Raw genomic sequence first — 144,179 nt, 5'->3', positions numbered from 1 at the left:
AGGATTTGACACCTGCTTAGTCTGGCAAAGTTGCCCAGGCTCTTCCCATCATGGGGACTAGGTTCCCACGGGGCCAGGAACCTGGGCCAACAGCGGATTGCAGCCCAGGAGCATGGATTAGCATTAACGCTGTGTCTTGGACGCCAGGAAAGAGCCCTCCATTCAAAACACGCTTCTCCAATGCTCACTGTCCCTGGCAAGTAGCTCTGTAGAAAGATTTCCACTTAGAATGATTTGTACTAAGTGTTGAATAAGGCTTAGCCTCCCAAACAAGTGATGGAATTTAAAGAGTCACTTGTTAACCTAAATGAGTCCATGGTTGCTAGCAAGTATAGGAGGAATTCATGAGGGTGTGTAGGGGTAGGGTGTTGAGGGGCTTTCCTTTCACATAAGACCTTTGCAATGGAAAGGAACACTAGAACATCTGGTCTCATTTTTCCTTGCTCCAAGATGAATTTCCATAAAACAAATTATGAGCATGTTTTAATATACATCTCCACATGTCTGTTTACAATTTTTTTTCATCATTTACCTTGTTCTAAACAGGAATTGAAGATGAGATTACTTTGAGAATTCAGGTCTATATATTTACTTGTCGTATGCTGAGTGACTATTTACCAGATTCTGTGTTCAAACTTGAACTGTATAAATCAGAATAAAATTCTTGGCTCCAAGAAAATTCAGTCTCCTGTGGATATCTAATTGTCCAGGGTGCTAAAGTAGCTCAGAGGAGGAAGTAATAAAATATCTGGAAGGAAAGCAGGTATAAGAGTTTACTAGGCTGAGGAGCAGGGACAAGAACCTTCAAGGTGGAGGGCTGGGGGAGGGCACTTGAAAGCCCACAGCAAGTGGCTTTCTTTGGAGCTAAGAGTGGCATAAAGAAGGTGAAAGAAGCAGGCAGGGTCAGGGCGAACCCACCAGAGAGGTTTTAGGGGGAAATGAAAGTGTGATCATAGAGAGGGATTCACAGAGGGGAGCAGCCTGTGGAACCCAGAAGCTGTTAGACAGGCAGGGCCTAGGGCATGGGGCAGTTGCTGGGCCTAGGGAAGGGCAGCTGCAGAGAGGCAGTGTGTTAGCCAGGTTTGCATTGCTGTGACCAAAATACCTGACAAGCATGACTCAGAGGTGGAAAAGTTTACTTTGGCTCACGGTTTTCCAGATTTAGACCTTGGAAGGATGACTCCATTGCTCTGGGCCCAAGGTGAGCAGCACATCATGGCAGAAGGGTGTGGTGGAGGACCATGCTGTGTTCATGGCTGACCAGGAGCAGAGAGTGGGGAGAGGGGCCGGAGGTGCAGGAAAGACCTCCAGGACACACCCCCAGTGACCCACCTCCTCCAGCCACACCCCACCTGCCTGCAGTTACCACCCAGTTAGTCCATTCGATTTAGGAGGGTTAGGACCATTAGTTTAAAGCTCTTGTAATCTAATCATGTCACTCTAAATATTTCTGAATTAACACAGCAGCTTTGGTGGGGGGTCACCTCATATCTCAACCATAACAGGCAGGAAGACAGGAGCCCCTGGGATCTGCTCTCAGGTATCACAATGCCCTTTGGGGATCACCTTCAGGCTGAGGTCTCAGATTCAATAGCCATGCCAGAGAGGTATCAAAGGGATATGTAAACAAACAGCTGCCAGAATCTGGATCTGATGAATACTAGTGCCTTAACTACACGCAGACTTGTTGCAGTGTATTTATTTATTTGTTTGCTGCAAGACTAGGGAAGGAATCCAGCGCCTCGGACATGCCAGACAAGCACTTTACCACTGAGATACACCCAGCCCTACTGTTTATTTTATTTTATTATTTTTTAAAATATCAATGCATCTGAAATGAAGTTGGAATTGAAGTGTTGGGGTTTTTTTAAATTTTAAATTTTTTGTTTTTTCCCTACTCCCTAGATAACTCCACCGGCCGTTTCTGTCAGCGCTGATAATGACACAGGGTCGAGAGCAGTTGCTTGGTGCCCCGCCTTTGCTGAGTGCTGTGCTCACCCGTTTGGGGCATTAGCTCTCTGCACTGCCCTGCTTAGCTTCCTTTCAGCTCTGCCAAGGACGCTGTCTCAGCAACCAGTGCTGGACGGAGTTTCTGGGCTTCCTGGCAGTCTCCATAGGACCTCCAGGTCAGGGTGGCCTGATTCCTGTTTGTCCAAACACAAGACAGCATGGTGGGGTTTTCTTTCTTTCTTTTTTAAACTGTTTTTATCTTTTGATGTGTAAAGAGTAGGAATCTCCTCCTACCCTACCCCCTCCAACACACACCTCAATACACAGACACATTAAGCAACACCTGGGAACAATTCACTGGTTGTTTGACCATAGAAGGTGACTTACCTTACACAAAAGGGCCTTCCTTCCATATAAAAACCTAACGTCAGCTGGAAGACACCTTAGACTCAACTTTGTGATGCAAGAAACTGAGGCCCAGACGGGCTAAGTAATTTAGACCTGGTCATACAGCTAGTTGGTGGCAAAACTGAAACCATAAATCAGCTCTAACTGGAAGCCAGTGCTTTCCCATTATGCCTCCTCTTAACTTTCCATCAAACCATTTGCAAGAAAAGTATATGGAGGGGCACAGAGAGGGAAGTCAAGCTGGTCATTCGGCCATCAATCATGCTGGTCCCTCGATGGATGGGTGATATCAGGAAAATTCCTCTGAAACTTCTCTTGGGAGAAGTGTCTATTGGACCACATTTGTTTGATCAGATATTTGATTTTTGTAGCCATTCCTAAGAAATGGCCAGAGGAAAGCAAAATTTCTGTCCAGAAAGAGAAATGGTAGGCAGAAAATCTTGCCAATCTGAGCAGTTAAGCCTCCAAAAACTGTGTCAGAAAATAAATGTTAAGAGCATTTACAGTCCGGGAGTCTAGGAATCTGCATATACTTTATAAATATTAACATAATCTTTCCAGAAAACTGGAACCAGATTATGAGGAGTACAGTTCTGTATAATGTGTACCTGCTGCATCTCCCTTTCCTCTCACTGACTTTAACCTAAAAGCCACGTAGGAAGCCCTTCTTTATTAAGACTGCTTTGCCCTGACTCTAAACCAACTGAAACAAAAGAGTATGAAGACTTAGATGGGAAAAAACAAACAAAAAACCCACCATATTTTCCTGTAAAGAGAGGACCCAAAACCTGGACATGCATGTTACTAGTCAGGATCTTTGCATTTTGTGCTGTATCTTGCCACTTTCTAAAAAAGAAATTACTGGAAGACATGTTCCATGATTAGAGAAAATTTCTTGCCTTTTGAAAATTATGTTAATATGGCTTTCTATATGCCAACTTTCTAGCAACTCCAGAATTAATAGTAGTTTCTTAATTCATCTGAATTGTGGTATACCATAATTAAGTAGATTCTTTTGTTGTTATTGGTTTCTTTGTACTAAGAAAATGTACATCATTTAAAGAAGAATGTCTCAACTACTATTGGGACTCATTTATTCTACTAGGAATCCATCCTAAGGAAATATTTCAAAAGGGGAAAAAATGCTAAAATGCAGAGATGTTTGTAAACAACTTTATTTATGATAGCAAAAAAGCAAGAATGAGTAACTATTAGACAATGATTAAATAAAATATGCTAGCAATTCAGTTAAAATAATATGCAAACATTAAAAATGATGTAGGAAATCACATAAAAAGCAATCACATTATGCCTCATAATTATAGACTTTAGAGTTTCTAAATCATTTTTATATTATCACACTTGTTTTCACAGCAGCCCTGTGAAATAAAAGCAATTATCTCTATTTGGTTTTGTCTGGGGTCACTCGTGAAATAATGAACACATTAACCACGATGATTTAAAATATGGGCAAATAGATCAAGATGCTGTAACAAGCTGCAAATCATTGCACCATTAAAACAAAGTGTTTATCTCTGTGCCCATATTTTTCATAAGACTGCTTTTAACTGATTATTTCTGAGACTATTTATCCTAATCACTGATGCTGTGTCCTTCAGCTTTCTTAGTAAATATCTTAAAAATCCTTGAGATCACCTATCATGTAGTTCACTTTACTTTCTGCAGATAACACACGAATCCTGCTTAGGACCTGCATTCCCATAAAGAAAGGGAGATTCTGGCTTTTCCAAAAAAGTGGCTTTTACATCTGGCCAGGCTAGCAAGCTCCCACTTTCAACACTGCCATGGTCACTACAGAGCCCATCCACACTGTCTTGCTGGACACCTCGTGGACCCACTAAAGAGATTCGTCTCTGAAAATCAAAGCCATAAATCCATGGTTGAAAGTTTCCAGAGATAATTTCAAGACAATGCCCTCATCTGTTAGGCAAACGAGATAAAGCTTTTACTTTAGGCTCTTGTTTTAATACCAAGAATCTATTACCTCTAATATTTTTCTCTATTTCTCTTTGTTCCCTTTGAACCTTGATGTCTTTCTCAAGGATGAATGAGAATGTGGTAATGAAGCTTTGGGAATGTGGTCATCAAGCTCCCCAGTGCTTTAGGGTCTAGAGCCTGTGGCCAGGTTGCATTTCTCCTCGTCAACCCTGATGTTCTCGCTCATGGCTACCATTCCTTCTCTGATGCAACAGGAACAGTTTCTGTCTAAAAGTGATCTTTCAAGGATTACTGCCTGGCTGCAAGAACTGACATCTGAAAACAGTATTTAGTTATAAGTGGGTATCCAGGGGATATAGTGTGTGTGTGTGTGTGTGTGTGTGTGTGCGCGCCGCGCCTTTTAAAATTCTCAGGTCTTATATGATTAAGATGAGAATACTTTCAAGGATCCCAGTTTGAAAAACATTGCTCTAAACCTACAGCCTTTTGGTTACAGCCTTCTTTGTCTCCTCCCTTTCAGAATCAAGTTTTTCAAAGACTCAACTGCATACATCATTCCACTTTCTTTTTCTTTTTCTTTCTTTTTTTTTTTTTGGTACTGAGAATTGAATCCAGGGGTGCTTAACGACTGAGCCAGATCCCCAGCCTGTTTTTATGTTTTATTTATTTTATTTAGAGACAAGATCTTGCTAAGTGTCCCGCTAAGTTGTTGAGGCTGGCTTTGAACTCACCATCCTCCTGCTTCAGCCTCTGGAGCCATTGGGATTACAGGCATGTGCCACCACGCCCATCTCATCTCCACTTCATTCTCTGAAGCACTCAGGTTTCCCCTGTGCTGAACAGTCGATGCCACTCCACAGAACCTGGCTTTGCAGCAACTCTGGGGAGAACGCCATCCATGGGTGCTCTCAGTACTTTTAGCTTCCTTGTGTGGTTATCCCTGTCCTTCTCTTGTTCTCCTGACCCAGTCTGTAGCTACTCATTCCTTACATTTTTCACATACACTACTCTGGGTTTTCTGTCAAGTTCTCAGTCAAGGACAGATGGAAAATGGTGCTAAATCCCTCAATGCCTCCACCTTGGAGTGGAGTGGACTGCATCACAGGTGCCTATGACTGCCATTCCCAAAATTCCCAAAGAGATTCCATGTAGATATGACACCCTTTGGTTTCTTGCTATCTCTCTTTCACTTCCTCATTTCCCCATCACTATTTCTTGGGATCACCTCCCAAATAAATTACTTGCATTCTAGTTGTTGCTTCAAGGTGTGCTCTTGGGGGCGGGGAGCCCCTAAGGAATTACTAAATTCCTTTGGGAAGTAGATAGTCTTTCAGGATGCTGGTGATGTAGGGCTGGTCCTTCCATGGGTTATGTCCAATCAGAAGGCAGGAAACCTAGTGTTCTCTATACAGGAATCAGTCTCAAAGAGGATGGAGCACCACTGAAAAGGTGTGTGGGGGGGGTCAGGAACTAGAGGAAGTGGGTGCATCAAGTAGACGTGATCGGCATGACACCGTTAGAGCCAGGCGTGCTACCCTACTGTGCTTCTCAGGTAGTAATTCTGCATGGCCTTTGCACTGGTGTGCTCCTAGGATTTATTAGGTCTCCAAGCAGTTTCTGATTTTCTGTAATAGATACTTAGCTTTTGCAATGAGAAGAACATTAAAGAAAATTTACATAAAAATATTAAAATCATATTTTAAATGAATTGAAACTTTTATAAAAATTGCATATTATAAGTTTGTGACTCAGAATAGCCTAAAGGTCTAATTTCATCTTTATTTGGAGTCAATAATTATTAACCCATGGCACCATAATAAAAATAGCAGTGTCTCTATATAATGGCTTACCACACATGGAAAAAAGCAAACAAATTTAGTATTGTAATCACTCTGCTGAACAGGGTCGATTATAAAAGCCATATTATGGCTTATGAAAGTTCTGTTTAGGGGAAGCAATAATAAAATATAATTTCAAGTCTAGCTCAGTATTAAATATATTTTGTTTAATTCATAAGCAAACTTATGAAATGTCTGGGCATAGAAAGAAAAAGACTGAAATAAACCATGTAATAGAAATTTCTTAGAATACATATTGACAGCCCCTTGCCACTCAAAAGAGTCATTGCTTTATTTTTTTTAAAAATGTGGCTTTCCAGGCATAGTGGCTCAGGCCTGTAATCCCAGAAGCTCAGGAGACTGAGGTAGGAGGATCTCAAGTTCAAAGTTAGTCTCAGCAACTTAGCAAGGTCTTGAGCAATTTGCAGAGTCCCTGTCTCAAAATAAAACATAAAAAGGGCTGGGGATGTGGCTTAATAATTAAGTGCCCCTGAGTTCAATCCCCCACCCCACTCCCCATATCTAAATAAATAAATAAATAGATAGATAGATATTTAGATAAATAATAAATAAAAATGTGGCTTAACTAATATCAGAATTCCCAGTGAGAATTCTCTAGATACTGGCTCATTCTCCTGTTCGCATGGGGATATACTGTTCAATATACACGCTGTTTCTTCTCTCCTGTTGTGTAATGATCTCTTCCTAGGTATGTGACAGGACATGGTAGACAAGAAAGAAGCAGAGCATTGTCAACATTTGGTATGGATCAAATAACTACATTTGATTTCTTTTACTGTGATAAAATATACGACATAAGATTGACTAAGACTGACCAATTGAATTATTTTTAGGTGCACGGTTGATTATCATCATGTGCATTCACTTGTTATGCAACCATCACCACCTAGTATCTCCAGAACCTCTCCTCTTCCCAAACTGAAACTCTATATTGTTAAACAATAACTCCCCATCACCCCCTCTCTCCAGCCCCTGGCAACCACCCACTCGACATTCTGTCTCTATGAACTTGATTATTCTTAGTATCTCTCATAAATGGAACTATACAGTTTGTCCTTTTATGTCTGGCCTATTTCTCCTAGCACAATGTCTTCAAGATCCATCCATGTTGTAGCAGGTGTCAAAATTCCATTCCTTTTCAGGGTTGAATAGTATTCCATAGTGCCCACAGGCATGCATGCACACCTATCCACTATCTTTTTTTTTTTTTTTTTTTTTTTTTTTTTTTTTAACCCAGTCATCTAACCACTAACTCTCAGGGGGTTTTCACTTTAGGATATTGTGCATGATTCTGCTATGAACCTTGGTGTCCAAAGTATCAGAGTCCCTTAGACTTGAATTCTAGTAGAAATCTCATTTATGACACATTTAGCATTACCATGTGCTTTTAAGCCTGATTGGGAAGCTTTCCCTTTGAGATATTAGAGCTGAAAAACCTTTAAAAAGGGAAACTGCTACAAATGAACTATATGGTTTTTGAAGTACAGGTAGAAAGTAGGTGTAAACAGGAGAGAGATTTAAGAGGAAGGCAATAAAGGGGCAGCAGAATGACTGGATATAAATATCAAGTGCCACAACCACTGTCACACATCCTACATTCCTCCTTTTATAGGTATTTGCCTTAGTTTCCTGGAACTGAATATAAAGAGATGTAAACTTAGGAGGCTGGGTTAGTTAGAGTGCTCTTAGAACAATATTTAACTTTAGTGAAATTTATTTTATGTAACACTGACTTCAAACTCTTTCAACTTCTTCTGTGGGTTTAAATAAACTGTTACTTTTCTTACTTAAAAGTGGACTTTGTTTCTTTTTGGTTTAAATCTATTTATGAGTTACATAGTTACCATTATCTGGCATCTTGGAACTTTGAAAAATGTTTTATTTTAGTTCCATATACTGTCAGATTTTTTTCCCCCTACAACCTGAGTGGTTTTCTGTAAACACAGCAAGCCCGTTGGCTTTGTCAGAGGGTGAGATAAGACAAATAAAACAGATGGTCGGTGGAGTGTCAGACAAAAGTGCAGTGTGCCCCAAAGGCAGTTCTTATTTGAAAACCATATAGAACCATGCTCAGTAGCGCAAGTATGTGGCTCAGGCACACCTCTGAATTGTAGCTGGGGTCTGGAACTGTTGCTAGGTAACAGTTTCACAATGGACACCTAGCAACTATTAACTGCCATCTTCCTTATCTACTTGTTCTACAGACAGTAATCTTGATTCCTAAATCCAGTGTAAAGACCAACATTTGGGGAAGAAGAGAGATTAGTAACTGTTCGTAGAAATAAAGTGAAAACAACATAACACTAATGAATGACTATTTTCTTAATGTTTTCATTATTATAGACTCAAAATTTATGGCCCCCAAATCAAAGCTACTTGCTTATTTATTTATTTATTTGGTACTGGGGATTGAACTCAGGGGCACTCAACCACTGAGCCTCATCCCCAGCCCTATTTTGCATTTTCTTTAGAGACAGGGTCTCACTGAGTTGCTTAGCACCTTGCTGTTGTGAGGCTTGGAACTGGGGATCCTCCTGCCTCAGGCTCCGGAGAGCCACTGGGATTACAGGCATGCACCCCTGCACTGATGCTTTTTAGTTTTTTATGTGGTGCCTGGGATGGAACCCAGTGCCTCGTGCATGATAGGCAAGTGCTCTACCACTGAGCCACAACCCCAGCCCCCAAAGCAACTTGTGTTGCTTTACATTTGTTCAGGTTCTTCTTTCCATTTCTCCCCAAGTCAACAAGTGTGTGATTTTGATATAAATAACAGTATAAATAAATTTATACTGTTATTTGGCTCATTTAAAACTCTCTTATAAAGATGATGAGTTAATACTGAAAACTTATGGAAAATAATATTCCTACAAAACAGCCCCCCACCCCCAAGAAAAGTGGAGAGAGGTGCAGCTACGGAGAAGGGGGGGGGGGGAACTAGCTAAGCATCAATCAACCTCCTGATTAATCCTTTCTCAAGAACAATGGACCCTAAAGGGAGGTGGATAGGAATGCTGGGCTCAAGGACTTTGACCTTCCCCCATTGCAAATTGGTCCTTAGTGGAGACACTGTAAATATAGAAACTCTGGAGATTTAAGTCCTAGAGAAAAAAAAAGAAACAACAATGGGCAAAATTAAGTACTCATCTCTCAAAATCTGGGCTCCCATCTCTCCAAGTAACAATGAGTTTTAACCTTTTACAGCTGCCTTCCTGAGCTAAGGTTTTAACCTACACAACTAGCCCCTAACTATCCGAACCGCACGTCACAAGTTCCAATGATTAAACTATCCTAACTGTACCCTATAAAACTAAAATCCCCTCTGTAACTGATGGCCCTTTTTGCATCCAGAAAATGAGTCTCTACAGTGCCTGAGTCCACGAATGAATAAACGGCTCCCCTGAACCTGTTGGGGTCCACATCCATCATTTTGTGTTTACAACTACACATTTTGCTACTTACTATTAAGCTACTATTCCATACAAGGGCACAATCTTTTTGTGAATGTTCACTGTGTGTTCCCCCTTTTACGGGCTGGAATTAGATGCTTCAGCATACTCACAATATCTCACAGGGAGATTGACATCATGAAAAGTTATGTGACCTAGTTTTCGTGAGGGATGCAGGAGTTAGAGGAGGGATAAATGACAGGAAGAAAGGGATATAAGTAAAGTCTGTATTAACGCAGATTAAATTCATCTGTGAGTGACAGAAAATCAAAAATAAGAGTGAGTCAAACAAGGCAGAAGCTTGTGTTCATTTCATATACAGGTAGCTGTATGGTAACTCCTGGTTGGGAGAGGAAGACACATTCTTCTGTCTTCTTGTTTTATCCTCCTCAGTCCTTGTCTTCTACCCTCTGGGGTCCAAGATGGCTGTGCCTCCCTGGGTATTCTGTCCTCATTCTATGAAATAGAAAAGAAGGGAAGAGCTGAGGAGGGTACTTCCTCGTTTAAAAGACAACTCTGGGAGCTGGGGTTGTGGCTTAGTGGTAGAGCGCATGCCTAGCAGATGCAAGGCCCTCAGCACCACATAAAAATGAATAAAATAAAGGTATTGTGTCCAACTACAAATATATATATATATATATATATATATATATATATATATATAGAGAGAGAGAGAGAGAGAGAGAGAGAGAGAGAGAGAGAGAGACTTCTGGAAGTTTCACATTCCAGTGCCAACTAGGGTACAGTGCTTATGAACAACTCTTTGGCCTCTAGTCTAACAGACTCCTCCGACTTCCAGTTACAAAGTGGACATCTCTCCTTCCTCTCTTTCACGAGGTTGTCCCTTATAAGACATATCCAGCATTGCATCCCAGGATCCCTCCACCTCCTACATGATATACGAATTTGCCTACATGAAAGCTCTTACTTCTTGTGCTATAAAATTCTATGGGTTTTATCATGTCTTGTTTCTAATATTGAGAAAATTATATCGTGTAACAATTTTAATGAGTCATATTTAGTAACTTAATATCAATTTTATATAGGAGCAGCAAAAAATTTGCCCAGCGTTGTATAGCTCTTTACTGGCCCAGCTGGATTTCAAACCCAGGGGACTGAGTCTCTGAAACTTCCTTTCCTTCCTCTGTTCCCTCTCCCTGCCCCCAAGAATCTTACTCTCAATCTTTTAATATGTTGGGAGGATTCTTGTGTTTCCCTGTGTGAGGTTACTTGTTCTTTTCTTAAATCTTGGCATAATGCTTTCCTAGGTCAGACCAGGAAAATGGCCATCAGTTTGTTTTTAGAATTGCCAACTGTCAGGGGTGAAAAGAGCACATTGACAATTGATTTCATAAAAGACCAATTAAGGGGAACACACAGTGGGAGGTGCAACGGGGCCTCAGGAAGGGCCAGCTGTAAAAGCCCATCATGTCTCCCATGATTCTTTCTTTTTTGTGGCAAAAATATCTTAGACCAGTCAGCACCCTCTGCTGATCTTGCCAGTTAGCATCTCCACTAAATATTCCCGCTGTGTCCTCCCAACTCATGATTTCTGGTGAGCTCACCAAGATTTCTCCACCTACTTCTGGTAATGATGTCTGAGAGGTGCAGTAGGAAGGGAGGGAGACAAGTGTTGGGTCCAAAGCTTATAGTTTAAGGGAGGAAAAAACTGACCTTTTCATAGAAATTGAGCTAAAATTCAAAATAGAACCATTACACTTTTCCCTTCCCTGATCTGCCACATCCTGTGTGGAGACCAGTATCATTTCTTATCTCTCCTTCCTCCTGGGTATCAGATTTGCAGAATGATACCATGCTCATGGTCATCCAGAACAATGCCCTTCAACACTGGAATAGGAGTCCAGCAGATAAAGTTGCCTCCTATGGGTTAAGGACAATTCTGATATTGCTAATGAGTTTACTGGAATTGAACAATTAAATAAACAGATGGTGGAATGGTGGACGATGGGAGTCACATTTCTTACTGTTGGAGCAAGGGGGGAGAGGCTAGAATGTTCCATGTGGTAATGGATAGAGTTGGAGGCATCTTGTGAATTCATGTTTAGCTTAATACAGATGCTAATGACTATGATAGAAATATTTATGGATATGTGTAAATACATGGGTTAGCACACGCACAGATATTTCCTTTCTCCTTCAGCTGAGAGGTGAACACAACCCAGCAAGAACAACCATCCCTGGCACTTGGATCTTGATTTGTAATACCATCATCCAATGACCAGCACTTGGGCTCCTTGGAGAAATGGCTGATTCTGGAAGTGGAGCAGGAAATACACCAGAAGAAGCTGGAGCATGTTGTAAGCCAGAAATTAAGGGAGTACACCCTCCTACTACCACCAAAATGAGGGAGCATGTCCAAAGGACAAGAGCCAACTGAACGAGCTCCCAGTGGCCAAAGTTGGGAAAGTTTGAGCAAGAAAATAAATAATGAATTGTTGGACTGTCTCCCAAAGTATTAAATTTTTTTTTTTGCGTTTATACTGATATAAATATGACTAAAGAAATTCAAATAATTTATGCAAATATCCTGTTTCAAGGAGGTATATTATAATCAGTGTGGGCTGTGTAGTGACTTCCTTCCCAAAATGCAGAATGGAAGGGGGCGGGGGGTGGTATCAGTGATTTTTATAGTAGAGAAACCTGCCTTGCATTTCCTCAGCCTGGTGATCAAAGGTAACTGCCACAGGATAAGTCATGTTGGTGTGATGTGATGTCCATGACATTCTACGACTGTGGTCTTTCTCCTAGACAAATAACACTAGACAAATCTCACTGAGGGATATCCTACACAATGCCTGACTAGTATTTCTCAAAACTGTCAAATGTATCAAAAAGAAAAAGAAAAAAAAAAACAGGGCTGGGGGCCCTGTGTTCAATCCTCAGCACCACATAAAAATAAATAAATAAAATAAAGGTATTGTGTCCATCTACAACTAAAAAATAAATTTTAAAACAAACAAACAACCTGAGAATCTGTCACAACCGGGAGGAGCCTAAGGAAGCATGATTACTAAATGTAATATCATATCTTGAACAGAAAAAACATGATAGGCAAAAATCAGGGCAACAAGTACAGGAAATATTAAAGTTAATCACAATGTGTCCATAGTAGTATATTATTATTATGGCATTATGTTAATTGCAACAAGGTATCATGATGCTGTAACATCTTAATATTAGGGAAACTGGATGTAGGATACATGGGAACTCTGTACTGTCATTGTAATTTTTTTTTTGTTATAAGTTTTATTTTTTCATGTTTATTTTTTATTTGATTTGAGTGGTGGTTTTATTATCTTCTTTTAGCTTTTTTCTTCCTTTTTAAAAAATTTTTATATGATAACAGAATGCATTACAACTCTTATTCATAAGTTTTATTTTTAATAGGATGATAAATGCAAAGCACCTGGCACATTGTAAATAGTCAACACCTGCAAGATGACCTGAAGTGATTGTCTGATTGGTACCAGTCCCCCACGGCACACAACAAATGACTTTCTTGCCCTGGGAGTTCTGCATAGTGAGTCAGCGTTATCGAAAATTTCCAGATTTCTGTGGAGTTAGTTCCACTCTTGAGAGAGAATATAGCCTGTGTTTGTAGAGAAAAAAAAAAAAAAAAAGCTTTTTAAAAAAAGTCTAGAGTCAGGAACAAATATGGACTTGAACATCAGAGAGACGGGAGTGACACATGAGCAAAGAGCCAAAGCTGAAACTGACTCACTTGGTAGAAGATAACAGAGATGCAGCAAAGTGACCGATTAGTCACACACTCTGCTCTAATGGTGATTACAAAAGCCAAACTGTTTTTATGGGCAACACCCAATGAGCCAGACTAAACAGGAGGAACTAAAGGAGTATTTAAATAGGGGTGTTGAATGGTGACACCAGTCCTGTGGCTTCAGAGACTCAGTTCCAAGCACAAGCCCAACAGCCCCAAGCAAAGCTGGGGGAAATGACTCCATAAAAGGGCTTAAGTAGTCTTGTGACAAGAAACCAGGACCCACGGCTATGCAGAGAAGGAGGTGATCTGGAAGCACCCAACAGAATGCAGGCTGAACCCCTGAGAGAGCAGAGTCTCCAGTCTTAGCTCTCACAGGGCTGAATTCATGGGCTGCTTCTTGTTAATTTTTTAAAATTTATTTTTCAGTAAATTCTCCATTTGTATCTGATTTCCTATGTTACTTTTGTTACCATGCAGAGTTAACAAGTAAGCAAACCAGATACTTACCAGGTGTGAGAATGTAATAGAAAGCAAAACCATATGTGGTATGATTCTTCGTATGCAGAGGTCTGCGCTGTTAACTTAGTAATTAGTGTGTTGCAGAAGGGTTCTGTTTTGCTTTATACTGTAGGCATCAGAAGGGGTAGAACTTCCAGTCATAAAAAAAAAAAAAAATGACATTCATTTTCCAGCAAGTAGGAGAGATGGATGATGAAATCACAACACTTCCAAAATAAAAGCAGACAACTTTTGTGTGTATTTGATTAAGAGTTATTTTTAAGGCAGGCTGTGTCATACAAATGACTACTTTCGTCCTGTATGGCTCATGTATCGTGTCAATGTTATGATTCATAATAATTGAATCTCACATTGTTACAGCTTGTTACAGTTTAAGTATTTCTCACAATTAATCCCAGGTGCTGTCACCTTGACATCCTTTTCAGTTTAGCTCAATTGAACTTCTATCTTAGCCTCTGAAAACTGGATCCTGCTGAGAAATAACCTCAAGGTGAAGAATACTGTAAGATACTACTAATGACAACATTGAAATAGTTTAAACTACCTAGGATTACAGAGGAAGCCAGAAAACATTATATCCATGGTCTTCTGGCTTTACTTCCTGTATGGGACTCCAATCCCAGGTCTCCACTTGGGAGACCCATAAACTGAGCCTCTTCTATGATGACCTCCATCTTGGCTGCACATTAAAAGCTTCCCACATCCCAGATCATATAAATTAGCATTTCTCAGAGTAGAATCCAGGAATTCCTATTTTAAGGTTTCCAAAAAATGAAGCCAAAGTTAAGGACCACTTTCTCTAAGAATAGAATTCCTGATGAAAAATGAGATTGTCTAATCTTTTGGGCATACTGAATTTTGGGTTCATATCATTTCTAGTACTGTCTAAAGAATCAAAAGTAAAATCGGATTTTGAGAAAATCTTTTGCAGGCAGTGCCAAAAAGTTCCTCCCATGTTTGCCTAGATTTGAGATGGCATAATCCATTTTTAAACTAAATGAGGAATGAATTTTAATAAAACTACTAACTGGTAAATTACGTATAGACCATAAATTTCTGCTGCGACAAAAGATCGTTTATGAAGTACATGACACAGACTGAGGAATGCATTCTTTTTTAAAATAATTAATTTTAATATATATATATATATATATATATATATATATATATATATACACACACACACACACACACACACACACAGAGCAGAATGCATTTAGATTCATTGTACACAATTGCAGCACAATTTTTCATTTCTCTGCTTGTACATGGTGTAGTGTCACACTGTATGTGCAGTCATACATGGAGCTCCAGTTATGATGTCCATCTCATTCCAACATCTTTCCTGCCCCCATGCCTCTTCCCCTCCCTTCCCTCCCCTTTGACCAATCAAAGTTCCTCCACTTCCTACCCCCATTGTGGATCAGCATTCACTTATCAGAGAGAACATTAGGCCTTTGGTTTTTTGGGATTGGCTTACTTCGCTTAGCATGACAGAGGAATGCATTCTTGAAAGAGGACTTGCAGTAACTGAGTCACCCACTGTTACAAGGTACCAATTTCTCACGTGAGAGACTTTTTAAAATTGAGGAATAGTAAATGTTTTTAAATAAGTTGTAACCAGCACAAGATATAGCTAAATGACTTGGAGGAGTCATTTGCTTAAAGACTATTCTTATTTTCCCTTTTCACATTCAATCAACTCATGTCAAAAGTGATTTCATTTGTACCTCCCCTGTTACTCCTCACCAGGTTATTCTGAAGCACATCACAGACATTGTTTCATCTATAAATATTTCAGTATGTACTACTAAAAGTCAGAGCCTTTAAACTGCTTCCTTTATATCATTGCATATCTAGCAAGTGTTCAAATTTCCTTCATTTCATCATGATTCTTTCCTTCTTCCTCTTCCTCATCTCCTCCTCCTTCCAACTCAGAGTTGTTTTAAAAATATGTATTTATTGATTATATTTATTATATATATTTATTTACATAAAACATATGGCATGTATATAATACATAAGATTTACCACTTTAACCATTTTTCAAATGTGCAGGTCATGGCATTACGTCTGTTTAAGCACATTCCCACACTGTAACCATCACCAACACTGTTGTGTAACTGTCACCAACATTCATCTCCAGAACTTTTTAATTCTCTCATACTGAAACTCTGGCCCCATGACACATTAACTTCCCACCTGAGCCTGCCTTCCTCAGTAATATGGCAACTGGCATTCGACTTCCTGTCTGACAAGTACTTCCTCTGACAACTCTGGGCACCTCAGGCAAGTGGAATCATTCAGTGACTGGCTTATTTCACTTAGCTGAAGGTGTCCAAGGACCACCCATGCTGTGGCAAGCTTCAAAATTTCCATCCTCTCTGCAGCTGACTAATATTCCATTATATGTGTGTAGCACATTGTGTTTATCCCCATTGTCCCAAATTTACTTAATTGTTTAAAAATTTTGGTCTTTATTTGAAAATCCACTGAATTTTTTAGAGACAAAGCTGCACACTTTTTTTTTTAACTGTACATAAAACATGTGGTAGCGATACTTTCAAAGAGTCAAAGAGATAAGGAATCTCATGATTAGATGACTGAATTTAACCTTTTGCAAGATGTTTATAGGCACTCTAACACTCTAACCACAGTGGCAGGGCCAGGTTATGATTTTGTTTTGTGGGTGTGGTATCTCTGTTGCACATCATTGCAGAGCACCCAGAACCAGTGAGATGGGCTCTTGCTCATCAAGACTGGTCAGGAAAGAGGGATGTGATCTGGCATGTTGACTTAGTGCCCCTGGCAAAGACACTGCCCTAGTGCTAGTTCTCAGACAGAATTTCCCAATACCATTCTACAGTCAGCTTCTAAAGCAACAAGGTGCCATGAACCTGCATTATCACCAGCTCATTCCCAATGTCATCTCTTGAAAGAATAGTCAATGTCAAGGAGATGAATGTGAGCAGATTTTTTTGCATTATTGATGTCAAACAGGTAGCAAGGATCTGAAGATTCTGAATGAATTATAGCTACATTGCTACATATTGATGGGTTTGGGACTCTTGGAATTAGAGTTTTATGACTTTGCCCCACTTCTTCTTTACAATCTACTTCTTCGACTATCTTACTGAAATCGGCCTCAGAATCATATAATGATAACACTGTATATAATTGTCCTTATCATATATTCACTTAAAAATATTTTAATGAGGTCTGTGAAACCATTAAATTATGTCTAGTTTCACATAATTGCAAAATTTTTTTAATGACGTGAACCATTAAACTATTTTAAAAATGTTGTGTATTATGTAGCTTTGTGTATGCAAAGATACATGTATAATGTACATATCTAAACATACATTTAAGGATATATATGTATATCAATATACGTACCTTTTTTTGCAAAACCTCTTCGTTATTATAGTACCAGGGATTGAACCCAGGGATGCTTAAGCACTGAGCCACATCCCCAGTTCTTTTTATGTTTTATTTTGCGACAGGGTCTTTCTAAGTCCTTTAGGGCTTGTTAAGTTGCTGAGGCTGGCTTTGAATTTGTGTTCTTCCTGCTTCAGTCTCTGGAGCTTCCAGGATTAGAGGCATGTGCTACTGCGCCTGGCACAAAAACTCTTATAATTGAAAGATGAACTATAATTTTCACTTCACACTGGATCCTGGCCTTACCACCTTGAAGTCTGAGTAAAGCTAAACATAGTATAAAATAAAGTTGTCTAATCAAGTGAAAGTGTATCCAAAATATGCATAAATTGAGAAACATGGAATGTTAATGCTAAATGGAATTAAAAAGTTCTGTAATTCAGTGGGCCACCATCTCTATTGGGATCATAAATAGAGAACCTGATGAAAACCATGAATTTCTTCTTTGAAAAATTCATATCATTCTACTTATAATTTTATCTGTTCATGAACCTTCTGATGCACATTGTCAGACTCCAAATTAAGAATCTGATGTGAGGCCAGGTGCAGTGGTGCACACCTGTAATCCCAGCGGCTCGGGAGGCTGAGGCAGGAGAATTGAGAGTTCCAAGCCAGCCTCAGCAAAAAGTAAGGTGCTGAACAACTCAGTGAGACCCCGTCTCTAAATGAAATCCAAAAAAATACGACTGGGGATGTGGCTCAGAGGTCGAGTGGCCCTGAGTTCAATCCCTGGTCCCCGCCCCCCAAAAAAAAGAAAAGAAAAGAAATCAACAGATACATATTTACAATTAGAGGAATCAATCCAAGAACTCTATTGTGCATCATGGTAACTGTAATTAATGAGGATATACAGCATTCTTGAAAAATGCTAAGAAAGTGAATGTTAAGTGTTCTCAAAAGTGACCATAAAAAATATCTTAAAAATATCACAAAATTATGGGCTGGGGCTGGGGCTCAGCCCTAGTACACTTTCCTGGCACTTGTGAGGCACTGGGTTCGATTCTCAGAACCGCATATAAATAATTAAATAAAAATAATAAAGGTCTATCAACAACTAAAAAAATATTTCAAAAAAATCACAAAATTATAACTATGAGAGGTAATGAATTCACTAATCAGTTAGATATAGGCATTCCACAGTGTTTATACACTTCAAAACACCATGTTGTGCAGGATACATTCATACAATTTTAGAAACTGATTTTTAAAATTAATTGATTTAAAAGAAGAAGCCGATGCAATTCAACTCCTTCCTTTTATGGCTGATAGAACCAAGAAACATGGTGGCTATGTCACTTGCCCATGGTCACAGAGTGAGGCAGGGTTGAGAGTTCACTCTGGTTGTGAAATGATTTTTTACTATTACTTGGTGATGTGACTTCTAAATAGAGTTCACTTAATTTAGGTGGATTGATGTGAGGGGTTCCATAGGCTTCAATGTTAAATTCTCCTTTGAGGCTTTTCTTCCTACCTGCTGTTAACCTTGACCCCATACTCCTGCATTTACCCACTCCTCCATGCAGAACAAGGAGGCAGCAGCAGAGAAACACATTACCTAAAAAGTGGGGGTGGGGTGGAAGAGTCTCCTTGGCTGAACTAAAGCTAAGCAAAAGCATGTTTCCAGGACTTCATCTGCTTTAAATTTTTTTTTTTTCTTTTTTCTGGTAGTTGGAAGCTAGCATTCTGGAAATGTTTTGTATTGTAATACTAAGCAACCAGATTCCTGACATTGTTGAAATGTATTTAAAAATCCCCAATTTTATGAGTCGCATGCAATTAATTTGGAGAAACTGCACATGTTGGATAAGGGTTGTGTTAAGGCTAAGGAGGAAGTTTAGATGGATATTCCAGGAAGACGGGGGATTTCCTTGTGAACATGTTTACTCTCAAACAATCACGAATTGAAAGACAGAACTATAGCATTAAATGTACCAAGTGACTGCTTAAACAAAAATGCATGCATATTTTTGTATTCATTTCTTTTTGAGATATAATATATTTTGGTGATAAAGATAATACCCTCTATAGAAAATTTGGAAAATACAAAAGAAAGAAAGTAAAATTGCTGCAATTCCAACAAGCAGAAATAATAGTTACCAACAATTCGATGCACATATTTCAGACTTTTTTCTATGAATGTACACATTCAAGCATATACACACACATAGATGTATATAATGTGTAAACCTATTTTATAAAAGTGGGGTTATGCTTCATATGAATTATATTTTGATACTTCAACAGATATTACAATACATATATTTTTAAGTTATTAAATTTTTTTGGAAGACTTTTTTTTTTTTTTTTTGGTACAAGGGATTGAACCCAGGGGCATTTAAGCACTGAGCCACATCCCCAGCCCTTTTTATTTTTTGAGATGGGTTCTCACTACATTGCTGAGGGCCTTGCTAAGTTTCTGAGGCTGACTTTGGACTGGTGATCTTCCTGCCTCAGCCTCCCAAGTTGCTGGAATCCCAATGACTTGTCACCATACCTGGTTGGAAGACTTTTTTTTTTTTTTTTTTTCAATGTGGTGCTTAGAGATTGAACCCAGGGCCTTCTACATGCTATATACTGGTCTGCTATACCCTCTGCTCCTGAAAAACAATTTTTAATGTGTATACAGATTCTATCATAATCCACTACAACATTTATTTTACTGCTGGAAATCCAGAGTGTTTTTAATTTTCTCTGGATCTTTGGGTGGGTGCACCTCTGTTTCTTTAGAATAATTTCCTGGAATAGAAGATTTTTAAAGGTTTCTGTTATAGATTATTAAATACTTTACATAAGCATTTACTGTATTAGTTTACACTTGTACCTATTGTACCTGAAAGTGTCCCTTTTCCCTAATGTCCTATTAATGCTGGATGTTTAAAATTGATTCCAATTTGATAGACTCTATATGGTATCTGCTGTGGTTTGGATATGGCTGAATGCATGCCCCCATGGGTTCATGTGTTGGGAGATGGTCCTTATTGTGGTGATGTTCAGAGGTGGTGGGACCTTTATGAGGCTGGGTCTAGTGGGAAGTGGTTAGGTCTTCCTGAGGGCACTGCCCTTGGAAGAGGTTAAGGTAGTTCTTGTGGGACTCTGGATTAGCTGTCTTCACTGGTTATTACAAAGCAACAAGTCTGGTCACATCCTGAACTCTTGTCTTCTTGTTTCCCTTTGTGATCTTTCCATCCCAAATGCTTCCATCATTGTGATGCCATCTACCATGAGGTCCTTTTCACCCAAATAGAGCTGAAGTGAGTACCATGAGCTTAAACCCCCAGAACTGTGAAAAAATAAAGATAAACCTCATTTCTTTATAAAGTATCCAGTCTCAGGTATTTCATTATAGTGATAGAAAATGGACTAATACAGGATCCTGTTTTAATTTGCATTGCTTTGATCAATCCCAAGGTCAAATTCTTTTTATGTTTATTAGCATCTTCATTTCTTTCAATGTAAATTCTTTGTCTATTTTTCTATAATACTGTTCATCTTTGCAAGTTGATTTGTAGGAAGTCCTTATACATTGAATATAAACTGTCATATGTGTTCAGATATTTTCTCTATCATTTTCTTTAACTTAGAATGGTACTTTTTCCTTCTTCTGTATCATGAAAAGCCACCTAAATTGATCTGAGCTGAATTGCTATACAAGTCTCAATCATGTTTGTGGGATGAGTCAACTGGAACAGAGAGGGCAAATGTGGAGGATTTGGGAGTTAAAATTGAAGTTTTGGAGTTGAAGTCCTCAATTTCTCTGAAATATTTCCCTTTTAATTTCTAATATTACATATTTTCTCAAATATTTTAGTTTCAAAATGGTACAATACAGAATCTGTTGCTACTATGAGACATGTCTTGTGTCCTTGTAGATTGTTTTTCAACTGATTTTGATCTTAGATAGCTTACTGTAATCAGAAAGGCTTCTTTCTCATAATTCTAATTCTTACTCTATTTTCCTCTATTTACTTTTGGTGACACAACCTTGGACTGGAGTCTTTTCCTTCATCCTCTTTCTGCACTTTTTTGAAATTCGGCAAGAACTGAGCACCCTGTAGCACACTGTTCCTTGGTTGAAGGACTAGCTACTTCTCACCCCATCAGCGGTAAATTTGTTTTCTCCCTGATGGACTGTAACTTGCTAACTCACTTCCAGATAAAATTTTCTATTAAGATCTTTTAGCTTCAAAGGAGAGAAACCAATTCAAGAGCAATCTAGCAAAGGAGATTCAGGGCGGGGAATAGATCTAGGGCCAGGCAAAAAACCCAAATGTTGTTGGAAATCCCCCAAAATAGGCTCTCTCACCTGTCAGCATTTCACATCTGATTTTTTTCTTTCTTGGTGAATAGTTTTATGATTTTCTTTTTTGATGGATTGGCTTTCCTCTGCTCCTAAATTTCTTTATAATAGTATAGAGGTGACTGCCCATGTCTCCACCATTACCATCTAGACACACAGAAATCGTGACTTTCCTTCTCTCCGTCCTAAATTCACAGGTCCAGGTGGCGGACTCTCGCCCAGGTTCCATTAAGTGCCCACCTGAGATCTGATTAAGTGAAGGCAGGGGCATGGGGCCACCTGGACAAATGGTTGCTGGGCAAACAGGGATAGTTAAAAGAACTACTGAACTAGCCAGAGGCCAAAAAGTCGTGCATCACACCGACTGTGTTTCTAAAAGCATGTCCTATAATTTCAGATTTAATTTCAAAAATGAACTAAAACTATCCATTTTAAAGTTTCTCATCTGCACAAAAGTGAACACTGATATTTGAGAGACAACCTGAGTGTTTGGTTGTAGTCAAATGCAGTTGTTTTGTAGAGACATAGACTCTAACACAACAATGAAAGCATGGGGGTATGTGGTTATGTCAAAGGCAATATACACCCTAAACTGCTAGGGTAAGCCATATATATATATATATTATTTTATTTTTTATTTTATTTTTTATTTTTTGGTACCAAGGATTGAACTAAGGGGCACTCAAACACTGAGCCACATCCCCAGTCTATTTTGTATTTTGTTTTTAGTGACAGGGCCTCACTGAGTTGCTTAGCCCCTCGCTTTTACTGAGGCTGGCTTTGAACTTGCCATCCTCCTGCCTCAGCCTCCCAAACCATTGGGATTACAGGTTTGGGCCACCAGGCCCAGCAAGCCTCCTATATTTTTTCCAGTTAAACTTGGAGCACATTTTCATTTAATTTGTACAATTAGGTTAAGCTTGCTAAAAGAAAATTTATTAAATTAAGCCAAACTAAGGAAAAAAAATATATGTAATATTTCATATTAGAACAAAACCCAAATCCTTAATACATAAACTTAATATTCCAAATGTGATTTTGCAAATATAAATTAAATGTTAATATGACTGTATTTAAGACCATGGAACAATATTCCCCTAGAGGAAGGGAAGGGCTTCCTCAAATTGTTCTTTAATACCTGAACAACCAACTAGTTAGGGAACAAAGGAATCAAACTGAGGTGCCTGCTGGCTGCCTTATCTAGACCTCCATCAAATCTGCTTTGAGAATTTCTAAATAGTTTTTTTTTAAACTGACCAACAGACCACAGCTTTTGAAAACTATCTTAATCAATAGCAGATAAATAAGTCAGTGAAGAGAACAATGAAGTCTTGTATTCAGACATTGTAAACAGGGTCTGACAAAAATATCTGTTGGATTAATAATAAAGCTATGACCAACCATGATATGACATTGTGACAACCCATTGCTGTGAGCCATCAGCCAAGTAGGTATGACAAATTCCTTGCCAGCTTACTCCCATGCTGTCTAGTGGAAGGACTTCTGAAAGGTGACCTTGCTCAAGGACCAGGGCAGGATCCGTGTTTAGGGTGTTCCCCCTTTAGAATAGGGCAGTTTAGCATAATAGGAGAGTAGGGTGTTTCCCCTTTAGAATAGGGCGGTTTAGTAATAGGAGATTAGGGTGTTCCTCTTTTGGAATAGGGCGTATCCTGCTGCTGAGTTCCTCTTGAGTGCTTAGGGTCAGACAGTATATTTTGGGAGACAGAAGCCCATGCGGAGGGGATTTAGGCAGGAGTGGATTTGGGCGGATTGGATTTGGGCAGAGAACCTGGATTCCCCCAGAACGTGTTTGTAGACGGCCGGTGTGAGTTCGGGAATAAAGAATTGCTGTTTGAATCTACAAGCTGTGTGGAGACTCGTGATTTGTGCCCAGCCAGAGACTGCGGCAACCCATGATCCCTCATAGCATTATTTTAAGGAACCTCACCAATTCATAGGATGGAGCTGAGAGTAGATAGGGAAATAGGGTATTTGGTTCTGTTTTACAGAAGAATATAAAGAAAGCTTTTTTTTGCTACAAGAGTAGTATTAGGAAGACCATTAATGGTAAACTTGGCTTCATATTCTTGAACAAATACATGGCTTTTGCTATAGTCTAGATGTGGGATTCCCACCATAGGCCTCTGTGTTAAAAGCGTAGTCATTAGCTTGGTGCTATTGGGAGGTGGTGGAACTTTTAAGAGGTAGAGCCTAGTGAGAGGTTTAGTCATCAGAACATGCCCTTGAAGGGTATATTGGGATTCCAGCTCCTTCCTCTTTTTCTCTTTCATTTCCTGGGTAAGAGGTAAACTGATTGCTCTGCTGTGTGCTCCTACTATGATGGGTTGCCACAGGCCCCAAACAACAGGGCCCATTGTCATGGACTAAAACTTCAAAGATTGAGCCAAAATAAACCTTTTCTTTTTATAAGTTGATTATCTCAGGTATTTGTTACAGTAACAGAAAGCTGACTGACACAGTTTCAGGATAACAATAATAATAATCAGTTCTTTGGGAAGACTTTACATTTTTGGTGCTATGCTTTTTGATATATGTTATATTCTGCCATTATAGACTTTAAAATTGTGGGGGAATGACAGTGTTCAAAAAGGAGAGGCCAGTATCCCTGTGTCATTTATTTAAAAGCTAAGAGTCAAGTAAATCTCCTTTTACAAATGAGAAATATTTTTAAAAAACTGTGCCGAAAAAATGTAAAGTCTTCAACTATTTGTCTCACTGACATCGAATTTCAGATTAGTCACTAAAACTCCACTACGAGGTCGACAGAGCTCATGCACATACACACAACCCTTGGAGAGAATGGGTGCAAATGGAAACCACCTGAGCTTCTTTCGCTGCATGCCCTTGCACATGGCCGTATCTGTGGAAAGTGCTGCCTTTAGTGGCTTTGTACATGTTTTAGTCAGCTTTTTCACTGCTGTGACGAAAAGACCTGACAAGAACAATTTTAGAGGAGGAAAAGTTTATTTGGGGGTTCACAGTTTCAGAGGTCTCAGTCCATGGCCAGCCTGTTCCATTCACTGGGGCTCCAGTGAAACAGAACATCATGGCAGATGAGAGTGGCAGAGGGGAGCAGCTCACATGATGATCAGAGAGCAGAGACTCCATTGCCAGATACAAAATATATACCATAGAGCCACACCCCCAGGGACTCACTTCCTCTAGCCACACCCTACCCACCTTCAGGCACCACCCAGTTAATCCCATCAAAAAATCAGTTCGCTGATTGAGTTAAGCTTCTCATAACCCAATCATCTCTTCTCTAAACCTTCTTGCATCATCTCACACATGAGCTCTCGGGGAACACCTTACATCCAAACCACAATAGCACCATACACCATAGAGGTACCTTTCAAACAGCCTGACCTTGGTGGGGGGAGGTCTGTCTCTGGCTTATCATCATCACTGGGCACAAAGTGGAGGGCACTCCCTCTGCCACACATTCGCTCTATTCCCTCTTCTGGATGTGCTTCATTGCAAAGTGCCAAGTATGTGATAGTTAGTTCCATTTGTCTTAACTATTTCACAGATGTTTTCCATTTATCTTTCACTGGATTGGTTTTCTTTCTTTCTTTTTTTTTCCTCAGAAAGAGAATATTTGCTAAAGGATTTGGACTGAGAATGGTGTGCAGAAGAATGGTGGGGTGGGAGCATATTTACATAGCCTTAGAGAAAGTTCTGGAATTGTAGGTGACATTGTGGCAAATCCTTTGGCCTTCAGTGAAATAAACTGGCTCCTGCAGAATATCTTCAGCTGAAAGTACTTTCAACGGATGCTAAAAATACATTGCAGTTTATTTTCCTCAGTAGGGAGCCTATGTGTTCCCACTTGACCTGGAAACACATAGAGATTCGAAGTTAAATTTAATGCTACCCATTCCAAGATAAATTTGTTTTCAGTAGAACAAGGGAAAGAAAAAACAACAACGGACATATTGGTACAATTTTGCTTTTGCTGTCTGGAGGAGTCTTGAACACATTTTTTTTTAACACTGTATTTAGGTGACTACTCTCAGGCTCTTAACCATTGCTGCTAGGAACTGGCTTGTATTCGAATCAAATCAGATGATGCTTCAAAGGCAGATTTACTTAATTTTGGGAAGAAGGTGGGGCATGCTTAAACAACCTTTAAAAATCAAAACAAAAGATGTCAGATTCTTTGTCCTTAATTTCAGCTTGATAAAGTAGTCTTTTTTTAAATGCCCTTATCAAAATAGTGTGAAATGCCTTCTAACTGAAGTATGGATTTTGTAGACACTGGTATTATACCCATTTGCCTAAAACAGATCAAACAATAACTGGCATAGAAATTCTGTTGGCTCCCTGCAGTAACATTTAATAATAGATGTTAAATTCTGATCTTGTACTTCGGGAATACTGTATGTTTAGAGCTTTTGATTGCTCAATATGACATTCTTTGATTTTGAGCAAAATTTAATTTCTCCTGAAGACTGGGTGTCAGTCCTGCTTTCCATCTGGTACCAGTGCTCTAGGCTTAAAATACTCAGTCTGCTTCCAATGAGCTTAGAACATGTCCCCTCCACATTTCTAACCCCTCATCAAATAGCATGGGGACCAAATGCATGAATTTTGCACTCTGCTTGTTTTGAGTTTTGGATTCTGCTATTCACTAGCTCACCTTCATTTTTTTTTTCTATTTCCAAATTGAGGATAATAATGGAATCCACTGTTCAGGGAGATTGTAGAGATTAAATGAAATACTACATGGACAGCACCCAGCACAGTGTATGGGTACACAGAACACCATTTAATACATCTCAGTTATTGAGACTGGTGAATTGCTCTCAGAGCCCAATAGCAGGAGTTCAGATGACACAACTCATAAGACCCTCTTTGGCTAAATTGTTCAATGTTGATTTTTAAAATGTTAGTATTTTTGATTGCCATGTATTAATTGTACCTATTAATGGAGTTCAGTGTGATAGTTTAACACATGCATACAGTATGCACTGATCAGGTCCAGCCTCCCTTTATCCACTCTCTTCCCCCCATTTCTTCCTTCCCAATTTCTAGTAATCACTCTTCTACATCAACCTTTTTTTTTTTTTTAAATTTTTATTCTGCATATGAGGGATAACATGCAGTATTTGTTTTTCTGTGTCTGGCGTATTTCATTAACACAGTGTCTTCTGGTTTGACTCATTTTTACTATAAATGATAAGATTTCATTCATTATGTCTGAATGATCTTCCATTATTCATATATTCCACATTTTATTTATCCATTCCCTTGTTAATGGGCACCTAAGTTGATCTCACATCTTAAGTATGGCAAATAGTGCCACAGTATTCATGGGCATATTTGATGTCAATTTTTTGTTTGTTCATTTGTTTTTGTTTTTGCACTGGGGATCAAATGTAGGGATTCATACCTGCTAGGTAAGTGAATGAATCTAGGGAAGTGCTCTATCACCGTGCTACAACTCCAACCCCTTTTTCTTTCTTCTGACATACTGTCTCACTAAATTGTCTGGGCTTGAACTAATGATTCACCTGCCTCAGTCTCCCAAGTAACTGGGATTACAGGTATGCACCACCACAGCCAATTTGTTGATGTCAATTTTTAAGGTTTGTTTCTAATCTTCTTCTTTGAAATAAGTCTAAAACATTTTAGAGAGATATCCCTGCTTTTCCTCGTTCTGTTTTCCCCTTGATTTCTTCTATTTTGTAAAGCTGTGCTAAAAAGGGGGAGATTTTCTCTTAGTTACATTTAGTTGGAGAGAAGGGAGCATTGTTGCCATTTATTTAAAGTAAAACATTGGCTGGATCTAAAATTACAAGAGAAAACTGTGGAAAGTCCTCCCCTTTGTGATCAAGCAGTATATATACTCAACACTTCCAGACTTCAAGGAGAGTTCAAATTCATTTTCTCATGTGGTATAACCCAGCCCTGAGTCTCTTTGCATTGCAGGGTTAAGGGATTGCCAAATATCTTTTCAAGACTAGACATGTAGTTTCCATACTCCATTGTTAGATAGAACATCCAGCCACATGCCTTTTCTTCTAAATGGAGAGCAGCTAAGTAAATAAAATCGGAACTATATTGAGTCTAAAACTGAACCAAGTAAAATGCTGCGCTTTTGGGAAACTGTGCTTTCTGAACTCCTGAATGATGAAAGAAGAGCAAGATGAAGGGCTCTTTTTAAAGACCAAATAGGTGACCTGACTGTACTAGTTTCCTAGGATTGCCCTGCTTTTAAGCACAGAATGTTTCCCATCCTGGGAAACTCCTCAGTCTTGTGCAAACTGGGACATTGGGTCACCTTACAATAAAGACTTTACTAAGTTGCGAATGACAAAGTTAAATTCAGCGGAAAAGAATACTCACATGTTTTTTAGAATTATGCACTTTAATATAGGTAGAGTAATATAAGTGGAAAAAGCATATAGTGACTAAGTGCTGTCAAAAGAAGCTATTTGTAACTAGGCAAATCCTAGCCAGTTTACCCATGTAGTTAGAGTGGGTCTTTGGTAGCTCTTCATCTAACTGCAAACTTGATTCCTAGAAGGAAATAATTAATTTTTACAGGGCTCTTTTTGAAAACCCCAAACTTATCATAACACCAAATGTCCTACAGGCCAAGAAAAAAGAAACTTTCCTAAGGAAGTTTAACATTTTTGGTGATGGGAAGTCAAGGAAGGAGAAAGTGTGAGCTGACCTTTTACAGATCAAGATTGGTGACCTTGGTGGGGATGGAATCCAGATTTCTGGGCCCAGAGAGGGAACCAGTGGAGAAGAACCAGATCACCTTGGGCAACCCATGTAAGTAGGGTATTCTACAGGGAAAGGCAATAAGGAAATGAGATTGTAACTAGGGTTTAGGAAGGTCAAGAGAGAAATTTGTCAAGATGGAGAAGAGTTGTGTATGTTGAAGATGGACCAAAAGATATGAGGGCTAAAGCTCATGTGGATTTCACTGATAGTCTTATCAAGGAATAAGAGCAAAAGATCCCTGTCTTTCGACCCCCATTCAGGCTAGGATTGACAGATATGTCAATGGAGGATCTTTTTCTAGAATGACCACAAGGCTCCCTTCTCCTTAGCCATATCTCTTAAGGCCTCACTACCTCTTTATACATACTCTTCTTAACCTATAAAGAACTGTGTGACCATAGACGGTCTGGATCCTGGGACAAAGCTGCTATATGAGGATGTTATTGAAATCATGGGGCTCAAATGGCATAAGTATAAGCAAAACAGAATAAATTAAAAGGCTAAATTGGAAAAGTTTTGGAAAGTGTTTAGGTTAGGCAAGAAATTCCAAGGCAAGAAAACTTATTTTTGCTTTTTAGTACTGGGCATTGAACTCGGGGGTACTTAACCACTGAGCCATATTCCCAGCTGTCTCTTTAATTTTTTTTTTTTTTTTTTAATTTTGAGATAGGGTCTCACTAAGTTGTTGAGGCTGGCTTGAAATTTGTGATCCTCCTGAGCCATTGGGATTACAGTCTTTCTTTTGGGGGCAGGGGCAGCATTTAAGACTTATCCTACCATCTGTAGGGCCTGGGGCAAGAGTACCAAGGGAGACCCGTGTACCATGTACCAAAATATGTAAATGTGTTACATCATGCTGACATGTGGTGTGTTCATGCCCCTTCTCATCCTAATGACTCCATTCAGTGGCAAGGAGCCATGTGGGTACATGGCTACAGTCAAGCCTCATGCACAAACCCCAGGCTCCGGGATGAGTAACTCCTTTTGAATGACCATGACCGCCTCATATTCCCTGAGTTTGTTAGCTTTCTGTTACTACAAAATCAAGTTGCCATAAAAAGCTTCCAAAGAGAAAAGGGTTATTTTCGCTCACAGACTGTGGTCCATTGGCTGCATTGCTTTAGGGACTGGTTCAAGGCAGCACATCAAAGGCCACTCATGGTGGAGCAAGCTAGTCACCTCATGGCAGCTGGAAAGTAAAAGAGAAGAAGAGAAAGGGGCAGCATCCTCTGATCCCCCCTCAGGCCTTGTGCATTTGAGGTAAGTACTCTATCAACTGAGCTATATCCCCTTAGCTATATCCCCTAACCAGGCTTGAGGGTGTTTACATCTGGAATTCTAGGTTCTTTATACCTACTGTGTTTTAGAAGGTAGAGAGGGCAAGTCTCCTTGGCCCATCAGAAACTTAACCACCTAGGGTGCAATGAGGCTACAGGAGGGCCAAGTTGGTTGCTCAGGGCAGAAGTCCTTCTTGCCTGGGTATACGAGGTATAATAAAGACAATTTCTTTCCCTGAGGTTTTATTTTGTCATTGAGTTCTCCTGATTTGACTTAGTTTTCTAGAACACTGGCTTTCAAAGAATGTGTGGACAAGGCTTCTTAGCCGGCTTCCTGTAGTACTAACTGCATCAGTACTTGGCAGGCCAAGGGGCTCTGAGACAGTTCCTGTTGACCAAACTCATTCTTATCAGGTGTAGGACCTCCAGTGAAAGGCCCCAGTCCAGGGGTGTTCTCTGGTCCTATCCAGTTTTCTTAACCAGATAAAGCAAATTGATTGATTGATAAAGGTAGAATACAGTTTTCAAAACACATTTAAGATGGAAGCATACTAATTTTCTGATGGTTTCTAAGGGGAACAGTTTGGCATATGTTATTTAGACGAAATCTAAGCCACTTTAGGAGTTAAGTTTAGGTATTCAGAGTGGAGAAGGAAGCAGATTGATGCATTGTCTGGTCTCCTTCCCCAAGGTGACATTCAGATTTGTTTTGGAAGAAGTGGAAGGATGGAGGATTTGGGGCCTAGTTCAAGAACATTATGAGGGTGATGCACTCAGCGGCATGTCCCACCTGGAGATTTAACATATGTGGCTCTACTCTTTACCTTGCTTATGTATTGGGAAGCACCTCAATATGTTTGGACTCCTTTCTACCTCTGTGAAAAAAAGGGTCAGTTTTTCTGCCTTAATTTTTTTTTTTTTTCTTGTAAACTTTGAGCCTCTCTGGGAGGGAACCCTTGAGCAATTCTTAGGAAGTTCTTCAGTGAACACAGAACAGCTCTGGCTGTTCAGTTACTCACATTTCAACTGTGGTATGGGAGACCCAGTGGATGGGGGAGGATTTTGTCTCAGTCAATCTCTTTAAAAGAGAAAAATTATCACTTCTCGGATGATTGCATAGAAAACGGTCCTCAAGTGACATGTGGAGCTGCAAGGTTTTAAGAGATGCATTTAACTATCTAAATTCAGTTCCACCTCCTTGAAAACTATTTGATTCATGATTAACCAGCTTGGAGGCAATGATGGAGGTGATAAGGGAGGGTCTTGGCAGGTTTCAAGGCTTTGGTAAATTCTGAAGAAATCATTTCCTTAGTGTAGATATGATCTCAAAGACACCTTTCCTTACAGTGGGAACATGAACCTGAGTTGAGTACTGTGAACTCTACCTGAAATAGCTGTCATTTCCTTGAACCCATTCAGCAACAGGTATTGTACTGTTTGGAATGTGGTATTTGTTTCACGCGGCTTTGAGAAGATAAACAGGATACCCCAGATAAAACACTTTGCATTGCCCCTACCTCGACCACCCACGTTAGGCCATGAATCCCTCCCCTTTAGTTGGTCTGGCACAATAAGGGTCTCAATATTTGGCAAATGAATGAATGAGTGCCTGCCTTTCCCCTTCTTTTGTTTAACCACTGTCTCCTTCTAAACTCCTGCAATGACACTCAGAACTTCGGATTCTGCCAGTTTCATTAGGGTGAGGATGTAAGTTTCATTAGGGTGAGGAAGCGGGTGAAGAACGAGACGGGAAACCAGCGGATCCCACAGAGGAAAAAAAAAAAGAAAAGAAATCCTTAGAGACGTGGGGCCAACAAAGAGGCAGACGCCAGCGAACCTAATCACTGGAACCCGGAGCTCCAAATCCGCAGCGAGGACGTGTCCCGGTGCGCCTCCCGGCTGTCCACGTCGCTGGCCGCTCCTGACCCGGTGCCCCCAGCCCAGCACCCGGGGCTAGTCCGTGGCTCCCGCCCCCGGGGCGGTGCCGGGAACACGCGGCGCCTCCGCCGGTCACGTGGGGGCCGCTCCGCCGGGCGGCGCTGCCGCTTCCCGATCGCGCCCTCCCAGCGCCGGGGACGCGGCGCTCGCGCTCCCGCCCGAGCCCCAGGGAAGCGGAGACAAGGAGGCGCCGCCGCCCCCTCCTCGCGGCTGCTCCCCGGCCCTGCGCCCGCAGCATGCCCGCCGCGGAGCGGAGCGCCGCCCTCCTCCCGGAGCTCGTGGAGGCGACGACGCTGCCGGCCGCGGGGCCGCGGCTGCAAGGGTAGCGGGGCCGGAGTTGGGCACCCGGGCGCCGCAAGGCGGGCGGAGCGGGAGGAGAAGCAGGCATCCTCCGCGGCGTGGCGGGCGGCGGCCCTGCTGCCCGGCGCGCCCATGGCCCTGGAGGACGGAGAATGCGAGCTGCACTCCGCGCCGGCCTCCGCCTCCCCCCGCGCCGCGTGCTCGGCGCCCCCCAGAGCTGCTCCGGTCGCCGCCGCCCCTCAGCTGCGGGCGCCGAGCCGCTAGCTGCGCTAGGACCCATAGCCGCTGGCCGCCGAGGGGCGGAGGCAAGGGAGGAGTGGGAGCGAGAGGGCCCGGGAGACGGGCGCCGGCCCGGGTGCAGCACGGCATGCAGCTGCGGGCTCCCGCGCCCGCGTGAGGGTGTCGGTCCCGGGCCCCGCCATGGCTGGGAAGGACAGTGGCAACCTGAAGACGGTGAGGTTGTGGCGGGACGCCGCCCTTCGCGCCAGGAAGCTGAGGAGCAACCTGCGACAGCTAACCCTTAGCGCGGCTGGGGGCTGCCCCGGGGCCGAAGCCGGAGCGGATCCGCTCGAGTCCCCCGACGCTCCCCAGCTAGTGCTGCCAGCCAACATCGGGGACATTGAGGTGCTGAACCTGGGGAACAACGGCCTGGAAGAGGTGCCTGAAGGGCTGGGGTCGGCGCTTGGCAGCCTACGCGTCCTGGTCCTGCGCAGGAACCGCTTTGCCCGGCTGCCTCCTGCGGTGGCCGAGCTGGGCCACCATCTCACGGAACTGGACGTGAGCCACAATGGGCTGACAGCCCTGGGCGCGGAGGTGGTGAGTGCCCTAAGGGAGCTGCGCAAGCTAAACCTCAGCCATAACCAGCTGCCTGCTCTGCCCTCCCAGCTGGGCGTCCTTGCCCACCTGGAGGAGCTGGATGTTAGCTTCAACCGACTGGCGCACCTGCCCGACTCACTCTCTTGCCTCTACCGCCTGCGCACCCTCGATGTGGACCACAACCAGCTCACTGCCTTTCCCCGGCAGCTGCTGCAACTGGCGGCCCTGGAGGAACTGGACGTGTCCAGCAACCGGCTGAAAGGCCTACCTGATGATATCAGTGCCCTGCGTGCCCTCAAGATCCTCTGGCTGAGTGGGGCCGAGCTTGGCACTCTGCCCATCGGCTTCTGCGAGCTGACCAGTTTGGAGAGCCTCATGCTAGACAACAACGGGCTGCAGGATCTGCCCACCCAGTTCAGCCAGCTGCAAAGACTCAAAATGCTCAATCTCTCTTCCAACCACTTTGAGGAGTTCCCTGCAGCTCTGCTGCCCCTGGCTGGTCTGGAGGAGCTTTACCTTAGTCGCAATCAGCTCACCTCAGTGCCATCCCTTATCTCGGGGCTGGGAAGGCTTCTCACTCTGTGGCTGGATAATAACCGCATCCGATACCTGCCCGACTCCATTGTGGAACTGACTGGCCTGGAGGAGCTGGTGCTGCAAGGGAACCAGATCGCGGTGCTGCCTGACAACTTTGGCCAGCTCTCCCGTGTGGGATTGTGGAAGATCAAGGACAACCCACTGATACAGCCCCCTTACGAGGTCTGCATGAAGGGGATCCCCTACATCGCGGCCTACCAGAAGGAGCTGGCTCATTCCCAGCCAGCCGTGCAGCCCCGTCTCAAGCTGCTCCTGATGGGGCATAAGGCTGCAGGAAAGACCTTGCTCCGACACTGCCTCACCGAGGAGATAGTGGAGGGAAGCCATGCAGGAGGGGACAAACAGAAGAACTACCCACCTTCCCCTCCTGCCAGTAGCAAGGGTATTGAGGTGACCAGCTGGACAGCTGATGCCTCCAGGGGTCTGAGGTTCATCGTGTATGATTTAGCTGGTGATGAAAGCTATGAGGTGATCCAGCCCTTCTTCCTCTCCCCAGGAGCCCTGTATGTGCTGGTAGTCAACTTGGCCACCTATGAACCACGCCGCTTTCCCAGTACTGTGGGCTCCTTCTTGCATCGGGTGGGGGCCCGGGTACCTCATGCTGTGGTGTGCATTGTGGGCACGCATGCAGACCTATGTGAGGAGCGGGAGCTGGAGGAGAAGTGTCTGGATATTCACCGCCAAATCGCCCTGCAGGAGAAGCACGATGCCGAGGGCCTGAGCCGTCTAGCCCAGGTGGTGGATGAGGCCTTGGCCCGGGACTTCGAGCTGCGCTCTGCCAGCCCCCATGCAGCCTACTATGGTGTTTCTGACAAGAATCTTCGGCGACGCAAGGCCCATTTCCAATACCTGCTCAACCACCGGCTGCAGATCCTCTCTCCGGTATTGCCTGTTAGCTGCAGGGACCCCCGCCAATTGCAGCGCCTTCGGGACAAGCTGCTTTCTGTAGCTGAGCACCGAGAAATCTTCCCCAACTTACATAGAGTCCTGCCTCGATCCTGGCAGGTGCTGGAGGAACTACATTTCCAACCACCACAGGCACAACGACTTTGGCTAAGCTGGTGGGACTCTGCACGCCTGGGCCTGCAGGCAGGGCTGACCGAGGACCGACTGCAGAGTGCTCTTTCCTATTTGCATGAGAGTGGCAAGCTGCTCTACTTTGAGGATAGCCCGGCCCTCAAGGAGCATGTCTTCCACAACCTCACCCGCCTCATTGACATCCTTAATGTCTTTTTCCAGAGGGATGCTTCCTTGCTGCTGCATAAACTGCTACTAGGGACCAGTGGAGAGAGTGAGGGGGAGGGGGAAAGCTCCCCAGTGATGTCGCTGCCCACCCAGAGCCAGGACCTGCTCCGGGCCACCCAGCTCCATCACTATGTGGAGGGCTTTCTGCTGCATGGGCTCCTGCCAGCCCATGTCATTCGGTTGCTGCTTAAGCCTCATATCCAGGCTCAGCAGGACTTGCAACTGCTGCTGGAGCTGCTGGAGAAGATGGGACTCTGTTACTGCCTCAATAAACCCAAGGGCAAGCCTTTGAATGGGTCCACAGCTTGGTACAAGTTCCCATGCTATGTGCAGAACGAGGTGCCCCATGCAGAGGCATGGATTAATGGGACCAACCTAGCGGGGCAGTCTTTTGTGGCTGAGCAGCTGCAGATTGAATATAGTTTTCCCTTTACCTTTCCACCTGGGTTGTTTGCACGCTACAGTGTCCAGATCAACAGCCATGTGGTGCACAGGTCAGATGGTAAATTTCAGATCTTTGCATATAGAGGAAAAGTTCCTGTGGTGGTGAGTTACAGACCTGCCAAGGGGGTCCTGCAGCCAGATACCCTGTCCATTGCCAGCCATGCATCATTACCAAATATATGGACCGCGTGGCAAGCCATCACCCCCTTGGTAGAGGAACTGAATGTCCTACTTCAGGAATGGCCTGGACTGCACTACACCGTGCACATCCTCTGTTCTAAGTGCCTTAAGAGAGGGTCGCCCAATCCACATGCTTTCCCAGGTAAGTGGAGAGAAGGTCACAGTTCTGTGGTGTGTTGCAAGTTGCATTCAGGGGATATTTGTTGCTAATTTGGCAGAATGTTTACTTAACCTCACAGGTTCCTTAGGAAAGCTTTGCAGGGTAAATATTGGGAGTTTTGGGGACAAACAAAGGGCACTGAGTACCTGAGAAACACGAAATACCTTTACAAGTGTCATCTCCTCCTAATGGGAAGACCCAGACTTTTGAAAATCAAAACATTTCCCATCTCCTTTCCCCTCTTCTTAATTTAGCCACATTTTGTGGAAGTAAATTTCAGGTGGTTGAACAGAAGCTGGGACTAGAGTGACATTAGTCACTTGCCAAGCCTTGACTGTCAGGCAAATTAGACAGAGGGAGGAGTCTGGATTGGGTCTACGGTCCTTTTCTTTTGTTTAAATCCAAAGTGCAGTCTTCAAGTCACAGTGATGGCTCACTCTTCTTAAGAAATTTCAAAGAAGAATGTTCTGTAATTGGGGGCGAATGGTAGATGAGTAAAGACAAACATTTCAGACTGCCATGCATGACTAAATCCTGAGATTGCTGTTTCACCCCACACACTCTGGGGCATGAAAAAGATTGCTGAAATCTCTGAGGGGAGTTTCCTTGGGTATTTCCTGGCAATTTTGAGCTTTATAGACATACACTTTGTTTCTTGGTAAATGTTAAGAGATGGAGTGCTCTGGCAGAAATGGAAGGGACAAAAAGCTGACAAGAATCCTCTAGGGAGGCTTTCCAACAGAAAACCTTTTTTTTCTTTTTGAAACCATTATAGTCAAGTGGGAGAATTTCATGACTAGTTGTCTGGGGCTTATTTTCTTTGTCAGATTTTATTTCCTTTTTTTTTTTCAGAGCAATTTTAGATTTATAGTAAAACTGAACAGAAGGAATGGAGATGTTCCATATCGCCCTGCCCCCAGGCATGCACAGCCTCCCACCCCATCATCAGCACCTTGTACCAGGATGGTACATTGGTTCCAATCCATGAACCTGCACTGACACGTCATTATCACCCAAAGTTCCCAGTTGACCTTAGAGTTCACTCTTTGTGTTGTACATTCTGTGGGTTTGGCCAAATGTATAATGACATGTATCTGCCATTGTTTTGTCATAAAGAAGATTTTCACTGTCCTGAAGAGCCTCTCCACTGGTTTATCTACTTCCCTCGCCCTCCCAGTCTTGCCAACCTCTGATCATTTTATTGTCTCCATATTTTGCCTTTTCCTTCTCTGGGATTTTTTTTTTTTTTTTTTTTTTTTTTTTAGCTTTGTTAATTAATCTCAAACAAGTGTTTAGCTGGGAATGTGTCTGTTTCTCATTTTTGGGGGTTCTTAAACTCATTTTGTGGAACAGGCTTGGTGAACAGCATTATGAGAGTCCTAGGCATAAAACATATGGCAATTGTGTCATTGCCAGTGGCTTACCTTGGTCCCCTGTCCCCTGGGCACTTTGAGGGGTGATAAAATGGAAGACTACACCCCACTCTGATCTTTGTCCTGGTCAGAGTGCCAACAAAAATACAGTTCCTAAAAGTATCAGGAAGGAATCGGATACCAATATTTCCGAAGGTAACATCTTTCCGTTGCCCTAGATCTAGGCTGAGTTTAATTCTTCAGTTTGGAAAAAAGCCACCATATTGGGTTACCAGTCAACTGAGCCTTTCATTCAGTACTGGCATCTTGTCACAGTTCATGACTTGGTGGACTCTTCAGTTTGTTTTGTATTTACCATTGTAACTTATTCATGGAAGTAGAACACTTCCTTATGTGTTGCTAACCGGCATAAAATGGTTGAGAGTTACATTGTCACAGAGTAGCTTATTGAAGGCGCTACCTAAAACCAGTTTGTAATCCGGAGATGAAGCATTAATAAAACCAATGTTATTAACAACAAAGGGAAAGACATGGGTTATTGAACAAGTAAGGATCTGTACAGAGGAATTCCAAGGCCTTTGAGAAGTAAACAGTGAGGCTGTTCCCCCCCCCCCCAAACCTTAGCTCTTTATCTTTTAACAATCATAAATTCTACAAACAAGTTGTACTATGATGCAGAACAAGCCCACTCTCTTTATTTTTTTGTCCTGTCTGCCTTTCACCTGAGGTACACCTGGTTGGCAGGCCAGGCTACAAGGAAGTGATTAATTTTTCAACTTGCAAAACAGCAACAAAAATGGTTGAAAAACTGTTAGATCTTATGTATTGATTAGGGCTGAATCATTGGTCATTTTCAGAATTTTTATTTCATATTTATAATCAGAAATGTCATCTTTTTGATTTGTTTAGGATGGTATTTTTCCCCCCGAAGTATCAAAGGGCTCAGAATAGTGGGGCATGTGATTTAAGTACCTTTTTTATTAAATTATGAAGACAAGGAAAACCCACATCTTCCTCTTTTATGTTTTTCTGTGATTGCCATGATTTGTCACTAATTATCACAATTTTGAAAGATTTGGTAGGAGCTAAAATAATAAAAGTTAGAAGGTGATGTGGGAACAATTATAATGTTTGTTCAGTTAGGGTATGCCTTAAAAATGCATTCATTAAACCACTGTGTTAAAACAATTCAAGAGAATCCCTTGAATCTAGTAGTAGCCTTTTTTTTTTTTTTTTTTTTAAAGTCATTTTACTATTTAGGGACATAAAAATTGGTTATTTAGTTTTATATTTAGTTACAAGTATCAAGTCCTGTAAATTATAACAATATTATATACAGTAGTAAAAAAAAAAAAAAAAAACACTGGATTTTTAGTTTGTTTTTTAACTTTGGGACACTGCAGTAAGAATATATGACAAGTTACTGTCTACCTTGATATTATCCAGAAGAAACACAAAGTTGCATTAGTATCTTTTAAAATGTTTTTATGCGAGAAGCCAGTTTGGCCCTGTCCTCTTAAATTTTCTGGCCTGAACTGCATTAATGTAGTTGGCTGAGGTAAGTATAATGCTAGATTTCTCTTTTCTTGTTTTAGTTTTGGAAATGCAAATGTTTTGGAAACTCCTCAATCTGCAACCATGGTTAAAAGCTCTTGTAAAAAAAGATCTAATCAAGCTGTCAAAGAGATTACTTTTTTGTCTTATTTAAGACAGTTGGGCTGAGCCCCAGGAGAATGCTTTCTCAGGTACCCACTACTGTCTGTCTCCCTTAGAAAGAGGCTTCCTTTCCTTGTGCTCTTGGCCTGCTGGTCATTTGGTTCTGTGTTCCGGTCTGAGAGCATGCTTCTCTGTGTGGAATAGTTATATATTTTTCTAGTCTATCAGTATGACATTTAAGCCAGAAAAGTCCAGTACTACTGTCGATGTATTGACTAAGACTTGGTGGCTGGAACATTGGCCTGCAGCAAGATTCAACTGCTTGGATATTCCATTTCAGCAACTGAATGAACGCTGTGTGTTCTTCAATTGGAAGAGTGTGTCTTAGTCCAACTTGGCATTGAATGTGCATTTTCACCCCAAATCCTACCTCCCGAATGGTTAAAGGTCATTTTTAAGAATAATGAGGAAGCAAATCCAAATCAGTAAACCCAATTAGTTGTATGGTGTTCTTTAACTACCTTGTCTTTCATTCATTCAGTAACAGCATGAAGAGCTTTCTATACTCCCGCCAGGTATCGGTTGCCCCCTCTTCAGTCCCTTGCACCTGGTGTGTACCTGTCCGATTATGCTCAGTGTATTTTGCCTTATTCCATTGGCGTAGGAGTATGTCATAACATCTCTTTGATAGGATGGTTCTCTTGCCTCTTCTAAGCAGGGAGGCACACACACAAACACACACACCTGAGGCTTTGTCATCTCTGGGAGAGTCCCTCTGATGTTCCCTGAATCATTGTTTGGTCTTTTGTGAGAAATACCTTTTCTTCTTTGTCATTCTCATACTCTGTCAAATTTCCAGGTAGTAATGTAATGATAATCTGGCCCCTTTGGGCTCCCCCCACCTCCAAATGTTCTTCCAGCCTTCCCTTTGTGTCTGTGTTACTGGTCTTGCCCTTGAATGGGTCCTTCATTTTGACCACTGAAGCAAAGCGAAATTCTTGCCTTATTATATCTAAGTTTTAGAATTACTGGAATTTGAGCATGACCTAGTTGTTTGGATTGAATTAGTCATTGTTTTTAATTTTACAAAGGTTATTCAATATCTTTTTAGTTTTAGCTTTATTAATATTGATGCTCCTTGGCTTTTATTTTATTATTATTTTTTTTGAACAGGCTGCTTTGAACTCCTGGGGACTTTGTTTCGTGTAAAAATAAAAACCTTACTCATGCAGTGGAAGACGAACCGCGTAGAATTAAACGCAAAGACTGGAAAGGTCTCGGGACTGTTCAAATGAGTTTAACTATTAGACGACTTCTTTCAGTTCCAGGGTAGAATTGCAGGTCATCTCTGCACAAGTGGTTTAGAATTTTCCAGAGAAAGTGTTTTTATTTGTTAACAGGCATCTTATGTTAACAGTCTGCTGCCTGTTCCTCCTACTCCCCAGTAGACCTTGCCTATTTTGGTTTTTGCTCATCTATTTCATCAAATACACTTTTACAAGGTGTGCTTCATAGAGCTCTTTGGGGGGTTGGGTAAGGGAATGGTTTAGGAAAACAGTCTTACCCGTGTCCGAGAGAAATGTGGGGCTTCACCCAACACATAGGAAGAGGTAACTGGAGAAAGGATGGATTGGACATGTCTAGTTGTTTTCTCCCATCAACTCCTTAACCGGCTTCTCTCCATTGGAGCCTATTTTGATTAAGGACCATAATCAGATCCATAGGGTGCCTTTTACTTTAGGTTTTGAAAACCAGAGGCAAGAGGTGGCCTCCCTTGTCTCCTGCAGCCTCGGTGCTCTTGTGTCCAGGTAGTGGAGAGCTTCTTCACGTTCCCAGTCTCTGTGGAAAGTACATCAGATGGGGTCTGCTTAGGGCAGGTCCAGCCTAGCCTCAGATCTCCCAGGATCCGCTTATCTGGTTACAAAACCAGGTTCTCTTCTTCAGGGACTGGCAACCTTCACTTCAGTGGGGAGGGGCTAGGGAGCCCCACTTAGCCCACATGATCCCCTGCTGCCCTAGCACTCGGGAAGCTGGGCCTCTCACCGCTCGCCCTCAGAGGGATGGAGGCATCTCAGATGGCCGCAGAATGCATGTGACCACGTGTCATCAAACCACAAAGACCCTCTCGCATGTAAGAGATGCATTATTACCTACAGTGTTCACCCTCCCCAAGTTCTGATGTCTTGGGCCATGGGACAACAGCAGTCTTTGCCTGACACAGGGCTGAGCAGGTGGAAGGGGCTCAAGGTGCCTTGGTTATTTTGAAAGAAATCAAGAAATTCTAGTGACTCTTGATTCCTTGCGAGAGCTTTGTGTGTTTATGATGTTGTTTATCTTAAAGCTTGTAGTTAAGGGAGGTACTTCTGATTTCCCCGCGCGATTGTTCTGGTATGCATATTCCTGCCCTCTGTAGCCATCTCTTAATTCTGACAGAAGTGGGAGGGTGGTGGGCCAGGGGCAGCTTAACAGGGTGCCAGGGTGAGTTGAGTGAGGTCAGAGTTGACCACTGAAAGCCCTTTGCCACCTGACCTCATGTTCATTCTCCTTGAGGCAATGAACACCCCTTCTTCCCAAAGCCTACTGTTCTGTAACTCTCTCTAAGGAAGCTCCAACCCTCCCTAACACTGGCTTCTATAAGAGGAAAAGGATAGATGAAGAGGAGCATGAGGATGTGATGGGTGGAGGTGGAATGGGTCTGGGAAGAAAGATATTTCTGGTGGTTTGTACCAGCAGCTTTGCCTTCTTCCTGGTGATGTTGCTTTCCAGAAACTCTGTCCTGGCTAAGCCCGCTGGTTTTACTTCATGGAAGAATGTGGAAGAGTTGCTGGCTGACATGCAGACACAATTCTGTATATGGTGTATACTATGGAGGCAGCGTGGATAACAATTCCCAGACACTAGTGCCAGCAGGACTGACTTATTTGTGGAAATGGAAAAGGAAAAATTTTGAGTTATTTTTATTTTTGGCACTGAATGCTTGCAAACATTTTCTCATATTTTTCCTTCCTTAACATCATCTCTTAGCTGAAAATAAATGAGGCTTGATTTCTTAAAGAGTGAATTAGTGAAAAGCCATCAGCCACATTTTGCTTTCTTTAGCTGTAAATTTATGGAAGACAAAGAATACAAAGTGTGAAAGCCGCAGAGGCAAGAGGCTGTGGGCAGAGGTGGGACAGAGGCATGGGGTGACTGGCATGGGGTGACTGGCGGTTGATTTGCAGGATCATTGTAAGCCAGGAAGGGACTTCCTGCTCATGGCCTGCAGCCTGGGCAGCCAGGCTGGTCTAGCTATTTTGTTCACTTTTGCAAATCTGTGCACAAGTGTGCTTGGGAGAAGGGCAAGGAGGACAGGAAAACGGGAGTGATGTCAACACTGCTCCTTGGCTGCTCCTGCTGGTGTGTGACCACTCTGCTCTTTGGGTGGGGTGGCTGAATGAGTCAAGCGCCTGCTGCTGCTGCTATTGCTGCCCCCCCCCCCCCCCCCCCCCCGCTTCCTTTTCTCTTCCTCTTTTGAGGCGGAATTGACATAACGTGAAATTAATCATTTAAAAGTGAACAATCTCTGGGCATTTCCCTCCTTCACAGACTTGTGCAACCACCACCTCTAAGTCAAGTGCTTGTCTAGGCAAGGAGCGCTCGGGCTGTGGGTGGCTTTCTTCCTGGGGCGAGCTGGCTGGGAATTCTTTCCCCAGGCTCTTGGTGGGAAGTTTCCTTCTAGGGCATGTCTTAAGCAGAGTAGGGATTGGACTCTTGTGTTGGCCTTGAGATGCTGCATTGATAGAACACCTTTTCCCAGGGTTGTTGTGAGAACCCTCTGTTCAGTGTTGATAAGAGGACCAGACACAGGCCATCCCGGCCCTCTGTTCTGTCCTGTGGGGAATATGATTTAATGGGGAAAAGGTACACACATGGGACACTGGGAAGGACACAGGGAGGAGAAGCACATGTGAGTGCTGGGGAATTGCTGTCTTCTGCACACAACTCTTTTTCTCATCCATCTTGAGCGGATCTGAGGGAAAGGGGGTCAAGTGGCAGTGGCACAGAATTAGGACATTGCCAGATGAAACAGAAAAGTGGACCATATGTTTATTAGCTTGGTTCTGTCATCAGTCACTGTTGATACAGCTACAGGCAGAAGTTTGCACTGAACTGAGAGTTTTAGGAGAATAAAATAAAATCAAATCTGACCTTGGGCCACAGGGAGCTGAGGTGGGGTCTTGGCTAATGTCATTGCCCATTCTACTTTTTTTCTTTTTTGACACCTGGGACTGAATCCGGGGTGCTTCACCACTGGGCCACATTCCTGGTTCTCTTATATTTTATTTAGACACAGGGTCTTGCTGAGTTGCTTAGGGCCTCACTAAGTTGCTGAGGGGCTTTGAACTCATGATCCTTCTACCTCCGCTTCCTCAGCTGTTGTGATTATAGGCATGCCCCACCACATCCGTTGATTCATTGTCAGTTCTTGAATATATGGAATCTGACCACGTATGGAGAAAATCATTTGTGTATTTGAGAAATTACTGGAAAGAGAGAGAGAGAGAGAAAAAAAAAAAAATCCTGGCTTTCGAGTTTTCCGGACAAAAAGAAAAAAAAAAAATGCTTGTGCTGAAAGAAAAACTGGCCACAGCTTTGAAGTTTACTTGACATGGATGAGGACGAGGTGGGAAGCAATGCCCCAGTCATTCTTTCCAATTGCTTTTCAGTCTGGATCATTTGTTTGCAGACCAGGCAGACCTTGAGAGGGTGTATGTGAGGTTTTCCTTAAAAGTTCCAAGACTTATCGTCCTTTTTGAAGGAAAGAAATGGTTCTTCATCAGGAATCTCTACCTTCCTCAGTCATTTATGGATTTGCTCCCATTTTGGAAGGGATTGAAGTCATCAGTCATTTCCAAACACCAAACATTTTGAATGATCACTGACTCAAAAGACAGTGAATTAAAATTGGACGCTGTTGTAATAAAAAGAAATGACTGCTCTTTAGCTGTCTTTGTTGAGGGATGCTTTGTTGTAGTGCTTTCCTATTACTAGGCTATAAATGTTGAGAGAATTAAAGAGTTAATTTTCTTAGATCCTCCCTACCCCTAAGATGAAACGTAGGCTATTAACACTGTGTTAGCACCTGGTTACAGTAGTGGTGAATTCTGGGGTTGTAACATCAGCTTTCATCTCTTCCTCATTCCTTCTCCTTTCTTTCTCCCTCTCTTACCCTTCCTTCCTTTCCTTCCTTCTATCCTTTTCCATTTTTTTGACAAAAGAGGTTTTTTTTTTTTTTTTTTAAAGGTAATAGGAGAAATATAAAATTAGAAAATATTTCTCTTAGGTGCTGTTGTTTATCAACTTTACTGCTGCAGTGAGGTTTTTATTTCTCAGGCCATAAAGTTTATTTGTTGTGTGTACCCTCACCTCTGTCTTTTTGAGAGCATAGGGGTGGAGAAGATGATGAGACTGGGTGACAATGTTGGGACTGTACCATGTTCCAGAGACAGCATGAAGTGCCACGTATGGGCCATCTCCTGCAGTCCTGCAGGAACCCTGTGAAGTAGGTATCATTACCACCTTCATTTTCAGATGGAGAAACTGAGGTTTAGAAATTAGGTGAACTCCCCAGAGTGAGAGGGCTCTGGGGTTTTAGCCCAGCCTTCTGTTCCTACCTGCTGCCTGTCCTGCCTCTCAGTTGACTTAGGCACACTTCCCAGCATGCACAAACTCACCTGCCTTCCCTCCTCTTTCTGTGTTACTATGAGGTGGACCTACAGAGACCTGCCACAAGAGGCCTGCAGGGGTCCTAATCAGGTGGGGTAAGAGGTAGAGAGAGCTCTGCTGGGGGTCTCAGAGAGGAATCCATGATGATTTCCAGGTAGTCACATAAAGAATTAGAGAACAGGGGCATTTCCAATTAGAATGGCATTTAAACAGGCAAGAAGGGCTCAGGCTGGGTGTGTTTGTGTGGATAAGTATATATACAGAAGCATTTAGCAATGGTAATAAGGAAGACATAATGCATAATATTTCAATTATGTTCCTGAACTGGATGACATTTGCCAGTCACTCCTGCTGACCCATAAAGTAGAATTTTGGAAGCTTTATCCTAGTATGTTTCTTTATCATCAGGCCAGACTCTGTTGAGCGCATGGAAAAGATTTATGGCTGGGACAACTGAAGGGTGGTTTCAGATGATTTGCTCAGACCCATGATCAAATGATTGTTGGGCTAACAAAACACTTGCTCTGTAGATCCATGTCTTAGCATGCCACTGGCCACATCCGAGGCCAGGGAGAAAAGGAGCATTGGTTATTCTAACAGCCAGAGAGCTGCATGCCTGTGTAATCCCTCGGAATGTAGCCAAGAACATTGATTTTCCTTGCTGTACGTCTTACCCTAACAGACCCCGCAATAAAGGCAAATTTGGACCTAACACAATTAACATTTTATTGTGGGCCTTTTGCATTTCAATCTCTATATACTTTCTTTTATTTCTTTATACTTTCTTTATACTCTACAGACTAACTGAAAATATATTTTTAATTAACTTTTTTTTGCTGTTGGAACACCAGCTCTTACACATTTTATTTGTTTGGACATGAATTGCCATGCTGAGACGGTGGTTTCTTGCACCTTACATCCTATGATAGGATTTGAATTTGTCTTCCCTTGCTTCTCATTTATCAGAATATACTTATATACATTTTAGTTGAAATGCTAGGAAGTACAGGAAAGTTTTAAAACTTACTTTTTTTACCTATGTTTACTCCCCCCACCCCCATTCCTGGGGATTTAATCCAGGGGAATTCTGTCAGCAAGCTACACTCCCAGTCCTTTGCTTAGCCTAGCCTTGAACTTGAGATCCTTCTGCCTCAGCCTCCCAAGTCACTGAGATTAGAGGCATGTGCGACCCATGTCCAGCTACGTTTAGTTTCTATTTTGACATGAAACAAAGGATTTTGTTTAAAACGGAAGCAGTATGGTATGGCGGTTAGTTGTAAGGGTTCTGGGGATAGACTGCTGGGTTCCAATCCCTGTTCTACCACCTGTCATCTGTGTGATGTTGGGAGTTGTCATGGTTTCTGTCTTATAGAGTGGTCCTGAGGATAGAGTTAATGCAGGTAAAAAGCTTAGAAAGATGCCTGACACATGGAAGCAGTCAATAGATGTTGACTCTTGCTGTGACTGCCAAAATTCCAGAAGATTCAAAAGGCTAAAAGGTATATTTGAAAATCTGATAAGGTTGTGGATAAAACTCTTCTTTTTTTCATAACAGGGGTGGAGAACAGTATGATCCTTGTTCATAAATACCTTATGTCTTTTAAAAAATGCTTCCTCCCCTTATTAAAACATACAGATTTGGAGGATACAGTTAAAAAATTGCTCAGAGTTGATATACAGCATAATCATACTACATGTTTTGCTATTTCTTTCAGGTATTCCCCCCCAAACCCCACCCCAACTATAAGCTTAGGTTTTAAAATGCATAGTTATTTTGTTGTATAAATAATTCATATATTGATTTTTTAGGCCAAATCTATTGTGAATATAGTTTGATGGAATTAATACCTACACAATAATTATAAGAGTACATTAAAGTGATTTTACCTTTGTTTGTTAATGTTTTTGGGTACTGGGATTGAACTCAGGGGCGCTCAACCACGGAGCCACATCCCCAGCCCTATTTTGTATGTTATTTTGAGTCAGGGTCTCACTGAGTTGCTTAGTGCTTCTCCATTGCTAAGGCTGGCTTTGAACTCTCCATCCTCCTGCCTCAGCTTCCCAAGCTGCTGGTGTTACAGGAATATGCCACCGTGCCCAGCTACCTTTGTTAATTTAACCTCATGTTATCTTGGTGTAACCATATGGACTCTTTAAGTTTTTTTTTTTTTTTTTTTAAATTCTGTGATGACTGCATTCTCTTATAAAAGTTCTTTCCTATTTGGACAGTAATCTCCAAAGTGGAATCATTGCATGAAAGGCAAAGAAAGTCATTAAGTCTCAATTCATATAGATGTTGCTTTCCATGAGGGTGGCACAGCTTATATTTCTATCTACTTTGAATTCGAGATCTCTTTCTCTGTGCTTGATTGACAATGGATGTTATCTTAAAAAGGCACTAACATTTAATGGAAAAACGGTATCTCACTGGCAATTCAAAATTCTGATCTGTGACTGTGTTTCTTGTAGGTACGTTCCCTAATTGTATTGCTGCTTTTCTGAGTTCTCTGATAATGCTATTTAGCATCATTTGAGTGGTTTTTGTTTTTTGTGTCTTACATTGTTTTTAATTTTTTTGTCACAGTGTTTTACCAGTTTATATTAACTCTTCATATATTAAAGGTAATAGCCTCATAGCTAACATATTTAAGGCATTTTTTTCTAGCTTGTTTGCCTTTTCAATTGCTTAGGAAGTTTTGATGTTTTAAATATCATTCAATACAGTTGATAGTTCCTTGTTTCTTCCAGAACTTTAAAAAAAATAGCATTATTATTTTTTTTAAACACACAAAAGTAACAGAAAAAAATTACACAGTGATTTTTCCCCCTACATAATTTTAACTGACATTAAAACAAATAATGTCTGTATTTGAATAGGAAATCCAGTAGCCAATGCCCCCAACCCTTCCCAAGCTGGGCTCATTTCTCCTCTGTAAAATGTTTCTTATGATTTCTTTCAGGGAAAATAAGACATGTATTTGCATATATTTTACTCAAAGAGATCGTGCTATTATGCTCATTGTTCTGTACCTTGCATTTGGTCACTTAAGAGTACAGTTCGGATATGCTTTCATATGAGTAGTCCTAAACCTATAGCCTGTCCATGTATTTATGCCTCATATAATATTCTACCCATGACTGTACTGTTTAGTCAGACCTATACTGACAGACCTTTGTTCCTTTCCAAGTTTTCTTTTTTATAGATTTTAAAAAGTTTAAGAAATACTCAATTTTATTTCTTTCAAGATTAGCAGTCCTGCTCTGTGCTCAGAACACTCTTGAGATGCAATTAGAAAAAGACAAATCTCTGAATCAAAATGGTGGGACATAAAAAGAGGCTTGGGAATTATGAAAGCGTAATTTTGTGATTTAAAACAAAGGTAACGTTTTTAATTGGCCTTTGTGATGCATATTGGAACCCCATTGTTTTCCTCATAATTATGCATTTCACAGCTTCATTTATCCACTATCACAGAATGCAAGATGCAATGTTTAGACCTAGCAATAATTACAAATCTTGCATGTTTACAAATAAACAGACCACGGATCAAAACAAGACTGTGGCAGCAAGAATAATGCTGTGGCCTGGTAAGAAATCAATGAAAAAAAAAAATTAGTAATGAACCGTATCTCGCTGGTTCAGAACACTGTGCAGCCTTCCTACCCAGCTGTTATCCAGAGGAAATCTGCCTGTGCCAGCATAGCCCTTTTTCCTCTCTGTCCCAGGCTTCCCCTCTGGAGTTCTGCCCTGTGACACTGTCGTATTTTCTAGACCTAGGCTTGGTGTGTTTTGCATAGGACCTGTACTTTGGATGTTTTGTCCTCATAGCAAGTGAGGGTATAAAATTTAAGAGATTACCCACATTGTTTGCTTTTCTCTGTGGGTAATGAATAAAGAATGAGTCTAATCCAGCACACTAAAATGTGTTTGACCTGGAAAAACAGTAAACAATGAAATCCTGTTTTAGTTGCTTTTGTGTTTAAAAGATAGTTATGGGCATATTATTTTTGAAGCTAACAAAGTCATTAGTCAGCCTCGTAGAGTTAAGAGTTTTTTTTTTCTTTTTTTTTTAAACAGGATCCATTGAACTGTGGTCTTTAAATTCCCTCCCCTCATCCTAAGTGACCAAATCAATACAGACAGTTGGAAGGAAGAGGGCAGGCCACATATTCCTCTGAACATGTTATTAAAAAAATATATTCACTGGGATTCTCTTGACTCACGGCATAGCTGGGGTGCCTTTGATTGGAGAGGGTTGCTGCTCATGAATTGCATGGAAAGAACTAAAAATAGAATTGTGAATTTTCCAGAAGAACATTGTGATGCTAAAAAACAGCCCTCTGGTCCTCGGAGAGCTGGACTGTTTTGTGCCCAGGATAGGATAGGATGGTAACGAAAAAAAAAAAAAAAAAGGGATGCAAAACCTCTGTAGGGTGCATCTGTCCCCACCGCTGATACCACTTAGCCTCAGTTGGCACATGAAAGGCACATCCCTTGTTGTCCCCTTCTGGCTCTTCCAAGATGTTTTGGTGCCTCTCTTGGGCGAAGCAGGTGTTCTTTTGAATTTACTTCCTTTATTAAGCCTCTGTATCTATGTATGCCTTTACCCCTCTCCAAGAAAAACACATGTGCATGTTCTCTGCTTCTCCCTGGTTTCTACATTGTTTCCGGATTCCCCCCCCGCCCCCCCCCCCTTGATGTAGGGAAAGGAAATATCCACTGGTTTTCTGTTTGGTCATTTCAGGAATTTGCCTTTGGCTGTGTGGCCTGGCTTCTCTGTAGCCACACTGAGCTGAGCAGAAGCCTGCCAGCCTCCCCAGCCACTTCTTGAACACCGTGGGTGCTTGTGAGTCTTGTCTGTGTAACATGGCACAGCATTCAAAGTTTATCCAGATAGCAGGAGTGATTGCATCGTGTTGATCTCCAGGGCTGTTAAAATTTTCTTGCTTAGCCAGAAGAACAGGTGACTGTTTCCAGCAACAGATAAACTGCCCCATATCCGGTCCCCGGTATTCCACATGAAGGAAACCACGGGGTCAGAATGCTTATGCCGCCCCCTCTCCACAGTCTATAAACCTTCTGATTTACGGTGCCATTTATGATTCAAGACACGCTCATTCATGGGGGATCTCTACTGAGATCGTGACCCACTGTAAACCAGGAGGAAGAATCAGGAATTAGAATGGCATCCATTGTTCTTTGTTAGGAAAGAATCTGATTCTTTGGTTGTAGACAAACACTGGCTTTTGAAGAATCTGGTGTTGTGTCAGTGGCTTTGTTCATATCCCTGCAGAAACATGCTCTCTCGCCTTCTAAGGATTCAGAAGCATGTGTTACACTGGTCATTTCGTAATGCTTAGAATCTGGGTATGTGTTACTCAAAGCATGAATAACTTTCTGCTTCATCCTCCCCTTCCCACCATGCCTCTCCTCTGACTTAGCTCATTTCTGTAAAGGGGCTGATCTTCATCTCAAGAAGTCTCTATGGTTCCATATGGAGGGTGGCTTAGAGCAGTTCTCTCTCTAGCTACAGCCAGAGGTGAGAACTGGCATGTGGCTTTTTTGCTTTCTGCTAAACCAGAATCAGAGAAAGAGGTCTTACATCCTTTATCTTTGGGTGAAGCCAGAGGCAATGGATTAGGAAGTAAGGAGGCAAGGACCTCTGGGAAGCTTCCTTAGCCTCCTTCAGCCTCAGTTTCTTTACCTATAAAGGAAGAGAAATAGTCCCAATGGCTCCAAAGCATTTGCTCTTGCTATTACTGTCTCCTCAGATATTGTGAGGATGAAGTGATTACTGGACATCTAGAGTAGTTTTTACCAGGAGGTAAGTGCTTAGTAAATGTGAGCTCTGATTACCATGCTTCCTGCTCACAGATGAGGGATACTAAGGCACAGGAGGGCCGGGGACACACAGGATATAGCAGAGTCCAGGCTGTTCCTCAGAACCTTCTGTCTGCTACCACCCTAGACTGCGTCTCAGGAAAATAATAGCTTCCACCTGTTAAAGGTGGGTGATTATTTGAATGAAAATGGGTGACATGGGCAAAGTGCTGGTGGTTCTTTTTAACTTTGTAGCACTGGACTGTGAACGTTAACTGGGGACCTGCCATGTCTAGGCACGGTGCAGGGAGTGCATAGGAGGTGAACAAGGCCCTGATCCCAGGGAGCTGCAGTCCAGGGAAGCAGAGCAAACACAGTGGCAGCGCTGTGTGATAAATTCCCAGGGCAAAGACCTTCTGAGGAGCAGGAGAGGCCCAATCAGGGTGTCGGTCGAGAGCCAGGTGGGTGAGGTAGATGGATGGGAGGAGGTCTCAGAAGTCAGGTATGCTTGTAGGCTTTCTGAAAAACACCAGGGTCACTGAGTAGGGTGGAAGGATGAGGGCTGTACAAATTACTGGGAACCCAACGAGTCACTTATCAGTGCCTATCATGTGTAAATATTTTCAGCCTATGTATCTGATTAGTTATTTTTTTTTCCCTAAAGAACTACGGGTAGCTCCAACATAGAGCTAAAATAAAGCCTGATGATCCCCGCCCCCACCCCCCACCTCCCAGGCAAGAGGAAAATATTGAAGCCAAAGGGGAACTGTTGGATTCACATTTTTGTAGGACCTCTCGGGGCAATAGCAGAGAAGGTGGATTTGAATGGAGTAAAAAAGGAGTGGGGAACCACTTGAGATCATTCAGGGCCCCAGGCAGGTCTTTAGGGACCAAGGAAACAGGATCTGGGATGTTCATGAGGTGGAGACCTAGCTCCTCACCCTGAGATCCTGAGGCATGTCAGGGCGACTCTGCTAGCTTCAGTTTCCTCATCCATCAGACCTAAAGCAGGACTCTGGTTTAAGTTTATGGCTCAGGATAAATTTTAACCACCATAGGGGGGAAAAAAACAAAAAAACAAAACTGGGGCATTTATTTTGAAAACAAAAAGCAGAAGTGATTTGATAAGGTTGATCTCAAAGGGACTGTTCTGTGTTGCCTGCTTTCTTAATTGGTTTATCAGGGTTGTTTAGTCCCCCTCCTAGATGGATGCACACTGAGCGAATTCCAGAAGATTTATAGTCTCATGTTTGTAAGCAGTGCCATTTGCAGAAGAATAAAGTTCCCCATTTCTTAAATTTGGAAGGGTCGTGTAGAAATAAGAGACTTTATAAATAGTATCTGGTAACCTTTCTCCACTAAAATATTGAAAGGATGAATGATGCTGATGGTGGTTTGCTTTGCATCATGAATTATGTATGCAATGAGCCTGGAGTTCTTTATGGCTGCGCATCACGAATCTCCTTTTGTTCTAGGTTATTTTCAGTGGTGGTGCTTGTAAAAGAGAGGTCAGAGCAAGTGCATTAAAGAGATCTGTTTGGTGTAGGGTGGTTGGTTTTGCTCTCCTATTCTCTTTGTTGCTTTTGTTTGTGCTTCATTGTTTTTTTCATTATCAGGTTTGGGGAGGGCTCCAGTAGAGGCCCCTGTGGTGTTCACAGCTGTGGGTTGGGCTAATGGTAAAGCACAGAGCTGGCACATCTCTCCTTGGCTCATGACATTCCCAGAGCAGCTCTCTTCTTGGAGTCTTTTCCCATTCTCTATGCCCCTTTTAAATTCTTCAAGGCGGTGACAAAGATGTGACAGAGATCTGACAAAGATCTTTACACACTATGCAAAAGGAGTTAGATTTTTACTTTTTGACCTAGCAATAAAAATAAATTGGAATACATGATTAGGAACATATGCATGATCTTTTCCCCTAGCAATTTTCTCTGGACTCTTGATGAATTAGAGAGGATTAGCCTGGCACAGTGGTGCACGCCTGTAATCCCAGCGACTTCAGAGGAGCACAAGGATCATAATTTTGAGGCCAGCCTCAGCAATTTAGTGAGACCTTGTCTCAAAAGGAACTAGGGGTGTGATTCAGTAGTTGAGTAGCACCTCTGAGTTCAATCCAAAGTAATGCAGGAAACAAACAAAAAAAAAAATTAAGGTTAAAAAAATATAAAATGGAGCAAAGAATTAGTTTGTGTACTCTGATGAGATATCAAGGGCACTGTTAAAATTTTACACACAAAGTAATGATGACTATAGTGAAAGCCAATTGCAGCATGGCTTGTTTTAGTCATTTACAGCTTCTTTCTATACTGGAAGCTGCTACCTGTGTTTTGGGGGTGCACCTCCCAACACAGGTGCCATTGTAGGCTCATTGTAGCAAATTGGAAAGGACCTTGCCTATGTACTTCATTGTAGGTTGGTGAGACGCTCCAACTTTCACAAGATGGTCCCAATCAAAAATGAGAGTAGTTGAGAGTGACTCCAAATTGAGGTGAGCCCAAGGCCAAATGTCCACCTCTGAAAGTGCATATCTGTCTGCCAAAGACTGGTTCCAATGTATTCGTCAAGAGTAACAGTTAATCAATTTATAGTCACTATAAAACTGTTGGAATTGTCCTTTTGGGGGGTTAATAATGGGTTTTAGCTCATGCTAGATTTTTAAAGAACGGTTTACAAGCATAATTATTTGACTGAATTTAAATTAACTAAAAGAAGCAAAGCAGAGCTCATGCAGTATAGAGAAGCGGGGTAGCATCTAGAATTTCCATGCAGGTAGATGATATTTATCAGGATATGTATTCATTCATTCCTGTATATATTCAGCAGGAGGTTACTGAAGCCCTCTGGCAAGGTCCAGACACCATGGAAGGTCATCAGGTACCGCCCTCTCAGCCTGTCCTCTGAACTCTGTCCAGAGGGGAGATCAGGCTTGTGCACAGCTCTAATTCACCATGAGAAGTAAATTCACCAGAGCATCCTGAGAGTTCAGAGGAGAAAGAATCCTTCTAACCATGGGCCATGAAGAAACCAGAGTTCTATGTATCCACAATAGGAAAGGCATGTTGGGAATAAGAGGTAGAGTTAAACACATGATCTCTATTCTTCTAGAGAAGTCATCACATCACTGTTTTTTAACCTGTCACCAAAAGTGTGTAGTAATTAATAATTTTTGAATTATTCTCATGTAATAATACTCTGCATTACTTTTGAAACCCTGGGGTTAAAATGAATAATAAAAGAGTAGAAACACTGATTATCTTTAAACTCTTTTTCTATGTGGACCCTGTAAGGAGGTACATATATATGTACCACCTTTTATTTTTCTGTTATTTTAGGAATTTTATTATATACTTTTTTGTTCTCTTAGGAATAGTTAAAAGCATAATTCTAAGAGTAACATATTTTAAACTTGTGCTATAAAAATATATCAGAAAGTTTATACAGTGAAAAATTGAGTGGGTCTACATACACTAATTATCATTTTGATTGTAATATGAAAATCATTGTCTTTGTTTAATTGCATTATCTGTTAGCACAGACTTGAAGTTCTCAACCCGTTTGCTTTATCATCTTTCAATCTGAAGACCTGTTTTTTGTCTCCTGTTCTATTGTATTAGAACATCTTAGTAATATGAGACATATCATGAATATATTATGTGTAGCTGAGCTGTATATTAAAATAGAAGATATCAAGCTACCTCTAAATTTATAGTGGTTATTTACAAATGATGGAATTACACCTTAAAATTGTCTCATATATATCTCCCTATCCTCCAAAGGCACCTGATTACTCAAGGAAACTTGTGATTCATGAATTCATGTCATAATTTTATGTAGGGTTTCTTGTGGTAATTGCTTATTAGGGTAGTTTGCAAAATGAGAGAGATTCAAGTAGTAATATGAACATTTTCCATCCCACTCCTGCAGTTCTGTCTTCTGCATACAACAGATGGTGACAGTCACAGTGAGAATATATAGGAGATCAGAGGGAAGGGACTAATGGCCATATAGTATCACCGACCTTTCCTACCAGGTCTAAGATGAGTCTTTACTAGGTAGCCACAGATCCTCTTCCTGGTTCTCATTTCAGTGCCTGAGTTCTAACTTCTGGAACAACAGTGCTCAATTAGAAGGAGAGTTTGGAGCAGGCAGCGTGGACTCCAGGGGTGTGAACCAGTGGGACAGAGTGCTGCTCCTTGTTTCTTCAATGTTCTTATTCGTTTAAAGAAAGACAAGAATAAATCCACTTTAGTCAAGAGTAAAGCTTTTCAAAAATTGCCCAGCCAAGCCCTGGGGGACCCAGAATTTAAGACTCTTCATCATCATCTCCTTCTGAAGGTGGCATATGGCTTGGTATTTTTTCTGTGGCTGTCCCGTTGGGAGAGCAAACTGAACCAGGCGCTGGTGGAGGACAGCTGTTCTTTGGTAGGAATAACCCCTGCCTTAGTTTTTCTGTCTTCCTGAGTAAAATAATAGAATTCCAATGGTTTTATATAAACCATCCTTCTGACCTTTTTGTTTTATGAAAATTAAATTCTTCTAAGATACTGAATATCCAATTTGGGGACAAAAATAGTTGACCTAAGTAGTGGAAAGGCTGAACAGTGGCAACTCACTTTCACTGTAGGAGAAATTTCAGAGAAGTTACAGGCAGCTCACCTTGAATATTTGAGGACCTGACAGTTGAGTGATATAAAATTGTACTTAACAGTCATTTTTCAAAAGTAAGAGATGTTTTCCAGGGAGCAATTAATGCTACATATCATCTGCCTTTCAGCATGACTCACTCTCCAAGGGTGCGCCTTGGCTGAGTCTCTGGTTGGGTTCCAGGTCCATCTGAGTTAGGGTCATGCCTAATCTTCTCTCTTCATCTCCTGAATCTAGCATCTCCTTACCCACTCTTAATGATTACATCCAGAAATTTCTGACTTTAACAAAAATTTTAAAAAGTTTTTTTTTTTCTTAAACTAAGTGGAACTAAGTCTTTATGGGGAAGTAGTTTCTCATCTTCTTATCTTGAAGATGAAATGTTATTATTATCTTTAAACCTAGATGGAGTCCTAATTTTTTTTTCCAGAAATTAGATATCCCTTTTAGTAGCTCATGTGTGGTCCAAGTATAAAATCAAAAGATATCCCAAGTCATCTGTTTTTAGAAAATCTTAGCGCTGTGATACCACCTCATCGCAGTGTGTCTGCCCTCTGCCCTTTATTCTTTCTCTGTCACCCTCTTTTTCCTCCTCTAGAGAGTATAGGTGGGTTTAGAGGTAAGTGACTGCCAAGTGATCTCAAGTCCAAGGGCTTCATACTGGGATGCGACTGTTAGATGATAAACACATTTTGGAACCGTGTAATAGGTAGCCAATACAAATTATAGGAAGGGTATAGCTAATGTTGTGCTCATTGTGGTTCTGTAAGATGATATAAATATGTTTGAGTATTTTAGTAGAAAGAAATGTAAAACATGGTCTTGTATTCTTTTATATTTTGACTTGTCTGAAATCTATCAAGGTCAAAAGAAGAATACTTAGAAGATGATTTGGTCCCAGGAATATTGAAAATAGTTTTACCTGGTGGTTTTTTGATATGAAGACATTGTGTCTGCTGATGTCTAAAAGGGGGTGTCTAAATGTCTAAGCATGAAGTTGGTGAGACTCATGCCCCTCACGTTGTACACTGGATAGCCTGCTTGGCCATTAGCAGTTTTAGTTGGTTTGGGGGAAAAATAGTTTTGTTTGTTCATTTTTTTTTTCTTTAGTTATGGAGGGTTTTTGGATAAGGTCCAGACTCTGAGTGACCCAGGCCACAGTCTGGTTTAAGGATTGGCTTGTCCAGGACATGTTTCTGTGAGACAGGCCAGGGATATAGACATTAAATGATCAAGATGGAGGTTAGAGACCTTTTGACTATGTGGTTTGGAAAAATAAAGTCCCGGGGGTTCAGGGGACCCATGTTGGTGGAGCAGGAAAAGAGAATCTGCTGTAATAATATAGGTGAGGTCATCTGGTGGGGATTCTTTATGCCCCATCTAAGTAAGAAACAGAGGAAGGCCTGTGGGGTGTCACTGGAATACGAGGAAAGAACCACTGTTAGTTTTTAAAAGGAAAAAGGGAGAATGAAGGAGTAATGGCACCATTTGGATTCTGATGATACATATACCACTGCGAGTGAGTGGTCCCATGGGGAATCAGCCTGTGGTTAGTAAATTTAAAAATGAATAATAATCCAAGGGGAGGACTCTCACCACCTGATTGTAATACTTACCTAAAACTCTAGTTATTAAGATGGTGTGGTATTGGTTTAGGTAGAGACAAACAGGCCCATACATATATAGGCGATTGATTTTTGACAAAGGTGCAAATATGATTCCCATGAGGAGAGGATAATATATCCAATGAATGAGGCTTAAACAGTTGGATAACTGTATTTATAAAAATGAACGTTGACCTGTAGTTCACATAGAACACACAAATTGACTTGAAATGGATCATAGGTATAAATGTAAGAGCCCAAACTATAAAAACTTAAAAAAGCACAGAAGAGATTTTGACTTTTGAATAGATAAATATTTTATTTTTTTAAAAAAATAGACTTGTTTTAGGTTCCCAACAAAACTGAATGGAAGACACATAGCCCCGTCTACTTCTAACATTCCCACTACAGTGGTACTCGTTACAGTGGATGAACCTACATTACAGGTCATTATCTTCCAAAGTCCATAGTTTATATTAGGGCTCACTCTTGCTGCTGTGCTTTCTATGGATTTGGACAAATGTACAATGATACATACCCATACATTGTACTGTTGTACAAAGAGTTTCACTCTCCCCCAAATTCTCTATGCTCTGTCTGTTCATCCTTTTTTGAAAAAAAGCAAAGACTTTTTTTTTTTTTTTTTTTTTTTTAAGCATAGGTACCATGTTAGAAAAAAATTATACTTAATCAAAATGAAAAACTTTTGGTCTTCAAAATTTCTGTTAAGAAAATAAAGAGGCATTCCACAGTTAAGGAGAAAATATTTGCAAAATGCATACTGGATTTTAAAAAGTCTTACAACTCAATTGTAATAACTCAGATTAAAAATGGGCAAAAGATTTGAATAGGCACTTTCCCAAATATGCCATATGAATGGCAGATAAGTACATGAAATGATGTCAGCATTGGACACTGGATAAATGTAAATTATAACCACTGGGAGATGCCACTACATGCCCTTTACATTGCTAAGATTAAGATTGGTCATACCGGGCTGGAGATGTGGCTCAAGCGGTAGCGCGCTCGCCTGGCATGCGTGCGGCCCGGGTTCGATCCTCAGCACCACATACAGACAAAGATGTTGTGTCCGCCAAATACTAAAAAATAAAATAAATATTAAAATTCTCTCTCTCTCTCCCTCTTTCTCACTCTCTCTCACTCTTTCTTTAAAAAAAAAAAAAAAAAAGATTGGTCATACCAAGTGTTGTCAAGGATTTATAACAATAAAGCTTCCTTCTTGGGAATGAAAAATGATACAGCCACTTTGAGAACAGTTTGTTACTTTCTTATAAACTTACATTTGCCATACAGCTCAGCAATTTCATTTCCAATTTTTTACCCAAGGGAAAAGAATTTTAAAAATTAGGTTTTAAAAAAGGTTTATGCAGCTGGGCACAGTGGCACATGCCTGTAATCCCTGCCATTTGGGAGGCTGAGGCAGGAGGATTCCAAGTTTGAGGCCAGGGCCAGCATCAGCAACTTAGCAAAACCTTGTCTCAAAAAAAAAAAAAAAAAAAAAAAAAAAAAACTAAGAGGACTGAGGATGTAGCTCTGTGGTAAAGCACCCTGAGTTCAGTCCTTAGTATGAAAAAGCAAGCAAGCAAGAAAGAATGCATAAATGTTTATTTTAAAATTTTTCCCATTGAGTTGTGTTTTCATAGAATATAAGTTATTATTTAAAATTTATTTATGTATTCCAACTTATTATACATGACAGCAGACTGCATTTCAATTCATAGGACACACATAGAGCAGAATTTTTCGTGTCTATTGTTGTACACAAAGTAGAGCCACACCATTCATGTCTTCATACATGGACTTAGGATAATGATGTCCTTCTTATTCCATCATCTTTCCTACTGCATAAATGTTTATAATGGCTTTTCTCATAATAGCCAAATACTGTAAACAACTTGCCGAGTGAGTGGATAAACAAATTATAGTATACTACTTAACAATGAAAGAAATGAACTTCTGAGAGAACAGCGTGTATGACTCTTTGAAGCATCATGCTAAGTGAAAGAAGCCAGACTCAAAGGAATGCATACAGTGTAAGTCCATTTATGTGGAGTTCTAGAAAAGGCAGAACTGCTGTCATGATAGAAATCAGGTTGGGGCTGGTGGTTTAGGTAGGGAATTGAGTGCAAAGGGCCACAGGGGGACATTTTTGGGTTGAAGAAAGTGTTTCATGTCCTGATTGTGGTGGAAGGTATAAGACTGGATACATTTGCCAAAACTCATCAAATTCAACATTTAAAATTATTGAATTTTGTTATGTATCAATTATAACTCATTAAAGTTAATATAAAAACAAGCTCTGATTAAAATGATTTCCTTAGATATCTGGAGACATACCTTTTCACATTACTGTGGCTCATGCCTTATGATTATATCCTGTTTATGAATACTTTGCTAAATGGAGCATTGCTACTAAATGAGTGTCTAGACTGTTCATCTTAGTTGATGTGGTTAATCATGTTCTAGAACCATATGAAATTGTTGATGTCCAGTCATTTTTGACCTTTTATAAAAGCAGCACTTTCTTGTGGCTGACTAATAGAAGAAGTTCTGTTTGCTTTTTTATTTCATTGGAATGACTCTTGGCAATGGTTATATCTCAAGACTGGCAATCGTTAAATTTCAAGGGTTTTATAAGACAAAAAGCCTCAGTTTTTTGTTCCAAGTTACACATTTTATTTTGTCTTGTTTTGCTTTAATTCAGTTCAATAAATGTTTTATGTCTCTCTGCCACTTTTAGGACATTCTGCTTGGAATTGCTGTGGGTTGACATAAAAAATGTTGCCTTAACCTGAAATAATTTAGGTGATGAAATTAGAAGACACATAGACCTTGATCATAGTCGTTCATAAGGGACTATGAAATACAACATCTCAGTCATGGAGGAACTAAGAAGTTTGGGTTTTCAAACTGAGGAAATACGTGGTTGTGGATTTGTAAACATATGTACATATAAACATGTTTGAATATGAAAACAAATGGAACCAAGATTCACATTGTATGAAAATTAGAAATCTGCTGAGAGCAAGCTTTACTAATAACCTTTTCAATATAAGAAAAAGTCAGCCAGGCCTGGTGGTGGGTGCCTGTAATGCCAGCTGCTCAGGAGGCTGAGGTAGGAGAATCACAAATTTAAAGTCAGCCTCAGCAAAAGTGAGGTGCTAAGCAACTCAGCGAGGCCCTGTCTCTAAGTAAAATACAAAATAGGGCTGGGGATGTGGCTCAGTGGTTTAGGGCCCTTGAGTCCAATCCCCGGTGCCAAAAGAAAAAAGAAAAAAATATATATATGTATGGGAAAGTCTGGAATTTACCATTACTTAGCTGATAACCTCATGCTGACTCTGCCTTTAGTTATTGGTTGACTATGTCAAGCCATTACTCCTGAGAGAAACCCTCTGAATGACTTTATGGCCTCGCATTTGGAGGGAAGAAGATGTTGGGAAATGGTATTAGGGCTGTCACTTCATCCTAAAACCTCTTGTTTGCTGTGACAGTGGCAGAGGCCATACTCAGTGTCAGATGAAGAGCACTGGGAAATGCCTGAAGACGTGCTCTAGAGAATTCGGCACAACAACATGGCCAGGACGGTCAACCCAATGCCATGTCTTCCTGGATCTCTAGGGAAGATCCATCTTGCAGAATGGAGAAGGGCGAAATGCATGCATTCAGCTTCCCACCTGGCATATTCTCTCCTTCTGTTTTTCTAGTAAATAAGTGCAGGGAACTGAGAAGGCAGATGGTTTTTGTTTCTATGAGGAATGGGCCTACCCTGGCAGTCAGAGGTGACATTGTCGACCCACAGCCCATAGTCTGTTGTCTTTGGATGTCTGCCACAGGAGAGAGTGTACCCAAGGACCCATGTTATGTAAGTGGGACGGGCTTCCATGCTTTGTTCAGTGCTCTCTGTACAGAATCCCAGGCCTGTGGGTGTGCTCCCTCTGGCACTGCCTTTGCTCGAGTAAGGATTTGCAGCTCCGAGGGGGAGCAGCTGTGCCCTACCTAAGTACTTCAGGAGTTTGGGGGGAACATTGTGAGGTGGTGAAGGACAGTTCAGGCTTTGCAGCTCATCAAATATGGCTTTGAATCCTAGGACATCCACCTAAATTATAGAATCCTGGGCAGATTATTTAATCTGTTTGAGCTATTACTTTTTGAGCCTGAAAAATGAGATTGATTACCAGGTGCCACTTAAAATTATTGGAAAGTAAACACTAAATAAGAACTAATAGTCTTTAAGAATATATCTATATCTATCTATTTTGTATCTCTCTCTCTCTCTCTCTCTCTCTCTCTCTATATATATATATATATATATATATATATATATATATATATATATATATTTTTTTTTTTTTTAATTATAACCATGTAGTAAAATTGACTTCTTTGGTATACAGTTGTATGAATTTCAAATCTATGTATATTTATATAACTACCACCACAGTCAGGGTATAGAATAGTCCATTATCCCAGAAAAATTCTGTCCTATTGTCCCTCTTCCATAAAGACTGATTATTAAGAAGGGTCTTGGTGTACAGATTATTCTTAATTTACATCACCTAAAACTTAGGAAAATCTTGTTTATGAAATTGAGAAAATTCTGTATGTTCAGAATTCTGTGTTCTGGTAGGAGGAGGGGCTAGATTTGTAATTACTTTTTTCCCCCTTCATCCTTTTCTCAGAAGAACTTATATAATCCTACACACTTATTGTAAAAGTTCATCTCTAGAAAGTCTTTATTCTCTAACTACTTCCTCCACATTGAGGTCCTTTCGAATGCAATCATACAAACTGTGTTTACCAAAACTATGTTTTGTACCACCTTTAATATTAGCTCCAGACAAGGTTGTAAAAAATGTACTTTGTCTACAGAATCTCTCAATGTTTTGAAGTAGAGTTCTTTAAAAATCAATGCCTACTTTTTGGTTACTTGCAGTCTAACTTTGGAGGCAAAACTAAGACCAGCCTTCCTGTCTCTTGTGTATTTGTATTCACTACCTCCCACCCACCCAGAAAAAGATATGTTAAGAGTCCTAATCCCTGGGACCTGACCTTATTTTGGGACAAAGTGATCACAGAAGTAAGTAAATTAAAATGACACCAATAGGGTGGGCTCTAATGCAGTTCTACTAGTGTCCTTAATAAAAATGAGAAGTGGAGACAGCAATACCCAGGGAATGAGAGTATCACATGATCGTGGAGGTTGGGATGTGTACCAGCAAGCCAAGGAGCACCAAAGATGACCACAGAGCCTGAGGAGAGGTCTGGAACTGATTCTTCCTCAGAAGGAACGGAGCCTGCCCACACCCTAATCTTGGACTGACATTCACTAGGACTGTTAAGACAGATATTTCTGTTAAGCCACCCAGTTTGTGGCACTTTGTCATGGCAGCCCTAGGGAACTAATATGTGGTCCTCCATTAAATGATTTTTTAAAAATAATGAGTTCTTTGTGTTTGTGAAGGAAGGACAGTTGGTGTATGATAACTTTTGAGTTTTGGTGATTATTCAGTATGTGACAGTGGACAGTTCCTGGTGCTCCTGTCATCATACAGAGATCCCTTTACTGCCACTGTGTTTTCTAAAGTGTTTTATCATTGTTATGGCTTCACCTCTCTTCCTTTGTATGTTCCTCATCCTCCTCTCCTTCCCTCTGTCTTCCCAGTCCTTTCTCTCTCTCAGTGCCCAGTCAGCTTCCCTAACCTGCTCCTCCAAGGTGCTACTGTTCTGGCTGCCAGAGCTGAGTTGAGTGATGTTGGACTTTTATTGAGCCCTCCTCCCTGACAGGAGGAAATCCATAATTGTTAGGTGGTTGGTGCTTCTTGGGTTGTGATATGTTTCTTCAAGAAAACTACTACCCTCGATTCTCCCAGCTCAGTTCTCTTGCTGCATGGTAATTTTTATGCTCAAGTATCTGAAGCTGACAAGATAAAAAAAACCACATAGAATGGTCTTACCGTATGAGTCGAATCACATCTGTCAACTCTTGTGTGAATGGTGAGACCGTCCCGCTCCATTAACCTGGTCATTTTTTCTTTCTGACTTTGTGGGGGGACATTATAGCCACATTAACCCTGCTCCTAGCAGGGGCATCTTCTCTCCTGTCTACTCCGAAGCTCCTCATTCTTAAACTCACCAACCTGGTCATTCCCATCTGCATACTATGAAGGCGTAATAGCTCCCATCTTGAGCAACCAAAAAAAATATTCTTTACCCACTCAAGCTGTTGCCATGCTGTTTTTTTTGTCAAGTTTCTTGAAAAAGTGGTTTATGTATCACGTTAGCTTTCTTGTCTCTCATTCTTTTCTTTGTCTTTGTTTCAGCCAGACTTTGTCACCACCCTTTCTCCAGAGCTTGCTCTTCAGTGATCTCATCTATGGTAGATGGGCGGTCCTCAGTACTCCCTGCACTTGACCTCTGAGTCATTCCCTCCTTCAGGAAATACTGCCTTCCTCTGGCATTGTTGTCGATCATTATTATTACTAGCTACTTTTAGGACATCACGCTCCTAGTTGTCTTCTTACCCCACTAGATGCTCTTCCCAGTCTCCTTTTGCTGGATGTACTTCCTCACCCCAGCATCTTAAGGGCTGTAGGCCACCCTCTGCCAATCCTGTCCTCAGAATGCATCTTCCCTCCTCTCTGTCTCTGAGGGGTGGGCAGACATTTTCTGTGAAGGTTTTAGGGGCTGCACATGCTATTGCGGTTATTCACATCTGCTGTTGTACCAGAGAGCCTGTATAGATGTTATGTCAATAAGTAGGTGTAGCTATGTTCCAATAAGACCATGGATGCTAAGATTTGAATTTCATATGGTTATTATATCTCCAGAAATACTATTTTTTACTTTTTTTTATCCATTTAAAAATGTAAAAGCCATTCTTAACTCATGGTTCATACAAAAACAAGATACCTCGTATGTCATGAGCTATCTTCTCCCATGCTTTGTCTTAATGCATACAAATATGCAGATGAATGACAAATGAATCCCACCAGACCTGTTGTCCCTTGAATTTTAGACAGACATACTCAGCTCCCTACTCTATATCAACATTTGGATATCTAATAGATGTCTCATGTCAAAAATAGAGCTCTTGATTTTCCTCCCTTCTGAAATTGCTACTTCCCTACTTTAACTCAGCAGAAGTAGGAAGATAGTGACCCATCCAAGCTTTGGAACTGCAGTTGGTGGAGAGGACTGGCAGGGACTCTGGAGGCAGATGGGCTCAGATTCCTGCTCTCTGCTCCTTGATACCGTTGTGACCCGAGGGAAAGTTACTTAGCCGAACTCCACCCTTTTCTTTTTCACCTGCTCCCGAGATAGGAGGATGAAAAACGTGCCTGGCATATAATGGGCTCAGTAGATTATTACAGAAACTGTACCAAAAAGCTGCCTGTAGGTGAATATCAGAGGAAAAAGGTTTTTAGTCTATTTTTACATGACAAAATAAGAATACCTTACCAAACTAGACTATAAATGAGAGCATCAGCGAATACAGAAGGACACTCGGAGAAGTTACAAAAACCTATAAGGTTCCAACTTCCCAGCAAGGGTATGTCAGTAAACTTGACTTCATCCGTGTCTCTTGCCAGTTTGGCATCATTGGAAGGTATTTTGGGTTAAATTGTGTCTCCTTCAAATTCATAGGTTGAAGCTCTAAGCCTTGGAACTGCTGAATGTGAGTTCAGATGGAGATAACTGACTTTGCAGAGGTAATCATATTACAGTTAATTCATTTAGACAGGTGCTAATCCAGTGAGTGGTGAACTCAGGAAAAGGGGAAGTTTGGGGATAGACAAGCACATGGGAGGAAATAGCCGTCTATTAGCCAAGGACACCTTCCCTCAGCCCTCAGAAGGACCAACTCTGATGACACCTTCCAACCTCCAGATCTGTGTGGTAGTCAGTTCCTTTGGTGTGAGCCACTCAGTTTCTACTAGTTTGTGTTATGGCAGCCCTAGGACACTGTCATGGAGGGGGCCCGGAGGACTTCTACAGCATGACTTGATTGGTGGATCTATGCCAACACCCCTCTGTTCTCTTCATGCCTCTGAGTTGTGCACGCTGTCCCTGTTGCTAATGAAGAACCAGGGTCCATCTATGAGTTGTGGTTACACTCTGGGCTGAGTTCTGAGAATCCAGCCAGTGTAGACCCTGGGAGTCTGACTTAAAGCAGTATTTCCCATTCTATATTTCCTCTGAGGAGAGGGTTTCTGGTCAAATTAGTTTGCATAAAGCTGTGTTTTATACAGCTGTCTTTGAAAAGCACCAAGTGTCTTAGCATGTGAGAGGCCCTCAAGTTCTACAGTTAAGATGGCGAACTTGGTTTTACCAAACTTATTTGACTGTGGAACCTGTCATGTGTGTGTGTGTAAGACAGTCTCCCCTGGAGTTGGTATTATATGGAATATACTTTGAGAAATGCTAAATAGAGGAATCTAGCTTATGTTCCTTTATAGTTTTTTTTTTTTTTTTTGACTCAGTATTTTATTGATACAGTTGTGGAGACTTTTCTTATTTCTGTTTAGTCTGATTTACGTGTATACATTTATTACACAGATGTATTGAGGTATAAATGAGATACAGTAAACTGCATGTACTTCAAATGTATAATTTGGTAAGTTTTGACATAGGTATATGTCTGTAAGACCTTCACAGCATCAAGATAATGAATGTATCCATCACTCAGAAAGCCTGAACATTTTTTGATATAGTTGTACACATAGCATTGCCTAGTCATTTTAAGTTGTGGAGATCTAATCTGTGGCTCTGGGTCGTAGTAAAATACATTGCTCAACTTGGGCCTTTTTTAGCCACTAAAATGGAATGGACTATTTAATAGAATTTTAAATGTTAAATTTTCTTTCACTTAGTAGGGTAATAGGGCCTGGGGCCATAGCTCAGTGGGAGAGCACTTGCCTGGCATGTGTGAGGCACTGGGTTTGATCCTTAGCACCACATAAAAATAAATAAAATAAAGGTCCATCAACAACTTAAAAAAATAGGGTGATATAAAGAGTAATATAAAAGTATGAAAAAGTAATTGTATATATCTAGATAAAATGTGGAGACACCTGAGTCCATTTCCTTGGTTATAAAAAAAAAAAAAAGAAAAAAGCTTACTGTTATGTAGAGCTATTTTAAGAATTAAATAAGATAATGTATGTAAAAGTGCACAGCACAATGCTCAGCATGCAGTAGGCACTTACTAAACAATTTCCTTCCTTCTCTTCCTGGTTTCTTAGCCACTCCCCACCTGTTCGTGGTCCCCCGACCCTAGTTTGTGTTCAGATCCTGGATGGCTCTTTCTCCCTGTAGGTGAAGGGTTGTCAGGCCTGCAGGTAGGGATGATCCAGGTCCATGGACACCAGTTACTCTACTGAAGCAGTTCGTTTGGTGCATCTCAGCTACTTGAGTCACCTTGGCCTTTCTTGTCAGTTTGGACAGTAGTTTATCAGAAATTGCTGCTGAGGTATTACTGAGAGCAATGTGTGTGTGTGTGTGTGTGTGTGTGTGTGTATGATCAGCTAGTGGGATGGATCAGTAGATGAAATGTGTCCAACTACGGGGGAAAACTTGCTACAATTTAGATTTTTGGTATTTTAAAAATCAAATTGTAAAAGCTACTTTTTGTTAGATAAACAAATAGTTAAAAGTCTTATCTATTGAGCTTACAAAAGACTGGTTTTGAACTTATTTTTAAATTGCTTAAATTCATTTTATTTTGCAGTTGTCTATACTCCTTAAAATTTTATATACATACTTCTACCCATGTTAGGTATACACTACTTATGTATATCTGCTATATATAAACATGTTTTAAATTATATATTCTCATATAGTATTACCTGTGATTGAAGGGACTATACCATTAGTGGCTGAATAATAATAAGAAAAATGTACATAGTTTTAGAAGGTTTACAGGTGTGTCCTAAGGCTGAAACATTTGCAATATTTTGACCTGGAAGATGTCTCATTCTGGAGTCAGAGATCTGAAAAGAATACTAAGTTAGAAACAAATTTGTCCTGTATGGGCTCAACAATGAAAGTTGGATCAACTATTTTATAGTTAAACAATAGGTCCACATCTGGTATTTATTTATGGATCTCTCATGGAATTTCTGTTTAAACTTTATTGCCTTGAATTGATACAGTTTTCCCCCCCTCCTTTGTTTAATGGGCTGAATTAGTTTTTGGCTTTTCAAGATTCTTACTAGAATTTGTCAGTTCTTTCCAAGATGTTCCCTTTTGCACTGCATCCAAAATAAAATAATAAACAGGCTCTCATACACGTGTGTGTGTGTGTGTGTGTGTGTGTGTGTGTGTGTGTATGTGTGTGTGTATTGAAATAGTTTCACCTTTTTTACTTCTCTGATGTAAAAGCGTCTGTCTTGGGTTGAATTGTAATCTGGGCCTTGGAAAATGAGAACTTGAGTTGAGTAGTTCCCTTTATCACCTAGAGAGTCATTTTGGCTGTCAGCACACTGTATAAATAAAACCAAGAGGCTGAAAAGTGTTTTTTCTGTGCATCCTAATACACTAATGTGTGCTCATGATAGGGAATCTGGCTCATAGAGTTGAAACTTTATGGACCCCATCCATTAATTCGTTAATTTATTCAAATGTCATGGAGGTTCTACTAAGTGGCACCACAGTGCTAAAAGTGGACTATGCCAAGAATAAAAGGCCAATTTTATTTTTGAAAGTATTGGTATTTTAAATACTAAAATGTGAGGCTTTATAAATAAAATAGTACCAAGTGAATTACCCAAATTAAAGTCTTTGAATATTGTCTTTGATGTAAAATGTACCCTGGCTTCCCAGCAATGGATCCAAAAGTCTTACCAGATGCATGTGGCAATCATCCTGCCCTCATTTTTGTGCTCTCAGGGAATCTAGTGGGAGATTGGCACATGCCACCTCTTGCCTTTCCTGCTTCCTTTCTTTCTTTGCTGCCCTCCTTAGAGAAAAACTATATTTTATAGAGCCGATTTCAAGATCAAGGTGAAGTGAGGTAGCCCTTTAGGAGAAGGCTCAGGGTGTCTTCCAGGCAAGACTGTTTCTGTGTCAGGCTGTGCATGTCACACCTGCTCTGGGGCCAAGAAAAAGACTAAGGTGAGCGTGAGGCAGGTTGCCCCAGCACTGTCCTTGTTTGACCTCACCTGACTGTTCACTAACATGCCTTTCCCGACTCCCATGGCTGATGGTGCAAAAATAGCTGGAGAGGTTTGCACATAGGGCTCCAAAATCTTACTTGTAGGGCTGTGCATGCAAGGACTTTATGGAGACTCCCTCACTTCAGGAGAAAAGGTGAGGACCATCTTTTAAATTGAAGTTCTGAGACAGGAAAACTTTCAGACCATATAGATTCTCAAAACAGGTTAAGTGATGGGCGAATTTGACTTTATAAACAGCCCAACTTAACTTTCTTATCTATCTTTTTGAATCTGTTTGATGGCCAGTGTTCTCTAACTCCAGTTCAGTTGACCTTGACAGTAACTCACTTCTGATGCAAATAATGACAGAAAACCTAATTCTTTACATTCTTGGTTCTCCTTTGTTTAGATCTTGAGCTTGCATATGAAGTTGTGTGGCATTAGTAAGCTCCTGTTTTCTTTCCAGATGACCCTTCTCAGTATCTACTGCATGCTATCTAGGGTGCTGTCTGCTTTTACCTAGGTTTCTGGAGGTTGTCATCAAGGAAATTCCTAGAGGTTTCAGAAACTTCAGCCTAGCTCAGGGCAGGCTTCTTGTGCTGGGATTTTACTCTTAAAAGGCAAATGCTGCATGATGTCCAGTGGGGAAAGAATATTTAGAACACTTAGCAAGCTCATGATCAGGATTAAAAGGTCTTTAGAATATATAGAATTGTAGAGTAAATTCTATAGTGTTTATTTTCATTCTGAAGCATTTGGTATGCACCTAAATTAGTATTGAATTGCTCCTTCCTCTTCTCCCCAACAAAAGAGAGTAAACACTTTTAATCTACCATTGTGCTCTGTATTATTCTTGTTTATGTCTGTTTCTCTCACCAGGTGGTGAGCTGCTGGGGGTTACATCAGTGTCTCCATTTATCTTAGTTTCCCACATCTTAAACAATGTTGAGGTTGCCAGGCCAAATACAGAATGCCCCATAAAACTGAATTTCAAGAAGGGCATACTGATATGTTCCTCTAACCTCAGTGACTTGGGAGGCTGAGGCAGAAGGATCACAAGTTCAAAGCCAACCTCAGCAATTTAGCGAGGCCCTAAGCAACTTAGCGAGACCCTGTCTCAAAATAAAAACTGAAAAGGGCTGAGGTTGTGATTCAGTCTTTGGTGTGAAAAAGAAAAAAAGAATTTCAATTAAACAACAAGGTGTTAATTATAGGTATGACTCTTGCATGCATGTGCTTTTAAATTTGAATTTCAGATAAATCACAATAACTTTTGTAGTACTAATGCCTCATGAAATATTCAGATTTAATTCATCATCATTTATTTTTATTTGCTAAATCAAGAAACTATATACAACATCCATTACTTAGAAATTATTTGTTTGATCCAAAATAGGTATAATTTTATAATGTTTCCACAACCAAGACAAATCAGGGGACTTAGTTTCTTTTATGGAAATTTCACACCAGGGTAATTACCATCACCTCTTGGGTGATTTTGCAATTTAACTAATAAAACAATTGTCTGGGATCCTGAAACTGTGCTGAGGAGTGGGTCTCTGCTGCCTTCTGCCCTTGTTGCCCTTGCTAAGGTTCTCAACACAGTGCCCAGAATTCCCCTTTGTTCCTGCGAGGGGGAAAGGGCAGGCAGGACAGGAGTTTGTCTTCTGTTGAGCTAGAGCGTGATGTCTTCAAACTATGCTACGACGACGTCAAGCTTGGGGGTTTTCTCTGTGTGTGTCGGGGGGTGTGGGTTGGTGTACTTACGCACAGTGTAGCTAAATAAGAATGAGTGGACGGTGTTAGCCTCATTTTTATAGGAGGAGAAAATGGAGCAGGCGGGGGGGGGGGTGGGAATCAGGGACTTGAGAGCAAGGACAGGGCTGAGTCATGCAGTGGCAGCTTCTGAGAATAGAGCTGAGTCCTCCTGCCTCCTTTAGGGCATATAGGGGTTTTTAAGGCCATTTTCCTATCCACAAAGTAAGACTCTGAAATCTGCCTGGGTGTAAATGTTTTTGTGGAAATGTGAGCATTCCGACATTAAGTATTTGGAAGGAAGGACTGTGCTCTTCTTCCATCCCATAAGTTTGACTCATTAGTGTAAAAACAATAGCTTAAGGGAAGAAAGCAGATCACAGACTTTGCTCTAACGACAGTGTGGGACAGCTTTGCATGGTGGGGTGTGCCTTCTTGGTCCTGCCCTACTAGGGAAAGCAAAAATAGAAAGCTTGTTCTCTGGACTTTGGAACCCAATCGATGTATGGTTATTAAAAGCATCATGGCATTGGCCTCAGTGAGGCCAGTGGTGGCCAGAGAACCCTGTATTTGAAAAGAAACAAAATGATCCCATCGGTTTTGGAACCATTGAGAACAGTAGATGCTGGCCATAAAAACTTCTTTGGTATGTTTTACATAGTCATGCTCAGGCCATCTGTACTGGGCCCGGTGCTCCCAGAACCTTGGCTCCCTGGAGGGCAGGATATCTGGTGTGGGTGGGACTCCCAGGGAGCTGGAACTGGTCTAAGTGGAAGCTGGACTTCTGCCCCCATTCTTGAATCTCCCACATTGGACTTTGCATCACTGTGCTCAGGGAACACTCCGTATTTCTTAGGGATCTGCTTGGTGACCTGGAATTTGCACTTTAGCCTCAGCTTTGTCCAGAGAAAATACTTTATCACTGAGGACTGAGACTGGAGGACCCATGATCGTTCTTGAAGTCTCACAGGCTAGAAAACTTTAGTTTCATAGGAAGTATCAAGACTTCAAGATTTTCCATTTACCTTAGTTTAATATTATTACAGGTGTTTTGGTCAGATTAACTTCCTGTTTCCATTTTTATTTTAAGTGCCTTCTTTGGTAACGTGGTAGTGAATGGAAGGAGAAAAATAAGAGGAAGGGGTATAGGAGTAGAGAAGAGCTTTGTTTTCAGTTCTGTTTTGCGACAGTTGGTAAAGAATCTTCAAATTTTCTGTTCCCTGGTGGTTTACTTACACATGAGAACTCCATTTTGTAGTACAACGTGGTCCGATGAAATTGGTTAAACTGCCAAGCAAATTAGTCTTGTTTAGATAGCAACTCCACGTACGGAATCTGAAGAGGCTGTTTTGTCACATGCAGACCTCACTGTGAAGAGTTCTCCTGAACATCTCTATGTATCCATGAGGCACTTGTTTGCTGACTACTGGTTATGTGTCTGGGTGAGGCCCAGTGTCCTGCTCATTTGCCAGAATGGTATGCACTTAAGTGACCGCAGCTCTGCACATGTTAAGTGCTGAAGCAATGAAAAATGTTAATATTTGAGATCTAACAACAAAATTTAGTTTCTTTTAATAGACCAAAATCTAGTTTCTATTAATAAGACCAACCATAGCACAAATGAAAAGTACATGTTCTTTTTGGTAAAATTGGGCATCCTGAAAACAATCAAAGTTAAATAAAGAAGAAACAAATTGGATTTTTATTATTTATTTAGTCAGTCAGTCAGTCTGTAGATTGGACCCAGGGCTTTGAACATGCCAAGCCCATACCTTATTACTGTGCTATGGCTACAGCCCCAGCCCTAACACTTGTAATTTTAATCTTCTGTCATTCATTTACCTCTGGAATTTACTCCCAAATTTTTGAGGGATAGTTACCTACAAAACCCTAGTAAGAATTTGGGATTGTGAAATGGAGGGGACTCACAGTAAGTTAAAACTGGTCATCCATTAGATAACTAGTTCCACTAGGGGTAAAACTACTGATGGAACCCGCTGGAGGAGTGAGTGGCTCTTGAGGAAGGAAAGAGGAAAGTTCTGTGGAAAGGGCCTGAGCCTGGAGGGTTAGGCAGGTTGGTGTGTGACATTCTGGCTTAGAAGTTCAGGGCGTTCTGATTTTATTTCTAGAAAACTCTTGTCATTTTGGACATGTCATTTCTCTAGTCCTATCTCCCAATCTTTAAATGAGGAGCTAGATTAAATAATCTCTAAAGTCTTTTCAAATTAAAAAAAAATTGTATTTTCAGTGTAAATTCACTGTTAAGAAAATATTTGCATTGCCGTCTGTCTCTCTAACATATATTAGAATATATATATATATATATATTTCAGGCTGAGTATCAGTGAAAATTACCATAGCTATTAAATATTTTATAAAAAGTGGGAAATTTTTATTTAATTTTATTTTTTAGTTATTGATAGACTTTTATTTATTTATATGTGGTGCCAAGAATGGAACCCAGTGCCTCACACATGCCAGGCAAGTGTGCTACCTCTGAGCTTGAGTCCCAGCCCAAAAGTGGAAAATTATTAGTGCAAACTGTCACACCCTATTAAACCATTTGCATTTCGGTTAAAGAAAGAAAACTTTAAGTGACTGTTAACATTTACCAAGGATTGTAGCTAAGAGTTAACAGTTTGTAAATACTAGCTAGTTTAATAATTGGTGGTTGCCACCAGAGTCAAAGATTTACACTTCAATTTTGGTTTGGTTTTCTTCAAACCTAGCCAAGAATAGATGGTTCATATAAAAATATCTTCATTAGAAAAGGCTTGGTATTGGTGATCAGTGTTCCTCCAGATAAAGATTTCAAACTCTGTGAAGCTTAGGTAATTTAATTGCTTTGCTTTCTTGGAAGTTTTTACTATCCTGAGAAAGTCTAGTAGCTTCTTTGGAGACCTGGCTGCTTTCTGTCTCCGAGTATTTAAAGGAAAGTGTTTTCTCAAAGCAGACTTTTCCCTGGGTCACTCCAGGCAATGAGGGCTTTGAGCCATAAACTGTCTCCCAGGATTTGGTTCCCTTTAGAGAAAGGGAAAAGAGATAATTTTTGCCCTTGCTAGAAAATGAATCTTATCTGCACTTACCTGTTTGCAGCGTAGACAAAGGAACAGCTTATTTATGTAACCGTGTGGTTTCCCTCGACCACAATGAACTATCCACTGGGGATGCTCCTTTGGTGCCAGTCTTGGGCTGAAAAGTGACCTCACATTCTTCTTGCAGACAAGAAGCACATGTGTGTCTGCACACACCTGCACACACGCACATACCCACATACCTGGGCTAGTGAAGGAATAAAGGCCAGTGGTAACTTTCAGAGTTAAATATTGCCAAGTACTGTTCTTTCAGTTCTCTACCTTTCCCATGATTTGGGGAGGAAGTGATAAATTCAGTCACTTAGGAACTTAAGAGGAATGTAAATATAATGGGGTCTTAAATTCAGAAGTAAATCTTTCTCCTACTTTCAGAAAAAGGAGATGGTAATTTGATTGAACCCAACCAGTTTTGCGTGGGGACGCCGACTTGGCCTCACCTGGTGGAGGTGGTGCTGCGGACAGTTAATTCTTTTTGCCTGCGGGCTGGTGGCTTGTTTCTGTGTGTGCTTTTCATTTGTTTGCTTTAAAAAAGAAAACTTCAACATGAGGACTAAAAGCTTTGTGGGGTTTCTGTTGAATAATTTACATATGCTTTAAAAATAAATATCCTGCTCTGTTCTTAGAAGGCTTGTCTTCATCTCATGACACTTTTTAATATTTAACTCTCAGGGTTTTTTGAGGTCCACCTGAGCGCTCTTTGCTGTCATGCTTGTGTCTCTTTAGCTCAGTGGCTTTCGCTTTTATTTCTTTGTTTGTGATGGAGAAGGAAATGAAATTGGGGGACTTTTTTCTTTTATCATTTTTTAAGCCCAACTGGCTTCTTACAGATGGAAAGTGAGAGTCCCTCCCAACAGGGCTAATGTGGGTTCAACCGTGTGTAAACTGGGTCACGGAATTCTTTGAAGACCAGGAGGGGTGCCATCATGATAAATGTTGTAAAAATGATTAAAGACAGAGTACAGAAGGATGCACTCGGCACTTTGAAACCCTTGGGTGTCGGGCGGGACACCATCTGAGTCCTGCTTAAAGCCACAGAAGCAGCCGATTAGCTGGTGCAGCCCTGTGCTGACAGCGCAGAAACCAAGTGGTCCCAGGTGAGTTTCCCAGCGTCCTGTTTGCTGGGATGCACTTTGTCTTATCTTACCTTTTATCATAGAATAGAGAAGCTTGTCCCAGTACAGGGAGGGATATTGGTATACTGCCTGTTATATGATTTTTTAATGCCACATCAAATGAATTTCCTTTCTCAATATCTTCATTTTTTAAGCATAAGTGTAATGGGAAATTGAGGTTATTTGGCTATGTGGGCTTTTAACAAATATTAGCTATACTAAGCTGATTATGCTATTGATCATTTATTTGACCTTAGACACCAATTGTTTGAAGCAGTGAGGATTATAACTCTTCTATTCAGCGTTATGATTAGGTAGAATTTAGTCAATAAATGTTTTCTGAAGGTATAGAATATGCGTGGAATTTAATACAAAATTGGTTTATTACACATGCAGGGAGGTGTCCTCATCAGGATACTAAAACAGGATAATTGTAAACATCGGTTGTTTTATTTCTTGCCATAAAACCATTAGTTGTCTCATTAATAATGGATTCTTATTCTAACTCATTTTCCCCCTAAATTCTAAGTAAAACCTGTATACTTTTGAGAGTCTTTATCTCTTAACATATTTCTAAGAAGTATATTAGAAACAAACCCCCAAAACTCAGTTGCAGATCCTTTCAGGGACTCCTGGATTTTGATGCTTCTATTTGTGTTGTGACTGGCAGTGATTGGGGCCATGAGTCACCTCTGAGCTCTTGGTTGCCCCTAGTACCTAGAGCTTCTGTTTATGGGCCACAGAGAACCCTGTCTTTAAAATAGCATTATTTCCTTAGGGCAAACTGTGAGAATGTAAATTATGAAAACAATGTTTATTGTCAGAGCATAGAAATTTCGGAAAGAGGAAAGTAAAAATCACTTGTGATCTCACCACAAAGTGGTTTTAACTCCATTTTTATTCTTCTAAAATGCTGTTACCACCTGTATTCCATGGCAAGACTGTGCCTTAATTTATCTAGTCCTAAATTGTTGGCTCTTTATGTTCTTTCTCATCTAATTTGTCATCAGACTGTGTTGAAAATCGTCATATTGGAATCTTTGTGGGCACCCAGGACTGTTTCCTTAGGGCAAACTGTTAGAATGAAAATTGCGAGAGTATATCATTGCCCAGTGATTTGACTTTAAATGCCCACTATTTGAAGTGATTGGATTGGTGAAGTATCCCTTTTGCTACTTATGAGAAGGTTGCGTTTTAGTTAGTGAAGACATTCTGAGTGTGTAGCAATTGTAGAGTTCACTGCAAATGGGCTCATAAATGTGAAATGAGGTGTCTTTTTTTCAGGTAGTTAGTATGTGGCAGTGCATATGTCAAGAACTATGAAGAGTCTTGAGATTTTTACCTTACTTAAAGCTAACAGTTTAGTCTAGCCCATCACAGTTTCATGGATGCTGGCAGAAGACACGAGTTTCCCAGATCAGAGGCAAAGAATGTTAGTCCAGCATGGCAAAGAATGTTAGTCCAGCATGTTTGTACGATTCATTTTCTCTTCCATGTTTCATGGGGTAACAGAGTGGCCCAGGTAGATGCTGTAGCCATTCTGGTTTTGTTTTGCAGTCAAGGAACCCGCGAGTTTAGGAATCCTGAATCTTTTATGAAGGGATAGGCCCTGCCTGATCATTGTCCTAGAGGAAGATGTTATCTTTGCTGTTCTGGTCAATAACCAAATCTACCATCTGCTCCAAAGTGAGACACCATCTCTATCTTCCAGGGTTGTTCACTATCCAAACCTTCTTGAAAGGATGATCCCACATAAAAGATGTTAGTGTCTTTGCTTGGAAGGTGTACAGAAATGAGAGCAACCCAGGGAGACTGTCTCCTAATCATATACTCTCAGGGTCCTTAACTGCTATTGCTAAGTTACCTTTCAAGAAGAGTATGTTATTTTGTACTCCTACTATTCATACATGCAAGCGTTCATTTCTCCCGCCACTTTGTTTTCAATCATTAGAATTAGCCTCATTTTGATAAAGGATTTCCCTGAGAAATCTAAGCCATTTTTTTTTTTTCTGCTGAGAGTGGTTGGTGGAGGGATGTTAGAATTCATTCTTTTTTAAAAATCTGTCTATTCAATAAATATTTATTGTTTTGGTTCATAGCAGATACATAATTCCTAATTCCTAATTCATACGTTCAGCCAGCATTCAAATGTGCCCAGTATATCAGAGGCCATTGTAGGCACAAAAGGAAGCCATTGCTTTCATGGATTTTTACATGATAGTGGTGAGAGACAGTGACCCAGAAGATGCTGTTTGAAATAAAGCAGCCACACAGGAAACCTTCTGGGCAAGTGTTATACTCAGATTTTTTTTTTTTTTTTTAACTGCCATGACCAAAGACTTGATAAGAACAATCTTAGAGGAGGAAAAGCTTATGTTGGGGCTCATAGTTTCAGAGGTCTTAGTCCATAAATGGCCAACTCCCTTCCTCAGGGCCTGAGTGAGGCAGCACATCATGATGGAAATATGCGGTAGAGGAAGGCAGTTCAGGACATAGGACACAGCACCAAGAAGCAGAGAGAGAGAGAGAGAGAGAGAGAGAGAGAGAGAGAGAGAGAGTGAGTCAGAGACACTGAGACTGCACTCACCAGGGATAAAATATGTACCCCAGAGTCATGCCCAGGATACCCACCTATTCCAATCACACTACTTGCCTTCGATTACCACTGTGTTAATCCCTATCAGGGCAATAATCCATTGATTGGAGTAAGGCTCTCATAACCTAATCATTTCACTTCTGAACTTTCTTGTGTTGTCTCACACATGAACTTTTGGGGGACACCTAATATCTAAACCATAAGAGACAAATGACATTCAAGCAGAGACATGGAGGAAGTAAGGGAGTGAAAAATATTGTTTTCTGGGGAAGGACAGTTGAGTCAGAGAGAACAGGTGCAAAGGTCCTGAGACAGTAGTGTTCTCAGTTTGTTTGAGCCACAGCAAGAAGGCTGTAAGCCTGGGGAAAGCGATAAATGAGATCAGAGATGTATCAGCACCAGATGGATATTCGGGAGAACTGGGAAGCCAGTGGGGACTGTTGGCTGAGGACATTTTAAATTAAATATTTTTAAAAGCCCCCCACTGGGTGTGTGATGATCTGGCAAGGGTCAAAGCAGGGAAGTGGGAGAGAAAACTTTTGCAGTGGTCTAGGCAAGAAGCCATGAACCTTGGATTGCGTAGCATCAGTGGAACAGTTGAGGAGAGGTTATATTCTAGGTCTTTTTGGAAGATGGAGCTCAAGGGCTTTTTGATGAATTAGTTCTGGGTTATGAGAGAAGGAAGTAAAGAAAGACATAACGGTTTTTTGGCCTGAGCAAATAGAAAGATGGAGTTGCCGTTTACCGGACGGGGGAAGATTAAAGAGAGGAGCAGATTTTGAGGGGGACCTCCAAAATCGTATGTAGGACCTGTTTAGTTTTTTATTCTGGTAGTTAGGAAAAGCTAGTATTTGTCTCATTCAGTCTTCTCGGTGCTTTTCCGGGAAAATAAGTGTGGTGTGATTAGTAAGTCTAGGGACAACTCTAAGCATTAAGATATGGAATCTTTAAGTTAAGGAAAGAAAAATTCAGGATAAAGACCAGAAAAAAGGCCCTTTGGGAGGACCAGCCCCAGAAGCCTGACATGGGCCCAGCAGGAGAGTCTCGTAAAAGGCAATTTAATTAAATGATGGTGTCTAATTAGGAGCCTGTTTCTAGGCAGCCTCACAGATGCCATTGACTGTCTTTGGTTCCTGCTTCTGGCATTGACTGAGTGTGCACCGTGGTGTGGGCTTCGCTCTCCCTGGTACACTGTGAATGGTGCAAGTTGTGTTTTTGTTGTAGTTGATGTTTAGTTTTAGGAGTTTTTTTGTTTGTTTGTTTGTTTGTTTGTGTTTTTTGGTGTTAGGAATTGAACCCAGCATGTGTTTGTGTTTTTTGGTGTTAGGAATTGAACCCAGAGCTTCAGGCATGCTGAGCATTTGCTCTACTCTCTGAGCTACACCCCTAAGCCCTAAGTTTTTATGAGACTGTTTATGACTTTTATACAAACTAACCTAGAAAACTCCATTATTGGTTCAACTGATTAAATCTGAGAAAAGCAGGTGAAGTGAATTTTTTTTTCTTAAATTGACCTGATTTTATTTTCTTTGTATATGAACAAGAGCAGGCCAGTTTAAATCTGTTTCCAGCTTTAAGGGGGAAGAACATATTCACATTCAAATGACAAGAGAAGTTATAGCTTAGTGAATTTTATATGACCTCAGAGTTTTCTCTTATTACAACTAAAATGAGTTATTTTTTTTTCTTTTCCTTTGCATCTGGTGGTGGTGGTGTTCATGTATTCATCCAAACATTTCTTTGTTATGCTGGTGGTGTTTGGACCCTCTTTTAAAAATATAGCAACAAGCCAGGTGCAGTGGCACATGCTTGCAATCCCAGCAACCCAGGAGGCTGCAGCAGGAGGATAGAAAATTCAAGGCCAGCTTTCGCAACTTAGTGAGGCCCTGCCTCAAAACAAACAAACAAACAAATAAATAAGAAAGACTGGGATATAGTTCAATGGTAAAGCACCCCAGTACCATAAAAATAAATAAATAAATAAAAATATAGCAGCATCCTAAATGACCAATATAAGAACTTACACTTTTTGGGCTAGGGTTTATGGAACAGCCCTATGAACCAGGCACAGTTGAAGGGCTGGGGACACCACAGTGACAGATCTTGACCTGCTCTCCAGGAGCTGAACATCTAGTCGAGGGAGGTGGACAGGCAGTAATCCCATAATCTGCAAATAAACAGTGATTTAAACTTTTAGGAACTACAAGGGAGGGCGAGGGCCTCAGAGAGTGATGGGCTCTGTGTGGGAGACCATTCGAGGAGGCATTCGAAGCAGATTCATCTCTGCACGAGCCTCCCAGTTTGTGACAGAGAAGGTGGCTGGAAGCCAGCCCTGCCCCTGAGTAGTTTCAGATCTTCTCAGATAAGAAGCAATGCAAGAATCATGCTAATTTTAAACAGTGGCAGGAGTGAAGTGTGCGCCTGTGCATATTTCATTTGTAATTTTGTAAAGAAACCTGGCAGAGTGGGAATAGGATCATATTCTGAAAAACGTGATACAGTTTCCTAAAAGGAGCAAATGACACATTTGAAGACTGCATCTGATGCAAACATCTGTGAGTCCTTTTCACCTTTTTTTAAAAAGAGAAATAGACCGGGTGTGAGGGCTCATGCCTATAATTCCAGAGGCTCTGGAGACTGGGGCAGGAGGATTTCAAGTTCAAGGACATTCTCATCAAATTTAGTGAGACCATCAGCAATTTAGTGAGGCCCTGTCTCAAAATGAGAAGTAAAAAGGCTGGGGATGTAATTCAGTGGTAAAGTGCCCTGGTTTAATCCCCAGCACCAAAAAAGAAGACAAGAAGAGAAAGAGAGCAATAGTAGTTTCTATTTCTCTGATGCAACAATTATCTGACTTAAAGTCATGTTAGGACTGATATGGGAGGACATTTGGCTGACTTCTCCCATTTCTTTGCATGACGAGATGAGATTGAGAGCGCTTTCCCAGGGCCTCTTCTGGTTAGTGGAAGAGATGACGTGACAGTTGAGGTCTTCCAACTTCTGGGTTAGAGCATGACATCAAGACCGTTAGAGTCCCAGAGAGGAACAGATTTTTAATTCTATTAATTGATCCTGCATTCACTTATAAAATAGCTTTCTACTATTTATATTTTATCTCAGAAGCAGGAAAGTTCTGCTTCTGAGAATGCTAGGAGAGAATCTTTCCAATTCTGCTTTTCTATTGTGTTTATTATCACTGAGCTTAGTGTGAATGTTAAGTTTAAGAGAAATGCCAGGTTTTTATTTCTAGCCCATATGATATGGATGGGTTTGCTGGCATTCATTGGGGATCAGGCACAGGTTGAAGTACAGGAGAGAGGTGAGCAGCCCCTGCCCTTGGTCCTCCTGTCCCACCATGCCTTGCCCTTTTACATTAGATCTATCCAACTTCCACTTTTCTTCTCTCTTGCAAACAAAACCCCTTTCCCTGCTTTCTTTATCACATTCTTAAATGCAAACCAGACACCTGCTTTCTTTTCCTATTAAGACCATGCTAAATTGTAAATCAAAATAGCCAAAACCCAAGTGAGAAATTGGAGGCACCAAAGGAATGCCATGTGCATTTGTGCATTCTGAAGCACAGGATAGGAACAACTAAGAGGCAGTGTCCTGGCATTGCTTAGAGATGGTGCAAGTGGCTACCAGGCTTAGGCAGTTCTTCTCAAGCATCAGTGTGCTCATCTAGCCCCTGGGCACCTTGTCGAGCTGAGGATCCTGATTCAGGAGGTTGGGGCCAAGCTGAGCTTGTGCATTCCTCACCAGCTCCCAGGTGATGTTGGTGCTGCTGGTCCACACTGCGCTTGCTAGCAAGGCTGGGAGGGGTGGGCTTCTAATAGGATTTGCACACGCCTCCAAGTCACTTTGAAGTTGTGATTCACAGTGCACCATGGAAGTGTCAGTATCTAAAATTAGATGCCTGAAATTGCAGCCTCTCCCAAAGCATGGAGGGGTGGGTCCTGCTTCTCCTTTCAGGGCTTCCCTTTGAAACCTGCATCAGGCAGCCGGATGACTTAGATCTGCTCCTTGAAAAGGAAAATCCTGTTTCCACTCCACCTCGCCCATTGGCGTGGCTCTTCTCTTCACTTTTGGTCTAGAGAATCAGGTCCTGATTATTTTTAACTGCATGCCTGCTGACTGACTGAGGAAGGGATTTTATTTCTAGTACTTATCAGAACACTCATCCCTCTTTTTTTTAAATGTGGAAAATCTCACGTAGAGTTGCCGAAATAGGATGGCATATTTCCCAAAAGTATGTAATAACATAAGGGATGGTTTATTCTGGGACAAAAACAGTAAGATCAAATCTTTTGTCCCATTCTGCATAGAGAATTCGGGATCTGGGGGTGTAAATGGGGATAGAAAATCTGGAACAGTGACAAGCAGGGAATTCACCCTCTGCAGCTTGGAGTGAGCTCCCTTGTCCCTTTTGGGCCTCAGCATGACCATTTTTAAAATAAGGGTCTTCAGCTTGACTATCTGATGAAGTCGTTGGTGACTCGTTGGTGGCTTCTTGAATTAGGGGCGTCTCTTTCAGTGTTGTGTATGGTATGGACTCCTTGCTAATAAAGATTAAAAAGAAATATCCAGGGCTGAGGTTGTGGCTCAGCGGTGGAGTGCTTGCCTTGCCTGAGTGGGCTCCAGGTCCGATCCTCAGCACACCATGTAAATAAATAAAAGTATTGTGTCCACCTACAACTTTAAATAAATAAATAAATACATAAACAAACGGACAAATAAATAAATAAACAGATAAATAAATAAATAAGAAATATTGAAGTAGAGCCTATCATTGGTTTTTCTGTTTTTGTTTTTGGGTTTTTTTGGTGTTGGGAATTGAACCCAGGGCCTCGTACATACTAAGCATGAGCTCAACTACAGAGCTACACCCCAGACCCCATCATTATTTTCAAAACCCGTTTTTAGGAGGTGTTGCGTATTTAGCATATGATCTTTATTAGGGAACTTTGCTTTGGAATTTCCTTCAATTGATTATGATCTAGTTATTAGGGTTAAATGAAGGAGTTTAAAATACCGCATACAATTGAGCTTCTTAATATCTAAGTTTCATATGATATCACAGTTATTTTGCTTTACTTCAGACAAATCCAATATGCAATTATACTTTGGTATATGAAGTGGATTGTTTTACAAAAGGATTTATAAATAAACTGTTTATAACCAGCAGCTGTCTTTAAGACATTTAAAAGTGTTAGTGCTTACACCATCTTTTTAAGAGCATGCTCAGCACACAGGGCAAGACTTCCAGGCAAACAGAATTGCAGGGGAACGTAGTGAGGTGGGATCTGGGGAATCAGCAGGGATTCTTAGTACCAGGAGCATCCAACTAATGGCATTGTTCCTAAAGGAATGTTGAAGAGATGATCATCCATTTAAAAAGATTGTGTGTGTTTATAACAACTAAGGGGCACTTTGCTTTCATGTAAGTGTGTCATGTTTGCCAATGATGTCATCACTGGGTCCCTGGGTCACCAGCAGCAGCTCAGCTGCCCAGTGCTGGAGATGTGAAGGAGAGGGTGCAGACAGTGGTGAGCCATCGTTTGCATCCCTGGAGTCTCCTAGTGATGGAGAAGTTGATGGTTGGCACTGGGATGTATGTTTTGATGAACAACAAACCTTTAAAACGTCACATTACACTGTATATACACATATCTGTTCTTTCATTCATTTACTAGAGCTCAGTGAAATGCATCCAGACACTTGGGGGGCTTTCTGGTTGTTGTACTTTGAGTAGACATCACAACTCATCTGTTGTCCAGTCATCCTAGGCACCAGATCTACTTCAATACTACATGAAATGAGATGCTCTTTATTTCTTGGGAACAATGGGATTCAACCATGTGATTATTATAACATGGGCGTCTTTTAGAAGAATATCATGAGAGTTTTCCACTGATACATATAATCAATAATGTATTAAGTTGTTTGAACCAGACTTGTAAGAATAAGTGAGATTATCTTGAATTGAGAGAGGCTTGATGATTTTAATAGTTCATGTGCAGTCCTCGGCAGAGCTGCAGAGCAATGTGACGGGCATTGATTGACAGGAAAACAACAACAACAACAACAAAAAAAACCCCAGGTTTTAAGTCAAGTAGCTAGCTTGCTTGCTCAACATAATTCAGTTCTTCATCTTTAGAGTTAGAACCATAACTAGAATATCTGATTTCTAGCTCAATGTTCTTTCTGGGATACCATGTCACAGGGACATCCTGCCTCATTGATGGTGGAAGTTTTCAAGTGTATAGCTCTCTACAGTTTACCGGGGCTTACACACTAATGCCACATTTTCTTCACAATTCTTTAAATTACTGATGTTGGACCAGAGTTGAAAAGAAACTTTTTTTTTTTCTTTCTCAATTTTTTGCATCAATTCCTTTAAACTTACAGTCCTGATTTCTTTATATTCTCTTTTCCTCAGGTTTAATTTTCTAGAGTGGAAAGAATGTAATACCAATTAGTATCCAAAACAAATATCTCCTGCAGGAAATAGGTTTATTGGTCTCATGAATTTTAGTGCTCTAGTTTGTCAGTATTATTCTCATTTCTTAATAGCATTTGTCTTTTTAAGTAGCAACTCGTAATCAAATTGAAATCAGTCTTTCCAGGTGCACAGTTAAGCATCAAACAAATCCTTATGTATCATAAATAATGCTACTTTCTTTTGTTTAATTTGCATTCGGTGTGATCAGAGGAAAATCCCTGAAATATGAAAATGACATATTGGGGAGGATTAAAAGAGAACAATGATATTGTATGGAGTTATATGTGAGGTTGTTACCATCAGGGTGTCCAGTACGGGTCCAGGTTCTTGGTATCCCAAAGAATATATAGCAAGACACAGAAGTGACAGGCAAAGTGCAGACTTATCGAAGGTGAAGGTGGAAGTAGCACTCTGTGAGTGGGCCAAGCAAGAAAGAGGCGCAAGACGCCATGTCTGGAAATTAGCATCTTGTGTGTGAGGTGGTCTCTTCCCTACGCAGACCTGATTGGAGACCTTACTCCATTTGTTCCCATTGGTTACCTTATAACATCTGGTTAGTATAGTGTCCAATTTTTCCCTGTTGGTTACTTTAGAAAACCTAATTAGAATACTGTCCGCTTTACCCCCTTGGTTATTTTAGAATACCAAACCTGTGGGGGTTCTCGTGGGCCATTAGTCCTCAGTGGCAGGAGCTGTTGTGGTAATGGGACACATCATAAACAGGGACATGATGACCCGTCTCCCTGCCTTGTCTTCCAGTGGCATTTTTTCTTGCACCCTCCTCTACCATCTTGGAGTCCCTGAACTCCTACCTAATGAGGTTTTTAGAAGGTGGGAGATGAAGGACAGACAGGCGTCCTGCTTTGCTTGTTAACATTTTTGTTGTTGTTGTTCAAACACCCAGCCAGATAATTTTAAATTTTTTATTGAGTTATAATTTATATACTTCATGAAATGCATCACTTTATATATATATATATTATATATATTATACTCTTCAATGAGTTGTGATAAATTTATACACATGTATAACTACCACCACAATCAGGATCGCAGAGCATTACCGTCACTCCGAAAAGTTCCCTTCTGTCCCTTCCCAGTGAGTCTTCTCATTCCAGTCTAGGCAGTCACGATGGGCTTTTTATCATCAGAAACTAGATCTGCCTTTTCTGGAGCTTCGTATGCACGGAACCACGGAGGATAGTCTTCTACAGGTCATTTTACTTAGTGTAATGTTCTCAGGTTCATCCTTGGTGTTGTCCACGTGGTATTTGTCCTTCCATTGCAGGACACACCACAGTGTGTTGATGTGTTCACCTGCTGATAGACATCTAACGTTCACGTGTAAGTCTTTGTGTCTCAGACCTCTGCTATCATTTCTCTTGGTAGGTATCTAGGAGTGGAATTGCTGTGTCATATAGTAAGTACAGGTTTAACTGTATAAGAAACTGCAGAACTGTTTCATCTCCCCCAGCCCCCAGCAATGTAGGAGAGAAGTCCAGCAGCACTGCAATCAAGACTTGGTGTTATCTTTTTCTTTTTCATCATTCTAGTGGGTGTATGGTTTTAATTTGCACTTTTTTGTTGACTAAAGATGTTGAGCATCTTTTCACATGTGTATTGACTATGTGTCTTCCTTTGTGAAGTGTTCCTTTAAGCCTTTGCATATTTTTTAAAGGGTTATTAGTGTTTCTATTGTGGTATTTTTTAAAATTGCGGTTTGTTCTGTATGTATTCAAGATGTAAGTCTTTTGTGGCATTTCTTTCATTTTATTTTTTATTTTTTTATTGAGGTGAAATGCATAAAACAATATTCACTGTTTTAACCATTTTTAATTATACTGTTCAGTGATATTAAGTATGTTCATATTGTTGTGTAATCATCACCACTACCCATCTCCAGAATCTTCCTCTTCCTAAATCAAAAGGACTACACACATTGAACAACCCTCATTCTACCTTCTATCTATGAATTTGATGACATTAGGTACCACGTAGAAGTGGAATTATCCAGTAATTGTCTTTTTATGACTAGCTTATTTCACTTAGCATAATGTCTACAAGATTCATCTGTGTTATAGCAAATGTCTTAATTTCCTTTTTATGGCTAACATTCCACTGTATACACACATTGCATTTTGTTCACCCTTTCACCCATTGGTGGACACTGGGTTGCTTCCACATGTTTGCTGTTGTGAATGAACATGGACGTGTTTTTGAGACCCTGATTTCAATCTTCTGAGTGTATACCCAGAGTGGAGTTGCTGAATTCTATTAATTTTTTGAGGAACTACCATTCTCTTTTCCATCTTGCTATACCATTTGACATTCTCACCAGCAGTGAATAATGGATCCATTTTCTCCATATCCTTATCAGGTGTTATTTTCTGTTTGTTGTGTGTTTTGGTAATGGCCACCTCAGTGAATGTGAGGTGATATCTCATTTGTATTTTTTCAGTGGGAAGTTGCATTGAACATCCTTTCATATGTTTACTGGTGAGTCCTCTTTGGAGGAATGCCTATCTAAGTCCTCTGCTGTATTACCTTTCAGAATCTTTCAACTTGGAAGTCTAGCAAGATCACTTTTTTGTTATTCTGCTCCAAGAATATACAAAGAGCTTGTTCAATTTAGGAGCACATTTGTATCATCATTTAAGACTGTAGTGATATGAGCATCGAACTGCCGAGTACAAATTTATAACAGTCTGCATTCAACGTGCTAAATGAATATTTGTAGATACTGAGTTTAGTTATTTTATCATGTTTCATTAAAGTCACTAGGTCCCTCACTGTTCTCCCTAACCCAGAGCAGCTTATACAAAAATCCTCAAACTTCTTTTTTTTAACATTGAACTGTGTTTTGATCACTATATCTAATAAACAGAATGAGACTTCCATGTATGTATATAAGGATGGCCCTCTTTAATAAACAATGAAATGACGAATACTATGGGAAAAATAGGAAAGAAGAAAAGGTGGTTAACAAAAAAAAAGAAGAAAAAAAGGTGAAATTAGATGGGAGAAGGATTGGAGTTTTCAGAGCCATTGTTTGCCAGCTTTCCATTGCTATAACCAAAGACCCGAGCTAATCAACATAGAAGAGGAAAAACATAGTCTGGCTCACAGTTTTGGAGATTTCAGCCCACGATCCATTGGGTCCTTTCTTTGGGGGCTGAGGTGAGGCAGTACATCATGGTGAGAGTGCGTAGTGGAAGTAGCCGCTCCGCTCTTGGCAGCCAGGAAGCAGAGAGAAGAAGCAGCCAGGGTCCCCATATCCACTTCAAGAACACGCCCCCAATGCCCACCTCATAAAGATTTCACTGCCTCCAAATAGTGCCATGGGCTGGGACCCTGTCTTTAACACGTGCGCCTATGGAGGACACTTGCCCAATAGCATCCCTGTGAAGAGAAGGGGGACAAAAGAAAGCCATCTCTCCTTTGTTCTGTGCTGACCTTGAATTCTTGGTCAGGTGGGTAAGACACCCAGGAAGTGTTTAAGAAGGAAAGCTAAATAATTTTTCCTAAGAAACTTAGACTAATTGATATTTACAACTCAGAAGATTTTCTGAGTGCCTTACAATCTAGATGCTTGATACTATGCAAGACACACATTTTCCCCAAATTTTCAAAGCAACCGAGTTGCCTGGAAATTGCATTTGAAATAATCAATTTTCCTCCTGTATCCTAGCCTGCATGTAATCACTTAGTTTTGTTTGAAAATAAACACGTCAGTTGTTTGGTTTTCTCCCATATTTTCTTCTCAAGTCTTGCATGCCTCCTTATGTTGTTTTGGGCCAGATACAGTATAGATCAAGGTTCAGCAAACTTTAACTGTGAAGGACCAAATAATGAGTATTTTTAGCTTCACAGGCCATGGGCTCTGTGGCAACTACCTATCTCTGTGGTGGTGGCAGAGTTGGAAAGAGTTGTACCATCTTGGAAAATAGCCATAAATAATATGTAAATGACTGGCTAGGACTTTGTTCCAATAAAACTTTATTTACAAGAGCAGACAGCAGGCTATATTTTGTTGACCCCCGTTCTAAATAATTGTAGGCGGCCAGGAAAATTTTAGTCTTAATACATGTTTCCTGAGTATTGTGTCTGAATGTTGGCTCTTCACTGGGGTGTTTTGAGGCTCCAAATATTACTAGAGGATTCAGGAATCTTTTAAAATTTTAATCTGGAACCTTATTCAGTGACTAGACTCGGGAGTAAGGAAGAAGAGTTTTATAAATACTTATAAATGATGAAAATTGAATTGCTCAAATAAAATTTGTTCTCATAAAAAGATGATTATATAGCCAGTTTGGAATTCAGCTTTAATTTCCTTGTGGAAACATCTTCACTATGAATAACATTAGGGTATTAATGATAAACATTTCCTGAGTACCCCTTGTGAGTCTGTGTTAGTCACCGTGGGGCAGCTACATAAAGGTGGTCGCATAGCTCCTGCTTTGGGTACTTACCAACCCAGGATAATGCTTAGGGCCCATAGGAGAGGATTTTTTTTAGCTTAACTTTTTTGGAGGTATTTTATTTTTAAATAAAGTTTATTGAGATATAATATACATGTAATAAAAACTTACTCTACCCTAAACATTTGATAAATTTCGATGTGACACCAGTATAGTCAAGATACAGACCATTTCTTTCACCGCCAACCCCAGACTACCTCTGATATGCTTTCTGTCACTGTGAATTTAGGTTTGTCTGTTCTAGAATTTCATCAAAGTAGATTTCGTATAATACACACTCTTTGGTGTCCAGCTCAGAGAATCGGTAATTTTTACATGATGCAGTTAAGTGCCTAGTAATTCCATTAGATCTAGAGAGCTCACTGGAAGTTGTTAGCAATTGCTGTTTCCTTCAAAAATTTAAAATACCCCATGGTATACATGTGAGTTCACCGTGGAGGATACCAGGATAGGGTGAGTTAGTACACCCACAGTTGGGGAGCTACAGGTCTGGCTTCTTTCACTCTGCATAATGTTTTTGAGATTTATTCATAATGTTGCATGTATTAGTAGTTTATTTTTATCATTGTATTCCATTTTAAGATATCCTACAGTATGTATATTCATGCTTCTCTAAGATTAGAAGTGTTGAGTCACATGGTAAGTGCTTGTTTAACTTTATATGAAACTCTTCAACTTTTCCAAAGTGGTTGTTCCATTACATTCCTACCATCAATGTTCTGGCAGATATCATTATCAATCTTTTTGATTTGAGCTATTCTAAGGTGGCTGTTGTATGTATTAATATGGTTTCAATTTGCATTTCCCTGAAGAATAATGAGCATCCTTGTATATGCTTGCTTGTTGGTCATTTTTGTGGGTGTGTGTGGGGAAGGTGTGTGTGTGTGTGTGTGTGTGTGTGTGTGTGTCTAAATCTTTTGCTCATGTTAAAACCAGGTTGTTTGTTTTATTTAATTGTAAGAGTTTTTTTTAAATATATGAAGGTGTATATATATATATATATATATATATATATATATATATATATAGATAGATAGATAGATATAGATAGATATAGATAGATAGATATAGATATAGATATAGAATGATTGATTGATTCAGCATACAAGTATTTTGCCAGATATCTGGTTTATAAATATTTCCTCCTAGCTGGTGGCTCGCCTTCTTGTTTTCTTAACTACTATCTTATGAAGGGCAAGAGTTTCAATTTTCAATTTTTTTCCTAGTTAGTAACCCCCCCCCCCCATAGTAAAGTTAACATTTTCACCTCTTTTCTAGAAATTTTGTCATTAGGGCTTTTACATTTAAGCATAGGATTTATTTCAAGTAATTGTTTGTATATGCTATAGTCAATTATTTCAGCCATATTTTGGGAACAAAACAAAACAAAACCTTGGTTTGCCTTTTGAATCACCTAAACTCCTTCATTAAAAATCAGTGTACCATTTTTGTATTTATATGTTTGTGAACTCTGTTCTGTCCCTTTGATCTGTGTGTCTTTTCATGTTACCTTGATTTTTGTAACTTCATGATAAACTTTGAAATCAGGTAGTGTTCTAGAGAGTGTGTTTGAGTTCTTTCTCAAATGCATTATTCTACTTCTAAAAACTGAATCATATTTCTTTTCACGCTTGAACATTGTTATGGACTGAATTATGTTACCCCACAAATTCATATGTTGAAGGGCTAATTTCCAATGGGACTGTATTTGGAGATGGCCTATAAGGAGGTAGTTAAGATTGAATGAAGTCATAAGGGTGCACCTCACTTCGATGGAACTAGCATCCTTATAGGAGACACCAGAGAGCTGCTTTCTCTCTTCTTCTACTCTGTGGGGACACAGTGGAAGGTGGTCATCTGCAAGCCAGGAGCAGGGCCCTCACCAGAAATCCACCATGCTGGTGCCCTGACCTTGAACTTTCCAGTCTTTGAACTGTGGGAGAATGAATTCATTTCTGTTTTTTACTCAATGTGTGATATTTTGTTTTAGCAGCCTAAGTTGACTAATACAGATTGTAATTAGACCTTAAAGACAGGGCAAATATACTGAGAAGTCAGGGCATGAGATCTTGATCCCCTGCTTTGATGCCTGGGGTCTCAGTTTTCTTGCTGTGCAATGAGAAGACTGGCCAGGAGGACTCTAGAATAGTCCCCACTCCTGTACCATGTAATTCTAACAACCTGTAATATTTGATGGGCCATAAATGATTTTCTCTTTTAATCATATGTTGTGCCATGATTCAGGTTTTAAGATAGCCAAGCAAAACAACACAGGAAGACAAATACCTTATGAAAACAGTGGCTGATAATAACAACTTAGTACTCTTAGGGTCAAAATGCTTCAGGACAATGCTAATGGAGAAGCAGACTTTTCAGTTCATTGTAGGAGGGTTAACAGTCCCTCCTTCCTCAGGTCTTTTTATTTGGTGTTTCCTGACATTTGACTCTTGAGTGATGCTTGCTCCTTAGTTCACAGCTTCCCAAGTCAGAGGTTCAAGGCTGCCTCTCATACTGTCTGCATGGACAGATCTCAGGGTTGGGGAGAAATGAGAGCCTCTGTATTCTCCTGTTCCATCAGAAGGTAGTCCCTGGATCAGGGGCTCAGCATCTCTAGGAGCCTGTTAGAAATGCATAATTTCATTCCCCACCCAGACCTATACCTGTGCACATTCAAGGTTGAGGAACTTGAACATTGGAGAACCTTCTATTTGGTTTTCCCAGCAAACCATCTAGCTTTTGAACATCTCTGAAGGTGACCCCGTTAGAGGCAATCTGTTCCTTTTGTGGATTGTTCTACTCAAGTTTCTTTTTCACACTGATCTGCAACACATTTTTCTCTAAATTCTGCTTTAACTTACAGTTCTCCATTGGTACTGCCAATGTGCCAGGCATTGGGAATTCAGAGGTCAGTAAGACAGGGCCTTGTTTTTCAAAGAACTCGTAGTCTAGTATAGAAAAAGAAACATCCATGAATGAACTGTAGCACATGACGCAGTGTGAACAGCTCAGTGAAAATTATGTGCAGGGTGCTGAGGTGGCACAAGAGGAGGGGCTAATTCTATCGGGACTAGGATGTTGGTGAGACCTCTGATTTGAGTTGGGATCTGCTTCCCACAGGGTGGAGGAGGGGTGGTGGGAGAGCCACAAAGACAAGGAGCATTTCAGACAGAGGAAGAGCTTTGCTGAGGCCCGGGAGAGATGCTTGTGGGGGGGGGTCACTGAGAAGTTTGAAGAAGTGGCTTATGTTACCATGTTAAGGGCTACAGAAGTGGGCAGGGGCCACATCACAAAGGACCTGGTAGGCAGTGTGCAAGGAGTAAAGTTTAATCTAAGAGATTGGCAGACAGAGGTTCGCATTTTAGGAAGATGGCTACTGGCTGCAGTATGGAAGATGGGAAGGTGACCAAGGGAGAGGTGTGGCCTAATCTAAAGGAAAGACTCCAGGAGTGTCAGGAACTAGGGCTTTCCCCCTGGACTATCATGGCCTCTCTCAGAAACCTAAAGAAACAAATGTCCTTTCAATTTACTTTTCAACTCCTATTTATTAGGGGCTGGTTAATGCCAGGCTGCTTGGCCTGGGGATGTCCTGATGGAGAGGCATGGGCCGGCCCTCCTCCAGAGTTTCAGTCTTCAGTGGGGCATGGACATCGCAGATCGCTCCTTCTTTATTAGGTTGTCTTTATCATTTGCCTTCATCCTCATGGAAATGGTATGGTTAACATTTCTCTTAAACGTTAGTGTTTAGAATAGAATTTAGGAGTTGTGGTAGTCGGAGCAGTGTGAAGTAAGACATGAGTCTTCCCTCTTTTCTGTTAAAGTCTGGATGATGACAACCTCTTCCTCCTCCTCCTTTTCTTCCTCCTTCTCCTTCTCTTCCTCCTCCTCTATCTCTTCCTTCTTTCTCCTCCTCTTCCCTCTTCTTCCTCCCCCACTCCTCTTCCTCCTCCTCCTCCTTCCTCTTCTCCCCTTCCATCCTTTTCTTCTTCTTCCTCCTCTTCCTCCTTCTTCTATTACTCAGAATGAATTAGCAGGATGAGATCTCAGACTTAAAAGTATTTTCTAGTTTTACTGGGAATTTTTCAACCTAGGGATTACTTGGAATTATTATATTTAATTGACACATATTCTTATTAGGGCATTATAGTTATGCATATTATTGGGTGTGTTACAGTTATACATATTATTTATTTTGATATAATCTTATAAGCATAGAATATAATTTGCACCACTAAAATCCCCTGTACTTCCCCTTTCCCCTCTCCTCCTTCCTCCCCCTCTTCCACTTCTTCTCTATACTGGTTTTCCTTCTATTTATTTGTATTTTTCTTTAAATGGTGCTTTATAGATACACATAAAGGTGAAACTCACTGTGGTATATTCATACGTGTACATAGCGTGGACCTGCTTCTTTTAAGGTGGTCTGAGACCACTTTGGCTCTCAACTGTTAAGATGAAGCTACTGATCAAATTCCAAAGAAGATTGGACGTGTGCTGGCCTCCCACATTATTATTTCCCATTCTCTATTTGTTGCCTTTGATTTCACTGCATTTAAGGGTAAGATCTAACTCTATCCTATTAGACGTTACCTGTTCTGCATTTCCTATTGTTCCAGCCTTTTGAGAGACATTTTTACGTCTGAGGTTTTAGCCTGCTAATTCATTATCTTGGTTGTACGCCAAACAAGTGATTTATGAGCTCCCCTGTATATTTCCATCAGCATCATTAACTGACATGCCCATGTAAAGGGGACCTACGTCAGAGTCCTGTGAGACGTCGGCTGCTTCACACTGGGCCTCCAGATGGGAAAAGGTGGCTGGCGTTCCTGATCCATGGGGGAGATACACTCTTCAGTGTTCAGTGAATGGTGTTTAGGATGACTGGATAGCAACTGGGGAAAAAAGAAAAAGAAATCTGGAGGCTCTTTTCTCATTCTCGAGACAAAAAATGAATTACAACTTGCTTCAAGATTTACTCACTGGAATCACAAAGATTATTAGATTATGTGTGAACTTTAAGTATATCTTGTAGTGGAGACCAAAGACCTTTCTCCCCCCTGAAGCATGTCACAGAACAAAGAAGCCATAAAAAAAGAGACTTGACTTCCCAAAAAGAACAAATTCATGTGCAAATTTAAAGGTCCTGTTTGGCAAACATTTTATAAATGAGTCAAATGATAAATAATGTCTTGGGAAAAATATTTGTGTGGCATGTATGACAGAGAGCTAATTCCTCTTTATGCAGAAATAAATCTTAGACAGCAAAAAGGAAATGATGAACAATGAGATAGTTATTGGACTAATGTTCATTGCTAAAAGTGAGCATAAAAATATTAAACTTCATTCTGTTTAAAAATTCAAATGAAAACAGTAACGAGACTTCATTCTTTTTGCCTATGAGATTGACCATGATGAGTTTGAGAATTCCCATTTGTTGGAAAGAGTCCAAGGAAATTGACGCATAGATAGTTGGTGAGCGTTTTCAAAGGGCATTCTTCAATATCCATGAGAATTTAAAAAGGTACATATCCTTAAGCTCAGTAATTCCACTTCTGACCCTATGGATGTTTTCCAGCAGATACATTAAAAATTACTACACAGATATCTGTTATAATAGCATTTATAACAGGAAAAAGTGGAAGCAGTTATATGGCTACCTGTATGTACATGGCAAAATATGGTTCAGTGTTAAAATGGCACAGTCCTCTGTATACTGATTGGGAAAGATGCAGGTTGTTAAATGAAGCTAATACCCTGTGTATTAAAAAAAAAAAAAGATGTATGGCATGTGAGTAAGGAAAATATTAGCTCTAACATGAAGTCTCCTATATCATAAAAGCCAAAATTTTCCCAAAAATCCCAGCCAACTTGTACTCAGATTTCATTGGCTGGAACTGTCCCACACTGGGTGCTGAGACCTTCAAGGGAATTGCTGAAGGTAAAATTTTGATTAGGCCTGTGTACTTCTGTGATACGAAATCCCAGGGTTCCGTGAAAATAGAAGAGGCAAGGGATTGTTGGATGAGTAGCTAGCAGTGTGGCTCACAAACACACATTACACACACTTATGTGTATGTGCAGTACTTTTGGAAGGTGTCCAAAATCGATAGCAGCAGCTATTCTACAGAATAATCCCATGGTCAAGAGGAAAAGGGACACTTATTTTTCATTTTATATTGTTCTTTCCTGCAGAGATTTTTGTTTGTTTGTTTTTTAAACAATGAATATGTGTTAACTTTAGAGGAAGGAAGTTGGTAGGAAATTGACATCAATCCATTATCAGAACCCCTTGGGTACAGCTGTCCAGCCTATTATTTAGAGCCAGGTCCCTGAACTCCTGTGGGCTTCAGCCTCAACTGTCAATTGAGGGGTCCCATTAGACATCATCTCGGACTCCATCTAGCTCAGAGCCTCCTGCAGTTAATTATCTAGTTCCTAAGAGCCAAAGAAGAACAGAAGAGCATTTTGAACAGGTTCTTAATTGACTTTATTATGGGCTGAATTGTGTCCTCTGGAAGTTCGAATGTTGAAGGCTTATTCCCAGGACCCTAGAATAGGATTGTTTTTGGAGATAGGGTCATTGAAGGTTAAATGAGATGATTAGGGTGGGCCTGAATTCAACAAAACCAGTTTCCTTATGAGAAGAGGAGATGGGACACAGACACACACAGGTCAAGATACTGGGAGAAGACACCTTCTTCAAACCAAAAAGAGAGGCCTCTGAAGAACCCTGCTCTGCTGACACCTTCTCTTGCATTTCCAGCATCCAGAACTGTGAGGCCATAAATGTCTGTTCTTTAAGCCACCAGTCTGTGGCACTTAAGTGGCAGCCTAGCAAGCTAACATGGTTCTCTGGCCCTTTCACCTTCCTGAGAGTAGCTCTTTATGTTGCAGAATCTCCAGGACAGGGTGAGATTGCAGTAGACTTGGCTCTAAGGAGACTGGGTCTTCTCTGGGTCTGAAGGAGGGCACCTTTCCCCTGCTGGAGTGAATGATACTCTAGAACTCTCTGTGCACTGGGAGGGAGCCAGGCTTGCCTGTCTAACAGATGTTGGAATAACTGAAGATGAGCAGATTGACCTTGAGGAATCCTGTTCTCTGCTGAGCCCCAGGGGTGGTTGGCCTTACTTAGGGGATTTTCCTGCCTTTTAACTAACTTCTCCTAAAAACAGGCACAGAGTATGGCTGGGAGAGGCCGCTGGCCAGGTGTCAGAACAGAGCTGCACACATGTAAATATTTAGATCTGATTCAAAGGCATGGACCTGGGGGCTCCTAGAGGGTACTGTTTGCTAAGTGGGAACTGAAAAGCACTTTTACTTACGTGCAAAATTAAATCTCGCCTCTTTTGGTACGAGTTACCCTTGTTTGCTTCATTCTAGGGAAACTTGTCCTGATGAAGAACAGAGTAACAGGCCTTTTATGTGAGCATTCAGCTCATACATTATGCACGACGTGGCTAAGTTCTTTAAAGCCCACTGAGATGGGCATATCTCCTCCACACTGTGATGGGCTTTACTAGAGAGATTTTTTTTTTTTTTTTTTTTGGCCCTGACCATCTCCTGTGCTAAATAAATCTGAGACTGAGCACAGCCGCCATGGATCTATTGAAATTTCACACATAAAAAATTTCACAGATCTTCTTGGTTCTGGCTGGATTTGGCACTTTGTGGCAAACGGTGCTGGGTGCCAATGGAAGAATTAGGGAACCGGTGGGAGAGTGGCTGGGCAGAGCCAAGGACATGTTTGTATGTCCTATTTAGGAGATTGTTCTACTTCATGCTGAATTTGTGAGGCGTTTAACTTGGGAAGCCTAGAAAATTAAGTAGAAAATACATTTGCACAGTATTTTAAGCTGCCACAGACTATTTAAAGCTGAAACAACCCTAGAGATCAACCAGTCTCTTCCTTTCACAGCTGAGGATCCAGGCCCCAAGGACCCATAGTTTACCAGGACCCTGCGGGAAGTCAGGGAACACCCAGGGTCAGAACCCAGGCTCAAAGCTCAGCTCCCTGCTCATCCTGCTTCAGTGGGAATGCTCACGGTGCCGTGTGACAAGAGTCTTGGAAACAGAAAAAGGCATGCATTCTAAAGCCAAGATTTCAAGAGCTGTTTAATAGTAATTTTTAGGGCCACATAATAACTTGTAAATAGTAACATAGTTAATGAAAGAAAGGCATACTCTCTCTCTCTCCCTTTTTTTTTTTTGGTACTGGGTTTTGAACTCGGGGGCACTCAACCACTGAGCCACATCTCCAGCCCTATTTTGTATTTTCTTTAGAGACAGGGACCTCACAGAGTTGTTTAGCGCCTTGCTTTTTGCTGAGGCTGGTTTTGACCTGTTATCCTCCTGTCTCAGCCTCCCAAGCCGCTGGGATTACAGGCGTGCGCCACCGTGCCCAGCAAGGAAAGCATACTCTTAATAAAAGATTCTTATTCATTATTGTGGTCAAGTCAGAGCTTTTGAGCTGATTTAAGGGAGGAAAGCAGGCTTCTGGCAGGGAGAGACCTACTCCAGAACTCAACAATAAGAAACGAACCATGGGTCTTTCTTGCGTGCCTGGGAACTGAGGGTTGCTGTGACTCAGTGCTTCCTCCCAGCTTCTCTCCCTGTCCCACCGCAGACCCAGGATTTGTCTCCACTGTCCCCTAGGCCGTGGGTACCTTCTGTCCTATAATTCTGGTTGTGGGTCGCTCATCCCATCTCAGATCCCTGGCTCCGTCTCAGCCTCTCAGCCTTTCTCTGCCTGTCCTCATTGCGGTATCCTGCCTCCATCTGAGTCCCCTGTTCATCTCCATCTTAAGTCTCCATGTTACCGTCTTGGGTCCCTTGTCTTCATCTGATTTCCCCATCTCGGTCCCCTTTGTCTCCATGTGAGTTCCCTGTGTCTCAGTCTCAGCCCCCTGACTCCCAAGTTCCCTGTTCCCACCTCAGCCCCTGACTCATCTCAGTCATTTGTCCCCTTCATCCCCATCTGAGTCCTCAGTGTCCATCTCAGTTCCTAAACTTGGCCCATCCCTTTCCCTCCTCCCATCTCTGTCCCTCCATCTGTCCCTGGGCCTCAAGCATGGTCACATCTCAGTGCCACCCCTCTCTCCCCGAGGACTTGCTCTATTTCTTTCTACCCTCAGAGCTACTTGCTCTACAGCTCGCACGTGATCCCAACTACACCTCCTGCCTCCCTCCAGTCGCCCACCACAGACTAATTCTGTCTCTCACCCCAGTTTCAAATTCCCTGGGGAGTAGCCTGACCTGCCTGCTTCAGCTTCTCTCCCTGGGTTGTGTGTGTCGCAGTCACACTGGGGAGTCAACTCCTATGGCTGTGTAGACAGCCCTAGTCTCGTTATGGGGCCGGGGTCATGGGAGTTCGTGCCAAATACTTGTGCTTATCTTGTGCTTGACTCCATGAGGCCTGCTCTGGAGATGAGGAGACCGGCAGTGACACCAGAGCCACTGCCAGGGTCCCACAGTGCCAGGGGTGGTAGAACAAGCAGGCACCCCCTGAAGATAGCATTGCATGGTCCTTCTGCTAACTTCCGGCTTGTCTGAAGTGAACTGGAGAATTCCTAATTCAGTATTTCCCCCCATCTGTGAGGAGTACATTCCAAGACCCTCCAGTGGATGCCTGAAATCTCAGACAGTGCCAACCCCTATTCATGCTGTTTATCCTCGGTGCCCTGCAGTGTATCTGAGTTAACCTGTCCTTGAACACAAACACCATGGTACTGTGACAGTCAATGTGATAACCAGGTCAGCCACAAGTCACTAATGGGTAGGTCCCATATACAGATGTATTCCCTGGACCGAGGGATGATTCACATTCCTTGGCAGATCAAAGCTGGCCAGTGAGAGATTTCATTGTGCTACTCAAAACAGCATGCAGTTTAAAACTTGCATTTTTTTTTTTTTATTTCTGGAATTTTCCACTTAATAATTCTGGACCACAATGAACCGCCAGTAACTGAAACCAAAGAAAGTGAAACCGCAGATAAGGGGAGACTACTTTAAGTCAAAATGTCCTAATGCTGCGTGAACCCAACTGTCTCTTTCACACGTTTCCAAAGTTACCATTTAGGCCCCTAGGCTTTCAGTCTAAGCTTGATATCAGCTTGATGTTTTACCAAAACCTCAATTGGGAACCTGCATATATCCACTAATATGTTCACATGCTTGGGGGCGAAGGATTTCTGATATAAGTCAAGTGCCGTTAGAAACACCAAAGGAAGGTTTAAACACGGCCGCCCCCACCCCCACTGGGAAGCTCTAGCATAATTAACCAGTGATGATTGACTTGTATTTTCATAATCTCTGGCAGCAGTGAAGACTTTCCATGCACCTAAGACTTGTAAGCACATTTGGGAGGGAGGTGATTGTTTCTACACTCGTCTCCTGGCCCAACAAACTGAGATAAGTACTTGGAGTCCACAAAAAATGTGCCATGATGAAATCTAAGAACCAAGAAATGTAGGGTGGAAATAGGCTTAGTAATAAACCGCCTTCCGTGTCCACTCCCTCCTCCCTATTAAGACTCTTGGACCTCCTGCCACAAGGGCCTTGGAGGCATCCCTGTGCTTTGCACAGAAGCCGCTAATCCCCCAGCAGTTCACTCTGTCTCCATCTGCAGCTGCTCCCTCTCACACCCAAGGGCAGGCAGGGAGTGGCCGCTGGGCCTGCAGACCCACGGCAGGCAGGGCCATGGCTGTGGCTGAGACCCAGCTACATCCCTGCCCAGACTCACGTGCTCCCTGCTCCCTGTTGGCTCTGAAAGAAAGGAGAGGAAGGAAGGACCGTGAAACTAAAGGTCTTTACTTGCTTCATAGCTTTCCTCTGCCATATCTGTTCTGTTTTAATCAAATGTGTGATTATCTAGAGACTTCTTTAAGATTATTTAATTCCATGATGCAAACAGCATGACATCGCTGTCCTGAAATCACAGGTCATGCTTGGCCAGAGCCCACCTGCATTTAAAGGTCCAGCCAGTAGCTGCAGGTTGCTCAGGGAATCACCGGCTTCTTCCCTTCCCTGACTCTGGGAAGCCCTTGGAGCGAAGTGGGAAAGCCTTGGGAAGACCACAGGGTGTGGGGGGGGTCAAGTAGACGCACCTCCCCGGAACTTGAGATTGTTTAGGCATGCAGAATTCCATTCAAAAAATTAAAGTATGGCACAAGTCCATTTGTGTACAATTGTAGGGACATGGGGTTGGGGGCAAGGAAGAGAAAGACATGGAGATTAGGTGGATAAAGAAATTGAAAACAAATACAGTTCTCAGTCTAGGTTTGATAACAGATAACATACTATCAGATGAAAGAAAGGTATGGTTATGCTTATGGGATGAGTCTACTTGGAAGACAAGAAATTAACAAATTTTTTTTTTTTTTTGGTATATATAAGTGCTTTTGGAGAAAGGTCGGGAAGGGTGTACACCAGACCAACACTGGGTACTCAGGAAGGGAGGAACAAGGAAAAACGATTATACCCTTTTCCTTACGCATCTTAATATTGATTTACTTTTAAAACCAGAACTTGTTAACTTTTATAATTAAAGAAATAAATTGAAAGAAAGACTTCAAAAAAACCTAACAAAGCTGTTCTAGGGAGGAAAAGGAAAAATAATTAAATTCACATGGTAGTTGATTATTTTAAGATTTGTTTTTAATGGCTAGTCTGTGTGAATGGTTCCACACTGCAGAAGGTACAGAAGGCGTGATGGGGAGAAGAATGTCATCTCTCCTGTCCGTAGCCATTTATTTCACCTCCTGGAGCCGCCGCTGTTGCCAGATTCTTGTCTATCCTTGAAGAGAGGAGAGAGAATGTGTGTGTGTGTGTGTGTGTGTGTGTGTGTGTGTGTGTGTGTAAGGAGAGTCCCCCACCCAGAAGTGGTAGCATGATATAAACATGATTTTGTATCCCTTTTTAAAGTTAAAAATATATGCAGGGCATATCAGTATACATGGAGCTCTCTGATTCTTTTTTTATTGCCTACATACATGTCTGTTATATGAGCTGGTTTTATTTAACCAGTCTTCTGTTGGTAAGCATTGGAACTGTTTTTAGTATATTGTTTGTGTACAATACTGTAGTAAATCCTCAAGCCTGCCTTTGACATTAGTATACCCACAGAATAAATATTGAAGTGGGATTGCCACATTTCTCTCCAAAGAGGAGGTATAAGTTTATGCTTCCTTCAAAAAACAGATCAGTATGCTCAATATTCTTCATAGACCATGTGCTGAAGTGCTGCCTGGGCGGTGGGACGTGATCCAAATGGTAGCAAAGGGCTGTAGAGAAGGAAATAGGAGAGTCCAGTCCTTTCTAGTCACTCCTCTTCTAGACACCTCTCTTTCTAGAAGTTATTTTGGTTCAAACTTTGCTTTTTATGTTTCACTCTTGTTTGGTGAGCTGCTACTAAGTACCACGTATAGGATTACATGGTCATTGCAAATATCATCATTTAATTCTTGTAGCGCTCCTATCAGGTATACATTTGGCATGTATCATCCACAATTCACAGATAAGAAAAATGAGGCTCAGAGGGGCCAGGTAATTTCCCCCAATGTCACACAGTGGGTAGAGAAGTGGCAAAGCCATCTTCCACACTTTGTCAGAGTTTTTTGGTCAAACATTTTTGATCCTTCCTGACCCCTCTCTTTCTTTCAGGACATTAGAAACTTCTGCATCTTTTGCATTATGTAAAATTTGAGGATGCATTGAGCAATGGACTAGGTATACGACCAGTTCCACCTCCGTTTGGCCCGTGACACGTGACTTTGTGCCTAAGAAGTTTCTTTTAAGAGGTCTGTGTGGTGTAAAGAGAAAGTTTGTTGTGGGATTATATGGATTGTCTCTAACCACAAAGGGCTGTGTTCCAAAAATCCTTCTTAGTCACTGACTCTAGAGAAGAAGACGCAGCCCCAAAGCGGTGGTGCTCTAAATACTGGTTAGGCTTCCAGGCCCATCCACAAAGCCCACAAAACGAGCAGTGTTCTAAAAGGATACTGGTGGCCATAATTTCTTGGCATGCTCTCAGGCCACAGCGGAATGCATAGATGAGAATGGATTTCTAGAGTCGCAGCAAGAAGAAAAACAGGAGAGGCTGTGTAGCAGCACTTGGGGCTGTAGGAGGCTGGGTCTGGCTCAGGTGGAATTGCTTGCTGCAGGCCTCAGACGGAGTGCAGCAAAGAGGAATGGGGCCTGCTATTCTGGAAAATCAAGTGTGTGTAGATTGGCGACTGCCTGTACCTTTGATTTCAAATGGCTTTCATAGACGGATCATTTCTGAATCAAAGGGGCTTTCCTTAAAAGAATGTGGATGTAATTTGGCATAATTTCTCTGCTCAAGAAGAAGTAAAGTGCTTTTTTTTTTTTCTTCCATAAAAGCCAGGAAGAATTGTCTTTGTAAGTGAGAGAGACTATTATAGTAAGTTTTTTCCATTTTTCTGTTCATTTTCTCAAAAATGGTATCATTTGCAGTCCAGGTGGAGAGAAGATGATGATCTTTAGAGCTAATTTGGTGAGTTTTCCCCTGAACTACTACGTGCTTCAGTGCTGGAAGGAGCAGTCTCCTTACTCCAATTACTCCGGGCCTTGTCTCCTCGAAGTTTGGTGAAATAGCGTTGGATGAACTAACACAGTTTACCTTAAGGTGATGATGCTCTTAAGCTTGTTACGGGCAGAGAGTCATTTCCAGAGATGAAAGAGGAAGAGAAGGAAAAAGAAGCCAAGCTTACGTGCCTCTAGTTGCTTAGAGATAGGTGAGGCATCTTTACCTCAACTTACCTGGTCCTAAATATCAGCTTTTCCATGTTTGTACTTAGCAGCATAATAACATGGAAACAGTGTGCTACTCTTTGAAAGATTAAAACATCAATTATCTTTAAGTTCTTTGACCTCCAAAATTTAACAGCCATTGGTAGATCATGTCACCTGCCAGTTATTTTTAGATGTTAGTATAATATTAGAACTTCCTACAGGATTGAGTATAGCCTCATCTTGAATTTTATCCAGTGGTATACACCTTTCCTTTTGTAAAGATCACAGTGAGGCACACATGAAGTGACCATAAACAGAAACTGAAAAAAAGGATCTCATCAAAATGACATATACCCATAGGGCATTACTGTCTTTCCACCAATTTGATCTCTGAGATTTCATGATTCCACAGCATGAAACTCATGGGGACAGGGAATAAATAAAATTTGCCCTTCCTGGAATCTGTCAGGCATTTCATTTTCTTGGGGAGAGAGACTGGTTGGTATGTTCTGGATGTTGGTGTACCCCCAAATTCATATGTTGGAGTTTGAAATCCACTGTGATAGGTGTGAGAGATGAAGCCAGAGGGGGGATGTCAAAGTCTCCGGGGCGCCACCCTCATGAGTGGGATTGGTGCCCTGATGCCAGCTCCCTCGCCTCTTCCACCTGTGGGGACACAGCAAAAGGGTGCCATCTGTGAAGCAGAGAGCCCTCACAGATGGAGATGTCTCCTCTACAGCCCCGCCTGGCCTCTGATGAAGCCAGTCCCCTTTGGCCATCCCACATTCTCTTGCTGGCTTGAATGCTTTCATGATTACGTCCTTTTCTTTGTCTGTCTGTGTTTAGGCTTCTGCTTGGACACCCATTACGTCTGCTCGCTGATTGGGGTGTAACTGAAAGATAAAGAATTTGTTCTTGTTCACAGTTTTTTAGATGTTGGTGAGGCCAAGGAATGCTGGGTTTCGGTGATTCACGCAATCTAATGCTTTTGAGGTCATCATGGATGCCATGTGTTTAACTGGCCTGAGTTCCAGTTTGGATCTTCAGCAAGTGACAACTGGACCTAGGAAGGGTGTTCCAGCTAGGATCCTTCCCTGTCCTGCCTATTTATGCTTGTGGAAGATATTCCTGTGCAGAAGAACGTGCAACCATAGAAGGTTCTTTCTCATCTTAGGACTTTGTGGGTCTGACTTCAAGCCTGTGGGTTTTCTCCCGTCTCCTGGGTCCTTTCAGGGAACCCTTAGCTCTTCCAGCCCCAACTCTCACTCCTCTTCTTCCTTCCCTAACTCAGGGAAAGTTGCAGAAATCCCTGTCTTCTTCCTTGTTAGGAGAAGCAAATGAGTGATGTCTGATCATCCCCCAAAGACTTCCCCGGATCCCCTTAGTACTGCAGAAACAGGTTGATTGTGACAAGGCCTTTGGGCCCCTGTTTCCAATTTCAGGTATAAAGCTTCCTCTAGTGTTGGAGGGAGAATGTTTTCATCTGATGCTTCTGTGCTGTCTGCGTTAACCTCTCTGAACTGGAACCTTTTCCAACTAAGAAGTAGGTGACAGGCTATCCAAATAAAGAGTCACCTTTTGAAAGCACTTCAGCGCAGCAGCAGAGCAGGTTTTTATGATCCTGACTTGCATGGGAGAGAGGGGAGGGCTGAGTTGGTTTGGGCTGTGCTTCTCTCGCTCCCCAGCCCCTCAACACACTTTGATCTGTGAAGCTTGTCTAATCCTCAGCCAAGTCTGCTGGAACTTTATCCAGAGCAGGAAAAAGGGAAATAGTTTTCCTTTCTTGGGTGGATTTGTATTTATATAAACCCTTAGCCATGAAGATGGAGCCAAGTGGCAGGCGCACGTGTCTGAGGGGAGGCGCATGGGAACGGGTGGGTGGCGGCCAGAGGCGTGGCCCTCTGGCCCTCGGTCCCCAGGCGGCTTCAGCTTGGGTCCAACTGTGTCGGGTCTCCTCCTGGGTCAGCAAGGAGAGGACAGTCTAAATCCTTCTGTGCATTTTCTCAAGGATGTGACCCTGTGTAGGGCCACTGTGGAACAGCAGGAGACAGTCAGCTGCTGACCAGTCACAACTCCAGTCGTGATTCTGGTGTGTGTGTGTGTGTGTGTGTGTGTGTGTGTGTGTGTGTAGAGCAGTTCACCTTATGCTGTTGTTAATAAAGAACAGTGTGGAAGCCTTCTTTGTCTTCTGAACTTCAGTGTCCAAAGCTTTAGCTTCACACATTATGTTACACTGTTTCTTTCACTTGCATGAATTTATTGAACCCTTTTGGGACCAGCCACTTCTTGTGGATGGAGAGCTTATGAAGTGTGTTTGCCATCCGTGCAAATGTGTTCTCGTCAAAATCCCCTCATTTAAACTTCAAGTGTTTTCCCCTGGTTCGTTCTTTCTAGAATAGAGGGTAGCTCCCTTTTAGATCCTGGGGTGAAATCTCTTACAGAATCTAAAGAAAGGAACGGTTATTCTTGTACATTATCAATTATTGCAATCTGTATTGTATCTGGGCTAATCCTGACCTGATAAAAAAAAGTAAGTTTAAGGAACTTGGATATAAAATATCTTTTACTTTGCTATTTTTGCTGTTTCTGAACCCAAAGCAAAGCCCTTCCTAGTAGGTGATATCTTCCTGCAGCCTCTGTGGTCATTTCTCCTGCACACTGTTAAGGCCAGGGGAGTCAGGTTTACCTGACCTTCAGGGATGTTAATTCTGGCCCCTAGAAATATTTATTTTGCACCTCATGCTCTGGAATCCTCCAGAAATCTCTACCTGAGCCTCAACCCAGGAACTCTGGAGATGCTGAGATGAGGCATCACAGCTGGTAAGCTTCTAGGAGGAGGAGCAGCCCAGAGGCAGATGAGATGGGCTGTCATTGTACTGCAGGTACTAGAAACAGGAGCGCTGGAGGAGAGGAGATTTCAAACAGCCAAGCTCAGGAAGGTGTAGGGAAGAATGCTACTGAGGATTGGGGATGTGTGAATAGAAGACCAACAATCACCAAAAATAAAAAAATTAAAAAAACAACAACACAGAACAAAACAAAAACCAAGAGATTTATGAAAGGGAGGTTGAGCTTCTGATGGGAGAAAAGGAGCTAAATTCAAGTGAGGATTTGAAAAAGGAATTTTGTTAGCAGTCTTTTCCTTTGGGTTTTCCTTGGTTGACCTTTTGCCAAATGGTTTGGAAGAGATGCTGTGGTCCAAGGCCACAACTTTTTTTCTCCCTCTTTAGATCTTAAAGAATATTTTCTCAAAAAGTTTATATTATCATAATATTTACTTAAAGCATTCACATTATAACTGGGGACAGATGCAGCAAGGTCATGGATAATAATAACATGTTAATAATGGTGGTAGAATTATGAATGGTTTTATTTTTTTAATCTTCATCAAAAATGGAAAATAAGCTGGACATGGTGGCACATGCCTGTAATCCCAGCGGCTCTGGAGGCTGAGGCAGGAGGATCATAAATTCCAAACCAGCCTCAGCAAAAGTGAGGCGCCAAGTAACTCAGAGAGACCCTGTCTCTAAATGAAATATAAAATAGGGCTGGGGATGTGGCTCAGTGGTCGAGTGCCTTTAAGTTCAATCCCTGGTACCAAAAAAAGGAAAATAGATTTTCTACTTTTTTTCACTATAAGAGAAAATTTGTTTGGGGTATTCTAAGTAATAGGGTCATTTCTATTGTCTAGGCAACGTTTTTGAAATGACTGAGAGGCATTCAGTAATTGATCTTCCTGTTCACAGGGTAGAGTTTCAGAAATTGTTAAGTCGCAATGCAAAGACATTGGCAAATCCACCCTACCTCCAAACTAGGACTACTGTGAAAACAGAGTTCTCTGCTTCTGCTGGCAGGTTGGGTAAGCTGCAGGCCTCTGCACTCTAGAAACGTACTGCAACTCTTAATTGCAGGCTGTGCCTTTCAGTGTTTCAGTAGACCCCAGCAGCTCATTGCCAATTTCTTTTTTCTGGGTTCTCGTCTTGTGAATTCAAAGAATGAAATCTACAAACAAGGTCGAATGTAAAAATAGGATTATTCAAGTGTAAATAGGAACAGAGCTCCTTCCGTATGAGAGGGGACCCAGTAGGCTTTGCTGCTTGAGTGTGCTAGTCTAGGGGTTTGTATAGCCCTTGAGTCAGTGCTATTGGTCCAAATTTATGCCAATCAGGGTTTGGAAAAGTACTAAGGGCTATTGGTTAAAATCTATGCTAATCAGGTTTTAGAAAAATATGAATGCTATTGGTTAACCCTTGCGTCTGAACTCCTATTCAGGTCTTTCCCACATCCACTTTCTCCCTGCTGTCCTGTAATCCCTCAATGCACCTCAGGCCCACCATCATGGCAGGTGCCACCCCCATGCTCCACCGCTGCTTCTCAGAGGAGATTAGTGGGCTGGGGTGTGGCTCAATGGATGGGGGACTGTATCAACTGCACTATTGTCTTACTCCTTTTTTCATTTAGGCAATTGGAGTTGGGGACACATTACCCTGTGCTTCAGAGGTAGGCCCACCCTCATGATAAAATGTTTTGCTCTCAACCATGAATACTCTGTTTACACTTAGCATGTACTAGGCAGGCCTGCAGGTCTTCATCCTCGCCTCTAGCCCTTCTTCATGTTCTCCATGTAGTGTTTTCTTGTTAGTCGTTATAGTCATCTACACTCTCCCAAATGGGAGTGCCGTAAATGAAAGCCAATCTGAGCTTACAACTTGTTAACCTAGAAGAGACCTGAGGGATTGCCCCGCCAGAACTCCAGAGAGCAAGTGAAGCTCTTAGTTTACCACATCTGAGGTACTGCATCCACCCCTTCTCCTTCCCTGTCCCATAAATACGAAGAAAGAAGGCTTGATGTGATTAGTGAGGAAGCATCACTGTCAGGGCAGTCAGGAAAAACTGAGCTTGTCCATGGAGATGGGCACCTGCCACAAAAAAAGATGATGAGCCGTGTCAGTCATTTGTTCCCCAAGTGTGGACCCTGCTTGGCTCCTGTTGCATTATTCATCAGGAGACTCTGAGCATTTCACAGAGTGGGGTCATTATGGGAGTCACAGAAGTAACCACGATTGTGATTCTTGTTTTTCCTTCTGCCTGTAACTGTCACCTCTGTCAACACTTTGGAGGAGGCTAGGAAGAAATTGAAGTGTTAAAATCAGTTTGTTTAGTGCTGCCTGATGACCAGGCCATGAAACCTCTCTAGAAGGTAGGTAGAAATGCACCCTTAGATGAAGGGCATCTCCAAAAGCCCTCAACTGGCCTCATTCTGCTTGGTCTGTAGATTATACTCTCTTACTAATAAGACTTTACAAATCATCCCTGAAGCTTCAAGGCACAGGAAGGCATTTCTGGTACATTTTTTATTTTACTTTAAAAAAAACCAAACACCCTCATTATTCATAATCAAAACTGAACTTCAGAATTCAACCAATGGCTAGAGATGACAATTTCTTACATTGTGAAATTGCCTAGAACTCAGAGTATGTCTTACATTTGAAGAATCACAAGGATGTATGGTTAAAATGAAAACCCTGGTCTAGGAGAGGCTCACACTTTTCAATGGTTTACATTTTTGCAGCTGCCTTTGGAATTTATGCCTCAGGACATGTCTAGTTATCAACTGGCCCTATCAGTTTGACTAATTTTTAAGAGGAACTGACTGAGACAAAAACAAATCCTGTGCTCACAAAGAGTACAGCCTCCCTGCAGAGTGTACCTCCTGAGAGTAGAGATGGCCCAGTGCTGGGAAACATCTGTGGCCACCCCAGCCGACTTACCAGTGGCCCAGCAGGAAAAATCCTATGGATGAATGGCCATCCCAGCCAATTTCCTGGCCAGTTCAGTGGCCTTTTCCAGGGGGTCTATCTACCTGTCTCCCTCATGAATTCAGTGGCTTCCTGAGGGGTTTAGCTCTTAAGGGACTCTAGCTGGTGCCCCATCAGGGTTCTCAGTGAATTCGGCAGCATGCCCTCCTCTCAACCTCCTTCCCCAATCCCAACAGGCAGTTGAATTTCTTAGCCCTAGAGGACAGTCTGGGTGCCAAGCTTCCTGGCTTCGGTCAACTGACTGTGGCTTAGTCTGGCCTAGGGAAACCCAAGAAAATTCACCTACAGAGGGAAAGAGGGGCTGTATCAAACCCAGTCTAACAAGGTCCAAATCTCAGCCTTTGGCAAGAGGGGGGTCTCCCCCACTCCCAAATTTTCTTCCTTAGATATTCTTATGTAGCCTTAGGGTGTTTTTTAGAGTTCTCTTCTGTTCCCTCTTGAAAGTTAATACCCTGCAACCAGCAAATGATGGTTTATGTTAAGCCTTACTTTGTGTTTCTGTCTCCTGGCTAGACCTAGACTGATCCATACATTTGTTCTTTCATTCAGCTTCTCCTTGCTATGGACTGAATGATTATGTTTCCCCAAAATTCCTAGGCAACTTTTGTTGTTTTTAGAGGTTTATACCTTGGGTCTTTATCCCAAATCAGCAAGTGGCTTCTTTTTTTTTTTTTTATTGGTTGCTCAAAACATTACAATGATCTTGACATATTATATATCATATATTTGATTCAACTGGGCTATGAATTCTTTTTTTATTTTTTCTCCTATATTGGGGATTGAACCTAGGTCCTTATACCTCCTAGGCAAGTACTCCAGGGGGCTTTTTGATTTACACTGAAAAGATTTCAACATTCAGTATTTTGGTTTGGGTTGTCATTAAAATAAGTTTTTAGTATTTTGCATAATGTGTCTAACATTTGAGAATTCCTATAATAAGCAAAAAAGAGGCTCATTTCACTTATTTCTATCAATTAAAAAAATGGTAATAAAATCTGGTGTTCCCTTGTTGCACAGAGGAAAAAGTAGTTGATAAGAATTGGCTAGCCTTCTAATGGCAGAAGTCTTGAGCCAGAGTAATAAAGCACTTTTTCATAACTTTAATGGGCACAGGAGACTGTGTAGTGGTCTCTCTGGATGCCAGTGTGCTGCTCAGTAGACCACAATTATGCATCTTCAAAAACACTGATTGCATTGGAAACTGCACAGGGACAGAAAATCTCCAACAAAGGAGAAAGATCAGCATTTATCACTGGCATCTCCCTCAATATGAAATGTACTTTGTAGTCTTTTATTGTTGACTCTAACATAAAAATCAAGTAAATAACCTCAGGACTGTTTACCCTTGAATGATCTATTTCATTCTAAATTCTAATTAGAATGTGTTTTCAAATTTATATGGAAATGCCCGTCTCGTATTTAATGATTACATAGTATTCTATCTTGTTAATGTGTGATTATTTTTAGCCATTTCCCTGTTTTGGGGACATTTGAGAAGTTACCAAGTTTTCTCCATATAATAAACAGTGTGTGGGGGGGACCCCAGTGATGCTGTGAGCAATCACTGTATAATTTTTTGTCAGAAAAACCTACTTCCTTTAAGCAGGTTCCTGAAAATGGAAATATGCCCAATCAAATGTATATTTTTTTCTTAATTTATTGTTAACATGCTCTCATAAGTATAATTTTTCTTTTTACAGCTCCTGCCAATTTGGGGATTTATCTTTTTTGTTTACTTTTGTTAGGATGATGGATAATGTAAAAAAATCTAATTTTTTTAATTTGAATTTTTCAAATATCTAGTGAGGTCATGTTTTGCATATTGATAATTTATGGTCTGATCCTGGTATATTGCTTTTATATGCTTGTAGAATTCTTTTTTATATTTGGAAGAGTAAGCTCTTGCATAATCTTCTTATCACTATAATAATAGTGTCAAGAACTCATCAAATGCTGGATGATAGTGTTCGGTATTTTTCATGGGTTATCTCATTTAATTATCTCTATATCTTTATCTTGTCACAGGACACTGTGATGTGGTGGTTAAGAGCTGTATCAGACAGTCCTGGGTCCAGATTCTGGTACTGTTCCTTCCTTCTGTTACGATTAGCATTTCCTTATCCATTCTGAGCTCTGGGTCCCTCTCCTCTATAATGATGATAATAACTGTTCCTAACTTACAGTGTTGTCATGAGGTTTGAGATGATACATACATGACATCAAGCTACTGTGGACTTCATTTTTTTCTCTCTGGGTTAATTCAGATGTTTATCCCATCTGCACACATTCTTTTTTTTTTAAATATTTTTAAGAGAGAGAGAGAATTTTAATATTTATTTTTAGTTTTTGGCGGACACAGCATCTTTGTTTGTATGTGGTGCTGAGGATCGAACCCGGGCCCCACGCACGCCAGGCGAGCGCGCTACCGCTTGAGCCACATCCCCAACCCTGCACACATTCTTTTCTCCATATTGGTAATGGATTTTACTGGTTTTATTAGACAGCTTTGCATTACTACCTGACAGGCTACTAGAGAGAAGAGAAGTATAGAGAGATTTATCTGGGGTCGTGACCCCATTTATTTGGGGTCATTTATCTTGAGGTTCAAGTCCAAGGTCAGGCAGCCCACGGGTCTGAGCCTCTGGCAAGGGCAGCATGCCACTGCAAGAGCACATGATGGAGCCAGTGTTCACATCTCAAGGCAGGAAAAATAGAGAAAAAGACTGGCGTGCCACAATCCCATTGTGTGCTTTTGATGACCTCTCCAACCGGCCCCACCTCTTAAAGGTCCACAGCATCCCCCAAACCCCCACCCCAGGGACCAAGCCTGTACATGTGGACCTTTCCGCATATTCATCCAAGTCATAGCAGGGGGTCTTTTGGCTAAATATCCCCCATTTGTCGAGCTCTTTCACAATCCTGCAAATCAGCACGGACCTCACCTTCCCCTCACTCCTGTGGCATCTCACATGAATGTCCTTGGGGCACTCGTCACGCAGGATTGAGGTCTTCACATGGACATCTTCTCTGCAGACCCTGAGGTCCTTCCTGTCAGAACCCATGCCTTACGTCTGTATTTCCCTGCATCCTCTACAGTCCCCCCCCCACACAGGAAAGTCTCATTCGTTGCTCAGCTCAAGAATGTACTTTATTTTGAAGATCAAGTTTGTGTTAAATTTGAGGATGATTAGCTTTGCAATTTTACTTGATGATTTACGCATTGTGAACCACTCTTCACATTTTGGAGACAGGTTTGAGAAGAAAAAATTGTTGTTCTTAAGTTCTCAATCTAGGAACTCATGTTTATTTTTCTCCTTTTTACTTTATATTAATTTTATTAGTATATTATAATTATACATGATAGTGGGATTTTTGTGACTTTCATACATACACATAGCAATATGTTGGAGAATGTAAGTGCACTTGAAATGATGATCTGTTGGGGCTGGGATTGTGGCTCAGTGGTAGAGCGCTTGCCTAGCATATGTGAGGCACGGGGTTCGATTCTCAGTACTACATACCAATAAATAAATAAAATTTTAAAATTCTTCAACTAATAAAATATTAAAAATATATTATGAACTATTCCACTTATTGCTCAATATTCATTGGCATCAAGTGAATATTTTCATGTGTGAAACTTCTCTGCCTTCTACCTTCATGCTCTGTTTTCATGTGTATTAGTCCTCTTTTCATTACTATAACAAAGTACCTGAAGCAGACTAACTTTATAATGAAAAAAAAAAGGGTTATTTAGCTCTCATTTTTGGAGGCTAAAAGTCCAAATAGCATGCTGCAGTCTCTGGCAAGGAATTCCTTTGGCTGCATCACCTCATGGCAGATGGCAAATGATGGGAAGCCCTTATGGGAAGAGAAATTATAGCAAAAAAGAGGAAGCCAAGAGAAAGAGGAGTCCCTCAATCTCTTCTGAGGACATATGTGCAGTTGACCTGAGGATCTCCCTCAAGGCCCTACCTCTTTAAAGGTCCTACCACCTCTGAGCACCTCCACATGAAATATCAGGTCTCCAATACATGAACCCTTGGGGTACAAATCCCATCCAAACCAAACACCACTACTGACCACACTGCTAGGAATAGGATTCAAACAAAACCAGTTACCTGACTCTTTCAGGAAGGACAGTAACACTATTGGTTTAAACGAAATGGGTAACTAAGGCTTAATAGACTTCTGCAAATTATTTCCAGTTTCCTGGCAAACCCACCTTCCGCTCACCAAAAGCTGTAACATGCTCAGCAGAGAAGCCAGCTGTATTGGACTGTTGCCCAGGTGGGGTGCTGGGGACAGGGACTTGGCATCTGTAGTGTAATCCAGGGAACCCAGGGAGCCAACAGCAGATGAAGTTGAGGCCTGTGTGAAATTCTGACCTGCAGGGTTTTGAGGGGAAACCAGAGGAGCCCAGGCTATTCAGGCTTCGGGGATGATCTTAGGACCGAAAGTAGAACTCGAAACTGTCAGAAGAGGCGACAGTGAGGGCAGTCCAGCCAGGGTGCTCCAAACGCCCTCTCGTGTGGTCCTGGCACTGGATATGTATGTGTGTGGGGCGGGGGGTTAAAGATGCACAGCTCTCATGGGACGTGGGGCAGATCTGTTAGAACTCAGAGAGCTCCCACTTACCAAGTGGTGTTTGGACTGGAGGCCTTCCAGGTTTCCGTCTAGCTCTAACATGCTGCTGGCTTGAGTTCATCTTATTATTTTGATGGCATTTAATGTTTACATTTGTCACTGTGCTTTTATATTTGGGGATCTTTTCCTAACTGTCAGAGTGTAGTTCTGACCCCATGAGACAAGCTAATGATGCCAAATGAACTTTAGTGGTGATTTGGTGTTTCCAGCAGTTTCTGGTACTGAATAGTGTGCAAAGCCATATAAAAATGTTCCAATCCAGAAATTAATGCCTTTCCTGGAAGCATAAATATGTGAAAGCTTTAGTTATTTATTTTCAAATAGTGATTTTTAGGTTACTCCTCCTGGAAAAATACGTTCTGACATGGACAAGCAGTCCCTGGTTGGGGAAGATTCTAGAGGCTGGTGGCCAAAGGTTGGGGCCCAAGAGATGGGACCCAAATTTATTGTTCCCAGTCTGCCACTTGTTATCTCCTGATACTGGGTATATCACATAACCTCCCTGAGCATTAGCTTCCCCATTTATAAACTGAGGACAAACCTTCCCCAGGATCTTGTATGGATTGAATGATATGTCCACTTAAAGCTCTTAAGTTCATGGAGTGCTGGTGCATGGAGCATGTGCTTTGAGCACAGCTAATAGGTGCTTAAAATATAAGTTTTTTGGCAGGGGGCCGGTACTGGGGATTGAACCCAGAGGTCTTTAACCCCTGAGCCACATCCCCAGCCCTTTTTTATATTTTATTTAGAGACAGGATCTCGCTGAGTTGCTTAGGGCTTCGCTAAGTTGGTAAGGCTGGCTTTGAACTTGGGATCCTCCTGCCTCAGCCTCCCGAGCTGCTAGGATTACAGGCGTGTGCTACCACGCCTGTCTGGAACTATGATATTTTGAGCAAGGCAATTTTTTATCCTGTCTGTCAGCCTGTCCTCTGGGGTCTCCAGAGTTTCACGTGAGCGGTAGAAGCAATGACTACCGTCAAGCTGAAGTGTGACTTTCAGTCATGTCTCTCCCCTGTGGGCACACCTTGTGTATCCCTGGTCTGGTTTATTTACTTTCTAGGTTCAATGAGGGCAGTTCAGGCGAAAACTGCCATCATCAGCCAGAGCTGTTTATTAAAGACTGAAGACAGAGCACCCTGTGAACAGAGGGAGGCAGGGTGGACCACGGGCAGGGAAGGAAGGAATGGAAGTAGAAGTCCAGCTCTGCTCTTGGGGAGTTAATGATCTAGTTGGAGAGAGACTATATCCGGGGCATGCAGTATCTGATTTCCTGTAGGCATTGTGGCCATCCATTAAGTTAATCACCCGTTTTTACTGGGTCCCATTAGTCATAAGATAGTGCAGTGTTGGTGCTTTGAGCTTGGCACACAGAACTGGCCTGGAAATGCTCTTGCCAGGAGGGGGCTGGGCTGCTTTGGGGCTCTTTACCTTATTAACACCTTTAGTCTGCCGCCTCTCCAGGTCATCTGTGTGCAGGGCTTTGTTGAAAGGCTGCTACGTTCTGTCCCAAACCCATCTGCCCCAAATCCTAATTATGAACACCCTCCTTGGCAGCGCTGCCTTACTGGGCTTGAGGGAGCCTGGCTCCTAAAGATCTCTGGAGTAAGTGAAAAGGAAGGTGAGCAGGAAGGTGGCAGATGCCGTCTTTGTCTAGGGGACCAGCCTTCCTGCTATAACGCGGGAAGCTTCTCCATGGTGACGCCGATGGCAATTCAGACCGTGAGAACAGGAGCCCAGCCAACCCTGCTGTTCCTGGGCGCACCTTTGTTCTCTGTGTCCTTGTCTGTAGACCCTCACTACCTGCCCTTCTCCCTCCCTTTCCCACCCCAAGCACTTTGTTCCTTTCTCTGCGGGGCACCTCTTCTTAATGCATCTTCCTCCTCTTCTGCAGGGGAATTGCTGAGCCAGCCCAGACCAGAAGGAGTGGCAGAAATCATTTGCCCCAAGAACGGCAGCGAGCGAGTGAATGTTGCCTTGGTTTACCCACCTACGCCGACTGTGATCAGCCCCTGTTCCAAGTGAGTTTGGAAAGCCCCACTGGCCCCTGCTCCTCACTCCTGATCCTGACTCTGTCGATGTGATAACCAAAACCTAAGTGAAACCGCATCTGCATGAATATCCTGAAAAGTCCCTGCAGGAAGATGCGATTCTTCTGAGTGATGTCAACACCATGGCTTATGCAGCATGCTATTGCCATTTTTTTACTTTCACTGATAAATTTAGAGCATCTTTTAACAGCTTCATTGAGCTATCACAAACAAGCCACACAGTTTGCTCATTTTAAAATGCCCAATTTAGCTGGGCGCCATGTCTCATGCCTGTATTCTTGGGGACTCAGTTTGAGGCCAACCTCAGCAACTCAGTGAAACCCAGTCTCTAAAGAAATAAAAAGGGCTAGAGATATCGCTCAGAGGTAAAGTACCCTTAGGTTAAATCCCCAGTGCCCGCCTCCCAAATTATAAAATGAAATGTTCCGTTTGTTGGGTTTTAGTATATTTGCCAGTACGTGTAATCAAAAGAACATTTGCCCCCAGATCATTTGTGCATAGCTCTTTGTTGAAAGGTTGTTAGGTTCGACCGGAACCCCAAAAGTGTCCCAAGTGAGTTCTTAACTCTGACATTGCAAAATTAAGTGGTTCTTACTTTAGAGCATAGTGAGGGACCATTAAGTAAGAAAAGCCTATAATAGATTCTTTTTTACTCTGGGGCTCTGCATTTTTAGTCCATCCCTGAAAATCAAGGACCGTGCAGCTTGCCACCACCCTTCTCCCCCAAAGGACTTAAAGACAGAATGCACTCATGCACACTAGTTATTGGGTAGAATGTGAGCTTGGCATTTTAGATGAAACCCACCCTGTTTGTTTGGGTTTTTAACTTATATTCTTAATTTTTTAATACTAGGAACCAAGAGGGCTGTTTTCAAACTGAGATGAAATGTCCATGTACCGCCTACCTTGAAAAAGCAGCCACAGATCTTCTTGGTCACATCTCGTTATCCGGGTGATATCGGCAACATGACTCATAGGCATGCAGCAGACTTTAATTTTCCTGCTTGGTTGGCCATATAGAATAATTTTTCTACTTAAGTTTTTTATGCTTTTGAGGGAAGCTGGAAATTTTGCTTTTGAGAATTGTGACTTTTAATCTCATCTTGAGAAATTTCCTATCCAGCCATATGCCAGAGCTCTGTGTGGTAGGAGCCATTCTTTGTCCCCAAAGTGGCAGCTCTTTTAGAAGCTTTTTTTTTTCTTGCACAAATATGTTATTTATTTATTTATTCTAATTAGGTACCTATGACAGCAGAGTGCATTTTGATTTGTTGTGCACAATTGCAGCACAACTTTTCATTTCTCTGGTTTTCAGGAAATTTTTTTGGTGCTCTCTGCACTGCCAGGTTCTCCAGTGGCATTGTCACACATTAGCAGCTGCAGTGGAGGTGTGAGGCCCCCCTTTTCTCCAAATGGAGCAACTTACTTGACAGAACATCCCTAATCCATCTTTGCTGGAAAATATCACTGAAGGGAAGCTCTTATCTAATGCTATATTCATAATCCTATTTAATCTAACATGTGTGCCTAGTATATTTCATCACTGATGTGACCCTAACCACACTGAAATCTTGACGTGCTTCCTAAATATTAAAGGAGGATTACTTAGCAAGTTCCTATTATCCCCTGTCCTGAACATAACCAACATGCAGAAACTTTTTCGTGTTTTTTTGAATTTGTTTTTTGAACTCGTGCATATTGATTCCCCCCCCCCCTTTTTTTTTGATTCATCTAGGGTCAGGATGAGGGGGTATTTTAGAACCAGCAGGTATGGGAATACAGGGAAACAGTTATTCAGTACACTTACCATTGGCATAAATTTCCCAAGAGAGACAAGAGAGACATTAATCTATTGTTTTGCCGAAGATGCATGCCATTTAATAGGCGAGGTAGAGGTAGGAGTTATAATATCCATTTGCACAAGGAAGCTATACTGGCTCCCAGCCAGCATTATCAGTGTTTTCCCATGGGCTTCTTGTCCTGCCACAGAAAGACCGCATTTACACCAGCCTGGAAAAAAAAAATGTTATCAGCCTTTCCCTCTGACAGCTTATTGAACCTAAATGAACTAGCAGCTTTAAAATCTTGGGCAATCAGAGAGAGGACTCTGACCTCTCTCCTTGCTGGAGGGAGCATCATTAGAGATCGAAACACTTTTGACCTAACAATCTGAATCGCTCTATTTTGAAACAGGTAAAAAAAAAAAAAAAAAAAAGATGTCTCATAAAATGGATGGCAGCTTTTCAACTCTAAATGAAGGGGTATTCTTTAAATAGGAAAGTTTTGCTTCTCTGGTAGGACTTAGTTTTTAGCATGGAGGTGAGGAGAAACTGTACCTTGCATGACCATATACATGAACACATGCTTAGATTTGAAGCCCCTGCTTGTGCCGTCCTATTTTACACCCCATACTCTTTAAGCATCCACAGCTCATCCATGAACACAAAAGCATACACGGAGGCAGGCCATGCCCAGGGGAAGGTCTAAAAGCACATGGGGGTGACAGTGTGCTGGAGCAGGAGATTGGGGGGGATCTATGAGGATAGCTGTCAAAGGAGGTAGTCATTAAGTCAATGTGACCTGGTGATGAGCCTGAGATTTGGAGCCTGGCAGGCACTAGAAATTGGGAGACTGAGGCTGTTGATCATTAGAGCAATCTTCTACTTTCTGTCATCCCACAAAATGTAGGTAGATGGACAAAACGGAACTTTTTTCATCAGGCATATGTATCGGAATTTCTAGGCGAAGGGACCAGGCATGAGTCTTAAAAACACAGAAGTCTTTCAGTTGATTTATATATGTGGGTTGGATATCCTGGTCTCTCGGATCCCTTTTGCACCTGTAAAGGTGGGCTCCCAGCCGGTGAGGCCTCACCTTTGTCTGTTGGGACCTTTTTCTTGTCCATGTCCAATTGGCAGCACCAAGACAGAACTGAGGGGTGCTGCGTTGCTGTCAGCGTGTCACAGTCCCTTCTGCTTTCAGGTAGGGTGAACACATCATTTGTAGTTCACATTAAGAAAGGGTGGCCAGGCAGGGTGGCGCACGCCTGTAATCCCAGTGGCTCAGGAGGCTGAGGCAGGAAGATCATGAGTTCAAAGCCAGCCTCAGCAAAAGCAAGGCACTAAGCAAGACCCTGTCTCTTGTTGATCTAGATCTTATTTGGGTTTAATAAAGACATCTCAAACCTTTCTCAGTTGACTCCTCTCTTTTATAGATGAGATCAGACACTTGTCATTTAATTACCTACCTCTGACTAAAGGAAAAAAAGTGGTGGTACAATGCAGTTTATGAAGAAAAAAAAAAAAGGTCCATAGCTGTTAATTGGGCCTCCTTATGAGTTTTTGTTTATTTGCAGTACTGGGATGGAACCCAGAGCCTCACGGGTGCTAGGCAAGAGCTCTACCATGAGTCTTCCTTATGAATCCCAAGCTTTTTTGTTTCTCACTTAAAATTTTTCTAGATGTTTTATTCCCCCATGGGGAGAGGCACAGAATCAGGAGTTGGTAGGCACAGAATCAGGAGTCATTTTTTTTTAAATGTGATTTACTCTTGTGGCTTGTCTCAGTGGCTTGTCTCAGTTCTATTGAGAAGAGGTGTCAGGAACAAAATGAAGTGCCTCCCTTCCCACACCTGGCTCTCCAGGAAGAAATGGGAACTAAGTGGCTTCTTGTCCTCTTTGCTGATGATCAAATAGAAACATGAGTCATTTTCCCTACTTTGGAGATCAGGATTTTTAAGGATATATGCATTTGACAGGAGATGAACATTGCATCTTGTAGCAAATTGCCTGAGTTGCTCCAAGAAATGCCCACTTTGTCGAGGACAAAATTTGTGTGAAATGCATATTTTTAAGCTCTACTGTTGTAAAGTTTGTATACCATAAAACTCACCCATTAACGACTATCAGTGTATTTAAAGAGTCATGCAGTGTATCAATCTATCTTCATCAGAAAGAAATCTTGTGCTAATTGCTGTCACTTGTGCCTAATACATCACCTAGTGTCCCATGCAATCCATTGATATTTTTAGTGGTTTTGCTGCCTAGTGTGTTAGAGTGCAACAGATTTCTGAGTTTTAAAGAATTTCCCTGAAAAACATGTTATCCCGGGCACAGTTCAGTTCCCATGGTAATGAGTTGAATTTGTACCCCTGCTGCCAGTCCCTTGTTTCTTGGATGAAGGAAGGTTAAATGAAGTTGGAGCTGCGTGAAGGGAGATGACCCTCCTTCAGGGCTTCTTGGCGGCAGCCCAGTTGACCCCTAGATATTCAAGGGATGCTGAGTCTTGGACCTTAAGAGTTGCAAGGGGCACAAGTAAGCACTTGCCCTATGGTATCCATTAGAGGATTGTTTACAGAACCCCCACTCCACCCCTATGAACACCAGAATGTGCAGATGCTCAAGTCCTTTCTATAAAAAAAAAAATAATACTATGAATACCTGCATATAACTATACTATACATATTTCCCATACACTATGAATTATCTCTAAATTACTTATAATATGATGCAAATGCTGTATGTATAGTTGCTAAACTGTATAGTTTAGGGGATAATGATGAGGGCAGGTTCCATACACATACAGTACCCTACCACCTCCAAACGTTCTCAGCCTGCAGTTGGTTGAATCCAGGGATACAGAACTCAAGAATAAGGAGGGCTGACTGTACTCTCAGTGGGGAAAGGAGAAAGAGAATACATTTTTATTTGTGAATGCCTGTCTCCATCCAGTTGCTCCCAGGTTGAGACACTTAATATTCTAGCTCACAGGGAACATGAGCTTCTTTGGGTAAATGGCAGCTTGCCAGTGGTATGTCATTTGTAGGTATTCTGCAGAATGTCTCTCTTTTTCTTTCCAAAGAAGTTCAGAGCAATGTCCTGCTCCACCAAATGAACTGTACAAACTCTGTGACAAACTGCCTGGTAATCAAATTGAATGGCTGGTTTCTGTGCAAAAGACAGAATTAAACAGGTTAGCAAGTGAAAACATTTTACCTTGAGGCAGGCTGGCACGCAACCCACATTCTTCCATGTGGTTTCTTAATGGACTGACCCTTGAACATACAGGAAGTGGGGATGTATCATTTTCATTTCCTGACAGTTGACCTTTCTCTTCTACTGGCACTACGTCTGTGTTTTCCATCATCTGGGGAGTGGCGGGAGTTTGTAGAGAGTGAAGAAGGCCATTAATTCTGATTTTGGTGGGTCCTATGTTATAGAATTAGTGAAAATGGGCTGGTTTGGAAATTGCTGGGCCAAGCTTTCTCCTTTTCCAGAAAGTACTCATAATAATACAGGGCAAGGCTGATATACCACATTTCAAAGCCCCTTTTTAAAAACTTGGACTCTTGCCTATGTACAGTAGAATTCTCACTCAAGCAACAGCCCCACTAAATTCCAGTGACTTGCTGCTTCTAAGTATTCTCAAAAGTACACAGATTACTTTGCACAGGAATTTTTGCAATGACTTTGTTATGACAAAGGATATTTAAGGCCAACTGAAATAGGCTTTTACAAAAAATAGAATGAAGACTGTGATCTTTATTCTCACCAAATAAAGGGGCAAAGAATATCTTAGTGCGCTGAGATTAGTTAGCATGGGCTTGATGATCTATTCTATAAAACAATGGCACAAGATGAATTTGGCTTGATCACAATGGAGAATTTTTCAGAGACCACAGAATTTTAAGACATAGAAGGTGGGGATGGTCTGGTGTTTTAGAGGAAAAGGCCAAGTGTGGATGTTGCCTGTAGAGTGGTCACATTGATTTGCATTGATTTGTTTTATCCTATGCAAGGAGTAACAGCTCATTGTCTGGCTGCTCTTCCAGGCTAGGAGAAATTATGTTTCTTCAATCCTTTAGTCTCCCATCAGCCACATTGATACTGGAATTTTTCCCCTCTCTGCTTAGGTACCTTCATACTTTCTTGGAAAATTAAGTGGAAAAGATAGTGCTTCTTTCCCTTATGCCATCATTTTTACTGTACCCAATCTGTGAATTTAGGAGCACCAAGTATTAAGGGTAAGTCTGTGGGAAGTGCAGAAAGTGTCTTGAATAGGTAAGACCCTCCTGAAGACCTGGAGAATTTATGGGGTGAGGGGGGCTGGGGATGAAGAGATTCCACAGAGCAGGGCATCCTAGGGTAGCTAATTTTTTACTTGTCCAGAATCCACTCACATTTGGAAATTAGGAATAGGAAACCACTTGATTCTTTTGTTTAATTTACTGTAATATTTCATGAGTCCATAATCTTAGATACTTGATAGGAAAAAAAAAAAAGTAATTTTAAAAATATTTACACCATGCCGGGCACAGTGACCCACACCTGTAATTCCAGCTACTCAGAAGACTGAGGCAGGAGGATCACAAGTTCAAGGCCAGCCTGGGCAACTTAGTAAGGCCATGTATCAAAATAAAATTAAAAGGGCTGATGATATAGCCCAAAGGTAGAGTATTTGTTTAGCACGCAAAGAGGCCCTGGGTTTGTTTCCCAGTACCACACATATATTCTATGGTTATGTCAGAATATAACATCAGGAAAAGCCGAGGTTGGTTAATGCAGCATGTAGCTTTTTAAAAATAAGTGTTTATATTTCTTTTCTTAAGGTTGTTTTACACTTCCCAAGTTTGGCTCTTTACTATTTATTAGTGCTTTGACTCTAAATGTCTGTAAAATGCAGATAATAGAAGTACCTATCTCATGAGGTTGTTTCATATGCACAGACCGTTGCAGATGAAGCATTTAGTCTAGTTACCCCCAGAGTGCACAAACACTCCATACATTCGGCTATGGTCTTTTCTACTAGGAATGTATATTGGGTAAAAAATTAAAACAAAATTCCTCTGAAGATGTAGATGCTGTGGCAAAAATCTACCTCTCAACTTACCTAGCAGCTTATTAATTGAGGTACCTACTCAAGGAAGGTAAATGTGTAAGCTGGTTAGGTAGGTAAGCCATTGTCTTCCCTTCTCTTCTGTCACCAGCACAGGTGCCCAAAGTGCACAAAGATCTGTTTATAAGGTACCTGCAGTAAACCTCAGTATGCCAACCTCCCTCCATAGAATAGAGAGGAAAGGAGAGCTGTCCTTTCTTTCTTATTGTAGTCACAAATGCCAATAGTATCTGTATAAATGCCTCAGATGAAAAAAAAAAAAAAAGCCCTGAGTCATTGGATCCTGCTAGCAACCAGGTAATTCACAGAGGACAGAGTATAGAGTCCAGGCAGAGCCTTTTGCCCACAGTTGCAGTGACTGAATGCACCACTGCATCTGCCATCTGTGTCTTGGCTCCCAGCTTTGGGGCGGTTTTCACAGTGCTGGAGGCTCTCACTTGCATGTGTATTTAAAAATATAGTTCATTCATAGAAGACTTAAAGTACAGCAAGGCAAACAGATCAGCAGACAACTGCCATTGAAAAGATATTTTAATATTAACAATTTCCAGGAGAAGGGGGCATGTCACACGTTAGTGATGGGAGGCTAGCTAGGGAAGGAAGTACTGAGAAAGAGGGAGGAACCAGGGGCAAAGCCTTTATTTTGGTTTCTTTAAGAAAGAGCAAGTGAGGCAGTGAAAGAAAGCTTGGGGTTGGCTCATTTAAATTATTCCAGTGTTCTCAGGTGAAGGGCTGTCCTTAGATGCCTGTCATTTGGCCCTGGGGTGATTAGAGCAGGTGGATGGTGACCCAGAGTGTGAGAGCCAATAAAGGAGGTGGCTGGGCTCTGGGCTCTGGGCTCTGGACTGGTTAGTTTGTATGTGCAAGGTACATGGACAGCTGAGTTGTTTTCTCTTTTTAGGACCTGGCTCCTTCTGGAAGGGCCAGTTCCTCCAGGGTCAGCAAGGCCCCAGATATCAAAGCATCAGAACATAGGAATAAGAGACATGATTAATACAAAATGTTATGGCTTCATTTTTAGCCTAAGTGTTTAAGTACTTTGAGTCAAAATTACTTTGTTCCATCCTGGGAGTGTCAGGTTCGATAACCTGGGAACCCCCAGGCTGAGCCCTCCCTTCAGTTTCACACCTCAGTCTCCAGTGTCCCACCTGGCAGCTCCCCTGGACGTCCTATGGGCTTCACAGGTGGAGGACTGAATTCGTTGTCTTTCTCTCCCGGAGATCTTCATCTGTCTGTGTTTTCTGTCACAGGTAGTGGCAGAGCTTTGTGACCATCTTCCCAGCCTAGGAATTTGTCAGATTCAATGCCTTCCTCTCCTCTATTCCCCATGCATGGTCTATCACCAAGACCTGTTGTCCCCTCTTAGCAATGTGCCTTGACATGCATGAACTTGGCCACGCAACTTTCTTTTCAGCATTGTGCTTTCCTCTAGACCCCCCTGTTTCTGCCGAGATCCCTGTGATGGAGTGTCAATTGGCCTGTTACCCTCTAATCATGTTGTCCTTTTCTCCCTAAACTTTGGATGACTTCCTGGTTATTACAGGTTCAAGTTCAAAATTCTGGGCATATCCCACAAGGCCCTTCACAGACCCCAGACCCTCTGCTGACCCAGAGATGCTCCCTTACTATGGAGGGTGTCAACCACAGCGCCCCCTGGTGGCTGCCATCCCTCAACAGGCTGCCACCTTTCCCTTCTACCCAGTGAAGGTCCGTTGTCCTAATGGCCATGTTTTGTCTCTGGGAAGCCTTCTAACTCTAATCAGTTATTTTTTTCCCTGCACAACTTTGAGGATTCAGAAACAACCAAGTCAGACCCTGCCCTCGAGACTTTTTTATAGAACGAGAATCAAAGAAATAAGCAGACAAATTTGTGAGTGTTGAATTGCTATTAAAATAAGATGCCTGCCATGACAGGTGTGTGAACAGAGTCTGGGGAGCACTCGAAAGAAAGAACTCCACCAGGAGGAATCAGGAAAAGTCCCAGGAAGTAGTATTTGAGGTGGATGTTGAAGGACGAGTTTATTGAGGAATAGAGAGGGTTGGAGATTGGATGGCTTTTTTCCCTAAGGACTCAAAAGTGAAAAGTGGTAGTGATATGGAAAACTGCTGAAAGCTGTAAACAGTGCGATATCCCCTCTAAGGTGCCCTTGATTAGGAGTTCTTGCATTTCTCAGTCTTAGGTGCGGCTCAAGGGAGTAGCCAGCCAGACCCAACTGGCTGCATTTCCAAAGGTTCATTAGATTCAATGGAAAAAAAAATTTTTATGTAGCCCACCACCCATATGAACCCCAAATCCTAGCACCAAAGCCAACTGCCTGGTTGAAATGTTTTCACACTACCATCCTCTTTACAGTTAGATCAGTCATATTATTATTGCTTGAATTTGAGACAGTTTCAAAACCTTCTCTACTGAGAGTTGACTGTATTAATAGGCCTTCTCATAGTTGGAGGCCACAGAAATGTGAAACTATCCTTAGGATCTCAAAGAGCCAACCTGCCTTGTATTCATCAAGCATGCTTTGGACTCACATGACTCTGGTTAAATGCCTGGCTCTGCCCTCACTAGTGGTCTCACCTCCCGCCAGGAAGTCATTTAACCTCTTGGACTTAGTTTCCCTCTCAGTCAAGTGCAGAGTAAGATTTAGCTAACCTGGTGGGATTGTCAGTAGGTGAGAATTAATCAAATCATGTGCTACAGTGAAAGGAATGGTTCCCTGCATGGAATTAGCAAATGGAAGAAACTTACTTTTGGTGATGTTTTCATTAGGCTTGACCAACCTGGTTCTTACATGGGATGGAAGGATGTCTTAGGTGGACACTGAATTATCAGTGTCTGTGAACTCAGGAAGCACGTAGAGATAGGATGAGGGACAGAGAACATACCCCTTTTTCCTTTCCTTGTCCTTGTATGGTTTCTTAAATTGTGCTAAAATGCTTTTAAAACACGCTGTCCCATGTCATTGTAGGAAAGCTGAAATAAAGGATGGGGATTTTGATGTTCGTTTCCTGTAGCTATTTGGTTTGACCTGAATGCCGCTGTGTCTAATCAGTTGAGATGCAGCGGATTCTTCAGTGCGTACCCATCAAACTCTAGGTCTGAGTCAACAACCTTGCTTATAACACTACCTCAAATCACGCTTTTTAGACCCAGATAGGCATCCATTCTCCCTTGTTGGTACATATTTCCCCTCCTGGAGTGTTGTGTAACTTGGGTCCACGTGTGTGCATGTGTTTATTGAAAGGAAGCAGTTTTGTGATTAGAATTTGGGTTGTAAATTAAAAATCTAGTTATGCTATAAAATTTACAATGGAATTAAGTGTTGTGGCCAATTAGCACCACTCCCTCTTTATGGCTGATCTGAGACTAACGTCACAAACAGAAATATTAGACTGATTTACTGCTAAAACAGCTTCCCTCCGTGAGGGTGGTAGTGGCCTGACCTCTACATGTTTATAAGGAGTTAGAGAAGTAGAGATGAAAACCCATGCAGAAAATGAATCTGTATCAGTCGTCACTCTTCATTTCTTATCAGTCAGACTGTCATTGTTGGTTCACTGTAGTCATTTCTGTACTTTCCTCTCCTACACCCATCTAGGAAGAACGTTGGTGAAAAGCACAGAAACCAGTGACTTGTGGACTGTGGGATTTCCATGGAGAAAATAGAGCATCACAACTCACCTGGGAACTCTCTGCACCTCCAAGCACATGCTGGGCACTGGAGTGAAGACGAGCTCAGGGTGCTTCCAGAGGACCACCGCAGAGGTGTGGAGGGGGCGGAGGAAGGACAGAGAGAGCATGGAGCTAAAGTTTCACAACCGGAACCTCAGAACTGTGATCCTCCAAGGAGAGCGCTACTTGAAGAAAAGAAAAAAAAAAAAAAAAAAAGTCGAATGGCTTCTCAGGGATTTTGTTTTCCGTGCACATATAAGCCATAGTTACAGTACAGTGGCAGTATTTAGAGCACTCGGGTTTCAGTTCTGTTCAATGTGAAAGAGGAATCAACTGACATTCATTGCTGTTCCGTAACTAGTGTAAAATATGTATATGTTTATCTTTATTTTTATAATATGCAAATACATTTAAATTTATACAGTCTGAAGCTTCTAGCGTTAGTTAACACTGGGTGCAATATTTTGCATGAGAACTGTGCCAAGATGGGGCTGATTTCTTATTTTAGTATATATTTTTTTTTGTTCTTTATTCTTTAATCGCCTTCTCAGATTTAAAAAAGAAAAGAAAAAAGATGTCTGTGTATCTGTTAGCCCACGGATCTAGTGTTGCTTCGTAGATTGCCAGTCATCCACAGGATCCTTCAACATGCATTTCAGGCAGTGTCCCTTCCCATCTTTATCCAAGGTCCCTGCCTGTAAGTCACTGGGCATGGTGGCAGAAGCATTCCTGTTCCTTACCCACATATCATTAGTGTCGAGGCAGAGACGGGGCGCTCTTCTGGAACAAAGAGTTCATGGAAAACGTCAGTTAGTGTAGCTTAAGATCATCGGGAGTCTGTTTTGAATCATGCAAGGGGCTCTGCTAATTGTTACCTCTCCTTTCTAGAACAGGTCCAAAATTTAGCAGAGCACTTTGTGAGCCCTCCACATCTGGTCTGTGGGACCTTCAGGTAGTGAGCTTCCTAGCTGGGGAGCATAATCCCACACTGGCTATTCATACAGAGCCTCTTGTAGGACAATCTACTGCCAAGAACTAGTAAAACGCTTGTTTTGAAATCTCCAGGAGGTAAAACTTAAAAAGCAAACCCTACCAATTGCTCTCTAGTCTCCTCCTAATTTGGGGCCAAACATCATATGCTGCAGTAGTAACACATTCTTTGAAGAATGTAAAGGACTCTGTTTACATCTGCCTCCTGCGCGTGTTGATAGAAAATGTGCAAAACTGTTTCTCACCAGTGTCAGACAGAAGAGCGAGTCAGCTGGTGTTACTCTTTCACTTTGTTTAGAAAGCACAGACTCTTGGAATGCCACAGTGGTCTCCACATGTTCAAAAGAAAGAATGAACAAGTGGGCTGCACTTCATGACCTCACAAATCAATTTTTATAAAATATTTTGTGCCCCAGGAGTTAACTTCACTGACTCCAGAAGCCCCGGTTAGGATTTCCTTATCATCTTAAAAATCAGGAGTGGGATCAGATTGTCTTTACATTTTTTTAAATACTTGAATATATGACACTTCAAGTTGGAGATTTCATTTTCCTTTTAGAACACAGTCACAAGACTAATCTGGTTAATCCTTTTGTCACAGTTCTCCTGTGTGTGTGTGTGTGTGTGTGTGTGTGTATGTGTGTAAATTGAATGGTAACATTTAATTGCTTTATGGACCATTGAATTGTTGGGCAATAAGTTTTTTTAATTGGCATGTGACAATACTTACACTGTCCAATCACCCGACTTGACCAGTCCTTTGAAAGAGACTCCCAAGCGTATGACTTTGGGCCAACTCCCCTTAGGGCCATATAAATGGAAATAATGCCCCTTCGGGTGACATTCTCTCAAAGTGTTTGCTATTTTCATGAACATAAATGCCCATGTTCTTAATATCTGCTCTTTTTTGACCAGTCATGTTTTGTGCTGTCATCTGAACCCTAGAGAAGCAGTGTAAGAGGAAACCTTGCTGCCACGTGTGTTTTGGCCAAAAGGTCCACATGATAAGAGGGTCATGTGACCACAAGAAGCTCCAGAAAAAGCAAAGCGTGAGAACTTGCTTCAGCCTGTGGGGGGAGGGTTGGAGATACAGAAAACACTCTGCTCTACAGGAGTTTTCCACAATGTCTATGTAGGAAATTCCGTTTTCTCTTTCAGCACCCAGGAAGATTTCAGCGGCCCGCCGAGGCTGACAGGCAATTCACTAAGCACAAGAAGAATTTTTTTCCAACCACGGAGTCCCTTGCCTCTCAAAGAAATGCCCTCCAAGTTTGTTATGGTTTCTATTCCTGCAACTTGTGGTATCAGAGCCACTTCCTGGAATTGTAAAAGTGCTGCCAGAATAAATGTTTTTCCCCTTCTAAGAAAAGAAAAAAAAAAAATGACAGTACTCATATTTGACACTTGTGCATTGGACTCTCTTTTGAATGAATAAAGAGGAAAGGGTTTGATGTGATTCCTGATGGAGTGTGTGATGTTTTTCATGCCACAGTCTGTGAATTGTAATTGTGGTTTCTCAGTTCACTGTGGTATTGGGGCAGAAATTAAAAAAAAAAAAAAAAAAAAAAAAAACTCAATAAAAATACAAAGAAATGGTTAAGCAATGATATTCTCAGAGTTTAGTTATTTCTGATTTTGTTTTCAATTTTATCGCTTAAGCAGTAGCTATTTTATATGTTTGGTTCTTAAATTTGAGCCATGGGGGTTGGCAGCTATCTTCTATGTGGGGACAGAATCCCTGAGGGGATGACTCAGTCCCTGTTCTAAAACTCTTGAGTCTGGAACACTGGCTGTCTCCTGGGGCTGGCGGTGGAACCCAGGGCCTCAGACATACTAGGCAAGCATGCTGTCTGAGCTGACCCCTGTCCCCGACACCAGCACTGCCTCTAAACCAGATCCTCTTTTCAGTGAGCCATTATATTTATAAATCAAAGCTTATGAATTTGTGATAGATTTGGGAGTTCCCATTCCGTGATCTTCCTTTCAAGGGCTCTTAGCAGGAGTTCTGCCACAGCCTTGTAAGTCCTGCCCTGGGGCCTCTGGCAGGGAAAGAGGAGGCCTTCAGGGGGCCAGACTGGTGCTCTGTTCCTGCTGTATTTTTCAAAAGGGCAGACAGCAGGTATGGAGATAAAAACCATGTGGCTGTTTCTTACAGAGACACAGCCTCTGGGGAGAGGACCAGACCAGACAAGCCCTGACCTGAGATGCTAAGACTTTGGGCACAAGGAAAGAAGGGACCCCCATGGACCAGGAGGGCCTTGTCACATGGTTTCTGAAAAGAAAGATGAGGCCACCCCGGGTGCCCTGAATTCAAACAATCCTCTCCCTGTGGAAGAGTTGAAACCATTTGGTAAAATTTCCAAGGATAGTGTAACAGGAAGTGTGGCCCCTGTGGAGCTGATCCTCAGTGCCAATGCTGTCCCCTCCTGTTGGGAGAGAGCACAGTTGGAGCATACATCATCAATTTGGTCCTCTTTTTTTTTAAATCGGGAAACTTAGTTTTTTAAACTTGCTGAGCAGGTCACACAAAAAAGCAGGGATCAGTGTTGATAATTAGAAGTACATTATTTATCACATACATTGTTCCCTCCCAAGGCTATTTCCTCCAACTGGTGAGTTTTTTGAAGTAGGTCCCACGTTTAGTGAACTTCGAATCTAACACACCTAACACACAGAAATTGCTTCTCTGCTGATTCTCACTGCACAGGGCTACTTTGCACATGACTGCTATAGCCCCAAGTGGGACAGGAAGTGAAGAAAGTCATCACCTGGTGGGACTTGCACCTGCATTGCAAAGGAAGGCCTATGGCATGGTGGAATTGGAGGGCTTTGAGAGCAGATGACCTTTGGAAGTTATCTGGGTTGAGCAGCAGGAGAAAATTCACCCATGCAGAACCTGATTCGAATATTTATAAGTTCCTTCAGGAAAGAAGTGCTTTTTTTAATGCAAAAAAAAAAATTGTTTTTGAATAAAATGAATGTCATTCTAAACACTGATCCTGGGCCCGGGGGTGTAAATCAGTGGTAGTGCTCCTGCCAAGCATGCTTGAGAGCCTGGATTCAATCCCCAGCACCACAAAAATTAAAAACAAAATTACTTCATTTATTTTGGTACTGGAACTATCAGCCCTTTAAAAAAAGATACTTTAAAATGTCTTAGAAGAATGTTATGTGAATAAGTGAAGTGCAGGCAAAATACAAATGCAGAGAAATTGTGAAGGTGTATACAGATTGAGAAACTGAAATTGTGAATGTGTGGGTAACATACTTGGAAGACAGAGTTTGGCACCACTAAGAAATTTGTCCTCCACCCCCACCTGGGTTTAATGCAATCCACAGACAGAACAGGTGATTTGCCTAAGAATGTCTGAAGGACTACAAAAGCTTTTAAAATTGCTCTCAGAAAAATTTATTGGCGGATTATAGAGATATAATAAAATTATTTCTTAAATTCGAAATTTAAAGTTATCATTTTACAATGTTATTTCAATGCAGCCCAAGATTTTTCAGATAAATACAACTCAAAAATTTGGGGAAATTTTATTTGTGGAAACTTCAACATTTTTTTAGGAGACCCTTATCTATGTCCTCAGTGACTACTTCCCCTAGCCATGCCCTATCTGCCTCTGGTTGCCACCCAGTAGTCCCTTTGAATTATTAACTCAATAAAATGGGTTAATTCACCAATGAGGTTATAGCAGTTGTAATCTAGTAATTTCACCTCTGAAATTACTAGAATTTCATCTAACACATGAGCTTTTGGGGGACATTAAGGATCCAAACCATAACACCTCATAGGTGGATTAATCCATTTGGTGGGTTAATAAGTTGAACCGACAACTGGTTGGTAGCTGTAGGCAGGTGGGGCATGGCTGGAGAAATAGGTGACCAGTAGCATGCCCTCAGGAACTTGTCTCTGGCCTGCCTCTTTCTCCCTCCACTCCACCCCCCACCCCCCACCCTTTTCTTCACCATACCCTTCTACCATGATTTCAGCTATACCTCAGACCCAGAGCAATGGAGTCGGTGACCATGAATTGAAACATCTGAAACCATGAGCCAAAATAAATAATTCCTCCTTGATTGTTTCAGGTATTTTAGTCAAAGCAAAGAAAAGCTGATTAATACCCACTAGACCCCCATAGTTCCAAGTTCTGGAAGTTCTACCCTGGGCCCTTCATTCTGGGCAGCTGTGGCCAAGTAGAAGGAGATTTCCCTCTTCGCTTGACTCCCTGTCTGGGGCTATAGTGTTACTTAGTGAGCGCCAGGCTGCTGACCCTTTCTGGATTCCCCAGCCCCTTGTTGCAGAAGCTCTATTCCCCGAAAAATTGTCTGAAAACATCATGGGCCCCTCCAGTCTGCAGGACTAGAGCTCCACAGAGGGCCAAGAATACAGCCTGATTGTTCCTGCTCAGCTCTCACACATGGGGGAGAGGCCATGCCAGGGGAGGTAAGCCAAGACCAGAGGCTGCCTCCGCACCCTCCTCAGAACCCACGATGAAGCAGGGGTGCCATTCCAAAAGAGGGTTCCTCCCTCAGTTCCAAGCTGAGTCAGGGCTTTGTCCTAAGAGGAACAGCTCCTCAGCTATTCCTGAGGGGAACAGAGAACAGACTGCCAAAGGACATCCTCAAAACCATTGGAGCTGTTGGTGGAGATCAGGAAAGGTGATTGGCAGCAGCTCCAGGTGCAGGTAAAATGCAGAGTAGTCTGAAGGTTTAAGGAACCAGTGGAAGAACCAAGAAGAGCACCCCTGAGGTCACAGTGCATCCTGGGAGACGGGAAGACCATGCACATATGCAAGGCTGCACCCAGTGGGGCAAATGAAATAGGATGCTGGGCAGCCCTGAGAGCACTCCCCAAGCCACACACAGACCAGTCCACACAAGGCTGAAGCCTCACGGGCCCAAGGGGCTAAAACACAGCCAGCTGCTGAGCAAACTCGAATCCCAGGACGCCAGTCTTAGCACTAAAGCCATAAAGATTCCTGGCAGTCTGGAAGACTGTGTGCGTGTCAAGGGTCAAACCCCTCAAATGATTAGAGAGAGAAAGAGAGAGAGAGAGAGAGAGAGAGAGAGAGAGAGAGAGAGAGAGAGAGCGCTCCAAGCTCCTTGTCCCTGGTTAAATGCAGAGCCAAAACAAAACAAAAGAAAAAACAACAACAACAACAAAAGCCAGGTAAATTTCCCAAAATATAATTGCAAACTCCAAGTTATACACACATCCAACAGTGAAGGTAAAAGTCTAACAGACAAAGGGTCATAAGTACTACCTTTAGCCAGTGCCTACAGCAGATCCAGAAACTTAACCTCTAGGTAGCTCAGCCAAACAAAAATAAGGGGGAAAAATCTGATCAAGGACATCAATGAGTCCCAATTCAGGAAATCATATGGATATTGATAATAACTATATCACTGCATATTCTTCACTTTTCTTCTCTTGACTGACTTTTTAAAAAAGTAATTGCAAAAAATAAAAATTAAAAAGTAATTGCACAAAACATTGTTTATCTAATTACACTTTTGCTCCTATAACATGTAGAAATGAAATATATAGTCATGTGCCACCTAAAAATGTTTTAGTCAATGACAGCATATATAACAATGGTCCCATAAAGCAATATTGTCTAGTGACTTCGTAGCAATCTTCATTTATGTAAGGACACTCTATGATATTCAAATAACAATGAAATTACCTAAGGAGGTATTTCTCAGAAAGTAGCCCTGACACTAAGTGACTCATGACTGACAATATGAACCCAAAGGAGGCAGATGGAACGAAGTTGAGCTGAAGTAAGGAAATACACAAGATGGTAAAGATCAAACCACACACTCCTAAATACCAGAATTCAAGAAGAAATCACAAGGGAAATTAGAAAACACTTGGAGATAAATACAAATAAAATCACAACATACCAAAACACGAGATGTAGCTAAAGCAATGTACAGGACACTTTGAACTATAAATGCCTGTATTAAAGAGAAGAAAGACCTTACATTAATAGACTGAATTTCACCTTAAAAAGCTAGGAAAAAAAACCCGCAAACTAAATGCAAAACAACCAGAAGAAAAGAAATAATAAAGAACAGAAGTAAATATAATTGAATAGCAAAGGTAGATAAAATCAATGAAATAAAAAGTTGGTTCTTTGGAAAGACCAAAAATCAAAACGAGGGCTGGAGTTATGGCTCAGTGGTAGAACACTTGTCTGACCTGTGTGAGGCCCTGTGCTTGAACCTCAGCACCACATATAAATAAATAATATTAAAGATCCATTGACAACTAAGAAAATATTTTTAAAAAACCTTTTAGCAAGGCTGAACAAGAAAAAAAAGAAGATTCAAATTGCTAAAATTATGAATGAAAAAGATCTGACTACTGATCTCACAGAAGTGAAAAGCATTATAAGGAAACATGGTTGTAGGCTGATTCAACTGGATTACCTAGATGAAATGGATAAATTCCCATAGAGACAAAAACTAACAAAACTGACTCAAAAAGAAATAGAAAATCTTAATAGACCTGTATCAAGTAAATAGATTGTTAATTTTTAAATTTCCCATAAAGACCCAGACCTGCATGACTTCATTAGTGAAATCTACCAAATGTTAAGGAAAAAAAAATCAATACTAATTCTTCTCTAATTCTCCTGAACTCTGGTGTTGGAAAAATCAACCCAGGTTTTTCCTCTGCTCGAATACTACAAGTTGAGTCAATGCAAAAGACTTCCATAGCCTCAAAAGGTATGGGGATTTCTTCCACCAGAAAGCAAGTAAGCAATCCTGCAGTGGACACCATCCAGTGTCCTGTAATTCAGCTTACTTCTGACACTATACATCTGGAGATAGTATGGCATCCCACCACCTGAGGGTTCAGTTCCAATACTGCCCCCTTCCCCAGATGGGTTTACTTTGCTTCTGCCTGACCAGCCATAAACTCTGTGTTATGGTTTGGATGTGAGGTGTACCCCAAAAGCTCACATGTGAGACAATGCAAGAAGGTTCAGAGGAGAAATGATTGGTTGTGAGAGTCTTAACCTAATCGATGAATTAATATCCTGATAGGGTGTAACCGACTGGAGGAGGTGAAAATCGGGGCGTTGGGGCGTGGCTTTGGGGTCTATATTTTGTATCTGGAGAGTGGAGTCTCTCTCTCTCTCTCTGCCTTCTGATCACCATGGGAGCTGCTTCCCTCTGCCACACACTCCTCCGCCATGATGTTCAGCCTCACCTTGAGCCCTGAAGAATGGAGGCTTCTGTCTATGGACTGAGACCTCTGAAACCGTGAGCCCCCAAATAAGCTTTTCCTCCCTAAAATTGTTCTGGTCACAGCTTTTAGTCACAGCAGCAAAAAAAGCCGACTAAAACACTGTGATTCCCATGCCCTCCTCCTCAGGGTCAATTAGTTTACTTGAGTGGTCACAGAACTCCGGAAACATCCACTTCTACTGATTGGTTTATTGCCACAGTCTGGCTGGGCACAAAATAACTGAGCTGCCGAGAGGCACTTGTAGGTTCAAAACAGGAACTCCTTTATTATCCAAACCCCCATGAACGCCACCCATGCGGCCCTTCCAGGAACCACCAACAGGAAATCCCTCCTCCGCCACTTTCCCAACCAATGGGAACTCTCCAGGAATCCCCAGAGAACTCCAAAGTAGCCAGGGAGGCGGACAGCAGGGGTCTAATATACAATTGAATACACAGCTTAACATAACCATCATCATCTCAATGGCTTGCTGGCGTCACCTCTCAACCACTCCCTTCTGGCACAAATGCCATGCATCATTCCAACTGGGCTGTGGCTCTCAGCAGTTTATTATAAAAGATGCTACAAAGAATACAGGGGAAAGGACACATAGGGCACGGCCTCTCTGCAAGCTCTGTCCTCCAAGAACCTCCCTGAATTTCGCTCTCTAGAAACTCTCTGAAGCCTATCCTTTTGGACTATTATGGAGTCCTCACTGCATAAGCTCAATTGAAGCATAAACAACTATGTCAAAATGTGATTGTATGTAAAGGGTATGAGTCAAAGCTAACAGACTGGGAGGAGAAACCCAACAAGGGCCATCAGCTTCAGTGTTCTTGACCTTTCTCTGCAGCATTCCTTCCTCTAGGGCAAGGGGCAAGACCCTCCGGAATGAGGAAGGTTTTATGACCTACTAGACAATAGTAGGTCAGAGGATTTCTTTATGGCTAGCTCCAAAACAGAAGGTAGGGGGAGTTCAGTGTTTATATGACCAGTCTTAGGGAAGAGAAATTCCGGTTTCCATGACCTGCCTTGGGAGAGGCTTACAAACTTGGAACCATGGTCAAAAGCCCCAAATTATATATATCATAATATCACAACTCCCTAACTCATTCTATGAGGCTAATCTTAAAACCAGAAAGACATCCCAAGAAAATTAAAGATCCATCTCTCTAAAGAATATAGATGCAAATGTTCTGGGCAAAATGCTGGAGAATAGAATCCAGTGACACATAGAGGCCCACACTACGATCAAATGGGATTTATTACAGGAATGCAGGATAGCTTCACATTTGAAAATCAGTTAATATGATAACGGTACATCAATGGGGTAAATTTTTTTTAAAAAAGATTATCTCAGCAATTTTAGAAAAAAATTAATGATTTAAAAATACATATTAACAACAACAACAAAACAACTAACCCTGAAACAATTCCTTGATCTGTTAAAGGACATTTATTACAAATACAGCTGGCACACTATTTAATAGGTAAAGACTGAAAACCTCCTTCTCAGTTCAGGTGTAAGAGGAGAATGTTCAGTCTCATGAACTGTCACATTATGTCAGAGAGTCTAACCAGGCAAGGAAAAGAAATGAAGGAATTCAAGTTTGAAAGAAAAACATTTAAAATACCTATGTATGTAGGTTATATAATTTTTTTTAGACAGAAAATTCTAAAGAATCCATTAAAAAAGAGATATTGGAACTAACAGATGATTTCAGCAAGGATGCATGATACAAGATGATAGAAAAATCAGCAGTGTTTTATGCAAAGAACATTCCAAAAATTAAATTTACAAAATCCCCTTTTCAATAGCATCAATTAGAATCAACACCTTGGAATGAATTTAACAAAAGAAGTGTAAGACTCATACTCTAAAAATTATAAAATATTATTGAAAGAAACTAAATAAAAGCAAAAACAAGCCATACTCATGGAACACAACATTCCACACAACGCCAATCAATATTTCAGCACCTTTCTTGTGGAAATCGACAAACTGATCCTAAAATTCATTTGGAAATGCAGAATACCCAGAGTAACCCAAAATCTGAAATTAAAAGAATAAATGTGGAGGCTTCACATTTCCCATTGTGAATTTCCAGAGACTGCTACACAGGTGCAGTAATTGAGATGAGGTAGTAAGAAGATATACATACAGCTCATAGGAATAGAATGGAGATTCCTAAAATTAACCTTTTACATTTATAATAATGTTTATTGACACAATAAACATGACATCTCATGTTTATGATTATGACACAGGATGTCAAGATAACTCAGCCGGGGAAAGAATAATTATGACAAATGGTGCTGGGTGGGTACCCGGATATCCACGTAATGAATGCAATTGTACTCTCACCTCACACCACATACTCAGGTGATTTCAAGGCCTGGATGGAAGAGCTAAAACTATAAAACTCTGAAAAGAACTTAGGAGTTAAACTTTGTGACCTGGGGTTAGGCAATGGAAGTCTTCTGAAGATACAAAATCAAAAACACAAGTGACAAGAGCAAAAATAGGTAAACTGGACTAAATCAAAATTTAAAACTCTGTGCTACAAACAATGCCACTGAGAAAGTGAAAACAACCCAAAGAAAGAATAGAAGAAAATATTTGCAAGTCATATATCTAATAAGGGACTTGCACCCAAAATATGTAAAGAATCCGTAGGTTGAAAAGAAAAACAAGGATAATCCAATTTAAAAATAGGCAAATATTTTGAATAGACATTTACCCAAGATAATAAAAAAATGGCCAATAAGCACATGAAAAATACTGAAAATTATTAGCCATCAGGGTAACACAAATCAAAACCACAACAAGAGAATGTTTTGTTCCCATGGTAATGAATGGCTATAATAAAAATGATAGACAACAAGCATTCATGGGAATGTAGAGAAATTGGAACCCTCCTATATGGCTGATAAAATGGTGCAGACCCTTGGAATACAGTTTTGCGGTTTCTTAAATTGTTAAACACAAAATTACGTTATGACCAAACAATTCTCCACTCTTTGTATCTAAAAGAAACGAAACCAGATGTCCATTCAAAAGCTTGTTAACATTCGTGACAGCATTATTCGTACTAGCCCTAAAGTCAGAACAACCCAAATGTAGATTTAATGATAAAGAGATAAATAAAATGTGGTTTTCTATATAATGGAATATTATTTGGCAATAAAAATCAATGAAAGATTGACACATTACCACCGAGATGACCAATGAAGACATTAGGCGAGGTAAAAGAAGCCAGTTACAGAAGACTGTGTACTGTGTACTGTGTGACTCTATTTATATAAAATATCCATAATAGACAAATAGAGACAGAAGGATTAGTGGTTGCCCAAGGATAGAGGAAGGACAAACTGTTCATGGGCTCAGTTGCCTTTTAGAAAGGACAAAAATAACCTAAAATTAGATTGTAGTGATAGTTGGATGACCCTGCAAAAATATTAAAAACCATTGAGTTGTATGTATGCTTTATGTGAGTGGAAAACATGGCAAATGCCCTAAAGCTGTTTTACAAAATAGCAGGAGGACAGAACACCACTGTGTGAAAAGGTATGTTGTATAATCTCTAGTTTCTGACCCATTAGTAGCAAGGGATCATTCATCTAGGAACTTCCCTGTGTTTATTTCAAACACTTGCCTTAAGAATTCCAGTTCTACGTGATTGTGAAACAGTAGATACATTTTACTTTGGACATTTAATATTGCCTTGGATTTAATCTGAGAATTTGTATTTAAATTTTGTTAGGGAATTGCTTTGAACTTAGTTCCTGAAGTTCTTCCTTGGGTATACATTTCCAGAAGAAGGTAGCAGGTAGACGTGACCCTTTGTTTCTGTGTTCTGAACGTCAGGAAGGTTTGGAATCGTCAACTCAATGTCAGGGAACTGGCTGAAGCCAGATCACACGTGGCAGTGCACAAAGTGTGCAACAGCAATAAGAGGAAGAGGGAGGGGGTGGAGGATTAAGAGATTGGGAAATTAATTGCTAGCCCTTATTATATGGGTCCAAATGCTTTATGTTCCTTAACTGGTTTAATCCTCCCGGTAACCACATGAGGTAGTGGATTATTCTGTGCAGGCTGTCATAACAAAGTACTGGTCTGAGTGACCTAAACACCAGAAATTTATTTTGTCACATTTCTGGAGACTCGAAGTCGGAGATCAAAGTGTTGGTGGTGTTGGTTCCTCCAGACGACAGAGAGGGAAGGATCTGTTTCAGGCCCTTCTCCCTGGTTTGCACAAGCTATGTTGTCACTGTTTTCTCTGTGTGTGCCTGTGTCCAGATTCCCTCTTCTTATAGGAACACCACTCATATCAGAGTAGAGCCTATCCTAATGATCTCATTTAGTCTTAATAATCCCCTTTTTTAATTTTTTTTTTTTTTTTGCTGTTCATGTGGTGCTGAGAATTAGACCCAGTGCCTCTCACATACTAGGCAAGCACTCTACCACTGAGCTACAGCCCTAGTCCTAATTACCCCTCTTAAAGACCTTATCTGCAAATGCAGTCATAGTCTCAGGTATAGGATTTATGACCTCAACAATTGATATTTTTTGGAGTAGGGACACAGTTCAACCCCCAAATAGCTAGATACAGTTATTATCCCCATTTTGTACACAAGGTAATTAAGGTTCAGAGGGTTGAAGTGACTTGCCTTGGGTCCCCTGGCAAGGAAGTAGTGAGGTTGCCTGTGGGAAGCCATCCATGAGCCATTCATGAACTGTGCTTGAACTAAAATGATGTGGAAGCCATTAGGCAGGAGAGACTGGTATCAGGAACTCCCAGCAGCAACCTAGCTGGTTTGAGAATGCCAGTTCATGTGACTTCCTACTTAGCTCTGTCACAAGTTCAGCATGGAGATGGGGAGACGTGCTGGAGCCACACAGCCTCTCTGAGATGGGTGTGACTTGCCAAAATGCCAATCAACCTGTTTACTGCAAGATCCCTGCCACACCAAGAAGCAAGACTCCTCCCGCTGAAACCTTATCCCTGCCTTTGATGTACTCCCCCTTAAATAAAGAATTGGGGCCATTTTTCAGTTGTTTAGTTCCGGCTCTTATCAGAATTGGAAGCCCTATCAGCTATTCTGCTTTATCTAATTTCTGGCTCTGTCTCTATTTCTTACTAATTATTTCACACTTTTCATTTCTCAGGCAGCTCACACCTCCCGAGTAGGAACCTACCCTTGTGGGGTGCTGACCACCCCACAATAGTTGGCATTTGATTTGAAGTCGTCTGCTGAAGGACTTCATCCTCATACATGCCAAGAACTTCCTCCCATCTCTCTGCTGCTAGAAAAGGTGGGGGCGTGGGTTTCCATAAGAAAGTACCAGAGAGTCTAGAGAGGGTGATGGAGCCAAGTTGGAACAAAGTGAGAAATTTTTCGGGTGGAGACATAAGACAGAAAAAAAAAAAAAAAAAAAGACTTGGGGCCAATGAGTCATTAGGCTGCTGGCCAGTGACATACTCTAGTCTGAGGACATGAAGAAACATAGAGCCAGCAGCCTACGCCCCCACAAAAGCTTCCACAACATTGTGTCTACTGAATGCAGCTCAAATTCCTTAGACAATTGGCTTAAATCAAACTTAACCCTATTCCTTTCTTAGGAGACTTGAGACTCCAGATCAACCATATCTACTTCCAAGGGAGATGTCTGTACCCACAGCCCCTGATGCCCTTCCACCAGGCTAGGACTGCTGGTTGGGGTAGGCATGGGCTTCTGGAGGCTTGGATACAAACATGGATCGATCCAGCAAATTTTCTGCTCCTAGGACTAGAAATGGGAAAGACCAAGGCCACTGCAATAAGAGCCAAAGGAATTTTGTGACCAGGAAAGACGTGTCCACCCTGGCCACTCCTTGGCCAAAGCTAAGACTAAGTAGCAGCCTGAATAAAGCCGAAGCATCTGACTGAAAGAGGGGAACTGAGCAATGTAGAAAAGAATGTCTGAGACCACACACCCTACGGATGGGTCTGCAGAAAATCAGGGATCCCTAGAATGGTGTCCATTGCTCCAGTCCAAATATATTATTCAAATGACACACCTGCCCATATCCCTTCCCATCACCAGAGGGAGTTTGAATGGATCCCTACCAAAAATAACCAGTTGAAGAAATATTTCTTTTCTAATAATTTCTTCGTTCAACTATGGGACACTGCTAAAATCTCATATTTGTGTAATCCCCCCCCCCCCAAAAAATCCCTATGTTGAAGCTGAGTCTCCACCATGATAGTACTAAGAGATATGACCTTTAGGTGGTGATTAGGTCATACGGGGGAGCCCTGGTGGGGGCTGGGATCAGTGCCATTATAAAAGGGGCTCAAAGGAGTCTGTTCCTTCCGATTTATTAGATACTGAATCGGCTGGTGTTCTGATCTTCCAGGCCTCTAGAAGTATAAGAAATTAATTTCTATTGTTTATTAATTGCCTAGTGTTTCATTAAAGCAGCCTGAACAGATTGGGAAAGGCCGTCATTATGAGCTGGGAGCTATTTGGTAGCATGGAGATTCAGCACTAGAGGAGAACTCTGCACCGAGCTGATCTTCCTGTGGCTGGAGATCATAATGTGTGACATTTCAGATGGCATTGCTCACCTCCATCTCCATGCCTTGCACTTGGCCACCTCTGGCCACGTGACACTGACTCACCCTGTTCAGAGTATTTCCCCCTCGCCGATGTCCCTTCACCAGCTCAAGAGACTAGCCCTCTCCAGGGCTACCTCAAGTGATACTTTCTCCTTATTACAGTGTTCCAGAATCTCTCCTCTTTCCTGCCACAATTAGCACTTATTAGACCATCTACCTCAGTTAAGTGTTTCTATGCATATTTCACCTTAGGAACTTGAACACCTAGAAAACAGGACATAAACTTGATTCCCCCCTCTCCCGAGGGCCCATCATGAACACAGGATCCATTCAATAGATTTGGGTTCAAATTAAATTCAGCCTGTGAGGAGTTAATGAAGGAGAAAGTGAGAAGAGCGTTGACCTTCATCCCCCATGACTAGCTTCCATATCCAAGATTATGATCTTCAGTCCTTTTGACCCCATCTCCCAAAGACCAACAGAATGGTGACATGTAATTGAAGAATTTAGTCCAGCTGCCATCTACAGTCCAAATTATCCCTAGCTCATGGACAAGCTAGTTATTTTTCAGCCTTGGCAAGTGGTCAGTGTCGCACAGCTAGGAAGAAAGCATAATGAAATACTTCCCAGTGCTTTGAACTGACAAAACTGTGTTTATACAATTACACGAAAACAAGCTAATGTGATGGCATCGCTGAGGTTTAATGATGTTGGGGTCAGGAAATTATAGTTCTCCGGTTACATATTTCAGCACAGATTGGTTTCCAGCTCATTGGAAAAGAATCTTGCTTTGGAGCTATCCCTTTGCACATGGGGGTTAAAATTAAAGGACTAGGGAAATGCATTCTCTAAAATTATTTCCTCCTGAGAGATGAGCATGCAAGAAGTGGCCAGAATCTAATTCTGGTACCCATGTGCAGGCGACAGCAATGTAAAAAATAATAAAGGATGTCTTCTCATGTGCCCAGGGTTCTCCTTCAACAACTAGTCCCTGCCTAGCCCCAGGGATTTTGCCAAGATCTCATGGACACGGGCTAGACATACAGGTAATGCAGTACTAGAAAAGGTACAGAACCTGCAATCGGGAGACTTGGTTAAAGATCCAGATAGCCACTGGTCCATGGGACTTTGGGCATGTCCCTGGATTTCTTTAGGCCGTAGGCTGCTTGTCCATGTACCCAATGAGAGTCTGTGGCTGCTTCCACAGTTTTGAGTTGAATCTCTGCCAATTCATTAGGCCGTTGTCTCATGTCTACAAACTTACTGGAGCTGACCAACCCACATCAGGGTTATTTTTCTAATTGTGCTGATTCAAATGCATGTTCTGACCTGGTTCTCTTTTGTGACTTACCCTGCATCTGTCACACAATGGCCAGAGATAATAGGATTTGGCTGAGACTGTGACACAGTTTCCTCTTATCCATAGATTGTATTAGGGACATGGCTTCTAGGACGCCTGACACCTTAACAGCACAGTTAATGGACCCATTCATGTGATCTCCAAGGATCTTATCAGTGTATTCTTTTTAGATTCAAATGAAAAGAACTAAATATTCACGTTCTTTGGGTGGAGAGGTTGGATAGGTGATGCATTTTCTGTGTAGGATGATCCCTCGAGGAAGAGACATGCAACACGCTGCACCAGACACATTTGCACTGGAGTGTCCCTGTTGTGCTGTACCTCCCCCAAGTGGAGTCCTAAACAGACTTGCTTTCCATGATTAGAATAGTGAAGTAAGAATGCTAAGAAGGAACATTCAGTCAATCCACCTTACTTTTTTTTTTTAATATATATTTTTTAGTTGTAGGTGAACAAAATACTTAATTTTTTTTTTTTTTAATTTTTATGTGGTGCTGAGGATCAGTGCCTCACACATGCTAGGTGAGCGCTCTACCACTTGAGCCACAATCCCAGCCCAATCCACCTTACTTTTTACATCTTCTGCAACCTAGTGGTCTGGCTGCTCCCAAACACTGTCCCTTTTTGAAGGTGTGTCTTTTGCACTCAAATGGTAAGGCCAGGCAGCACTGATCATGCCACACTAGAATGCAATTAGGAGGGCTTTCAAAAGTCACACTGTGTCTGAATCCTTCCATCCACTCACTTCACTCTCAAGGACCTGTCCCAATATCATACAGAGATGATCCAAGGTAGATGTATAAAGATATGCCCAGGGAGGTTGAGGCAGGAGGATCGTAACCTCAAAGCCAGCCTCAGCAAAAGCGAGGCACTGAGTAACTCAGTGAGACCCTGTCTCTAGATAAAATAAAAAACAGGGCTGGGGATGTGGCTCAGTGGTCGAGTGCCCCTGAGTTCTATCCCTGGTACCCTGCCCCCCGCCTCCAAAAAGAGATGTTTCCAGCAAAAATCTGAAGCAAAAACAGGCAAATGATTCAGTAAAGTATATGACAGAAAGTGTCACCACAATACTGCTTTAGAAGAATGTTTACGATTAATATACAAACATTTTTGCTGTAACTTAAGTGAAAATGAGGTTACAGGTGCTATACATAATATTTTGAACACATGTGAAGATAAATATATACAGCAAACAGTGCAAACAAAAAGCTTGATTACTTTAGATTATGCAGGATGCGTGGGGTTTTTCTCCTCCTTTATATTTACTCTGATTCCCAAATTGCTCAAAATAAACTTTACATTAAGATTATAAAAATTTTAAAAAGCGAACAACTGATGTGTTCCCCTAGATGACTGCCCCCTAATTTGAGTTTGCCTATCTCCTGGGTTGTCACGATCTTTCCTTCTTCCAGAAACACAGTGAAAACAAGAAAGTCAAAGTCACAGAATTCTCTGTGGCAATGGTTGCCGATGTGACGGTGTGTGCAGGCATTTTTCATGGAAAATCCCAAAACAGAGTGACTGGGGGCAATACCCTATCTGTCACGACACATGACTAAACCAGTCAAGGTCACTCCAAGTGAATTTGGGCTGACTAAATAAAGACATAGACACAGAAAGTACGTTTTCTTTGGGTTTAGTGACCGCTCCACAGCCACAGCTCCCACAAGGGGGGCAAGGCAGTCAAGAAAGAGAAAGAGCACAGCCGGAACCCAGGTTTTATTGGGGAGAAGCCATTCAAATGAAGCAAGGGGTAGGGTTACAACAAACAAGTGGGTGTAATCCACTCCATTGGGTGACGCCCACTCCTGGAGCTGCACCTCTCTTATCTGAGCCGAGGTAAAGTCCAGTTGCATTGCAATGGGTGCATTACCTGTTCAGTACCTCTTTACTCAAGACTTATTTGAGGTGTGTGCATAGCTCCTGTTCAGAGCAGCTCCGGACACCTATCCATTTTCTTTTCTTTTTCCTTTTTTTTTTTTTTTTTTTTTTTGGTACCTGAGATTGTACTCAGAGACACTTAACTACCGAGCCACATTCCCAGTGCTTCCCTTTTTAATTTTTTATCTTTTGAGACAAGGTCTCCCTAAATTGCTCAGGGCCTCACTAATTTGCTGAGGCTGGCTTTGAACTTGCAATCCTCTTGCCTTAGCCTCCCAAGCCACCGGGATTACAGGCATGCACCACCATACCAGGTACCCTATCCATTTTCAAACAACTATTTTGAAGAAAGTAGTTAGAAACACATCAAGATGAACACTCATGGATGACTCTCTGGTGAAGTCCTAAGCATTATTCTCCATTCAGAAGGGAGTCGACTGCGGCCAGTGTGACCATGTCTAGAGGAGGGCCAGGAGGACTCCACTTTTCTTCTTGGAACAGACTTTTCACTCTATGAATGCTCCAAACTCTAGGAAAATTCTAGAATTTCTCCCTTAAACTGACCCATCTTGAAGATGTCAAAGTGGTGCTGAGGAAAATCAGAGACCTGATTTCAAGCATTGAACTTTGGGGTCATGTCCAGTCTATGAGATTTTCCAGAAGTTTGATTTGTGGGGTGACACTGAGTATGTTTTGCACGTTTCACAACCAGGAAGAAATCATGTATGAAATGGCAGGAGCTGGCTGGAAAGGAGAAGGAATCACAGATTAAGAGGTTGTAGATCATATATATTCTTTCAAAAATATGCATGGCGAACAAAATTCTGGGAGGATATTCTCAGGGTATTTACATCTCTGAACAATGAATCATATCCTTGTGATGACTTTTTTGTATATTCTAATATTCTAGAATGAGTTTGTGTTGCTTTTATAAATATATGAGAAATTTTTATTTTTAATATTATAATTGAGGAAGATATATTAAAAAGGTGCATAGAAAAAAAGGCCCATGAGGTGACAGAATAAGAGATATATTTTCATTTTCTTTATGATAAATTCTTTGCATTTTCCAATTGCTTTGCAATGAAAATGCTTTTCATTTTCTTTAGGGGAAAAAATATCTATTTATATGTACTTGAGTCCTAAATAGAGTCTAGAGAAATGTTTATTTCCACAGCTGGTTATCATTTTATTTCCGACTTGGAGAGAGGGAGTCTTCTCAGAGTTTCGTTGGCTCTGGTCATTAGAGAGTCACATACCTCAGGTCTGATTCTGTAACAAGTATTTACTGAGCATTTGTTAAAGACTTAGCACTATGCATGAGTTCATTTGCTTCACTCATCCCTTCAACAAATATTTTAGATATTCTATTCTGTAAGTGCATTGATGAACATACTTGAATCTGTCCTAAAGAAATGAACCTGCTGAGGTTACAGATGAGTTATCCAAAAATGACAGTATGGCAGTGGTTCCTAAAATTTAGTATGCTCAGAAATCACCTGGAGGGCTTCTTAAATGGTAGTTGCTGGATTTTACTCAGTGATTTTTGTTCAATCATTCTGTTATCCCAGGTGACGCTGGTACTGCCAGCCTGGAACTCATACCTGGAGGGACACTGCTTGCTGCAGTCTGGCTGGGCACAATTCACGAGCCACTTGTCAAAAGAAACGAACTTTATTTTTAGAACCACACCAAACAAAACAGCTCCTCAGGAAAAACCCTCAGAGCCCAACTGCCACCACCGGCTTCCCACAAGCCACTCCCCCAACCACCAGCCTCTCCACCTCCCACAGTCCTCCTGCTCTTGAGGCCGATTGGCTGGGTTGCATGGGCGGAGCCAAAAAAGTCCCCCAATGAGCAGCTCCGTGGCCTGAAAGGGCAGGGAAACAGCCCAATGAGCATCACCGCAGAGGAGCCAATCAGCTAGATGTAGGTGGGGCTGCTGTGAGCCAATCATCAGCTGGCAGTCTGAAAGGGCGGGGAAACAGCCCAGTGAGCATCACCGCAGAGGAGTCAATCAGCTAGATGTTGCTGGAGCGGCTGTGAGCCAATCATCAGCTGGCAGTCTGAAAGTTTGCTGGCAGCTGGAAGTTTGCTGGGGCCCCTTCGGCTGTGGCTCTCAACAACTGCTTTATAGGTGTTTGAACTCTTTTAAGACCATAGGGCATATGGGAGCACTGAGTGAAGCACCAGCTTCACAAGGTGCATTAGTATTGAAAACTATAAAAGCGTAGGGGGCGGGGGATGACTAAGGTGAGGGAGGAGGGTGGGCACTCCTGGCAGGATCTGCAGTCAGTATATTAGATCCTTGAAGCCTTAGTGACCAGGTAGCTTCTGAGGCCTTACACCTCCTCTTTCCAGATCTGGAAACAGCCATTAACTCTTTCTCTTATATTCTCTGGGACAGAATTCTTCTAATTCCA

The 144,179-nt window shown here is 41.6% G+C and overlaps 1 protein-coding gene across 2 annotated transcripts; it reads left to right on the top strand.

The window, feature by feature from the left end:
- Window positions 1–31,768: 31,768 nt before the first annotated feature.
- Window positions 31,769–126,216, top strand: Mfhas1 (multifunctional ROCO family signaling regulator 1). 2 transcript variants are annotated; one of them, XR_013091178.1, is made up of 4 exons: window positions 31,769–35,316; window positions 112,957–113,083; window positions 119,024–119,134; window positions 123,603–126,216. XR_013091178.1 is itself a non-coding variant. In XM_076853773.1 (3 exons), exons 1-3 carry the CDS (start codon window positions 32,313–32,315, stop codon window positions 123,634–123,636), a joined length of 3,165 nt encoding a protein of 1,054 aa, XP_076709888.1. In that variant the 5' UTR covers window positions 31,771–32,312; the 3' UTR covers window positions 123,637–126,216. The 2 variants fall into 2 exon arrangements, 1 of the variants encoding a protein (XP_076709888.1); XM_076853773.1 differs by lacking the exon at window positions 119,024–119,134 and having other exon boundaries at window positions 31,771–35,316.
- The last annotated feature ends 17,963 nt before the right edge of the window (window positions 126,217–144,179 follow it).

Source organism: Callospermophilus lateralis, chromosome 4, assembly GCF_048772815.1.
Source record: "Callospermophilus lateralis isolate mCalLat2 chromosome 4, mCalLat2.hap1, whole genome shotgun sequence".
Lineage (NCBI taxonomy): Eukaryota > Metazoa > Chordata > Mammalia > Rodentia > Sciuridae > Callospermophilus > Callospermophilus lateralis.
Note: the sequence above shows the minus strand (reverse complement) of the source record. Positions and strands in the feature narration are given on the sequence as shown.

What these genes read in the sequence shown, in the direction of transcription:
- Mfhas1 (XM_076853773.1), top strand. Translation starts at nt 32,313, where the DNA reads ATGGCTGGGAAGGACAGTGGCAACCTGAAGACGGTGAGGTTGTGGCGG. An exon ending in CAATCCACATGCTTTCCCAG is followed by an intron (nt 35,317 to 112,956) that starts GTAAGTGGAGAG and finishes CCTCTTCTGCAG; the next exon opens with GGGAATTGCTGAGCCAGCCC. An exon ending in GTGATCAGCCCCTGTTCCAA is followed by an intron (nt 113,084 to 123,602) that starts GTGAGTTTGGAA and finishes ACACCCATCTAG; the next exon opens with GAAGAACGTTGGTGAAAAGC.